The 134,090-nt window shown below is 49.3% G+C and overlaps 3 protein-coding genes across 6 annotated transcripts; 1 reads left to right on the top strand and 2 right to left on the bottom strand.

Annotated features, from left to right (window-relative positions):
* Positions 1 to 12,495: 12,495 nt before the first annotated feature.
* Positions 12,496 to 55,740, top strand: LOC100498074 (piezo-type mechanosensitive ion channel component 2). Its single transcript, XM_031894502.1, has 53 exons — positions 12,496 to 12,586; positions 14,958 to 15,059; positions 15,164 to 15,206; positions 19,049 to 19,205; positions 19,678 to 19,885; positions 20,616 to 20,829; positions 20,914 to 21,076; positions 22,265 to 22,369; positions 24,073 to 24,199; positions 24,780 to 24,892; positions 24,995 to 25,258; positions 26,513 to 26,618; positions 27,326 to 27,507; positions 27,695 to 27,843; positions 27,978 to 28,151; positions 28,281 to 28,322; positions 28,431 to 28,463; positions 28,585 to 28,688; positions 28,763 to 28,926; positions 29,379 to 29,555; positions 30,010 to 30,153; positions 30,907 to 31,107; positions 31,467 to 31,671; positions 32,713 to 32,814; positions 33,313 to 33,478; positions 33,577 to 33,820; positions 34,171 to 34,267; positions 34,367 to 34,529; positions 35,143 to 35,232; positions 35,368 to 35,471; positions 36,316 to 36,384; positions 36,461 to 36,573; positions 36,655 to 36,769; positions 37,640 to 37,708; positions 37,791 to 37,957; positions 38,225 to 38,412; positions 38,741 to 38,866; positions 38,945 to 39,169; positions 39,615 to 39,873; positions 41,184 to 41,372; positions 42,805 to 43,006; positions 43,143 to 43,272; positions 45,560 to 45,707; positions 47,491 to 47,705; positions 48,258 to 48,416; positions 48,586 to 48,733; positions 48,828 to 49,016; positions 50,092 to 50,184; positions 50,273 to 50,442; positions 51,162 to 51,278; positions 51,461 to 51,540; positions 52,671 to 52,899; positions 55,362 to 55,740. The coding sequence occupies exons 1-53, from the start codon at positions 12,541 to 12,543 to the stop codon at positions 55,615 to 55,617; spliced, it is 7,845 nt and encodes a 2,614-aa protein (XP_031750362.1). The 5' UTR covers positions 12,496 to 12,540; the 3' UTR covers positions 55,618 to 55,740.
* On the bottom strand, positions 55,681 to 68,535 carry npepl1 (aminopeptidase like 1). Its single transcript, NM_001032324.1, has 12 exons — positions 68,383 to 68,535; positions 63,248 to 63,433; positions 62,881 to 63,051; positions 62,713 to 62,802; positions 62,540 to 62,621; positions 61,591 to 61,733; positions 61,436 to 61,513; positions 61,143 to 61,243; positions 60,236 to 60,359; positions 58,303 to 58,479; positions 56,778 to 56,888; positions 55,681 to 56,185 (listed from the first exon to the last, which is right to left on the bottom strand). The coding sequence occupies exons 1-12, from the start codon at positions 68,530 to 68,532 to the stop codon at positions 56,030 to 56,032; spliced, it is 1,569 nt and encodes a 522-aa protein (NP_001027495.1). The 5' UTR covers positions 68,533 to 68,535; the 3' UTR covers positions 55,681 to 56,029.
* A 3,979-nt stretch (positions 68,536 to 72,514) lies between these two features.
* On the bottom strand, positions 72,515 to 85,669 carry stx16 (syntaxin 16). 4 transcript variants are annotated; one of them, XM_031894532.1, is made up of 9 exons: positions 85,373 to 85,669; positions 78,448 to 78,459; positions 77,046 to 77,153; positions 76,705 to 76,845; positions 75,985 to 76,147; positions 75,738 to 75,829; positions 74,770 to 74,913; positions 74,613 to 74,693; positions 72,515 to 73,331 (listed from the first exon to the last, which is right to left on the bottom strand). In XM_031894532.1, the coding sequence occupies exons 1-9, from the start codon at positions 85,496 to 85,498 to the stop codon at positions 73,227 to 73,229; spliced, it is 972 nt and encodes a 323-aa protein (XP_031750392.1). In that variant the 5' UTR covers positions 85,499 to 85,669; the 3' UTR covers positions 72,515 to 73,226. The 4 variants fall into 4 exon arrangements, with proteins under 4 accessions (XP_031750392.1, XP_031750394.1, XP_031750393.1 ...); XM_031894534.1 differs by having other exon boundaries at positions 85,418 to 85,668; XM_031894533.1 differs by lacking the exon at positions 78,448 to 78,459.
* Positions 85,670 to 134,090: the final 48,421 nt, after the last annotated feature.

The following is a 134,090-nucleotide window of genomic DNA, read 5'->3' as shown; positions in this document are numbered from 1 at the left end:
ATTTATGTGACGGGCTGAAATGGGATTCATTGTGACTCAATTCTGATGCAGACTGCAATAATGTCTATGCTGCCATATAATGTGACTCTAATCAGTATTGTGCCCGTTATAGTGTGTATATACTGTATAGTGGGCCCGTTATAGTGTATATATACTGTATAGTGGGCCCGTTATAGTGTATATATACTGTATAGTGGGCCCGTTATAGTGTATATACTGTATAGTGGGCCCGTTATAGTGTATATATACTGTATAGTGGGCCTGTTATAGTGTGTATATACTGTATAGTGGGCCCGTTATAGTGTATATATACTGTATAGTGGGCCCGTTATAGTGTATATATACTGTATAGTGGGCCCGTTATAGTGTGTATATACTGTATAGTGGGCCCGTTATAGTGTATATATACTGTATAGTGGGCCTGTTATAGTGTATATATACTGTATAGTGGGCCCGTTATAGTGTATATATACTGTATAGTGGGCCCGTTATAGTGTATATATACTGTATAGTGGGCCCGTTATAGTGTATATATACTGTATAGTGGGCCCGTTACAGTGTGTATATACTGTATAGTGGGCCTGTTATAGTGTGTATATACTGTATAGTGGGCCCGTTATAGTGTATATATACTGTATAGTGGGCCCGTTACAGTGTGTATATACTGTATAGTGGGCCTGTTATAGTGTGTATATACTGTATAGTGGGCCCGTTATAGTGTATATATACTGTATAGTGGGCCCGTTATAGTGTGTATATACTGTATAGTGGGCCCGTTATAGTGTGTATATACTGTATAGTGGGCCCGTTATAGTGTGTATATACTGTATAGTGGGCCCGTTATAGTGTATATATACTGTATAGTGGGCCCGTTATAGTGTATATATACTGTATAGTGGGCCCGTTACAGTGTGTATATACTGTATAGTGGGCCTGTTATAGTGTGTATATACTGTATAGTGGGCCCGTTATAGTGTATATATACTGTATAGTGGGCCCGTTATAGTGTGTATATACTGTATAGTGGGCCCGTTATAGTGTATATACTGTATAGTGGGCCCGTTATAGTATATATATACTGTATAGTGGGCCCGTTATAGTGTATATACTGTATAGTGGGCCCGTTATAGTGTATATATACTGTATAGTGGGCCCGTTATAGTCTATATATACTGTATAGTGTGCCCGTTATAGTGTATATACTGTATAGTGGGCCCGTTATAGTGTGCATATACTGTATAGTGGGCCCCAGGGCCGCCATCAGAAATCACGGGGCCCCTCACAAAAAAAAATTTCTGGGCCCCCCTCCCACAAATACAAAGGACTCACAGATATGAGACATTGGTAGCCAGCAGTGCCCCCCCTAGTACATTGGTAGCCAGCAGGGCCCCCCCAGTACATTGGTAGCCAGCAGGGCCCCCCCAGTACATTGGTAGCCAGCAGGGCCCCCCTAGTACATTGGTAGCCAGCAGTACCCCCCCTAGTACATTGGTAGCCAGCAGGGCCCCCCCTAGTACATTGGTAGCCAGCAGTGCCCCCCCCTAGTACATTGGTAGCCAGCAGTGCCCCCCCTAGTACATTGGTAGCCAGCAGTGCCCCCCTAGTACATTGGTAGCCAGCAGGGCCCCCTCTAGTATATTGGTAGCCAGCAGTGCCCCCCCTAGTACATTGGTAGCCAGCAGTGCCCCCCCTAGTACATTGGTAGCCAGCAGTTCCCCCCCTAGTACATTGGTAGCCAGCAGGGCCCCCCTAGTACATTGGTAGCCAGCAGTTCCCCCCCTAGTACATTGGTAGCCAGCAGGGCCTCCCTAGTACATTGGTAGCCAGCAGGGCCCCCCCTAATACATTGGTAGCCAGCAGTGCCCCCCCTAGTACATTGGTAGCCAGCAGGGCCCCCCCAGTACATTGGTAGCCAGCAGGGCCCCCCCAGTACATTGGTAGCCAGCAGGGCCCCCCCTAGTACATTGGTAGCCAGCAGTACCCCCCCTAGTACATTGGTAGCCAGCAGGGCCCCCCCTAGTACATTGGTAGCCAGCAGTGCCCCCCCTAGTACATTGGTAGCCAGCAGTGCCCCCCCTAGTACATTGGTAGCCAGCAGTGCCCCCCCTAGTACATTGGTAGCCAGCAGGGCCCCCTCTAGTATATTGGTAGCCAGCAGTGCCCCCCCTAGTACATTGGTAGCCAGCAGTGCCCCCCCTAGTACATTGGTAGCCAGCAGTTCCCCCCCTAGTACATTGGTAGCCAGCAGGGCCCCCCTAGTACATTGGTAGCCAGCAGTTCCCCCCCTAGTACATTGGTAGCCAGCAGGGCCTCCCTAGTACATTGGTAGCCAGCAGGGCCCCCCCTAATACATTGGTAGCCAGCAGGGCCCCCCCTAATACATTGGTAGCCAGCAAACCCCCCTAGTACATTGGTAGCCAGCACAGCACAATCCTCCGGCGACGGCTCCTCCGGCGAGGTCCTTCGTTCCCAACAGCACTGCACTTCTGAGTGCCGAACGACGCCAGGCCCTTTTATAAGGTTGCGCCCCGTGCGTACTGACGTGCATGTACGCACGGGGCGCGACCAATAGGATTACCGCTGACCACCAATGACAGGGCCCGGAATAGATTAAAGGGGGCCCGAGCTAAGAAAACTGTAGCAGCGCCGGGCCCCCTTTTAAAGTTAAAATCGTCCGGGCCCGGGATGGCTGTACCCCCTGTACCCCCTGATGGCGGCCCTGGTGGGCCTGTTATAGTGTATATATAGTTACATAGTTACATAGTTACATAGGGTTGAAAAAAGACCAGTGTCCATCAAGTTCAACCCATCCAAGTAAACCCAGCACACCTAACCCACACCTACCAATCTATACACTCACATACATAAACTATATATACACCCACTAGTACTAACTGTAGATATTAGTATCACAAAAGCCTTGGGTATTCTGATTGATCAAGAACTCATCCAGGCCCCTCTTATAGGCATTAACAGAATCTGCCATTACCCCATCACTAGGAAGGGCATTCCCCAACCCCCTCACTGCCCTCACCGTGAGGAACCCCCTACCCAACATCCCCCGGCAGGGCATTCCCCAACCCCCTCACTGCCCTCACCGTGAGGAACCCCCTACCCAACATCCCCCGGCAGGGCATTCCCCAACCCCCTCACTGCCCTCACCGTGAGGAACCCCCTACCCAACATCCCCCGGCAGGGCATTCCCCAACCCCCTCACTGCCCTCACCGTGAGGAACCCCCTACCCAACATCCCCCGGCAGGGCATTCCCCAACCCCCTCACTGCCCTCACCGTGAGGAACCCCCTACCCAACACCCCCCGGCAGGGCATTCCCCAACCCCCTCACTGCCCTCACCGTGAGGAACCCCTACCCAACATCCCCCGGCAGGACATTCCCCAACCCCCTCACTGCCCTCACCGTGAGGAACCCCTACCCAACATCCCCCGGCAGGGCATTCCCCAACCCCCTCACTGCCCTCACCGTGAGGAACCCCCTACCCAACATCCCCCGGCAGGGCATTCCCCAACCCCCTCACTGCCCTCACCGTGAGGAACCCCCTACCCAACATCCCCCGGCAGGGCATTCCCCAACCCCCTCACTGCCCTCACCGTGAGGAACCCCCTACCCAACACCCCCCGGCAGGGCATTCCCCAACCCCCTCACTGCCCTCACCGTGAGGAACCCCCTACCCAACATCCCCCGGCAGGGCATTCCCCAACCCCCTCACTGCCCTCACCGTGAGGAACCCCCTACCCAACATCCCCCGACAGGGCATTCCCCAACCCCCTCACTGCCCTCACCGTGAGGAACCCCCTACCCAACATCCCCCGGCAGGGCATTCCCCAACCCCCTCACTGCCCTCACCGTGAGGAACCCCCTACCCAACATCCCCCGGCAGGGCATTACCCAACCCCCTCACTGCCCTCACCGTGAGGAACCCCCTACCCAACATCCCCCGACAGGGCATTCCCCAACCCCCTCACTGCCCTCACCGTGAGGAACCCCCTACCCAACACCCCCGGCAGGGCATTCCCCAACCCCCTCACTGCCCTCACCGTGAGGAACCCCCTACCCAACATCCCCCGGCAGGACATTCCCCAACCCCCTCACTGCCCTCACCGTGAGGAACCCCCTACCCAACATCCCCCGGCAGGGCATTCCCCAACCCCCTCACTGCCCTCACCGTGAGGAACCCCCTACCCAACATCCCCCGGCAGGGCATTCCCCAACCCCCTCACTGCCCTCACCGTGAGGAACCCCCTACCCAACATCCCCCGGCAGGGCATTCCCCAACCCCCTCACTGCCCTCACCGTGAGGAACCCCCTACCCAACATCCCCCGGCAGGGCATTCCCCAACCCCCTCACTGCCCTCACCGTGAGGAACCCCCTACCCAACATCCCCCGGCAGGGCATTCCCCAACCCCCTCACTGCCCTCACCGTGAGGAACCCCCTACCCAACATCCCCCGGCAGGGCATTCCCCAACCCCCTCACTGCCCTCACCGTGAGGAACCCCCTACCCAACATCCCCCGGCAGGGCATTCCCCAACCCCCTCACTGCCCTCACCGTGAGGAACCCCCTACCCAACATCCCCCGGCAGGGCATTCCCCAACCCCCTCACTGCCCTCACCGTGAGGAACCCCCTACCCAACATCCCCCGGCAGGACATTCCCCAACCCCCTCACTGCCCTCACCATGAGGAACCCCCTACCCAACATCCCCCGGCAGGGCATTCCCCAACCCCCTCACTGCCTTCACCGTGAGGAACCCCCTACCCAACATCCCCCGGCAGGACATTCCCCAACCCCCTCACTGCCCTCACCATGAGGAACCCCCTACCCAACATCCCCCGGCAGGGCATTCCCCAACCCCCTCACTGCCCTCACCGTGAGGAACCCCCTACCCAACACCCCCGGCAGGGCATTCCCCAACCCCCTCACTGCCCTCACCGTGAGGAACCCCCTACCCAACACCCCCCGGCAGGGCATTCCCCAACCCCCTCACTGCCCTCACCGTGAGGAACCCCCTACGCTGCTTCAAATGGAAGCTCCGTTCCTCTAATCTATAGGGGGGGCCTCTGGTGCGTTGATTGTTTTTATGGGATAAAAGAACCCCCCCAACTGCCTATAATCCCCTCTAATGTACTTGTACTGTACTTATACTGTATAGCGGGCCCGTTATAGTGTATATATACTGTATAGTGGGCCCGTTATAGTGTATATATACTGTATAGTGGGCCCGTTATAGTGTATATATACTGTATAGTGGGCCCGTTATAGTGTGTATATACTGTATAGTGGGCCCGTTATAGTGTGTATATACTGTATAGTGTGCCCGTTATAGTGTATATATACTGTATAGTGGGCCCGTTATAGTGTGTATATACTGTATAGTGGGCCTGTTATAGTGTGTATATACTGTATAGTGGGCCCGTTATAGTGTATATATACTGTATAGTGGGCCCGTTATAGTGTATATATACTGTATAGTGGGCCCGTTATAGTGTGTATATACTGTATAGTGGGCCTGTTATAGTGTGTATATACTGTATAGTGGGCCCGTTATAGTGTATATATACTGTATAGTGGGCCCGTTATAGTGTATATATACTGTATAGTGGGCCTGTTATAGTGTATATATACTGTATAGTGGGCCCGTTATAGTGTATATACTGTATAGTGGGCCCGTTATAGTGTATATATACTGTATAGTGGGCCCGTTATAGTGTATATATACTGTATAGTGGGCCCGTTATAGTGTGTATATACTGTATAGTGGGCCCGTTATAGTGTATATATACTGTATAGTGGGCCCGTTATAGTGTATATATACTGTATAGTGGGCCCGTTATAGTGTATATATACTGTATAGTGGGCCCGTTATAGTGTGTATATACTGTATAGTGGGCCCGTTATAGTGTATATATACTGTATAGTGTGCCCGTTATAGTGTATATATACTGTATAGTGGGCCCGTTATAGTGTATATACTGTATAGTGGGCCCGTTATAGTGTATATATACTGTATAGTGGGCCCGTTATAGTGTATATATACTGTATAGTGGGCCCGTTATAGTGTATATACTGTATAGTGGGCCCGTTATAGTGTATATATACTGTATAGTGTGCCCGTTATAGTGTATATATACTGTATAGTGGGCCCGTTATAGTGTATATATACTGTATAGTGGGCCCGTTATAGTGTGTATATACTGTATAGTGGGCCCGTTATAGTGTGTATATACTGTATATTGGGGGTTATAGTGTATATATACTGTATAGTGGGCCCGTTATAGTGTATATACTGTATAGTGGGCCCGTTATAGTGTGTATATACTGTATATTGGGGGTTATAGTGTGTATATTCTCTATAGTGGGCCCGTTATAGTGTATATACTGTATAGTGGGCCCGTTATAGTGTGTATATACTGTATATTGGGGGTTATAGTGTGTATATACTGTATAGTGGGCCTGTTATAGTGTGTATATACTGTATATTGGGGGTTATAGTGTGTATATTCTGTATAGTGGGCCTGTTATAGTGTGTATATACTGTATATTGGGGGTTATAGTGTGTATATTCTGTATAGTGGGCCTGTTATAGTGTGTATATACTGTATAGTGGGCCCGTTATAGTGTGTATATACTGTATATTGGGGGTTATAGTGTGTATATTCTGTATAGTGGGCCTGTTATAGTGTATATATACTGTATAGTGCGCCCGTTATAGTGTATATATACTGTATAGTGGGGGTTATAGTGTATATATACTGTATAGTGGGCCCGTTATAGTGTATATACTGTATAGTGGGCCCGTTATAGTGTGTATATACTGTATATTGGGGGTTATAGTGTGTATATTCTGTATAGTGGGCCCGTTATAGTGTATATACTGTATAGTGGGCCCGTTATAGTGTGTATATACTGTATATTGGGGGTTATAGTGTGTATATTCTGTATAGTGGGCCTGTTATAGTGTGTATATACTGTATATTGGGGGTTATAGTGTGTATATTCTGTATAGTGGGCCTGTTATAGTGTGTATATACTGTATAGTGGGCCCGTTATAGTGTATATACTGTATAGTGGGCCCGTTATAGTGTGTATATACTGTATATTGGGGGTTATAGTGTGTATATTCTGTATAGTGGGCCCGTTATAGTGTGTATATACTGTATATTGGGCCCGTTATAGTGTGTATATTCTGTATAGTGGGCCTGTTATAGTGTATATATACTGTATAGCGGGCCCGTTATAGTGTGTATATACTGTATATTGGGCCCGTTATAGTGTGTATATTCTGTAAAGTGGGCCTGTTATAGTGTATATATACTGTATAGTGGGCCTGTTATAGTGTGTATATACTGTATAGTGGGCCCGTTATAGTGTATATATACTGTATAGTGGGCCTGTTATAGTGTGTATATACTGTATAGTGGGCCCGTTATAGTGTATATATACTGTATATTGGGGGTTATAGTGTATATATACTGTATAGTGGGCCTGTTATAGTGTGTATATACTGTATAGTGGGCCCGTTATAGTGTATATATACTGTATATTGGGGGTTATAGTGTGTATATTCTGTATAGTGGGCCTGTTATAGTGTGTATATACTGTACAGTGGGCCCGTTATAGTGTGTATATACTGTATATTGGGGGTTATAGTGTGTATATTCTGTATAGTGGGCCCGTTATAGTGTGTATATACTGTATATTGGGGGTTATAGTGTGTATATTCTGTATAGTGGGCCCGTTATAGTGTGTATATACTGTATATTGGGGGTTATAGTGTGTATATTCTGTATAGTGGGCCCGTTATAGTGTGTATATACTGTATATTGGGGGTTATAGTGTGTATATTCTGTATAGTGGGCCCGTTATAGTGTGTATATACTGTATATTGGGGGTTATAGTGTGTATATTCTGTATAGTGGGCCTGTTATAGTGTGTATATACTGTATAGTGGGCCCGTTATAGTGTATATACTGTATAGTGGGCCCGTTATAGTGTGTATATACTGTATATTGGGGGTTATAGTGTGTATATTCTGTATAGTGGGCCTGTTATAGTGTGTATATACTGTATATTGGGCCTGTTATAGTGTGTATTTTCTGTATAGTGGGCCTGTTATAGTGTGTATATACTGTATAGTGGGCCCGTTATAGTGTGTATATACTGTATATTGGGGGTTATAGTGTGTATATTCTGTATAGTGGGCCTGTTATAGTGTGTATATACTGTATATTGGGCCTGTTATAGTGTGTATTTTCTGTATAGTGGGCCCGTTATAGTGTGTATATACTGTATAGTGGGCCCGTTATAGTGTGTATATACTGTATATTGGGGGTTATAGTGTGTATATTCTGTATAGTGGGCCCGTTATAGTGTATATATACTGTATAGTGGGCCCGTTATAGTGTGTATATACTGTATAGTGGGCCCGTTATAGTGTATATATACTGTATAGTGGGCCTGTTATAGTGTGTATATACTGTATAGTGGGCCCGTTATAGTGTATATACTGTATAGTGGGCCTGTTATAGTGTGTATATACTGTATAGTGGGCCCGTTATAGTGTGTATATACTGTATAGTGGGCCCGTTATAGTGTATATATACTGTATAGTGGGCCCGTTATAGTGTATATACTGTATAGTGGGCCTGTTATAGTGTATATATACTGTATAGTGGGCCCGTTATAGTGTATATATACTGTATAGTGGGCCTGTTATAGTGTATATATACTGTATAGTGGGCCTGTTATAGTGTATATATACTGTATAGTGGGCCCGTTATAGTGTATATATACTGTATAGTGGGCCTGTTATAGTGTATATATACTGTATAGTGGGCCCGTTATAGTGTATATACTGTATAGTGGGCCCGTTATAGTGTATATACTGTATAGTGGGACCGTTATAGTGTATATATACTGTATAGTGGGCCCGTTATAGTGTATATATACTGTATAGTGGGCCCGTTATAGTGTATATACTGTATAGTGTGCCCGTTATAGTGTATATACTGTATATTGGGGGTTATAGTGTATATACTGTATAGTGGGCCCGTTATAGTGTATATATACTGTATAGTGGGCCCGTTATAGTGTGTATATACTGTATAGTGTGCCCGTTATAGTGTGTATATACTGTATAGTGGGCCCGTTATAGTGTGTATATACTGTATAGTGGGCCCGTTATAGTGTGTATATACTGTATAGTGGGCCCGTTATAGTGTGTATATACTTTATACACCTTCATATATTCCCTTTCAACTCCCCCCCAACATCTAAAGGCCAAGTAAAGAATATATAAAGAAAACGAACACAAAATAGTCATTAAACTCAATTGTCTTTATTGGCAAATCCCCAAGAAGTGGGCGGGCTTACCAGAGTTGGGCGTGGCCCAAAGTGTTCCTGGGGGTACAGTAAGGAACCAATAGGACGAGGGATTTTATTATGATGATTATAATGAGTGAGAGCAGCTGCTTTACTGTCGACCCAGAGGCGGATCAATGGCGGAACCGCTCGCACTACTCCCAACGCCTGTGTCTTTCATTATTTAATGTATAGTTAAAAGCATTTGCAGATCGGGTTACAGATCTATATACCTAGTGAGTGGGGCCGGGGGATCTCAGGGGTTAATAAATATTCCTCCCAAAGCCGCCGTACAATCCCTCTCTAGTGATGTTGCAGAACTGCAGTCCAACTCTCTCCATTGGCCCATTTAGTTCTTCATAAGGGGTGGGGGCACAATAGGGGGCCAGGAGCAGCATTCAGTCTTAGGCTAAACCAACGCAAGGGGCAGTAGGGGGGATCAAACCCCAGTTGGTTGTGTTAAACTACAGCAATATGTGCCTCCTGTAGCAGCCAGTATAAAGGTGCAGCTTCTGGCTGAGCATGCTGGGAGTTGTAGTTAAGTAACACCGGTGGAAACGTGCATAAATCACAGCAAGCCGTGGCTCAGCCCCGTGGCACCTTTTGGACAGTTAACCTGAGTTGGCAGCCAGGCGCCTCCTTCTGCCCAGCCTTGTGGGAAGGCTTAGCACCACTTAGTGCACTTAGGCCTCGCTCAGTAAGTGATGCACAGGGAGCTCAGCGCCGGGAAGGTGTGAGGAGCAGCAGCGAGGGCTCAGCCTTACGACTGACAGCAGGGGGTGACGGGGATCCCCCACATCTCTCACTGGTCCCTTCCCAGGCACCTCCCCTCGCCACTTGGATTCTCCCTCACTCACAGCCCAACTCTGGCCATGAAGGGAGGGCAGGTAAGTGCCCCAATGGGGTATTTCATGTGCAGCCGATGGGGGGGGGCTCCCGGGGTCACTTGATTGCACTGTGGGGTGTCTCTGTTATTTTCCCAGAATTTGGGGAGCAGCCCCATGTGACCCATCCGCTGGAACCCAGATTTGATCTTGGGGTGTGATGGCGAGCGAATTGTTCTCTGCACTCGTCCTCCGCTGCCTTCTGCCTGTCTGTCTGCTCGCCGGTAAGGGCCCCGGGGTCACTGTCTCTCTGACTGTCTCTCTGTCTGTCTCTCTGTCTGTATGGGTAGTGCTAGGGAGAGACAGACACATAGACAGGTGGGTAAAAAGATTGAGAAAGAGAGAGAGAGAGATGATGATGATATATGGATAGATGATAGATAGATAGATAGATAGATAGATGATAGATAGATAGATAGATAGATAGATAGATAAAAAGAGAGAGAGAGAAATAGATAGATACAAAAAGTGAGAGAATGGGGAAGAGAGAGAGATATATGATAAAGAGAGAGGGGGGAGATAGTGTATCTGTCTGTCTATTTCCACTTTTTCCTATCTCTCTCTCACACTATGTACAGATAGATAGATGATAGATAGATAGATAGATAGATAGATAGACTATGTACAGATAGATAGATAGATAGATAGATTATGTACAGATAGATAGATAGATTATGTACAGATACATAGATACATAGATAGACAGATAAGATACACTATGTACAGATAGATGATAGATAGATAGATAGATAGATAGATAGATAGATAGACTATGTACAGATAGAAAAATAGATACATAGATAGACAGATAAGATACACTATGTACAGATAGATAGATAGATAGATAGATAGATACATAGATAGACAGATAAGATACACTATGTACAGATAGATAGATAGATAGATAGATAGATAGATAGATAGATAGACAGATAAGATACACTATGTACAGATAGATAGATAGATAGATAGATAGATAGATAGATAGATACATAGATAGACAGATAAGATACACTATGTACAGATATATAGATGATAGATAGATAGATAGATAGATAGATGATAGATAGATAGATGATAGATAGATAGATAGATAGATAGATAGATGATATATAGATAGATAGATGATAGATACATAGATAGATAGATAGATAGATAGATAGATAGATAGATAGATAGATGATAGATAGATAGATAGATGATAGATAGATAGATAGATAGATAGATAGATGGATAGATAGATAGATGATAGATGGATAGATAGATAGATAGATAGATAGATAGATGATAGATAGATAGATAGATAGATAGATCGATAGATAGATAGATGATAGATAGATAGATAGATAGATGGATAGATAGATGATAGATAGATAGATAGATGGATAGATAGATGATAGATGATAGATAGATAGATACACTATATACAGACAGACAATACATTGCCCCAGTGCTGCTGTTATACATGTAATTACTTTAGATTTAGTGTCAGATTTGATACAATCGATAGTAACTGCTGTAAATCTGAGGATAAGTGTCTGCGCTATACATACACTCACACTCACTCACACACACACTCACACACTTACTCACTTACTCACACTCACTCACACTCACTCACTCATATACTCACACACTCACACACTCTCTCACACACACACTCACACACTTACTCACACTCACTTACTCACACACACTCACTCACTCATATACTCACACACTCACTCACACTCACACACTCTCTCACACACACATAAGGGGAAGCCGTATGAATAAAGGGGGGGGGGGGGTGTAAGTGTATTTCTGCCCCCCCCCCCCCCCCAGTTACAGGAATAGGTTTGTGATTTACGCCCAGTGGAATGAATGTAGCGAGGCAGCTGGGGGTCATCTGCACAGTGTGAGAGTGTGTGTGTAATGGGGCACTCACTCACACACTCACTCACTCACACACTCACTCACACACTCACTCACTCACACACACACTCACACACTCACTCACACACACACACCATATAAAGGGATGAGGCCGAAGGCTTTTATACAGGTCATGGAACTCCCAGGTGACTTCTAATATCCTTATATTTTACAACAGGGGGGACTTTATCTATTACAAATTTCATTGAGTCATGTGACAGAAATGACCTCACTAAGCTCCGTTTATAAGGATATATATATATAATATGAGTAACGGACCCAGCCGGTCACGTAACGTTGTCGCTATTTTGCAGCCGTTTGTATCAGGTTCAATGGATTCTCCCTCGTCTACTTTGCCTTCCTGATGCTCATCCCGCTGGTGCCCAACCCCACCTACATCACCATGAAAGGTACTTTCTACGCATTGATTGTAAGCTCTGCTGGCAAGGTTGGGACGGGGATGCTGGGAGTCTATAGTTGGGGAATGGGGTTATTGGCTGAGAATGCTGGGAATTGGAGGCGGAGTCTGTTTGTTGGTGGGAGGTGCTATAGTTGGGACATCACCTTCTGAGGGGGGGACAATACAAATTCAACATAATTATAATGAGTGTTCCCCACAGTCTCATATCTAGGGAGAATCCTGACTCCCCTAAACCCAACCCCACAATTCCATCACCCACAGCCCACCCAGTAATAACAATGTGAGACCTCCCTGTGGGAACCCTCGCTTGGTATAACCCAACCCCACAATTCCATCACCCACAACCCACCCACCCAGTAATAACAATGTGAGACCTCCCTGTGGGAACCCCAGCTTGGTATAACCCAACCCCACAATTCCATCACCCACAACCCTCCCACCCAGTAATAACAATGTGAGACCTCCCTGTGGGAACCCCAGCTTGGTATAACCCAACCCCACAATTCCATCACCCACAACCCTCCCACCCAGTAATAACAATGTGAGACCTCCCTGTGGGAACCCCAGCTTGGTATAACCCAACCCCACAATTCCATCACCCACAACCCACCCACCCAGTAATAACAATGTGAGACCTCCCTGTGGGAACCCCAGCTTGGTATAACCCAACCCCACAATTCCATCACCCACAACCCTCCCACCCAGTAATAACAATGTGAGACCTCCCTGTGGGAACCCCAGCTTGGTATAACCCAACCCCACAATTCCATCACCCACAACCCTCCCACCCAGTAATAACAATGTGAGACCTCCCTGTGGGAACCCCAGCTTGGTATAACCCAACCCCACAATTCCATCACCCACAACCCTCCCACCCAGTAATAACAATGTGAGACCTCCCTGTGGGAACCTTCACTTGGTATAACCCAACCCCACAATTCCATCACCCACAACCCACCCTGTAATAACAGTGTGAGACCTCCCTGCGGAAACCCTTGCTTGGTATAACCCAACCCCACAATTCCATCACCCACAACCCACCCTGTAATAACAATGTGAGACCTCCCTGTGGGAACCCTCGCTTGGTATAACCCAACCCCACAATTCCATCACCCACAACCCACCCAGTAATAACAATGTGAGACCTCCCTGTGGGAACCCTTGCTTGGTATAACCCAACCCCACAATTCCATCACCCACAACCCACCCAGTAATAACAATGTGAGACCTCCCTGTGGGAACCCTTGCTTGGTATAACCCAACCCCAAAATTCCATCACCCACAACCCACCCTGTAATAACAGTATGAGACCTCCCTGTGGGAACCCTTACTTGGTATAACCCAACCCCAAAATTCCATCATCCACAACCCACCCAGTAATAACAATGTGAGACCTCCCTGTGGGAACCCTCGCTTGGTATAACCCAACCCCAAAATTCCATCACCCACAACCCACCCAGTAATAACAGTGTGAGACCTCCCTGTGGGAACCCTCGCTTGGTATAACCCAACCCCAAAATTCCATCACCCACAACCCACCCTGTAATAACAGTGTAAGACCTCCCTGCGGAAACCCTCGCTTGGTATAACCCAAACCCACAATTCCATCACCCACAACCCACCCTGTAATAACAGTGTGAGACTTCCCTGTGGGAACCCTCGCTTGGTATAACCCAACCCCACAATTCCATCACCCACAACCCACCCTGTAATAACAGTGTAAGACCTCCCTGCGGAAAACCTTGCTTGGTATAACCCAAACCCACAATTCCATCACCCACAACCCACCCTGTAATAACAGTGTGAGACCTCCCTGTGGGAACCCTCACTTGGTATAACCCAACCCACAATTCCATCACCCACAACCCACCCAGTAATAACAATGTGAGACCTCCCTGTGGGAACCCTCGCTTGGTATAACCCAACCCACAATTCCATCACCCACAACCCACCCAGTAATAACAATGTGAGACCTCCCTGTGGGAACCCTCGCTTGGTATAACCCAACCCACAATTCCATCACCCACAACCCACCCAGTAATAACAATGTGAGACCTCCCTGTGGGAACCCTCGCTTGGTATAACCCAACCCCACAATTCCATCACCCACAACCCACCCAGTAATACCAGTGTGAGACCTCCCTGTGGGAATCCTCGCTTGGTATAATCCAACCCCATGAGGGGAACCTTGCTTGGTATAACCCAACCCCACAATTCCATCACCCACAACCCGCCCTGTAATAACACTGTAAGACCTCCCTGCGGAAACCCTCGCTTGGTATAACCCAACCCCATAACGGGAACCTCGCTTGGTATAACCCAACCCCATAACAGGAACCTCTCTCTCTCCCAACCCTCAGGGCGCACGGGGAGCTTCCTCCGATCCATTTACTACTGCAGTTTCCTGATGCTGCTCCTGCAGTCCTGCTGCCAGATTGCCTTCCGCTACATTCCACCCAGAGGTAACAGCTCTATGGGCTGAATTCTCATATCCAGCTCAGTCATTGGGATCTGCTTGTGGGCTGAGCACTGTTCCACTCTAACAGTCTCTCTCTGGTGTCTCTAGGGAACCTCTGGGAAACCGTTCTGGGTCACTTTGGCATCCTCAGGTAAATCTATTGCATGCCATTCATAGAGCACTAACTGCCGCCCCTCTTTCCCAAACCCTCTGTATGTTGATGGCTGATTCTCATTTGTATAGGAAAAAATGGCAATTCCCTTCTCTGAGGGGCAAGTAATATAGAAGTACAATCTCCCATTGGTGAGAGTAGGGCAAAACGGAGACAGTAGGGCAAGATGGAGACAGTAGGGCAAGATGGAGACAGTAGGGCAAGATGGAGACAGTAGGGCAAGATGGAGACAGTAGGACAAGGTGGAGACAGTAGGACAAGGTGGAGACAGTAGGACAAGATGGAGACAGTAGGACAAGATGGAGAAAGTAGGACAAGATGGAGATAGTAGGGCAAGATGGAGACAGTAGGGCAAGATGGAGACAGTAGGGCAAGATGGAGACAGTAGGGCAAGATGGAGACAGTAGGACAAGATGGAGACAGTAGCACAGGATGGAGACAGTAGGGCAAGATGGAGACAGCAGGGCAAGATGGAGACAGCAGGGCAAGATGGAGACAGTAGAGCAAGACGGAGAAAGTAGGACAAGGTGGAGACAGTAGGACAAGATGGAGACAGTAGCACAAGATGGAGACAGTAGCACAAGATGGAGACAGTAGGGCAAGATGGAGACAGTAGCACAGGATGGAGACAGTAGGGCAAGATGGAGACAGCAGGGCAAGATGGAGACAGTAGGACAAGATAGAGACAGTAGAGCAAGATGGAGAAAGTAGGACAAGGTGGAGATAGTAGGGCAAGATGGAGACAGTAGGGCAAGATGGAGACAGTAGGGCAAGATGGAGACTGTAGGACAAGATGGAGACAGTAGCACAGGATGGAGACAGTAGGGCAAGATGGAGACAGCAGGGCAAGATGGAGACAGTAGGGCAAGATGGAGACAGTAGAGCAAGACGGAGAAAGTAGGACAAGGTGGAGACAGTAGGACAAGATGGAGACAGTAGCACAAGATGGAGACAGTAGCACAAGATGGAGACAGTAGGGCAAGATGGAGACAGTAGCACAGGATGGAGACAGTAGGGCAAGATGGAGACAGCAGGGCAAGATGGAGACAGTAGGGCAAGATAGAGACAGTAGAGCAAGATGGAGAAAGTAGGACAAGGTGGAGACAGTAGGACAAGATGGAGACAGTAGGGCAAGATGGAGACAGCAGGGAAAGATGGAGACAGTAGGACAAGATAGAGACAGTAGAGCAAGATGGAGAAAGTAGGACAAGGTGGAGACAGTAGCACAAGATGGAGACAGTAGGGCAAGATGGAGACAGTAGCACAGGATGGAGACAGTAGGGCAAGATGGAGACAGCAGGGAAAGATGGAGACAGTAGGACAAGATAGAGACAGTAGAGCAAGATGGAGAAAGTAGGACAAGGTGGAGACAGTAGGACAAGATGGAGACAGTAGGACAAGGAGGAGACAGTAGCACAAGATGGAGACAGTAGGACAAGATGGAGACAGTAGGGAAGATGGAGACAGTAGGGCAAGATGGAGACAGTAGCGCAAGATGGAGACAGTAGGGCAAGGTGGAGACAGTAGGGCAAGATGGAGACAGTAGCACAAGATGGAGACAGTAGGGCAAGGTGGAGACAGTAGGGCAAGATGGAGACAGTAGCACAAGATGGAGACAGTAGGGCAAGGTGGAGACAGTAGGGCAAGATGGAGACAGTAGGAGGATGAAGATATAATGTGACTGAAACCTTTCCCACAACACTGATAAAACTGTCAGCCTTTCAGCACTGAATGCGCCACAGATGAGAGGAAGCAGAGGGTACAGACCCTACCTGGGCAGGTTACGTTCCCGGTAATGGAAACGCCATTCTCAGCTCAGTTTGCCAGTGACAGACACATTCGCTGGACTCTGAACAAGAGACCAATATATTTGCCACTTTCCTCTTTTAATATTTTTCATTGCAGCAGATTTGGCTTGGCTTTCCCTTTCTGCAGGATTTATTCCAATCAATAGGGCCATTATATAAATACTCATCATAATAATGTTATTTAAATGTTGGCAGATTAACAGAGAATTTATTACAGATTATTCATTGCTGCTACAGAAGACAGGAAAATATACTTTATTTATATTGGCTGCGTATCTTACTTTTATCTGCTCTTAAGAATGCCTTCTCTGTATATTTGTATATATGGGTGGTGGGATGTGGACCTCGAGGCTATGGAGCCCTAGGGACCTTCAGTCTATGGAGCCCTAGAGACCTCCAGGCTATGGAGCCCTAGAGACCTCCAGGCTATGGAGCCCTAGGGACCTTCAGTCTATGGAGCCCTATGGACCTCCAGGCTGTGGAGCCCTATGGACCTCCAGGCTATGGAGCCCTAGAGACCTCCAGGCTATGGAGCCCTAGAGACCTCCAGGCTATGGAGCCCTATAGATTTCCAGGCTATGGAGCCCTAGAGACCTCCAGGCTATGGAGCCCTATAGATTTCCAGGCTATGGAGCCCTAGAGACCTCCAGGCTATGGAGCCCTAGGGACCTACAGGCTATGGAGCCCTAGAGACCTCCAGTCTATGGAGCCCTAGGGACCTCCTGGCTATGGAGCCCTATGGACCTCCAGGCTATGGAGCCCTATGGACCTCCAGGCTGTGGAGCCCTATGGACCTCCAGTCTATGGAGCCCTATGGACCTCCAGTCTATGGAGCCCTAGAGATCTCCAGGCTATGGAGCCCTAGAGACCTCCAGGCTATGGAGCCCTAGAGACCTCCAGGCTATGGAGCCCTATAGATTTCCAGGCTATGGAGCCCTAGAGACCTCCAGGCTATGGAGCCCTAGGGACCTACAGGCTATGTAGCCCTAGGGACCTACAGGCTATGGAGCCCTATAGACTTCCAGGCTATGGAGCCCTAGGGACCTCCAGGCTATGGAGGACAGTACAGTATGGGGGTACAGCTTATTGTGTGCCCAGAACATTCCTTCTCTGTATATTTGTATTTATACATATGGGTAGGGGGTGCCATAGTGTTTCCCTTAGACAGTACAGTATGGGGGTACAGCTTATTGTGTGCCCAGAACATTCCTTCTCTGTATATTTGTATTTATACATATGGGTAGGGGGTGCCATAGTGTTTCCCTTAGACAGTACAGTATGGGGGTACAGCTTATTGTGTGCCCAGAACATTCCTTCTCTGTATATTTGTATTTATACATATGGGTAGGCGGTGCCATAGTGTTTCCCTTAGACAGTACAGTATGGGGGTACAGCTTATTGTGTGCCCAGAACATTCCTTCTCTGTATATTTGTATTTATACATCTGGGTAGGAGGTGCCATAGTGTTTCCCTTAGACAGTACCTTCTTAAATTGAAGGCTGGAAGGGCTTCCCGGGAGGGTTGGGTAGCTTTGTGGCAGTAGGTAATTACTTAGGCACAGACAGTGATACTTTGCTACCCGCATGAGAACAGAATTGACTTCCCCACCGGGAATGTGGCAGCAGTTGGTCTTCAAGTCCAACTTGTAAAAGCTGAGATGCCAATCAGTGGTTCTCCAGCCGGGCTCTTTGGCCGTTGGCCAGACCAGGCACCACAAGCCAATAATTAATATACAGGCGAGGCCTTCGGCTCACTTACACACGCATGTATAATCCCACATGAACATCTTCTACTCGGGCCTTGTGTCCATTCTGTGCTCCACAACCTACACATTCCCATTGTGGTGGAGACTCAGTCTATTCAGTTACGCCGGTGACTTTTATAGAGTGGATGCACGTCTAGTTCTCCAAGGTTGAAGACCAAATGAAGGTTAGAGAGGCGTTAGGAGACCTTTCCGTGGCTCCACCACGAATCCCCCATCATGGTGTGACCTTCTTTGCTTGTATTCAATAGGCTGAGCCAAGTTGATGCATGGAACATTGTCCGACTCCTGGCCTCCGACATAGGGATGTTCTTCTCCGGGTACTTCATCAGAAGAGCCTGCAAGAAGCTGGTCAAAGTGGGGGCCCCTAAACTCAGCTCTCAAACCAACAGTCAGGAGGAAGAGGAGGTAAGTGCTTCTTCCCTAAGGTTGAGACAACAACCATCGAGAGTAAAGATACTGCCCCCCCCAACCCCCAAACACACCCCAGTGTTTATATAGAGGACTCAACAGATATCAGACCCAGCTTCATCCTAAATAAAACTCACTAAATAATTGATTCGGCATCGCTTGCAAAGATTTAATTGAAGGGCTGTTCCGGGCGAGGGATGGCAACGAAGCAAGAACGAAAACAAATGTTATATTTAATTATTAAATTCACTTTCCCTGTAAGTAAATAACTGTAGATGGAATTACGGAACGTATTTATTCAGTGCAACCGACTGACTACAGTCTGAATGGGACGAGGTACTGGTGACCCCTCCTCTCAGAATGTGCCTAAACATCTCCATATGGTGAAGGCCAACATGGAACTCTCGCCATTGTACTTAACACTCAGAGATGGGAGAAGTTCCATGAGATCCTTGTCGTTTCCCACTAGGAATCCCCGTCGGAGAGCGAGACAGAGGAAAGCGAAGGAGAGACCGATTTCTCCACGGAAGAGAACTTGGCCGACAAGGCTTCCAATGACTTCCGGGCCAAGTTGATCGAGAAGATCACGCCCATTATATCAGCAGTCAAAGCCCTGGTCGAGGCTCTCTTCAACACAGCTGGGAAGGTGGTGGTGACGCTCCTGCTGGGTTTCTCAGGTGCGTGAAACATCTCAGTACCAAACCCAATCCAAAGCCCAATTTACATGGATCTGGGAATTGCCTCAAGTTTGAACCAAATATTGTCAATATCAATTGTCCTCAGCTGTAATGTCCCGTGAGTTTTAGAGCTTTGGCTTCGATTAGGACTGGGCCGAGTCCAAGAAGTGCTGGAATTTAGCCCAGTCTCAAACTGTATCCTGAATTTGGTGCAACCCTAAATATATCTTTCCTGAATTCCCTCCAGTTTTGCTTGGCTTTCCAAGCCTTCTCTAGATTGTCATGACGATATTGTCTCTCTTTTTACCTTAGGGGTCAGTCTTCCCTCCAGTTTTGCTTGGCTTTCCAGGTCTGCTCTAGATTGTCATGACGATATTGTCTCTCTTTTTACCTTAGGGGTCACTCTTCCCTCCAGTTTTGCTTGGCTTTCCAGGTCTTCTCTAGATTGTCATGACGATATTGTCTCTCTTTTTACCTTAGGGGTCACTCTTCCCTCCAGTTTTGCTTGGCTTCCAAGTCTTCTCTAGATTGTCATGACGATATTGTCTCTCTTTTTACCTTAGGGGTCACTCTTCCCTCCAGTTTTGCTTGACTTCCAAGTCTTCTCTCGATTGTCATGACAATATTGTCTCTCTTTTTACCTTAGGGGTCACTCTTCCCTCCAGTTTTGCTTGGCTTTCCAAGTCTTCTCTAGATTGTCATGATGATATTGTCTCTCTTTTTACCTTAGGGGTCACTCTTCCCTCCATAACTTCTGCTGTCTACTTTTTCACCTTCCTCTGGTTGTGTTCATGGTGGGCGTCTAACCACAGTGTTAGCCTTGTGGTGTTCAGCAGCCTCTGTGTCATGGCTGCCATCTTCAGTGCTGGCCATCTCACCGCCCTATACCTGTACCAGCTTCCAGTCTTTCAGGAGTTAATTCCTCCTCAAGACCTCTATGCCAGGTGAGATACATGGATTTTATCCTACACACTAGCAGACCAACATACATATGCGCCATTAACTCAATCCTTCCATTTTCTTTGTAGACTTTTTGGCATGACTGCCATCATCAGGACCAATAGTACCCAATCGTGGATCATCCATCTTCATCATGACTTACAGTGGCCGGTCTTCCTCAACCCGCTCATTCTGCTGCTCATGTACTATACTCTAGTCATGCTTCTGGATCAGTGGAACCAGATCCCTGTGGTAGGGAATTCATAAACAGGGACCTGCTCTTATACAAACAATGGGGATTTGCTGAGGTTACTAATTGGTTTCATGGTTCAGTTACCAAAACCCTTTAGCGAGTGTGAGTGGAAAAGGTACAAACCCCGCCTGTAAGGATCTGCTGGGATTCGAGACTTTGGGTTTCTGGCTGCATGCTTTAACCACTGGGCCAGGTGAGCAGCTACAGGCCTAATTATTACCTATCAACTGGCCTTTCCATCCTATTCCCAGCAGAAGCTTATGGGTGGGTTGGGGCCAGCCAATCAGGGCTGAACCTGCCTTATATAAAACCAGCCCTCCTCAATGCTGGGGCCTGAGCATTGGCCTACATTAAGCACTGAGGCACCACCCCAGCTCTGGTTTCCTGCTCTGTCCTCTGTGCAGATTCTGCTCTAACCCTGTCCTTGCCTTGTTCTTGTTTCTCCCCTGTTCAGCTCTTGTCTGCTTTTGTCTGCCCTGCTTCAGTCCTGCCCTAGTCTTCTCCAGCTTCATCCCATCCTGCCCTAGTCTTCTCTTGCTCCATCCCATCGTGTCCTGTCCTAGTCTTCTCTCACTCCATCCCATCCTGCCCTAGTCTTCTCTCACTCCATCCCATTGTGTCCTGTCCTAGTCTTCTCTCGCTCCATCCCATCCTGCCCTGCCCTAGTCTTTTCACGCTCCATCCCATCGTGTCCTGTCCTAGTCTTCTCTTGCTCCATCCCATCCTGATCTAGTCTTCTCTTGCTCCATCCCATCGTGCCCTGTCCTAGTCTTCTCTTGCTCCATCCCATCGTGCCCTGTCCTAGTCTTCTCTTGCTCCATCCCATCGTGTCCTGCCCCCTGTCCTGCCTTAGTGTTCTCCCGCTCTGTCCTGTCCTGCCCTAGTCTTCTTTCGCTCTGTCCCATAATGTCCTGCCCTAGTCTTCTCTCGTTCTATCCCGTCCTGCCCTGCCCTAGTCTTCTCTCATTTTATCCCGTCCTGCCCTGCCCTAGTCTTAGATACAATTCCATAGTGTCCCATATAAGTCCATATCCTATGTGGTATAAAAGAATCCCAAGGTTCAGCAGTGATTGCCCATATCCAGTACTTGGAAACCATCAAGAAGGTCATTGGCTGGACCCCCCTGCCCTACATACAGGCTGGAACTTTACCTTCCCTGACGGCCACATTACATTCTTCCTATTTAGGTCTATTGTGAGCAGGAAACCGAGAAGGACATGGCGGCCTCACACTCAAAGGAACATCAACAACTGGATGGAATGTTATGGCCTTCCCACGCGGAAATGTTACAAGTAAGTGTTGTTTTGTAACAATTATAATTTCATTTCCATATAATAAATAGCATGTTTAGAAATTATGGGGGCGTGTGGAACACACTATAGAAATATCTTCCCTTTTTGTCCCTTTATCCCCATGTCTGATTCCTGTGCCATATAATGACGGGAAAATTGCATCATTATCTCTATATGTAAGGTACCAGCAAGGGGCCTGACACAGTGCTGGGAATCAGCATTCTCATTGGTCAATTCTTTTGCATTTATAATGCAGTAGAATTCTCATTGGTGAATTTTCTTGCATCTATAATGATGATTTTTTGCAACTTCTACAGCAAAACTAGGGGGCGCAGTGGGACAGTGTTAGGGTTGGGTTTATATCCCCTTTAAACTCCATGACCAAGCATCTATTACCAAGTAAAGCATCCATGTGAGCATTATATGGGCAATTTTAGATCATGGGTCTGATATCAAAATTTTCCAGTTTACTGTAGAAGTCGAAGACAATGTAGTTCCACCAAGGGGCTTATGGATCCATTTTCCAGTTTGTGAGTTCGAATTGAAAAAATGCCCGACTTTGCCTGGGGCAAGTCCCGTTGGCTTCTGTAGAATCTCACAAGCTTTCAGATGGCAACATTTTACGTTGGGTTTTTTGCACTTCGTAAATATCAGACATTCGAGTTTTTGAACCATAATTCGAATTCAAGTTTTTCGAAATTGTGTAAAATATTCAGATTCCAACACTGATAAATCCCCCCCAATAGAAACAACAAGAATATGTAGGACAGAAAATAAATATTCTTCACCGATCTCCATCTGGTCCTAGACCTCCAGGAATATATAAACAAATAAGCCACCGCTCCGAGGGGCACATTCATTATCAAGTACGACAGGTCCGATTACAAAAAAAATCATATTTTTTCTAAAGTTTACAACTTTTGCGTATTTTCTGGGATATTTTTGTTAATTTGTGCGACTTTTTCGTACTTTGAGACAATTTGCACGTCAAAATCGTATTTGTCGCAATGAGTAGAAAAAGTTTTGGATTCATTCAAGCTTCGGTATCGTGACTTTTCTTGGGCCGGGTTGGGGTCCTATGGGAGGCTTCCAAAACATGCACTGAAGATTCAAAGTCAGAAAGGTTTTCCCGCCATTTACGATCATTCGGATACGATAATTTTGTGACTCTAGGAACGCCATTTGCAAACGATTGTTACAATATGAAAATTTCTGAACTTTCGGATCGTAAGTACAAAATCTTCATATTCAAACAGACGGATCATCAGAAAGTATCGGATTTCGTTATTCGTATGCGTTTACGATCGTTCGGATAGAAAAATTTCGTAACTATCGTATCGCCATTCGCAAACGATTGTTTCAATACGAAAATTTAGTGACTATCGGAGCGTAAGTACGAAATCTTCGAATTCAAACCGACTTTTGCAATCATCAAAAATGATCAGATTTCGTTATTCGGATTTGTACTTTAATGACTGTGCCCCCAAGTCTTGTCCGAACTGATCTCCAGGCTGGGCCTCCCACAATGGCAGCCTTAACATTTTATAACTTATAGACGGGTCAAACCATGGCGACTGTAGGGCATAAAAAGCTTTTATCTGTGTTTATAATTCATTCTTTTTCAAGTCACGTTTATATATATGAGCTTCTTCCTTTCCGGTACCTCCAAGCTGACATCTCACAGGGTTTGCTTCTATTTCCAGACCGAATACCTTTCCCACAACGGCTGGCAGGATCTTCCCTTATTAAAGTGCGAGCACCTACAGGGTCAAACTGATTTCTCCGTGCCCATTTATTCCCAAGAGGTAGACACCACCGATGAGGTGTCAGGTGGGTAATACGTATTGCAAGATCTTTGTTGCTCGTGGTGCCACTGCCTCCATGAGGGTTTGAGAACATTGACTTCACAAACTCTCCCAAATAGGGCAAATATGGCAGACGGAGCAGTTGGGAAAATGGCAAATTTGACATCGTCAAAGGGTGTGGAAAGCTCTAAGGGTGTGGAAAGCATTTTTTACAGTAAGAATGGGAACACTGGGCGATTATTATGGATAATTCTGGTGGGTTCCAGTGGCGTAACTAGATGTTGGTGATCATTCTTGGAAAACAATAATTTCTTTAGGTTTCACTTGAAACAGGGTGAACTAGACAACAATGATGGGATTAATTCCCCTTGAAAGTGTGAGAAATAGAAAACAATGATGGGATTAACTTCCCCTTGAAAGTGGGTGAAATAGAAAACAATGATGGGATTAATTTCCCCTTGAAAGTGGGTGAAATAGAAAACAATGACGGGATTAACTTCCCCTTGAAACTGGGTGAAGCAGAAAACAACACAATGATTGACTTCCCCTTGAAAATGTGTCACGGATGTGTAACATTTCCATTTAACGTTTTTATCACCTTTTAGAAACTGAGGAGACCAAGGAGGTCCCAGAGAAGGAGGCAAAGCCCGGGGGCCTGGTGGTACTGGGAGAGTTTCTAATGAGACAAAGCTACGTCAGTGCATTAATAGTCATGATGGTGAGAACAACACATTAGAACCCAAAACCCGTATTTACTTCTGATTGGCCCAAAGGTTCCACCATTTACTGCTCACGTCTGGCTGCCCATGTCTTTGCCCAGATCTGGAGCATCACGTACAACAGTTGGCTGACGTTCGTTCTGCTCCTCTGGTCCTGCGTCATCTGGATGATGAGAGACCGGCGCCGCTACGCCATGCTCAGCGCTCCATTTCTGGCCCTGTATGCCAACATCCTGGTCATCCAGAACTTCTTTGTGGGGCTCAGTCTGTCTCAGGAGGAGCTGTTCCCGGGGATCCCCAACGCTATACTCATTGATTTCGACCTGAAACCCTACACGTTGCCATGTACACATCTTATGGTCAAGGTCAGTGGTCTTTCTCAGCATCTCATTGGTCAGTTGTAACTTTCTTTCTCATCATCTCATTGGTCAATAGTAATTGTCATTCTTTCTTAATACCAGTAGTTCTTTCTCTGAACATTTGTGCTGTTAGGCTGTAGCAGGATTTGAACTTGGAACTTCTTGTGACTCCTCCACCTGCATTTCCTGCAACATCCCTGCAGTGTAATTGGTTATTTGAGACCAGCCAATTAAACTGTGCCCTATTTAACCACTTCCTGTTCCTTATTTCCTGGCCTGGGCATTAGCATTTGGTAGGCTGAACACTACGGCCAATCTCTTGCTCTTGCCCTTCTTACCTGCCTGAAGATGGGGGTTTGTCAGGCTATTGTCTTTCCCAATACTGGAGACCCCTCCACAAATTGGGCACCCAAGAGAGTGGCTGTGCCCACCCTGCAGCCTAATACCCAGAAACCCATGAAGGTGGCTGTGCCCCCACTGCAGCCTAATACCCAGGTACCCATGAAGGTGGCTGTGCCCCCACTGCAGCCTAATACCCAGAAACCCATGAAGGTGGCTGTGCCCCCACTGCAGCCTAATACCCAGGTACCCAAGAGAGTGGCTGTGCCCCCACTGCAGCCTAATACCCAGGTACCCACAAGGGTAGTACTGTCAATAGTCTGGTTTACTTCCAATCCAGTTTCCTCTACTGCTCGTCCCAGGGGGCAATCTATTCCTTCACATCTAAAACCAATGGGGTATTTGCACCCATGGAATGCCCCTTGTGAGGAGGGGGACAATATTAGGATTTGGCAGGTTTCAAACCTCTTTTATACCGTCTGCTTAGTCTTGACCATTGAGAAAGAAGAGCAGCCAACAGTTTTGTGTCCTACAACATCTCTGTAGTGTACTTGATCATTTGAGGCTACTTAGAGCCCTGTTGAAGCACTTCCTATACCTTTCCATGGCTTGAGGATTGGCTTCTGGTAGCTCAATCTCTGTGGCCAGTCCATTGCTCTTTTTGCCCTCACCCCTTGCTCCAGTCCTGTCCCTCTACAGATTGTCCAGTTTGCTCCCAAACCATTCCTTTCCTGGAAGACTCACCACTCTCCTAGCCATGCATTGAGGATGAACCCTTAATGACAACATTTATCAACACGGATATGGAACCAGTTAGCTATCCACTGGAGGAGTTTAGAGTTCTGGATCATGGGGGTGAATGGGTTTTTACAGAATAGAATTTAAGCCACAAACATGACTCTCAGATATTTTGCTTTCCAGATAATGTACGCTTTCACGTTCTGGATACTGTTGCGCCAGAACCTCAAGGAGCGTCACCAAAAGCTGAAAGAAGAAGAACTGAAAGAGGTGCTGGTGGATGAGACAGGTAGGAGGGCAATATGGACTTCAAGACACTCCAGTAGAGAATAAGGACATTTTTGTTGAATGTTCTTGGAGCTCAAATGTATTGTCCTTCAACTGCCAAGGAAAGGTCTTTCTCGGCATTCTTTTAGTGTTATCCTTGGGATTGACAATATTAATATTAACTCTGCCCCAGCAGAGTCTTGCCCTTCTAGTATTGAGCTAGTGTTGCCCATACGCCATCTACCTACCTAATGGGTTTCAATAGTCATCTGTATGTTTGATGGCCTCGGTATGGTCTCAGTATGGTGGCATGCCCTTCTAGTATTGAGTTACTGTTGCCCATAGTCATCTGTATGTTTGATGGCCTCGGTATGGTCTCAGTATGGTGGCAGAGTCTTGCCCTTCTAGTATTGAGTTACTGTTGCCCATAGTCATCTGTATGTTTGATGGCCTCGGTATGGTCTCAGTATGGTGGCAGAGTCTTGCCCTTCTAGTATTGAGCTACTGTTGCCCATAGTCATCGGTATGTTTGATGGCCTCGGTATGGTCTCAGTATGGTGGCAGAGTCTTCTCCAGGAAATCTGGAACCATTGAAGTAACAAGTAGTTAAGAATATTCTCCAGTTAAGATTTTGTTCACCATTAAGTACTCTACAGGCAAAAATGAAGGTATAGTAAGGTAGATTTAGGGCCATATTTATTTACAATCAGCTTCTATTTTTATTAATAGAGACCGAGCAGTCGTCGTCTACCTTTATGGACATGCTGGGCTCCCTTATCAGGGCCATGCTGGTCAAGTACTGGATTTACTTTTGCGGGGCTATGTTCTTCGTCATCAGCTTTCGGGGCAAGGTCGTGGTCTACAAGATCCTGTACATCGTCCTTTTCCTGTTCTGTGTGACCTTATACAAGGTAGGCAATGGGTTTTGTTTTTGAGAAGCCTCCAACACACGGAGGCCCATATATCACAATTCAGATGTTAGCAGTGCAGGAAAAAGAAAGACTCGGTGAAGACATATTTGAGACTTAGATGCCTTCTTCTGGGGTCCAATCATCTTTAACCAGTTACTGTATCATCTCTAATTGGCTTCATCTTCAGATTCACTATGAATGGTGGAGAAGAATACTCAAGTATTACTGGATCGCCGTTGTCTCATATTCCATGCTGGTCCTCATTACTATCTACGTTTACCAGTTTAAGACCATCTCTGGATTTTTCCTTCAGATCCTTGGGATGTCAGAAGAAGGGTGAGGAACATAGATATATCTACATACCTTTACGAGCAAACACTTGCAGAATCCCTTGGCTTCTCAGTGGAAGGGAAGGTCACATTTTTAATAATATATTTTAATAATAATATTTTCTTTTCTTTGACCTAAAGCCTAAAAGACTTGGGTTTGGAGCAGTACAGCACCGTGGAGCTTTTTACTGGAATTTTAATGCCTTCCTTGTTCCTTCTGGCCTGCATCCTGCAACTCTACTACTTCCACGATGACTTCCTCAAGCTCACAGATCTGAACAACATCCCCATTAACCAAGGAGGTGTAGCCGACAGGTCAGGTCCTCTTGTATATTAGCTTAGCACTCGTATTTCTTCTTAAGGGCTCTAGTGTTTCCTTCAACCAGTGGTAGTCTCTCACCTTTATCTGTCTCCTCACGTCTTGATTCTTCTCTATTCAACCAGCAAGAAGAAAATGGAAGGTCGTGTTCTTCTTCTGGCTAATGTGTAAGTAAGGACTGGTATTCTTACCTTTGATCTCATATTATTTTTGTTACTCATTACCTTCCAAAGTCTTGGTAGAGTTAAGACCAAAAAGTATATTATCTTTTTCAGGATAAAGGAAATCTTCGGGAATCTCCACAACAAGTAAGGAAGACATCACACCAAGTCCTTATCTGATCTGTTACCCTCAAGATCCAACATGGTCTGAAGAGGAACTTGGAAATGATAAGATCCGTTCCATTAATGCTCAATATCTCTCCAACAGGTTAGGAAAAAACAATGAGAACAGTGTGAGCCAAAACACCCTGGACAAAATAGACAATATAACCATGGATGAGCATGTGGTGAGGGACAGCCAGGAGTTTGCAGGTAAAGGAGCACTATATATTTTATACACACTGTATATGGATACATAGCTGAAGGTAATGGGATGTTCTTTCCAGATGGAAAAGCCAACCGATGGCTTCTAGTGATTGACAAGGTGATGTCGGTGCTTCTGTTCTTGCTGGGCTTCATCCATGACACGGAGGTCCTTGTATGGAGACTGTTGGAACTGCATATTATCAAGATTGTGTCCTCTATCATTATCTGGATCACACTTCAAGAGGTACCAAAACAACCCAAGCACAAATGTTTCCTTCTCATCTTTAATTGATTCTATTGTCAATGCCAACGTGAAGATCTAGGTGGAACAAAGCTTTAGGTTCTCTGCTAGTCTTGACGAGGCATTATTTATCTGGCTTTCAAAGTTCTAAAGCTTTATCGGCACTGTGAGAATAAGGTGGTCTCCTATGGAATCCTTGGGGCATTACGCCTGAGCTGACCAGTCAGAAATATCTGCATCCCCAAGTTCATTGTATCTGAGTTCTAGGTATTTAACTGCACAGGATTTCCAATTAACAAAGTACAAGGCTATTGGTTGTACCATAATGGAACAAAGATACAGGTCATCCAGCAGATGGATTACATGATACGGATGATATTAGTGTTGTGTTTGTCTTAGGGGGGTTTCTGCTACCAGCATTCCCCTTATTTACTTCACCTTTATACCAATTCTAGGTGTCCCTGATGAACTGTCTGTTCTACATGCCATGGGTGTTTGCCGTTCCTTTCTCTTTCCTCCGACCCTACGCTTCCAATATCTCCACCGTTTGGTCGTGCATCATGGTCATCTTCAAGATGATGTACCAGCTGAAATTTGTTAAACCTCTGGAATACTCTTCCAACTGCACAGAGGTAGGTTGTTATGGTATCCATATCTTCTAAAGGAACCTGTAGACCAGTGGTTCTCAACCTTCCTAATGCTGTGACCCTTTAAAATTGTGGTGACCCCCAACCATAGAGGAGTGGCGTCTCGGTTCCTAAGACCATCGGAAATATGTGTTTTTCGATGGCCTTAGGCGACCCCTGGGGAAGTGTCGTTCGAACCCCAAAGGGGTCCCTACCCACAGGTTGAGAACCACTGCCGTAGACTATGTTGTGCCTAGAACAAGCAACTTCATGGCTCTGTTGGTTTGATTCATTGTCAGACATCACTGCCATTTCACAATTCTATTTCCTATAAAAAGAATAGCAGCTTTGAGGGGCCTAAAGTTCTTCTCATTGGGTTACTACAAAGGGTTCTGCAACCATTGCTCCAAGCCTTGTTGTCTGTTTAGAGGTCACGGTACATTTTATTCTCTGTTTCCAGAGCCTATACCGCAATGGGACTCTCTACAGCCCAATCAGTGAGGAGCTGCAGCAGAAATCTGATCTATATGTCGCCCCAGTGGACCCTGCCTTGTGGTGTGGGGGGCTACGGAAATGTACAGACAGTGTTTTACCCTGTATACAGGTAATGGGAAGAATAAATATACAGAGAAGGAATGTTCTGGGCACACAATAAGCTGTACCCCCATACTGTACTGTCTAAGGGAAACACAATGGCACCTCCTACCCATATGTATAAATACAAATATACAGAGAAGGAATGTTCTGGGCACACAATAAGCTGTACCCCCATACTGTACTGTCTAAGGGAAACACTATGGCACCTCCTACCCATATGTATAAATACAAATATACAGAGAAGGGATGTTCTGGGCACACAATAAGCTGTACCCCCATACTGTACTGTCTAAGGGAAACACTATGGCACCTCCTACCCATATGTATAAATACAAATATACAGAGAGGGAATGTTCTGGGCACACAATAAGATGTACCCCCATACTGTACTGTCTAAGGGAAACACTATGGCACCCCCTACCCATATGTATAAATACAAATATACAGAGAAGGGATGTTCTGGGCACACAATAAGCTGTACCCCCATACTGTACTGTCTAAGGGAAACGCTATGGCACCCCCTACCCATATGTATAAATACAAATATACAGAGAAGGAATGTTCTGGGCACACAATAAGCTGTACCCCCATACTGTACTGTCTAAGGGTAACAATATGGCACCTCCTACCCATATGTATAAATAGAAATGCACAGAGAAGGAATAATCAATATCCCCGTGTAGTTCATTCTAATGAAAACCATATGCCACCTACATTGATGATGGAATAAATCCAACAGATGTTCTGCTCTACACCATAGAATCACCTGACCATCCTGGTATTATTGGCCATTGAATCCACAGTGTACCGACACCAGCTGTATTACCGCGTCCACAACCAGCTCCGCACCCCCATCACAGGGAGCATCTTTGACAACATCACGCGGAGGCATCTCGACGAAGGACTTCTAAACTGCATCAAATACTTTGTGAATTATTTCTTCTACAAGTTTGGGCTGGAGGTGAGTTTTATAGTTTAGGGCAAGAGCAATGGGACTATGGGGTACATCCAGTCTTCATCCTTAGAGATGATGCAGAGGTTTTGGAGAAACCATGTCCTGAGGTCAATGAGGTTCTTCTCGGATAAAAGCGACATTTTGGTTTGGTTGACCATAAACTAAAACATTGATCCCCAACCAGTGGCTCGTGAGGTACATGTTGCTCACCTCCATCTTGGATGTTGCTCCCAGTGGTCTCAATGTAGGTGCCCATTTTGCAGAATTCTTTGCCCAGGGATTCAACTCAACAGTATTTGGATCTCAGATACTTCATAGAAGAAGACAGAAGGGTTGTTCATGCATGTTCTCCTCTACCCCCTCAGATCTGTTTTGTGATCTCGGTGAATGTCATTGGGCAGAGAATGGACTTCTATGCAGTTCTTCATGCCTGCTGGATGTTGTACCTGCTCTATCTGCGCCGGAGGAAAACCATTGCCGAAGTCTGGCCAAATTACTGCTGTTTCCTGGCCACTATCATGACTCTTCAGTACCTGCTGTGCATCGGCGTCCCACCTGCGTTTTGTTCAGGTACTTGCTGGTATTGCCAAGGTTCCGACCGATACAGAAGGAAGGTTTAACTGTTTTTTCATTACAAAGAAGTCTTGTAATAATGGGTCAGATTCAAGTTACCTTATGGGCGAGATTCAGTCCAAGGAGAAACAACTTTTCTCCTAACAGTTCCAGGTTCTTCCCATAGACTTCAATAGAGTTTTTATGTTGGCATCTCTAGGGTGGAACTTGGCACAAGTGAGAAATATTAGTGTGGGTCGGCCAAATACCCGCGGGACTCATGGGTTGGGTGGGTTTCAGGCCAACCTCAGTATAACATTTGCAGATTGTCGGCAGGTTTGGGTTAAGCTCTTCTGCCTACTCTCCCCACCCACGACCTTACACTGCTGGGTTCTGGCCCTCTGATGTCCCTTTTGTGACATTGTTGGTAAGCGGGTCGGGTGGACTAGCCGGGTTGGGTAGTATGTCTTCTACAAGTTTGGGTTGGAGGTGAGTTTATAGTTTAGGGCAAGAGTGTGGGACTATGGGGTACATCCAGTCTTCTTCCTTAGAGATGATGAAGAGGTTTTGGAGAAACCATGTCCTGAGGTCAATGAGGTTCTTCTCGGTCAGATTCAAGTCAGCGAGAAAAAGTTACCTTATGAGCAAGATTCAGTTCAAGGAGGTTCTTCTAATAGACTTCAATAGAGTATTCATGTTGTCATCTTTAGGGTGGAACTTGGCACAAGTGAGAAATACTAGTGATGTGTGGGCCGGCCCAGTACCTGTGGGACTCATGGGTTGGGTGGGTTTCAGGCCAACCTCAGCATAACATTTGCAGGTTGTCGGCAGGTTTGGGTTATGCTCTTCTGCCTGCTCTCCCCACCCGCGACCTTACACTGCCGGCTTCTGGGTTCTGGCTCTCTGATGTCCCTTTTGTGACAACGTTGTGGGCAGGTTGGGTGGACTAGCCGGGTCGGGTAGGGTTTCGGACATAGAGCAGGCAGGTTAGGGTCACTACCAAATACCCAGGCTCTCTTGCTTTGATTGTTGATTGTGTGTTGTCTCCTCTCAACACAGACTACCCATGGAGAACCTCCTCCTGGTCACCCAGTTCCAACCTCATCAAGTGGTTCTACCTCCCTGACTTTGCAAAAAGTCCCGACCCTGGATTCTTGATCTGTACGACCATCGCATATAAGTAGTACCATCTTTCTTCTGCTTAGGGTTCCAGTTCAAGCAATGCTTTTACTTACAAAGGCCATCATGCTCCTCTAAAATACAAATCCCGAATGTTGGGTTGAGACCCGAGAACTCTTGTGAATCCAATTACGTATGGGCCAAAGAGCTCACCTACCATTATCTCTAAGTGTGTGTGTGATAAACAGAACGTTTTTCCTAGATACTGTGCCTGTTATTGCTGCCATTTTAGGAGAAATGATAATTACTACTCATTCCTAATAAGTTAGGGAGCCAATAGAATTCTATAATGTGAAGCAGGGGTGGCCAGACCTTTTTCATCGATGACTGACAGATGACCGGGCATCCCCGCCTTCATCGCGGTCCACCAGAAATCCATGGGGGGGTCGACTGGTGGACCGTGATTGATGTATTGGCCACCCCTGATGTAAAGTATACAGATCACATTGCATTGTGCAACGTGTGCTTCTCCTCTTACAGACGACTTCATGTTGCTTCTCTTGGCATCGCTCCAGTGGCAAGTGTTTGAGGATGAAAACCTGGCCTGTTTCAGGTTGTTGGCTGGGGACAACATAGAAATCAGCAGGGATCTGGATCCGGCAGACCTTTCCCAGTACAGCCCTGTGCCTAACTTCATCCACTGCCGGTAAGGGGCGCCAGTTCTACCCTTATGTCTTGTAGGTTCTTCTTTCTTCTTCTTTTCCTACCTGATAATCTTCTCCCGTATTATTAAACTATTTCTAGATCATACTTGGACATGGCCAAAGTTGTGGTCTTTAGCTTCCACTTCTGGTTCGTCCTCTGCCTCATCTTCATCACGGGGACAACTCGCATTAATATCCTGTGCATGGGATATCTGATCGCTTGCTTCCACTTCATGTTGTTCGGGGGAACTCTTCTACTGAAACCAGTGCGCCACGTACTGAGGCTTTGGGACTATCTCATCGCCTACACGGCGCTGGTCATTGCTACGAAAAATCTGCTCTCGGTAAGTACAGCCAGACAAACAGTCGAGTCAGCAAAAGCTTCACTTCTACTGAAGCCTTGGGGTAAATCCATTGGGAGGGCTCCTTGGCCGCAAAACCTTAATCGGCTTATAATGTTCAGAAATGTCAACTGATCTATAGAAATGTGGTGGAGTCAGACACTAAAGAAGATACAAATGTCAACAACTAAGTGTGAGCAACTAATTCCATATCCTTATGCAATGCGATCTTCCCTTTAGGGACGCCAGTGCTCTTAAATGTATCTCACAATGTTCTCATTATCCTCTAGAAATGAGATGTGTTCAAGCCTCTAAATAATGAACGGAACAAGCTGAATGTGTTTCTTTGGCAGATTGGGGCATGTGTCTACCTCCATAAGCTAATGAAGAACAACTGCTGGCTGATTCAGACCTTCAGTATGTTCTGTACTATTAAGGGATATGAGCTGAGTGAGTTCTCTTTTCAACCATTATTATGTTGTGGATTATTTAATACCTCTGTATTTGTTCTATATACACTTATCCTTGCAATTTCTCCTGTTGAATTAGCAATTGCATCTGATGTAGACTGTGAGTTGCCCGAGAACGAGGCGGGAATAGTGTGGGATGCCATCTGCTTCACCTTCCTTCTCATCCAGCGTCGCGTCTTCACCAGCTATTATTTCCTCTACGTCGTGGCAGATGTCAAAGCTTCCAAGTTACTTGCTTCCAGGTACTATATTTGTCCAAAAAGTTCTAAGCAGTGTGTGTGGGTCACATCAACAATAGGTTCTAAAAAGTTGCCAATGACATGATCTAGATCTGGATCTAGAGTCTACAGTAGGTGGCATGTCTCATATTAGTAGGGTCTAGGTAACATTCCCTGCTCTGTAGAGAAATCAAAGGTTCTAAAAATTTGCCAATGACATGATCTAGATATAGAGTCTAGGTTGCACATCTCATATTAGTAGGGTCTAGGTAACATTACCTGCTCTGTAGAGAAATCAAAGGTTCTAAAAAGTTGCCAATGACATGATCTAGTTGGTATCATGATCTAGTTGGATCTAGGTGGCATCACCAGTAGAGTCTAAGTAGCACGTCTCATATTAATAGGGTCTAGGTAACATTACCTGCTCTGTAGAGAGATCAAAGGCACTTGAAATAACCATGTAGCTATCTAAAGGAGCTTCTACCATTAATGTTCCATCTAACAAACCCAAAGACGATATAAGGGAGATCTAGATCCTTCAAATAGTTTCTGATAGCTCTCTCCATTACTAATAAGTAGATCAGCCTGACCGATCCGCTCAATGACATATTGCGCTAATTGCTGTTACAACTTTCAGAGGTGCTGAACTTTTTGAAGAGAAAGTCAAGAAGATGGTGGCAGCTCGACTGGAGGAAGAGAAGAAGTGTGCGCAGTCCATGAAGAAGCAGTAAGTTGACATACTTCATCAGAGCTTTTAGCATCTCTCATTGCATCACCTGGGCATGAATTTGATCCAAAATCATTATCCAAACTCCTGGCATTAACTATTGGATAATTAACTGAAGTGTGTTGTCTGTAACAGAATGGAGCAGATCAAGTCCAAGCAGAAGGCCCCCAAAATTGATAAAGGCACTGATGAAAATGTTGGGTGTGCAGTAGAGGAAAACTCTGAGCCTTCACCTAGAGGTAAGTGCCTAAAGTTCTGCTTCATGCTTAAAACACTTGTGATTTTACTCTTTTTATAAGAAACAGGTTGATTTCCCAGGATCTGGTGTTGCCGCGTACCTTTTTTGTCCTTAGTCTTAGACCTGGTTCCTCAAAGACGTAGAATTAGTTTCTCTAGTAGGTTCTCCATTTTTTAAAAATGCCTCTCCAGATGGATTCTTCACACCATTAACCTTGGTTTCCTAAGCTCCTTACCTGTGTAGACTTCTCAAAGCATTAGACATGGATTTCAGTAATGTTCCTCAGAGCATTGGACATGGTTTTCAGTAATGTTCTTCAGAACATTAGTTGTGGTTCCTCAGGTAGGATCTTCAGAGCATTAGAAACGGTTCCCCAAGTTTTTCAAAGGTTTCTCAAATCGTCAGATCTGATCAAGTTTCCAGGGGTATTAGATTTTCTTCCCACCTTGGTTTCCAAGGTAGGTTTGTAAAAGCATTTTATATAGTCCTCAGTTGAGTTTCCCTACAAGTTTCTCAGGTAGTTTTAGTCTTGTTTCCTAAGGTAGATTACTCAAAGAATAATACCTCAAACGTTTCATAAGATTTACTTCCATGGGAAGGTTCTTCTAAGCATTAAACATGTTTCTTCAGATTTGGTTCCTCAGGATGGTTCCTAAAATCATTACACCTAGTTCCTAAAGAAGAGTCCTAGAATATTAGATTTGGTTCCTCAAAGCTGCTCCTACTCCTGTGTACAATAAAGTGTTTTATGGCTTGATTGGAACTCAGTGTGTAGCCATTTGTACCTAAGGTCCCATTCACTCCCGAATGAAGCACTTATCACTTTATACTTTCTCTTCTTTTAGATGACAGTGATAAAAAAGATAAAGATGGAAAAAAGAAATGGTGGCAACCTTGGGTCACCCATACCACTAGTAAGTCACACTCCTCCACACAAGCTAATTGACATGCCTTATATTGTTGCCCCTAAGTACTTTCCATTTGCATTAGTGGTGCGTAGTGGGAGTTACAGCCTGTTTGACACAGACAGTGAGGATGAGGAAGAAGAGATGCGCGAAGAGAAGCGAGAGGAGGAACCACCAAAGAGGAAATCAGCATTTCAGGTACCAGAATCCTAACTTGTTCGATTATGAAGAAGGAATGATAGAGGGAAACCATTTCATGGCCTTCTCCATTACTTTCAGCTGGCCTATGAAGCCTGGACCGTAGGTTCCAAATCTGCACTGAAGCTGCGTCAGAACGATGAGAACACCATGCGGGAGCAGATCCGCAAGGAGATGGAGAAGAAGAGTGGGGAAGGTTCATAAAAATAGAGTTTTTTTCAATGTTCTCAAAGGTGATGTAATTAAGGGATGTCCAACTTCTGCAAACCTTTAGTTATTGCTGAAGGGTGTAGATGTTTGTGCATGCTGTGTATTCTCCAGAGGTAGAATTGTTCTAGACCAAACTGGTCTTCTGTATTCTCCAGACAGCAAAACGTATGGGTAGAATTGTTCTAGACCAGACTGGTCTTCTGTATTCTCCAGACAGCAAAACATATGGGTAGAATTGTTCTAGACCAAACTGGTCTTCTGTATTCTCCAGACAGCAAAACGTATGGGTAGAATTGTTCTAGACCAGACTGGTCTTCTGTATTCTCCAGACAGCAAAATGTATGGGTAGAATTGTTCTAGACCAAACTGGTCTTCTGTATTCTCCAGACAGCAAAACGTATGGGTAGAATTGTTCTAGACCAAACTGGTCTTCTGTATTCTCCAGACAGCAAAACGTATGGGTAGAATTGTTCTAGACCAAACTGGTCTTCTGTATTCTCCAGACAGCAAAACGTATGGGTAGAATTGTTCTAGACCAAACTGGTCTTCTGTATTCTCCAGACAGCAAAACGTATGGCTAGAATTATTCTAGACGAAACTGGTCTTCTGTATTCTCCAGAAAGCAAAACATATGGGTAGAATTGTTCTAGACCAAACTGGTCTTCTTTCTTCTCCAGACAGCAAAACATATGGGTAGAATTGTTCTAGACCAAACTGGTCTTCTGTATTCTCCAGACAGCAAAACGTATGGGTAGAATTGTTCTAGACCAAACTGGTCTTCTTTCTTCTCCAAGCTAATGTATCACATGCTCCATAGGCAGAAGGTTGTTGGTATCATATTCTCTTGCAATTAAAGGGAAACTAGAGGAACTTCTAGAGGAGACCGAAGAGACAGAATCAGAAGAAGCGAATAAAGAAAGACCAGGTGACTTATTAGAACAGTCTTTCCTCCTCTTCTCCTTCTCATCTCACTAGACCCTTGTCAACCGCCTTGATCTGTTTCCCAGACAACGCCATTCAGAGAATCGTCAACATTGCCCGGTTTTCATGGATCTTCATTCAAGCTCTGGCCGACGACACCATCGAGACACTAAATGCTTTCTGCAAGAGCAGCGTCGACATTGCGTCTGTCCTGAGAATGGAGAGGTGCATGCTGCAGAGGAACCTCGATAAAGTAAGAGTTGATCACCCTACTTACCAAACCCAGGGATATTCCCAGATAGACACCCATCATACATAAATATTAGGGTGGCCAAATGCTCTCCATACTTGTAACAGACGATCTTGTTGCAATTGCTTCTTCTGAGCAGTCAAAGAGCTGATGAAGTCCTGGAGTTCCTCCATCCCCCTACCATTGTTTTGGAACTTATAATAAAAGCATGTTCTTTTGAGGTTAAGTTGCCCCTTTGTAGCTTGTCAGGCTTTGTGCTTGTGTGGGCAGGGAAAAGAAGCCTCCCAGGGCAGTATAGCCGAGTACTACAAGGCAAAACAGCTCTCTCGGACCCAAACGCTGACCAGTGAGGACAACGAGGAGTCAGCAGGAGAAGAAACCACACAGAACAAGAAGCTGGAGCTATGCAAGTTCCTAAGCATGGAATCCCAGCAGTCCCAGGACAGTTTCCTTTCAAGGTACAGAACTTTCTTCTTAGCAATGGGTGTTGACTATGTAGACTTCTAATTGCACAGAACCTGGTATCTCTCTGTCTAATGGGTCAGTACCTCCCTATGATCAGTATACAGCAAGTGTTTCCTTTGAAAGGGCACCTACTGGGGATTTAGAACCTATGAAGACTGGATTTACTTTTCCCCATTTCTCATAGGACCACACTATGGGCGAGGGTTTTTTTGATCTTGTGTTTAATGGAAAAATTTGGTAGAAATTCCTGTAGAGCTTCTGTAGACCTCAATGGGAGGTGTATCGTCAACATTCAGTCAAACCCATGATTCCCTCCATCAGCTGCCCCACGGAAGATATGGTGCTGTCTTTTGACGAATCATTGGGACCTGAGGAGAACCAGAGGGTTCGGGGGCCTAAGCGCATGTTGGCATTCGACTCCACCTCCCTCGATAGTCTGGATTCAAGGTATTGTCCCCTTGTATTTGTTAGTTAAGGACATTTAAGTTGTTGGCAGATGAGACCTTATTGCCTGCCCCACTGCAGACCAGAAGGACATGGAGAGCAGAAGGAGGACGAGGAATATGATGGAGAAGATGAAACGTCAGAACACACAAAGACCGACATCCCCCCCTCCTACAGCACGGTGATTGCCAAGGGGGACCTGGAGTCTTCTGAGCCAGAGGATGTGCCCCAGGGGGAGGGCAAATACTTTAGACCCCTGGCAGAGGTCCCACAACTGCTGACAGCCAGTGAGCTCCTACTCAACAAGTGAGTGAACCCGAGGGAAACTGATCAGGAAATCGATTCATCTATCAATTTCTTCATTACCTTTCTTTCTCTCTATTACTTTTATTTATAAATATCTATTTACTCATCAGTATCTATCAATCTATTTATCTAAAGAATCTATTATCTACCTATAACCAGGCTTGTACTTTTTATACAGGCAACCGAGGGTCCATGTCTAGGGTGGCAGCTTCAGGTGGTGGCCCTCAGATGCCTACAGTAGATAGATAGATAATATAAGCGATAGAGAGAGACAGATGATAGAAAGATAGATAGATAGATACATAGATAGACAGATAGATAGATGATAGATAGATGATAGATAGATAGATAGATAGATAGATACATAGATAGACAGACCGATGATAGACAGAGAGAGAGAGATAGCCTGGTAGATAGATGATAGATCTGTGCATCTCTCGCCCAGGATGTATTACGATGAGGAGCTGGAGGAATCGGAGAGGTTCTACCAGATGTTGCCCCGCCCACTTCGCGTCTGCCTTGCTCTGTACAACACCATTGTGTCCAAGTCGGAAATGCTCTGCTATTTTGTGATCATTCTGAACCACACGGTGTCGGCCTCTATCCTCTCGCTCATCTTGCCCATTCTCATCTTCCTCTGGGCGATGCTCTCTGTGCCCAGGCCGACCAAGCGCTTCTGGATGCTGGCTATCATTTATACTCAGGTTGGTGAGGGGCAAATTTCATGAAGCGCCATTCGCTATCCCGGCAGCCAAACTGGGAATGAGTCTCGCACAAGACTCCTCTGCACCTTATTGCAAGATTCTAACCCTATGGCCCAGGGTTTGGGGCATAATGGATACCCTAGGCCACCATCAAGGGGGTACAGCTAGCATAGGGTTGCCAGTGGGGGTGGGGACATGACGTCACTGGATAGACTGGTGATGTCATGGGGGTGGGGGCTTTGACTTAGCGATTGGCCGATTGTCTCGTCAATTTTGGAGAGTTTTGACCTGGACAGCAGGTTGTCTGGGTCAAAACCGGACAAACCCAAACTGGGAATTCAGTCAAGGTCGGATTAAGTTATCTACCCTTTATCCCAAACACTGTTTGTAATACCAACCCCGGCCTTGGGTGACAGTTTACTAGCTAGTTGGCGCCCTAATTGGGGCTCCATTCCACCCAGCCAAATAGAAGAATCAATGTCGGCGCTGTTGCCTGAACTGGCAACAAGAGTTCCAAAAGTCATTAGAGTTAGCAGAAGCTAAAAGGGTTGAGGAGACCGCCTCATACGTATGCAAATAAGTCAAAGGGATTCTGGGAACAAATTCCTTAAGGCTCCTAGAAAAATCTCATTTACATGGGTTTATCCTATAGGCTAAAGCTCTCCCACTGGGTTTTTTTAAAAGCCTTAAGGAATTTGTTCCCAGAATCCCTTTGACTTATTTGCATACGTATGAGGCGGTCTCCTCAACCCTTTTAGCTTTAGGGAATCCCCACTCCTGGCTCTCCCTAAGCGAATCAGAATACCCTGCACTACACTGATGAGCCCCAAGAAGGGTAAGGCTAGGGGGATCCCTTTATCCATTCCCCTCCCAGCCGAAGCAGAGAAGGGGTCAGGGTTCAAGTGGACCTCCGAAGAGGTCCCGACACAAACTGCGCCCTCTCAAGGGCCAGGAAATCGTGCAAACCACTGGAGATTATTGCACCGAAATCCAAAAAGTGCTAAAATGTGAATGAATGAGAATAAGGGCTTTAAAAGAATAAATAGACCGGTTTTGCCCTTCTGGGGGCTCAAAGGGTTGAGGAGACCACCTCATATGTATGCAAATAAGTCAAAGGGATTCTGGGAACAAATTCCTTAAGGCTTTTAGAAACCCCAGTGGGAGAGCTTTAGCCTATAGGATAAACCCGTGTAAATGAGATTTTTCTAGGAACCTTAAGGAGTTTGTTCCCAGAATCCCTTTATCTGCATACGTATGAGCAAACAAAATCCCGGAACCCCCATGTTCTGACTGTCCAACTCCTTCCCCAGATTACAGTCGTCATCAAGTATTCCTTCCAGTTCGGCTTCTTCCCATGGACCTCCACCGTGTACCGGAGCATGAACGCCGACAAACCTTTCCACCTGCCCAACATTATCGGCATCGAGAAGAAAGACGGCTACGTGCTCTTCGACCTCATCCAGCTCCTCGCTTTGTTCTTACACAGATCTATACTGAAGGTAAAGCCGCCGCTTCCAATCAGATTTGTCCGGGGAAAGGTTCTGACTCCTAAAACCAGGTCGCAAAATCCAGATCTGTAGGGGAATTTCGAGAGACACATCCCAAACCGCTACCTTGTTGGCAGGGCCGCCATCAGGGGGGCACAGGGGGGACAATCGTCTCGGGTGTTTTTAACTTTAAAGGGGGCACGGCCATGCTAGAGTTTTCTTAGCACAGACCCCCTTTAATCAAGTCCGGGCCCTGTCATTGGTTGTGTCCTCCACTATGTTCCGCGGCTCCCCGCTACATCTGCGCTTATATAAGGTTGCGTCTGTCCGTACTGACGTCACACACACCGGGCGCAACCTTATAATAGCGCAGAAGCAGCGGGGAGCTGCGGGACATAGCAGGAGGACATCACGGAAGCCGGAGGCCGCTGGGGGGAGGGAAGGAGGGAGCTGAAGGATGCTTGGGGGGCCCTGGAGGAAGCAGGAGGATGCTGGGGGGGAACTGGAGGATGCTTGGGGGGCCCTGGAGGAAGCAGGAGGATGCTGGGGGCCCTGAAGGAAGCAGGGGGATGCTGGGGGGAGCTGGAGGAAGCAAGAGGATGCTGGGTGGGAGCTAGAGGATGCTGGGGGGAGCTGGAGGAAGCAAGAGGATGCTGGGGGGGAGCTGGAGGATGCTTGGGGGGCCCTGGAGGAAGCAGGAGGATGCTGGGGGGGAACTGGAGGATGCTTGGGGGGCCCTGGAGGAAGCAGGAGGATGCTGGGGGGCCCTGAAGGAAGCAGGGGGATGCTGGGGGGAGCTGGAGGAAGCAAGAGGATGCTGGGTGGGAGCTAGAGGATGCTGGGGGGAGCTGGAGGAAGCAAGAGGATGCTGGGGGGAGCTGGAGGATGCTTGGGGGGCCCTGAAGGAAGCAGGAGGATGCTGGGGAGAGCTGGATGATGCTGGGGGGAGCTGGAGGATGCTGGGGGGAGCTGGAGGATGCTGGGGGGGCCCTGGAGGAAGCAGGAGGATGCTGGGGGGAGATGGAGGACGCTGGGAGGGAGCTGAAGGATGCAGGAGGAAGCAGTAAGGAAGCAGCGGGGAGCGGGCCACAGTATGAGTAATTTGGGGGAGGATGGCTAGCAATGTTTTAGGGGACCCTGCCCTGGCAGCAATGCAAAACGTACCCCTGGCTACCAGTGTTTTAGGGGGCCTTGGCCACCAATGTTTTAGGGGGGCCCTGGCTACCAATGTCTGTGTGTCCTTTGTATTGATGTGAGAGGCCATTGGGGGTGTGGGAGGTGGGGGGGCCCAGAAAAATTTGTTGGGAGGGGCCCTGTGATTTCTGATGGCGGCCCTGCTTGTTGGTAGAGTAAGTGGGACCCTGGGTACCCCCCCAAGGAACACCAGAGTAAACCCAAAATGAATCAATACCCGTAAATGACCCAGTTGCAACATTCCCTTTAGTGCCATGGGCTTTGGGACCACAAAGAGGTTTCTCTGCCCGAGTCCAAGAGGAAGAGGAAAAGCAAGAAGGGGAAGAAGCGCGGGAGCAAAGGGGACGAGGACCCCAATTCAGGGATGGTACCGTGGCACCTATTCAAGCACCAGAACCCCTCCAAGAACGTGTTCCGGAAACGCAAAGTGTCGCAAATGGCGGCCGAGGAAGGTAAAGAACATTCCCCCCCAGCGACTTCCTGGGGATCTCGTCCAATGAGACGATCTCTATATTTACTGCCGTCTTTACTGAGAAATTCCAAATGCAAAGTAACGAGCTGCGAATTCTCGTGATTTTATTTCACCAGGGAAAACCCAGAAGAAAGAAGCGAAGAGGAAATGGAAATGGTTCCGGTGGAACCACAAAAAGAAACGTCAGCCCATAAGGCAAAAGATAAAGCAGCAGTGGATCAAAGTCAAGAAGATCACCATGAAAATGTAACGTCCTAAAGCTCTGAATATACATATGGGTAGGGGGTGCCATAGTGTTTCCCTTAGACAGTACAGTATGGGGGTACAGCTTATTGTGTGCCCAGAACATTCCTTCTCTGTATATTTGTATTTATACATATGGGTAGGGGGTGCCATAGTGTTTCCCTTAGACAGTACAGTATGGGGGTACAGCTTATTGTGTGCCCAGAACATTCCTTCTCTGTATATTTGTATTTATACATATGGGTAGGGGGTGCCATAGTGTTTCCCTTAGACAGTACAGTATGGGGGTACAGCTTATTGTGTGCCCAGAACATTCCTTCTCTGTATATTTGTATTTATACATATGGGTAGGGGGTGCCATAGTGTTTCCCTTAGACAGTACAGTATGGGGGTACAGCTTATTGTGTGCCCAGAACATTCCTTCTCTGTATATTTGTATTTATACATATGGGTAGGGGGTGCCATAGTGTTTCCCTTAGACAGTACAGTATGGGGGTACAGCTTATTGTGTGCCCAGAACATTCCTTCTCTGTATATTTGTATTTATACATATGGGTAGGGGGTGCCATAGTGTTTCCCTTAGACAGTACAGTATGGGGGTACAGCTTATTGTGTGCCCAGAACATTCCCTCTCTGTATATTTGTATTTATACATATGGGTAGGAGGTGCCATAGTGTTTCCCTTAGACAGTACAGTATGGGGGTACAGCTTATTGTGTGCCCAGAACATTCCCTCTCTGTATATTTGTATTTATACATATGGGTAGGAGGTGCCATAGTGTTTCCCTTAGACAGTACAGTATGGGGGTACAGCTTATTGTGTGCCCAGAACATTCCTTCTCTGTATATTTGTATTTATACATATGGGTAGGGGGTGCCATAGTGTTTCCCTTAGACAGTACAGTATGGGGGTACAGCTTATTGTGTGCCCAGAACATTCCTTCTCTGTATATTTGTATTTATACATATGGGTAGGGGGTGCCATAGTGTTTCCCTTAGACAGTACAGTATGGGGGTACAGCTTATTGTGTGCCCAGAACATTCCCTCTCTGTATATTTGTATTTATACATATGGGTAGGAGGTGCCATAGTGTTTCCCTTAGACAGTACAGTATGGGGGTACAGCTTATTGTGTGCCCAGAACATTCCTTCTCTGTATATTTGTATTTATACATATGGGTAGGGGGTTCCATAGTGTTTCCCTTAGACAGTACAGTATGGGGGTACAGCTTATTGTGTGCCCAGAACATTCCTTCTCTGTATATTTGTATTTATACATATGGGTAGGGGGTTCCATAGTGTTTCCCTTAGACAGTACAGTATGGGGGTACAGCTTATTGTGTGCCCAGAACATTCCTTCTCTGTATATTTGTATTTATACATATGGGTAGGAGGTGCCATAGTGTTTCCCTTAGACTGTACAGTATGGGGGTACAGCTTATTGTGTGCCCAGAACATTCCCTCTCTGTATATTTGTATTTATACATATGGGTAGGAGGTGCCATAGTGTTTCCCTTAGACAGTACAGTATGGGGGTACAGCTTATTGTGTGCCCAGAACATTCCCTCTCTGTATATTTGTATTTATACATATGGGTAGGGGGTGCCATAGTGTTTCCCTTAGACAGTACAGTATGGGGGTACAGCTTATTGTGTGCCCAGAACATTCCCTCTCTGTATATTTGTATTTATACATATGGGTAGGAGGTGCCATAGTGTTTCCCTTAGACAGTACAGTATGGGGGTACAGCTTATTGTGTGCCCAGAACATTCCCTCTCTGTATATTTGTATTTATACATATGGGTAGGAGGTGCCATAGTGTTTCCCTTAGACAGTACAGTATGGGGGTACAGCTTATTGTGTGCCCAGAACATTCCCTCTCTGTATATTTGTATTTATACATATGGGTAGGAGGTGCCATAGTGTTTCCCTTAGACAGTACAGTATGGGGGTACAGCTTATTGTGTGCCCAGAACATTCCTTCTCTGTATATCTGTATTTATACATATGGGTAGGAGGTGCCATAGTGTTTCCATTACTCAGTAACATCAGGATGTAGGTTATAGTTAGATAACACCATACCCCCCCCCAATGGCCCCAGTCATCACACATTATAGACGCCAATAGTGGTGGATCTTCCTTGAAAATGGGTGGAGTTTCATGTGGCCCTGGGGAAAGTCTACAATGGATTGTTCTGGGGGCACAAAGGAATCCCTGCACATTTATATATATAACGGCCCATACTTCGTTTTACTGGCGTCTTGTTTCCGTATCTTTTCTACGCCCCCAGAGCACTTCAGATCTACCTGCCCATTCGCCAGTTTTTCTATGACATCATACATCCCGAGTACAGTCCTGTCTGCGACGTCTACGCCATCATGTTTCTTGTTGATGCCATCAACTTCATCATTGTCATCTTCGGGTACTGGGCATTCGGGGTAAGAACATTATATTCAGTCTCTCTGCACGGTCTGTGGGGTTCTGTAACTTTATCTCAACATAATTCAAAATAGAATGGGTGAATGTGGGTCAGTATATGTTTCAGTGGATCATATGGGCAGAGCAGCGCGATTGGCCAGTTTATTCCTGTAGTTTATATAGATGGAGTATGCTATAGAGAAGGTCAAGCTGGGGGGCTGATTATGTCTGTAGGAACATAGAGATGGACCTTGGCATGACTTGTCAGTGTCTGTAGTTGGATGTATGTTGGCCTTCATGTCACTTGGTGATGTTTGTTGTCAGATGTTGATGGACCTTGGCATCGGTTTGTTGTAGTCAGATATGGGTGGACCTTGGACTTTCTTGGTAATGTCAGTATCCAGATGTTGATGGACCTTGGCATCTCTTGTCAATGTCTGTAGTTGGATGTATGTTGGCCTTCACGTCACTTGGTGATGTTTGTCGTCAGATGTTGATTGACCTTGGCATCGGTTGGTAATGTCTGTAATCAGATATAGGTGGACCTTGGACTTTCTTGTTAATGTCAGTAGCCAGATGTTGATGGACCTTGGCATCAGTTGGTAATGTCTGTAGTCAGATATAGGTGGACCTTGGACTTTCTTGTTAATGTCAGTAGCCAGATGTTGATGGACCTTGGCATCGGTTGGTAATGTCTGTAGTCAGATATAGGTGGACCTTGGACTTTCTTGTTAATGTCAGTAGCCAGATGTTGATGGACCTTGGCATCAGTTGGTAATGTCTGTAGTCAGATATAGGTGGACCTTGGACTTTCTTGTTAATGTCAGTAGCCAGATGTTGATGGACCTTGGCATCAGTTGGTAATGTCTGTAGTCAGATATAGGTGGACCTTGGACTTTCTTGTTAATGTCAGTAGCCAGATGTTGATGGACCTTGGCATTGGTTGGTAATGTCTGTAGTCAGATATAGGTGGACCTTGGACTTTCTTGATAATGTCTGTAGCCAGATATTTATGGACCTTGGCATCGGTTGGTAATGGCTGTAGCCAGATGTTGATGGACCTTGGCATCGGTTAATGGCTGTAGCCAGATGTTAATGGACCTTGGCATCACTTGTTAATGTCAGTAGCCAGATGTTGATGGACCTTGGCATCGGTTGGTAATGTCTGTAGTCAGATATAGGTGGACCTTGGGCTTTCTTGTTAATGTCAGTAGCCAGATGTTGATGGACCTTGGCATCGGTTGGTAATGTCTGTAGTCAGATATAGGTGGACCTTGGACTTTCTTGTTAATGTCAGTAGCCAGATATTGATGGACCTTGGCATCGGTTGGTAATGGCTGTAGCCAGATGTTGATGGACCTTGGCATCGGTTAATGGCTGTAGCCAGATGTTAATGGACCTTGGCATCACTTGTTAATGTCAGTAGCCAGATGTTGATGGACCTTGGCATCGGTTGTTAATGTCTGTAGTTGGATGTATGTTGGCCTTCAAGTCTCTTGGTGATGTTCGTCATCAGATGTTGATGGACCTTGGCATCGGTTGGTAAAGGCTAAAGTCAGATATAGGTGGATTTTGGCATCACTTGGTAATGCTTGAAGCCAGATGTAGGTGGACAGTGAGGGATGGGTGGGATCGTCATTTATAGATAACCATTGGGAGGGACAGGAGATGCCTATAGTCAAGTAGGAGTGGGGGTCTCAGGGTCAGTAGAAGCCTGAGGTTGATTAGTTGATGCCCATTATGAATTTTTGTTCTTGCCCTGATTGATGTTCCTCTGTTCCTCCTGCTCCCCCCCCCCCATAGAAACACTCAGCTGCTGCTGATATCACAGAGTCTTTGTCGGAGGACCAAGTGCCCGAAGCTTTTCTTGTGATGCTCCTCCTGCAGTTCGGCACCATGATAGTGGACAGGGCCATCTACCTGCGCAAGACCATGTTTGGAAAGTGTGTTTTCCAGGTGGTTCTGGTGTTTGGGATCCATTTCTGGATGTTTTTCATCCTCCCGGGGGTGACAGAAAGGTACAGTCCTCAGGCAACATAGAAAATGTAAATAAAGTTGGGTTGCCCCTCCCCTTGCCACTATAACTGCCCCTGCCCTTCTGGGAAGGTTCCCACTAGATGGTGGAACAGTGTTGCTGGGAGTTGCTCCCATTCAGCCACAAGAGCATTAGTGAGGTTGGGCAGTGATGTTGGGGGTCAGGCTCACAGTCGGGGTTCCATCCCACAGGGGTTCAGTTGGGTTGCCCCTCCCCTTGCTGCTATAACTGCCCCTGCCCTTCTGGGAAGGTTCCCACTAGATGGTGGAACAGTGTTGCTGGGAGTTGCTCCCATTCAGCCACAAGAGCATTAGTGAGGTTGGGCAGTGATGTTGGGGGTCAGGCTCACAGTCGGGGTTCAGTTGGGTTGAGAGCAGGGCCCTTGCCCTAATATTTGTATTGTTGTTTATATAAAATCGTAACCAGATAATATGTATTTGCCATTACCCATTTACTGTTCATTCTCTCTCTATTCCCCCCACTTTTCCTTATTGTCTCCCTTCACCCCCACTCCTTTGGGCCCCCCCCCCCGTAGGAGGTTCAACACAAACCAGGTCCCCCAGTTGTGGTACTTTGTGAAATGTTTGTACTTCGGCCTCTCCGCCTACCAAATCAAGTGTGGCTACCCCAACCGCGTCTTGGGCAACTTTCTGACCAAGAGTTACAACTTCATCAACCTCTTCCTGTTCCAGGGGTAACGCATTTAGCACATTGGGTTTTCCTTCCTGTGTTTTTATTCGACTGTGTCACTATGGAATTTGGGTACAGGAGCCAACCGGTTGCTTCGGAAACCAAAGCATTAATTATATTACTAATTACCAGTGTGAATTTGTCCGGAACGTTCTTTTTTTCCGTTTTTGCAGGTTCCGGATGGTTCCCTTTCTGACGGAGATGAGGGCAGTGATGGACTGGATTTGGACGGACACCACCCTGAGCTTGTCCAGTTGGATCTGCGTGGAGGACATATACGCCAATATCTTCATTATGAAATGCTGGCGAGAGTCTGAGAAGGTACAAGGGCTGAAGGGATTGGCTGCCCTGGTCGGCTGGAAGTGGCGCTTAGTCCAGTGGAAACTGACGGATAGTGCTCTTTGTTTTTGACTAGAAATACCCCGAGCCCCCCGGGCAGAAGAAGAAAAAGATCGTTAAGTACGGCATGGGTGGAGTCATTATTTTCGCCCTGATCTGCATCGTCTGGTTCCCGCTCCTCTTCATGTCGCTGGTGAAATCCGTGGCAGGGGTGACCAATCAGCCGTTAGATGTCTCCATTAAGATCAGTATCAGCGGCTACGAGGTAAGGCCAGGGGGCGATGGTGGTTATTTGGAGAGGTTTATTAAGAAAGGAGCATTGGAAGGAACGGTCTAGAGGGGTCTAGGGACGTCTAAAGGGGTCTAGGGAGGTCTAGAGAGGTCTAAAGGGGGAGGTCTAGAGAGGTCTAGAGACCAACGCCATGGCACTGTGCAAAGCTGGAGAACAATGTGACTTTCCAGATGTACCCTACTAACAGGCTGGTCTGTTTATTTAATGTGGGGGTACCTGTGCCAATATCTGGGATAGCAGACTACATTTTGGTCCAGCCGGTTTCTACAGGTCCATAGAATTCTGGGTTTGCTAATGAACCCATTTAAGGGTCAACGGAACAAATTGGACGCTCGTTCAGCCCAGTTTTCACTTGTGCCAGGTTGTGGTCATACCAGTTTGAGCAGATTGCCCAGTAGGAGGGGCCTCGCGTCCACCAACAATTGTGCAGTTCTATACAACCAAGCTGCCTAGAAATCTTCAAACATGACCGGTGTATTATTATAATGTTCTAGATTCGACTGTTGGTCTAGGTCAGTGGTTCTCAACCACCCTAATGCCGTGACCCTTTAATACAGTTCCTCATATTGTGGTGACCCCCAACCATAAAATGATTCCTAAGACCATGGGAAATATGTGTTTTCTGATGGTCTTAGGCGACCCCTGTGAAAGGTTCTCAGGTTGAGAACCGCTGGTCTAGATTGTTCTGGTAGAGATTTCTCTAGTCTGCTGGATTGTTCAGGCGTGGTCTGGTTTGACACAGGTTGGCCTGATCTTCTCTATTGTTCTGTTGAGCAACAGTGTCCTGGTGTGGTTTCATTTTCTAGATCGTTTTGTTGCCCCAAGGTTATAGATTGGTCTATTGCTCTAGAATGGTGCACAGCAGTAGACTGAGATGTTTGATTCTGTTGATCTAGTCTGGTATTTTCCAAAGTACCATTAATCTAGTATTCTAGAATGCTGGTCTAGCATTCTGGGTAGGTTCAGAACCTGTGTTTTTGGGGGGAAAGAGACAGATCCAGACGAACGGTTGGCCCTGTAAGTACCTAGAACATCTCTTATTTTCTAGCCCTTGTTCACCATGAGTGCCCAGCAACAAAACCTTGTGCCCTTTTCTTCGGTGGCCTACAATGAACTGACCTACAGATACGCCCTTCACCCGGTGAGTACCGTCAGTCTCTGGTTCTGCAGTTCCCCCCCCCCCAAGTTGTTCTGCCCCCGCGCTAAGCTAGGTCTTTCCATCACTTCAGTCTGCGATGCAATTCATAGTCAACTACATGCCCGAGGACATCGTTACTGCCAAAATAAAGAGCAACGCCAGCCTCCTGTGGAGCATCAGCCCGGCCAGCCGGGAGGCCATGATTGAGGAATTGTCCAACTCAACGCGCATCTACTTTGACATCCACTGGAGTTTGCTCAGGTACAGCTGGGGGGGGGGGATTCTAGAGCAGCGATGCCCAACCAGTGAGTTGGGAGCACCATGTTGCCCTTGGATGTTGCTCCCAGTGGCCCTAAAGGAGGGGCTTATTTTTAAGTTCCTGGCTTGGAGGCAAGTTTTGGTTGAATAAAAACCAGTCTAAACAGAGCCTCTTGTAGGCCAGTTCACATAGAGGCTACCAAATAGCCAATCACAGAGCCCCCTGTAGGCCAGTTCACTTAGAGGCTACCAAATAGCCAATCACAGAGCCTCCTGTAGGCCGACAGTTCACATAGAGGCTACAAAATAGCCGATCACAGAACCTCTTGTAGGCCGACAGTCCACATAGGGGCTACCAAATAGCCAATCACAGAGCTTCCTGTAGGCCGACAGTTCACATAGAGGCTACAAAATAGCCGATCACAGAACCTCTTGTAGGCCGACAGTTCACATAGAGGCTACAAAATAGCCCATCACAGAGCCTCCTATAGGCCAGTCCACATAGAGGCTACCAAATAACCAATCACAGAACCTCTTGTAGGCCGACAGTCCACATAGGGGCTACCAAATAGCCAATCACAGAGCCTCCTGTAGGCCGACAGTTCACATAGAGGCTACCAAATAGCCCATCACAGAGCCTCCTGTAGGCCAGTACACATAGAGGCTACCAAATAGCCAATCACAGAGCCTCTTGTGACTTGTGTCCCTGCTTCACTTGGCAGAAACGCATCCATTGTGAAGAGCGCCGAGACCTCTGGGAAGCACACGGTTTGCTACGAAGATGCAGAGACCAGGGATCAGATTGTGCAGATGCTGCGGGGGGAGCGCAGCGAGCCGGTGTATGTATCATTCCGCCGCTGTACGTTACTGGGCCCGTTGGACCCACAGCTGAGCCAATGGAACCCATCGAACCAATGAGGGAAAACATTCACAGAAATAAAATGATGATGGTGTAATTGCCCTTTAAAGGGGGCGTGGCTAATGTCCAGATTTACAGACTGTCCGTCTCTCTGGCCCACAGGATGCTGCGGAACATCTTGCCCAAACATTTCCGAGCCAACGCTGGTTCCGAAGCCAAAATCGCACACCGGCTGATAACAGGTGAGAGCGTTACCGAGGGGCGCCAGGCGGATTATTCCTGCCAAACTCTCCCTTTTGTCCTTTAGCCAAGGAGAGCAGCATACTAGCGCCATCTATGGGTCAGCACAAAGCACTGCGTATTAAATGAACTCAATATGGCAGCTTCCCTCCCCAACTGGCTGCCCTTTAGGGCTCTGGCACACGGGGAGATTAGTCGCCCGCGACAAAACTCCCTGTTCGCGGGCGACTAATCTCCCCGAGTTGCCCTTCACCTGCCATCCCGCCGGCGAACATGTAAGTCGGCGGTGGGATGGCACACGCAGCGGCGCGATTTCGCGCAAATCGCCGAAAAAGCCTCGCGAGGCAACTTCGCCGATTTGCGCGAAATCGCGCCGCCGCCGCGTGTGCCATCCCACCGGCGACTTACATTTTCGGCGGTGGGATGGCAGGTGAAGGGCAACTCGGGGAGATTAGTCGCCTGTGAACAGGGAGTTTTGTCGCGGGCGACTAATCTCCCCGTGTGCCAGAGCCCTTAGGGTGAAGCCACACGGAGCTAATTAGTAGCAGCTACAGAAACAGACAATGCTGATCATTTACTGATAATTGTCCCTACGTGTGTTTAGCAGAATTAACTCTCAGTATTGTCTATGGCAGGGGGTTTTCTGGTGTTTAGTAGTCGTGACAAGTAGCTGCTACTAAGTAGCTCCGTGTGTCTTCTGCCTTAGGGTGAAGACACACAGAGCTACTTAGTAGCAGTTACTTGTCGCGGCTACTAAAACAGACAATGCTGATCCATTTACTGATAATTGTCTCTACGTGTGTTTAGCTGAGGGAATATTCAGTATTGTCTATGGCAGGGGATTTTCTGGCATTTAGTAGTCGTGAAAAAGTAGCTGCTACTAGTAACATAGTGTCTCTTCACCCTAAAGACACACAGAGCTACTAGTAGCAGCTACTTTTCGCGGCTACTAAAACAGACAGTGCTGATCATTTACTGATAATTGTCCCTACGTGTGTTTAGCAGAGGCAATTCTCAGTATTGTCTATGTTTCTGGCGTTTAGTAGCCGTGACAAGTAGCTGCTACTAAGTAGCTCAGTGTGTCTTTGTCCTAAAGGGTAAAGCTTTATTTTCTCTGGGTCTCATTCTTCAGCCCATTCGGAGAAGCCCGAGGATGTACAGAAATACGCCTTCTTCCGCAACCTGACGCTGAAGTTAGAGACGGCTTCGCTTAACTCCTCGTCCAATCAAATGACGGAATGGTGGCTGATCCAGGAATGGGCCCCGGCCTGCGCTCCGGCCGGCTGCAGCCGCACTATAGAACTAATCACGTACAATGATAAGGCGAGTCCCCAAAGCCTGGGCTTCCTGGCGGGATACGGGTACGTGCCCCTCTCTGCTTCTCATTATATAAAGTCAGGGGTCAGTCTCCCCCAGCGAGTCAGGTCTGTCAGGCTGCTGCCTTGTGTTACAGTGTTTCAGGGGTCAGTCTCCCCCAGCGAGTCAGGTCTGTCAGGCTGCTGCCTTGTGTTACACTGTTTCAGGGGTCAGTCTCCCCCAGCGAGTCAGGTCTGTCAGGCTGCTGCCTTGTGTTACACTGTTTCAGGGGTCAGTCTCCCCCAGCGAGTCAGGTCTGTCAGGCTGCTGCCTTGTGTTACAGTGTTTCAGGGGTCAGTCTCCCCCAGCGAGTCAGGTCTGTCAGGCTGCTGCCTTGTGTTACACTGTTTCAGGAGTCAGTCTCCCCCAGCGAGTCAGGTCTGTCAGGCTGCTGCCTTGTGTTACAGTGTTTCAGGGGTCAGTCTCCCCCAGCGAGCCAGGTCTGTCAGGCTGCTGCCTTGTGTTACACTGTTTCAGGGGTCAGTCTCCCCCAGCGAGTCAGGTCTGTCAGGCTGCTGCCTTGTGTTACACTGTTTCAGGGGTCAGTCTCCCCCAGCGAGTCAGGTCTGTCAGGCTGCTGCCTTGTGTTACAGTGTTTCAGGGGTCAGTCTCCCCCAGCGAGTCAGGTCTGTCAGGCTGCTGCCTTGTGTTACAGTGTTTCAGGGGTCAGTCTCCCCCAGCGAGTCAGGTCTGTCAGGCTGCTGCCTTGTGTTACAGTGTTTCAGGGGTCAGTCTCCCCCAGCGAGTCAGGTCTGTCAGGCTGCTGCCTTGTGTTACACTGTTTCAGGGGTCAGTCTCCCCCAGCGAGTCAGGTCTGTCAGGCTGCTGCCTTGTGTTACACTGTTTCAGGGGTCAGTCTCCCCCAGCGAGTCAGGTCTGTCAGGCTGCTGCCTTGTGTTACACTGTTTCAGGGTCAGTCTCCCCCAGCGAGTCAGGTCTGTCAGGCTGCTGCCTTGTGTTACACTGTTTCAGGGGTCAGTCTCCCCCAGCGAGTCAGGTCTGTCAGGCTGCTGCCTTGTGTTACACTGTTTCAGGGGTCAGTCTCCCCCAGCGAGTCAGGTCTGTCAGGCTGCTGCCTTGTGTTACAGTGTTTCAGGGGTCAGTCTCCCCCAGCGAGTCAGGTCTGTCAGGCTGCTGCCTTGTGTTACAGTGTTTCAGGGGTCAGTCTCCCCCAGCGAGTCAGGTCTGTCAGGCTGCTGCCTTGTGTTACAGTGTTTCAGGGGTCAGTCTCCCCCAGCGAGTCAGGTCTGTCAGGCTGCTGCCTTGTGTTACACTGTTTCAGGGGTCAGTCTCCCCCAGCGAGTCAGGTCTGTCAGGCTGCTGCCTTGTGTTACACTGTTTCAGGGGTCAGTCTCCCCCAGCGAGTCAGGTCTGTCAGGCTGCTGCCTTGTGTTACAGTGTTTCAGGGGTCAGTCTCCCCCAGCGAGTCAGGTCTGTCAGGCTGCTGCCCTGTGTTACACTGTTTCAGGGGTCAGTCTCCCCCAGCGAGTCAGGTCTGTCAGGCTGCTGCCTTGTGTTACAGTGTTTCAGGGGTCAGTCTCCCCCAGCGAGTCAGGTCTGTCAGGCTGCTGCCTTGTGTTACAGTGTTTCAGGGGTCAGTCTCCCCCAGCGAGTCAGGTCTGTCGGGCTGCTGCCTTGTGTTACACTGTTTCAGGGGTCAGTCTCCCCCAGCGAGTCAGGTCTGTCAGGCTGCTGCCTTGTGTTACAGTGTTTCAGGGGTCAGTCTCCCCCAGTGAGTCAGGTCTGTCAGGCTGCTGCCTTGTGTTACACTGTTTCAGGGGTCAGTCTCCCCCAGCGAGTCAGGTCTGTCAGGCTGCTGCCTTGTGTTACACTGTTTCAGGGGTCAGTCTCCCCCAGCGAGTCAGGTCTGTCAGGCTGCTGCCTTGTGTTACACTGTTTCAGGGGTCAGTCTCCCCCAGCGAGTCAGGTCTGTCAGGCTGCTGCCTTGTGTTACAGTGTTTCAGGGGTCAGTCTCCCCCAGCGAGTCAGGTCTGTCAGGCTGCTGCCTTGTGTTACACTGTTTCAGGGGTCAGCCTCCCCCAGCGACATTTTTAGCTGCTGAGTCGGGCCCTTTAGACGCATATGGGACCCCCGACCAATATCTGGCCTCGATCAGGCAGGTTTGATTTTTCCTTCGGATCAGGGACCACATGGGATCGGTGATGCAGTCCTCGGCCCGAATGCACCTACGCCCGCCGGTTTCATTTGATTGTTTAGAAAATTTAGTTGTGAGGGGCCCTGTGATTTCTGATGGCGGCCCTGGTTGCACCTCCTAGATCAGGGGTGGCCAATACGTTGATCGCGGTCCAACATTCGATCCCTGTGGATTTCTGGTGGACCACGATCAAGCCGGGGATTCCACGTCGGCCCGATTTCCTAGTCCGGCCACCCCTGTTCTAGATTTAGGAACCAAGATCCGGCCAAGTTCTGTCTATTAACCCATTGCTTGCTGTATCCAACCTCGCAGCATCGTCGGCCTCTACATGTCCGTCGTCCTGGTCATCGGCAAATTCATCCGGGAATTCTTCAACGGGATCTCGCGTTCCATCATGTTCGAGGAGCTGCCCAACGTGGATCGGATCCTGAAACTCTGCACCGACATCTTCCTGGTGAGGGAGACCGGCGACCTGGACCTGGAGGAGCAGCTCTTCGCTAAACTCATCTTCCTCTACAGGTCTCCCGAAACCATGATCAAGTGGACCAGGGAGAAACACGAGGATTAATGCCCCGGGGGGGGGTATTAGAGACTGGGGCGAATGGAACAAATACGCTCGGCAGGCGTTGCATTCGAACAAATGATTTGTATTCTGCTGAAAAGCATTAATAAAAAGGTTACAAAGAGAAAACTGTGGAGATGGGGGGGGCGGGGGGGGGGTGGATCACTTTCTTTACATCTCTGGGGCAACACCACAGCGGAGGGGGTTCAATTGGAGTGATAATTAGTGGTTGGCGATGAACTGGAGGAGCATTTTTACACCAAAAAGCAGTATATGTCAGTAGAAATTATATCACCCCCATGTGTCAATGCAAAGGAGAATAAACAATGACAGTGCGCGTATTACATAACAGCCGGGGGGGTACAGTATCAGAACTGCCCTGTAAGGGGTCCGGCAATAACCTCGGGGGGGAGCAGGTTTACACCAGCCGACGTCTTTTGGAATCTCTCTCGTCGCTGTTGTCTGTGATATTGTCTTCTCCCAGCGGGGAGACCATGTTCAGTAGGGGGTCCTCAGAGGCGCGGCCGAACAAGGAGAGGAGCAGGGCCACCCCGAAACCCGTGGCTCTTTCACCCTGTGGGAACAAGAATGGGGGGGGGGTTACATCATGGCACCAATGGGTAGGGATGCACTAGGTTTCACCTACTCCCATGTAACTGGAGGAGTCCCAAGCCGGACTTGGATTTCTTACTATTGAGTGCTATTCTGATACCTACTGGGAGCTGCTATCTTGCTCCCTTCCCATTGTTCTGCTGATCGGCTGCTGGGGGTGAGGGGGGGGGGTATCACTCCAACTTGCAGCGCAGCAGTAAAGTGTGCCTGAGTCTGAGCTTTCAGCCAGCGCTACACATTAAAACTGCTTTCAGCTAACCTATTGTTTCTCCTACTCCCATGTAACTGGAGGAGTCCCAAGCTGGACTTGGATTTCTTACTATTGAGTGCTATTCTGATACCTACTGGGAGCTGCTATCTTGCTCCCTTCCCATTGTTCTGCTGATCGGCTGCTGGGGGTGAGGGGGGGGGGGGGTATCACTCCAACTTGCAGCGCAGCAGTAAAGTGTGAGTGAAGTTTATCAGAGCACAGGTCACATGGCTGTGGCACGCTGGGAAATGAAGAATATGGCTAGCCCCATGGATGTTCCCTTGGGCCACGAGGCAATACTCACAGCATGGACAGGAGACGCGATGTCCACGTGCACCCACACCCCAGGCCAGTCGAACCCGATGTGGGAGGCAATAAAGAGGCCGGCGCAGGAGCTCTGTGCATTCTCCCGGTCCTGAGGGATAAAGAACAGATTTACTTGGGCATCACAAGCGCAGGGGGCGGGGCATAATCCCGCAGAACTGGAGATAAAGGGAATTATGGCCTAAACTTTATAAACAAAATTAATTCAGAAATTGTAACAAGACAGGGGGGTAATAGACGGACTGGGCAAAACAAAACATTTCAATATAGTTAGTTAGGGAAAATGTAATTTATAAAGTGGGCAGTCTAACATAATAGCCAGAACACTACTTCCTGCTTCAGCTCTGTTACATGTCAGTAACCAATCAGTGACTTGAGGGGGGCATAACTGTCAGTTAGTTTGAGTTTGAATCTGACCTGCTGCTCAAGAACCAACTGAACAGTTATGCTCCATATGTCCCCCCCTCAAGTCACTGATTGGTTACTGACTCGTAACAGAGCTGAAGCAGGAAGTAGTGTTCTGGCTATTATGTTAGACATCTGCCCACTCCAGCCTTTATAGATGACATTTTTCCCTAACTAACTATATGGAAATGTTTTATTTTGCCCAGTCCGTCTGTTGTACCCAGTTTCATTTCTACACTGAACTTTCCCTTTAACCTGCACTACCCGGCGGCATTTCCCTGGGACCAATCAAACAGTCTCATGGTGTGGGTACCAGTAGTCGGACCTGCGCCGGCACATAGGGGGGACCAATCAAACAGTCTCATGGTGTGGGTACCAGTAGTCGGACCTGCGCCGGCACATAGGGGGGACCAATCAAACAGTCTCATGGTGTGGGTACCAGTAGTCGGACCTGCGCCGGCACATAGGGGGGACCAATCAAACAGTCTCATGGTGTGGGTACCAGTAGTCGGACCTGCGCCGGCACATAGGGGGGACCAAACAGTCTCATGGTGTGGGTACCAGTAGTCGGACCTGCGCCGGCACATAGGGGGGACCAATCAAACAGTCTCATGGTGTGGGTACCAGTAGTCGGACCTGCGCCGGCACATAGGGGGGACCAATCAAACAGTCTCATGGTGTGGGTACCAGTAGTCGGACCTGCGCCGGCACATAGGGGGGACCAATCAAACAGTCTCATGGTGTGGGTACCAGTAGTCGGACCTGCGCCGGCACATAGGGGGGACCAATCAAACAGTCTCATGGTGTGGGTACCAGTAGTCGGACCTACGCCGGCACATAGGGGGGACCAAACAGTCTCATGGTGTGGGTACCAGTAGTCGGACCTGCGCCGGCACATAGGGGGGACCAAACAGTCTCATGGTGTGGGTACCAGTAGTCGGACCTGCGCCGGCACATAGGGGGGACCAAACAGTCTCATGGTGTGGGTACCAGTAGTCGGACCTGCGCCGGCACATAGGGGGGACCAAACAGTCTCATGGTGTGGGTACCAGTAGTCAGAGATGCGCCGGCACATAGGGGGGCAAATCCTTAATACTCACGGCCACAGAGTTCTTCATATCAGCCACGGCTGAGGAAAACTCGTTGAAGTGCAGCTCGGGGCAATAAACCAGGGGGTGGACGAGGTCCCCGCATTTCCTCCCGGCTTTGACGCACGCGGCTTCCCACTCCTCGCTGTTGGTCAGGACGGCGGCGTGGTATTTACCGGTTGCAATGCCCTGGGGGGGGGGAGGGCAATTGGTAACAAAGCAAAAGTCCTGCTACTCCCCCCCCCCCAAATACTGCTCGTGCCCCAATAGTTACCCCTTTATGGACCCAGTGTAACCTGCCCTACCTGAGGCAATAGCAATAAGCTTTAAATGTATTTTATCTGGATAAACTAGAAGCCAACGAAAGGTTAAAGCCCAAGGTTCTTTTTCCAAGCTCAGCTACTATGTTACATATTCCCATTGGGTGTATGAGAGACACAGAGCCAAACACGAGGCGCTTTACTGAAGGTGCAGCGACGGATTAGATTTCATGGTGTAACAGAGATACGGGGTGTCAGGGTCGGGTGGGGTGGGGGGGGGGGACTGACCTTCCCATAGAGCTGAAACCTGTCAGTAAAGCCATTTAAGGACATTTGGGACACACAAAAGGAACAGAGAGGGGGACACTGAGGGCTGGATACAGAGAAGCAGATGTAGGGGGGGGGGAATACATTAGCAGGGGGGTTGGAAGCAGCTGTACTGCAGGTAAATGCTTCCCCCCTTCCCTTTATATCAGGGGTGGGCAAACTTTTTGGCTCAGGGGCCACATTGATTTACAGACGGGCCGGGCAAGCGTTACGCCCACGGCTGCCATCAGAAATCACAGGGCCTCTCAGCCCCCACCCAGCATCCTCCCCAACATCCTGCAGCTCCACTCCCCAGCATCCTCCAGCTCCCCCCCAGCATCCTCCCCAACATCCTCCAGCTCCACTCCCCAGCATCCTCCAGCTCCCCCCAGCATCCTCCCCAACATCCTCCAGCTCCCCACCCCCAGCATCCTCCAGCTCCCCACCCCCAGCATCCTCCAGCTCCCCACCCCCAGCATCCTCCAGCTCCCCCCAGCATCCTCCAGCTCCCCACCCCAGCATCCTCCTCAACATCCTCCAGCTCCACTCCCCAGCATCCTCCAGCTCCCCAACCCCTAGCATCCTCCAGCTCCCCACCCCCAGCATCCTCCAGCTCCCCCCAGCATCCTCCAGCTCCCCACCCCAGCATCCTCCTCAACATCCTCCAGCTCCACTCCCCAGCATCCTCCAGCTCCCCAACCCCTAGCATCCTCCAGCTCCCCACCCCCAGCATCCTCCAGCTCCCCACCCCCTAGCATCCTCCAGCTCCCCACCCCCAGCATCCTCCAGCTCCCCACCCCCAGCATCCTCCTCAACATCCTCCAGGTTCACTCCCCAGAATCTTCCTCAACATCCTCCAGCTACCCCCCCGGCATCTTCCAGCTCCCGCCCCAGCATCCTTCTTCTCCACCCGCAGCACCCTGCAGCTCCATTCCCCAGCTCCCCCCCCAGCATCCTTCTGCTCAACCCCCAGCACCCTGCAGCTCCATTCCCCAGCTCCCCCACAACATCCTTCCCAGCACCCTCCAGCTCCCGCCCCAGCATCCTTCTTCTCCACCCCCAGCACCCTGCAGCTCCATTCCCCAGCCCCCCCCCAGCATCCTTCTGCTCCACCCCCAGCATCCTGCAGCTCCATTCCCCAGCATCCTTCCCAGCACCCTCCATCTCCCCCCCCCAGTGACCTGCAGCTCCCTATGGCTCCCCGCTGCATCCTTTTATATGGTTGTGCCCCGTGTGTGCTGACATCACATGCACGCACTGGATGCAACCAATCAGGGCCCATAATTCTTTTAAGGGGGCCGGAGTCGGCGGGCAGGATGTGGCCCGCGGGCCGTAGTTTGCCCACCCCTGCTTTATATATCCCTATACCCCGTACATACCTGGGCCCCCGTTAGAGTTGCCATGTCCAAAATGATATCAGCCCCCAGATCTTTGCAGGCGTAGGAGACCCCGTCGGCCAGTACCAACCTGCCTTCTGCGTCCGTGTTGTTTATCTCGACCGTTCTGTCAGACACAGGAAGGAAACAGGAGGGGTTTAGACCTGAACTCATTGGTCCTCAGCAGCCAATAACGTCCCTCCATTTAAAGGGGCGGTTCACCTTTACGTTTGATCTGATATAATGCCCTATTCCTAGCAACTTTTTTTTTTTTTATATAGTTTTTGAATTATTTTCCTTTCTCGTCTACATCTTTGCAGCTTTCAAATGGGGGTCACTGACCCCGGCAGCCAAACCCTATTGCTCTGTGAGGCTCCAGTTTTATTGTTACTTTTTATTCCTTATCTTTCTATTCAGCCCCTCCCCTATTCATATACCAGCCTCTCATTCAAACCACTCCGTGGTTGCTAAGGTAATTTGAGCCCTAGCAACAGGATAACTGACCCCGGCAGCCAAAACCTATTGCTCTGTGAGGCTCCAGTTTTATTATTATTGTTACTGTTTATTCCTTATCTTTCTATTCAGCCCCTCCCCTATTCACGTTCCTATCTCTCGTGTAAACCACTGCCTGGTTACTAGGGTAAAAATGACCCAAGCAACCAGATAGCAGCTAAAATACCAAATGGAGAGCTAAGTGTTATTTTAGGGTGAACTATCCCTTTAACAAACTTATTACTTAATCATGAAAGCACCCATTCTGTGGCTCTTAATACCCTCCAGCATTACCCAGAAGCCCCCGGGAGTCAGAGGCTGCTGGGAGTAGGTGCTCGGTATACAGATATTCTATACTTGCAGGTTACAGGGAAGCAATGTTTCCGGAGCCCTATGACTATAAAGAGAGGCTCCTTACTTCCCAGAATACAGCACGTGGATATCATCCGGCCTCGTGGCTTTGGGACCCACGGAATTCTCCGCCAAACAGAAGACGGCATGAAGATTGTCCTTGAAACCCTATAAGTCAGAGCAGAAAAAAAACCTTAAACAAAATGGCTGCCAGTTGACTGAGTTGCCCTTTCCCCAGGGGGCAGAACCTGCCAACCACAGTAGGACAGCTAAGCTGGCACGGACACAGGGCATCGCTATGGGCAAACAGGCTCACTGGATCCCTATTATGTTATATATTAAGTTATATTATATATTTACCTGCTTCACAGCTGCTTTAAAGGCTCCCAGAACTGCCGCTGCTCCCCCACAGTCTCTCTTCATTCCCGGCATGGTGGTCTGCCCCAAACAGAAACACACGGGGTGAGTCTGGCTCACAGATATGGGAGATTCAGGATATAAAGGCAGAGGTTTACCTTCCCCTTAATGCTGAGTCCGCCGGTGTCATACACAATGCCTTTTCCCACCCAGGCAATGGTTTGAGTGGCTCCCTCGGGGGCGTGGCTTAGGATCACCAGGGCAGGGGGGTGTTCTGCTGCTTTTCCCACGCCGTAGATGCCTAAAAAGTAAATATATGAACCCTGTTACCTACCTGTCTATGTAAGGAGCCGGCACTACACATTAGAACTGCTTTCAGCTAACCTATTGTTTCTCCTACTCCCATGTAACTGGAGGAGTCCCAAGCCGGACTTGGATTTCTTACTATTGAGTGCTATTCTGATACCTACTGGGAGCTGCTATCTTGCTCCCTTCCCATTGTTCTGCTGATCGGCTGCTGGGGGTGAGGGGGGGGGGATATCACTCCAACTTGCAGCGCAGCAGTAAAGTGTGCCTGAGTCTGAGCTTTCAGCCAGCGCTACACATTAGAACTGCTTTCAGCTAACCTATTTCTCCTACTCCCATGTAACTGGAGGAGTCCCAAGCCGGACTTGGATTTCTTACTATTGAGTGCTATTCTGATACCTACTGGGAGCTGCTATCTTGCTCCCTTCCCATTGTTCTGCTGATCGGCTGCTGGGGGGGAGGGGGGGATATCACTCCAACTTGCAGCGCTGCAGTAAAGTGTGCCTGAGTCTGAGCTTTCAGCCAGCGCTACACATTAGAACTGCTTTCAGCTAACCTATTGTTTCTCCTACTCCCATGTAACTGGAGGAGTCCCAAGCCGGACTTGGATTTCTTACTATTGAGTGCTATTCTGATACCTACTGGGAGCTGCTATCTTGCTCCCTTCCCATTGTTCTGCTGATCGGCTGCTGGGGGTGAGGGGGGGGGATATCACTCCAACTTGCAGCGCAGCAGTAAAGTGTAAATGAAGTTTATCAGAGCACAGGTCACATGACTGTGGCACCCTGGGAAATGAAGTACCTCCGAATCCTCTCTGATTCAGCTCCTCGTCCCTTATAATGAGCGGAGTGATCCCCAGGTCCCGCGCCACAGCCTTAATCTCCTGGGAAGAGACGGGACAGTTACTTACGGTTGAGCCAATCACATTACAGCAGGAAATGGCAGATCCATTACGCAGGAGGGGGGGTACTGACCTCCACAAAGTGATCGGTGTTCATTTCACTACACGGAGTATCCACAATGCGAGCGGCCAGCCGCACCCCTTCCGTGGCACTCTCCAAGCACTGGCAGAGACAGAGTAAGAACGTTGGCACAGGCGGGCAGAACGGGACGGGGAGACGGGCAGGAGGGGGTTAATGTACCTTCAGAGTGGACTCTTCCATAGGGCCGTTGTTCTGCCCGGTAACAAGGAACTCCACCACCACGCTCTTCTTGTCTGCCCGGCGGGAGGCGCTGGAGCGGCGGCTGAAAAGCGGGAAGGCCCGGGCGATGGCGCAGGCGCTGGCGAATACCTCCGAGCGCTCGCAAACCATCTAGAACCCACAAGTTACATTACTGGACCAGAAACAACCAGAACAACAGAGGGAAACGATCTGCCATTTTGTTACTGAGGCAGCCATGTTGTTAGACTGGAAAGGTTAAGCCCCACCCCCTAGTACAAATAGGAATAACAGATATGGAAGAGTCCATTATACAAACCAGTCAAGAACACTCGGTCTGGGGACTTACCAAGATACAGCGGTTTGCCCCCCCGGGGAGGCTGTTACGGATCAGCCGGGTAATAAAATGCGCTGCTGAGGGGCTGTTGTGCCGGCTGACTCGGGAGGGCAACGCGGCCACGGTAGCAAAGTTCAGGTACAGGGGGCAGTTGTCTGTAGGGTTGGGGCTCAGCGAGCTCAGGGCACTCTGCCATATCTAGTAAGGAATGGAAATCAGGAGTCAGAACCAGCAGTGCAGGGAAGGGAAAGGGACAGACACAGTGACAGTTACACATAACTATAAACCCAGTGAGAATGAGGAATGAATGGGTATTGGGGAGTTGTATCAGGAGTCAGAACCAGCAGTGCAGGGAAGGGAAAGGGACAGACACAGTGACAGTTACACATAACTATAAACCCAGTGAGAATGAGGAATGAATGGATATTGGGGAGTTGTATCAGGAGTCAGAACCAGCAGTGCAGGGAAGGGAAAGGGACAGACACAGTGACAGTTACACATAACTATAAACCCAGTGAGAATGAGGAATGAATGGGTATTGGGGAGTTGTATCAGGAGTCAGAACCAGCAGTGCAGGGAAGGGAAAGGGACAGGCACAGTGACAGTTACACATAACTATAAACCCAGTGAGAATGAGGAATGAATGGGTATTGGGGAGTTGTATCAGGAGTCAGAACCAGCAGTGCAGGGAAGGGAAAGGGACAGACACAGTGACAGTTACACATAACTATAAACCCAGTGAGAATGAGGAATGAATGGATATTGGGGAGTTGTATCAGGAGTCAGAACCAGCAGTGCAGGGAAGGGAAAGGGACAGACACAGTGACAGTTACACATAACTATAAACCCAGTGAGAATGAGGAATGAATGGGTATTGGGGAGTTGTATCAGGAGTCAGAACCAGCAGTGCAGGGAAGGGAAAGGGACAGACACAGTGACAGTTACACATAACTATAAACCCAGTGAGAATGAGGAATGAATGGATATTGGGGAGTTGTATCAGGAGTCAGAACCAGCAGTGCAGGGAAGGGAAAGGGACAGACACAGTGACAGTTACACATAACTATAAACCCAGTGAGAATGAGGAATGAATGGATATTGGGGAGTTGTATCAGGAGTCAGAACCAGCAGTGCAGGGAAGGGAAAGGGACAGACACAGTGACAGTTACACATAACTATAAACCCAGTGAGAATGAGGGATGAATGGATATTGGGGAGTTGTATCAGGAGTCAGAACCAGCAGTGCAGGGAAGGGAAAGGGACAGACACAGTGACAGTTACACATAACTATAAACCCAGTGAGAATGAGGGATGAATGGGTATTGGGGAGTTGTATCAGGAGTCAGAACCAGCAGTGCAGGGAAGGGAAAGGGACAGACACAGTGACAGTTACACATAACTATAAACCCAGTGAGAATGAGGGATGAATGGGTATTGGGGAGTTGTATCAGGAGTCAGAACCAGCAGTGCAGGGAAGGGAAAGGGACAGACACAGTGACAGTTACACATAACTATAAACCCAGTGAGAATGAGGGATGAATGGGTATTGGGGAGTTGTATCAGGAGTCAGAACCAGCAGTGCAGGGAAGGGAAAGGGACAGACACAGTGACAGTTACACATAACTATAAACCCAGTGAGAATGAGGGATGAATGGATATTGGGGAGTTGTATCAGGAGTCAGAACCAGCAGTGCAGGGAAGGGAAAGGGACAGACACAGTGACAGTTACACATAACTATAAACCCAGTGAGAATGAGGGATGAATGGATATTGGGGAGTTGTATCAGGAGTCAGAACCAGCAGTGCAGAGAAGGGAAAGGGACAGACACAGTGACAGTTACACATAACTATAAACCCAGTGAGAATGAGGGATGAATGGGTATTGGGGAGTTGTATCAGGAGTCAGAACCAGCAGTGCAGGGAAGGGACAGACACAGTGACAGTTACACATAACTATAAACCCAGTGAGAATGAGGGATGAATGGATATTGGGGAGTTGTATCAGGAGTCAGAACCAGCAGTGCAGGGAAGGGAAAGGGACAGACACAGTGACAGTTACACATAACTATAAACCCAGTGAGAATGAGGGATGAATGGATATTGGGGAGTTGTATCAGGAGTCAGAACCAACAGTGCAGGGAAGGGAAAGGGACAGACACAGTGACAGTTACACATAACTATAAACCCAGTGAGAATGAGGAATGAATGGGTATTGGGGAGTTGTATCAGGAGTCAGAACCAGCAGTGCAGAGAGTGACAGTTATGCAACACCCCAATAAAAAGTAACCATAAAGTTGTATCAGTACAATAGGGACAGAGTCCATTGAGGAAAAGCTGATAAAATAGAGAAATGCTGACGCGGCGCCCGGCACTGTGGGGGTGAAATGACTAACAAACTGCTGTTACGGCCCCTCAGCCGGGGGCTCATCTACTGTCATTCTCCTCTCTCTCTGGGGGTACAAGGGGGGGGGTCATTCTCCTCTCTCTCTGGGGGTACAGGGGGGGTCATTCTCCTCTCTCTCTCTGGGGGTACAAGGGGGGGTCATTCTCCTCTCTCTCTGGGGGTACAATGGGGGTCATTCTCTTCTCTCTCTGGGGGTACAAGGGGGGGTCATTCTCCTCTCTCTCTGGGGGTACAAGGGGGGTAATTCTCCTCTCTCTCTCTGGGGGTACAAGGGGTGGTCATTCTCCTCTCTCTCTGGGGGTACAAGGGGGGGGTCATTCTCCTCTCTCTCTGGGGGTACAGGGGGGGTCATTCTCCTCTCTCTCTCTGGGGGTACAAGGGGGGGTCATTCTCCTCTCTCTCTGGGGGTACAAGGGGGGGTCATTCTCCTCTCTCTCTGGGGGTACAAGGGGGGTCATTCTCCTCTCTGTCTCTGGGGGTACAAGGGGGGGTCATTCTCCTCTCTCTTTGGGGGTACAAGGGGGGGTCATTCTCCTCTCTCTCTGGGGTACAAGGGGGGGTCATTCTCCTCTCTCTCTGGGGGTACAAGGGGGGGGTCATTCTCCTCTCTCTCTCTGGGGGTACAAGGGGGGTCATTCTCCTCTCTGTCTCTGGGGGTACAAGGGGGGGTCATTCTCCTCTCTCTCTGGGGGTACAAGGGGGGGGTAATTCTCCTCTCTCTCTGGGGGTACAAGGGGGGGTCATTCTCCTCTCTCTCTGGGGGTACAAGGGGGGGTCATTCTCCTCTCTCTCTGGGGGTACAAGGGGGGGTCATTCTCCTCTCTCTCTGGGGGTACAAGGGGGGTCATTCTCCTCTCTCTCTGGGGGTACAAGGGGGGGGGGGTCATTCTCCTCTCTCTCTGGGGGTACAAGGGGGGTCATTCTCCCCTCTCTCTGGGGGTACAAGGGGGGTCATTCTCCTCTCTCTCTGGGGGTACAAGGGGGGGGGTCATTCTCCTCTCTCTCTGGGGGTACAAGGGGGGGTCATTCTCCTCTCTCTCTGGGGGTACAAGGGGGGGGGTCATTCTCCTCTCTCTCTGGGGGTACATGGGGGGGTCATTCTCCTCTCTCTCTGGGGGTACAAGGGGGGTCATTCTCCTCTCTCTCTCTGGGGGTACAAGGGGCGTCATTCTCCTCTCTCTCTGGGGGTACAAGGGGGGTCATTCTCCTCTCTCTCTGGGGGTACAAGGGGGGGGGTCATTCTCCTCTCTCTCTGGGGGTACAAGGGGGGTCATTCTCCTCTCTCTCTCTGGGGGTACAAGGGGCGTCATTCTCCTCTCTCTCTGGGGGTACAAGGGGGGGTCATTCTCCTCTCTCTCTCTGGGGGTACATGGGGGGGTCATTCTCCTCTCTCTCTCTGGGGGTACATGGGGGGTCATTCTCCTCTCTCTCTCTGGGGGTACATGGGGGGGTCATTCTCCTCTCTCTCTGGGGGTACAAGGGGGGGGGTCATTCTCCTCTCTCTCTGGGGGTACAAGGGGGGTCATTCTCCTCTCTCTCTGGGGGTACAAGGGGGGGGGTCATTCTCCTCTCTCTCTGGGGGTACAAGGGGGGTCATTCTCCTCTCTCTCTGGGGGTACAAGGGGGGGGGTCATTCTCCTCTCTCTCTGGGGGTACAAGGGGCGTCATTCTCCTCTCTCTCTGGGGGTACAAGGGGGGGTCATTCTCCTCTCTCTCTCTGGGGGTACAAGGGGCGTCATTCTCCTCTCTCTCTGGGGGTACAAGGGGGGGTCATTCTCCTCTCTCTCTCTGGGGGTACATGGGGGGGTCATTCTCCTCTCTCTCTGGGGGTACAAGGGGGGTCATTCTCCTCTCTCTCTCTGGGGGTACAAGGGGCGTCATTCTCCTCTCTCTCTGGGGGTACAAGGGGGGGTCATTCTCCTCTCTCTCTGGGGGTACAAGGGGGGCCATTCTCCTCTCTCTCTCTGGGGGTACAAGGGGGGGGTCATTCTCCTCTCTCTCTGGGGGTACAAGGGGGGGTCATTCTCCTCTCTCTCTGGGGGTACAAGGGGGGTCATTCTCTTCTCTGTCTCTGGGGGTACAAGGGGGGTCATTCTCCTCTCTCTCTGGGGGTACAAGGGGGGTCATTCTCCTCTCTCTCTGGGGGTACAAGGGGGGGGTAATTCTCCTCTCTCTCTGGGGGTACAAGGGGGGGTCATTCTCCTCTCTCTCTGGGGGTACAAGGGGGGTCATTCTCCTCTCTCTCTGGGGGTACAAGGGGGGGTAATTCTCCTCTCTCTCTGGGGGTACAAGGGGGGGTCATTCTCCTCTCTCTCTGGGGGTACAAGGGGGGGGTCATTCTCCTCTCTCTCTGGGGGTACAAGGGGGGGTCATTCTCCTCTCTCTCTCTGGGGGTACAAGGGGGGGGTAATTCTCCTCTCTCTCTGGGGGTACAAGGGGGGGGGTAATTCTCCTCTCTCTCTGGGGTACAAGGGGGGGTCATTCTCCTCTCTCTCTGGGGTACAAGGGGGGGTAATTCTCCTCTCTCTCTGGGGGTACAAGGGGGGGTAATTCTCCTCTCTCTCTGGGGGTACAAGGGGGGGGGGTAATTCTCCTCTCTCTCTGGGGGTACAATGGGGGTAATTTCTCTCTCCCTTTAGGGGAAGCCTATGTTGCTACGCACCCTCTCTCATAGTAACAGTGGAATGAGTGCAGGCACCGGGCATAGGGACATATAACAAGAACTAATTCCCTCTCCTCTCACCTCTTCGGTGACTTTCGGGAAGAGCTTCCCCTTCAGTTCCGCCCAGGGGGCCCGTTGCAGGTTGGGCAGCTGCCCGAGCACCAGTAGAGGCCTGGCCTGAGGATCAGCATCCCCGGCGCTGCTTCTGAACTCCAGCCGCACATTGGCCATGACAGCGCGGACTGTACTTCCGGCTAGAGCTCTGCCCTGCGTGCCAAGCCTCGCTTTCACTCGCCGTACAGCCTCTGTTTATGTAATGTACGCGGCCGCGCTAAATGAGGCGTGAACCGCATCCGTCCCCCAGCGCCGCCTCCCCCAGTTCCTCCAGTCAGTTATATATAAAGACTAATTCCAGCTCTGTCACTAGGTGGCGTCCGACTCTGAGAGAACATTTATATCATTTGGTGGAATATACCACTTACTGTACCCCCCTCTGGGCAGAACCAAAAGAGCAACAGAGTTTGAAAGGAGTGACAGACAGTTTCAGCAAATCCTTTGTGCCCCTGTGCCTGGGGGGGGGGGGGGCAGGTTAAATCAGGGCAACTCCTGAAAAATCAGCGTCTCTCTTATGACATTCTGTGGATTACACAATAGATTATGGAAACGCTGGACATTCATGGAACTATGGAGCACAGCGGGATGCACTGGCTGGAGCCGGGCGCTCCTTCTTCTTCTGCGGCGTTGACAGGCCCTTTTATACGGTTGCGCCTGTGGGCAAGTGTGACGTCAGTACACACGGGGCACAACCTTATAAAAGGGCCTGTCACCGCTGCACAAGGAGCGTCTATGAGGGGCACTGTCTATGGGGGCATTGTGTATGGGGGCACTGTCTATGGGGGCATTGTGTATGGGGGGCACTGTCTATGGGGGCATTGTGTATGGGGGGCACTGTCTATGGGGGCATTGTGTATGGGGGCACTGTCTATGGGGGCACTTACTAGGGGGGCATTGTGTATGGGGGTACTGTCTATGGGGGCATTGTGTATGGGGGTACTGTCTATGGGGGCATTGTGTATGGGGGGTACTGTCTATGGGGGCAATATGTATGGGGGTACTGTCTATGGGGGCATTGTGTATGGGGGGTACTGTCTATGGGGGCACTTACTAGGGGGGCATTGTGTATGGGGGGTACTGTCTATGGGGGCACTTACTAGGGGGGCATTGTGTATGAGGGGCACTCTCTATGGGGGCATTGTGTATGGGGGTACTGTCTATAGGGGCACTTACTAGGGGGGCATTGTGTATGAGGGGCACTCTCTATGGGGGCATTGTGTATGAGGGGCACTCTCTATGGGGGCATTATGTATGGGGGGTACTGTCTATGGGGGCACTTACTAGAGGGGCATTGTGTATGGGGGGGTACTGTCTATGGGGGCACTTACTAGGGGGGCATTGTGTATGAGGGGCACTCTCTATGGGGGCATTGTGTATGGGGGCACTTACTAGGGGGGCATTGTGTATGGGGGGTACTGTCTATGGGGGCACTTACTAGGGGGGCATTGTGTATGGGGGGTATGGTCTATGGGGGCACTTACTAGGGGGCATTGTGTATGGGGGGTACTGTCTATGGGGGCTATTGGTGTGGTAATTGGGGCGTGGCTACAAAAGTGGGCATGTTCAAAAAAAATTTGCCCACACCAAATCTTTTTGTCCCTCTTTTCATTTTTCAAATGTTGGGGGGTATGTACCTGACTGTAGCTGGGAAGGGTAAGTGCTACAACATGGAGCGGCCACTGCTCATGTATAAACTATAGCAACAAGGGGAAGCTGTGCCCAGCGCTAGTTTATTCCATTAGACAGGGGAGCAATAAGGCTGGTAATGTGGGGGCTCTGGGAATGTCGGGGGGCTATAGGGTGCAAAAGTCTCTGCTGCTGGGGGGGCTGTTCCAGGGCCCTATTTTGAATCCCAGTCCAGGCCTGGGATATAGCATTGCTAAAACCTATATACAGCCTTTATGTGCGTGGCTGCATAATGATCATTACGGCCTGCGGCACAGGTTTCACTGAAGTATAGCCATGCTGCATACAGTACTGATATAGGTCTATTCTGGCTAGTGAAAGCTGCAAATGGCTTGGCCCTCATACCAACCCACCCTCTGCAGGTGGTTAGACATACAGTAAAGGGTAAGTTGTTATATAAAAGTGTATCCTGTTGTCACCAACCCAGTTATATATATAGTTATATATATATATATATATATATACATAAACACACACACACACACACACCCCTTCCTCCCCAGAGAATGCACAAAGCGGCCGAGTGTTGGACTCAATAAAATAATATATTTCGCAGTACTTACAATCTTCTTAAATTACAAATATACACACAATCTGGAAACACTTCATGGATCGTATCACACACACACGGTCACAAGGTCCGACGGGCGGCGAGGGGTTAATAGCGTTGGGGGGGCCGACGTTCCTTATGTTCAGTGGGAAAATACTGTACATGAATTTCAATGAACCGTCATGATTTCAATAAAGCAAAAATCATCAGCAAGAAATTGTTATCTGTGAGCAGAGACGTTCCGCCTGTGAGTCCCTAGGGGATCAGTAGGGCCTTCTCCAACAGGCACAGTCATTAGTAGGGGTTAATAGGGCATTCGGGTTACTGAGGCCAGAAGCATCTCCTGCTGTTCCCCTGCTCAGCCTTACATACATACATGGGGAGATTCCAGCTGCCCATTCTCGTCCTTCAGACCAATTCAGCAGCTTATCTGCCTGTGTCTGGGCCTCCCCGACCCATATCTGGCAGAACTTGATTGGACAGGTTTGTTTATGCGGCCCCCAATCCGATGGCACCTACGCCCACCCTTGTAAATCAATCATTTGGCCCTATATAATATAGGTGGGCATACCAGGAAGTTCCGCCCACTTGGCGACCTCACCAAACGAGCGAATCTTCCCATATACGCCCGCCTATAGAACTGAGCAGAGACGTGGCAGGAGACGCTTCCTGTGTCAGTAAATTAAAGGGGTTGATCACTTTTCAATTAGTATGACGTGGAGTGTGATATTCCGAAACAAATTGCAATTGGTCTTCATTTCCTTCTGGACACAAAAGACTCAGAACTGAATTTGGGGGGGGGGGGGGTAGTCGCAATTAACCTAAGTCCATATTAAGTCCGACAGACACGTCGGCGATTCTTTCTAGAAAGAGTTAATTACATGTATAAGCCTACAAGAGAGGTTGCAGCGTGGCCCAAAAGGACAAATGTAGTGATAAAAAGGCTCAGAGCACGGGGGGGGGCTTTGCTGCAACCGGACACAAAAAGCACATTTACAGTAGAGAATTGCCCCCCCCCCCCCAATGTGCCTTTCCAACTGCCCTAGGGGCGCCGGGGCTGCCGTACACAGTGGAGTTCACAGTAGTTGGAGACAAAGGGATCTCTTAAAGGGGCGGTTCACCTTATGTTAAAGAATGACCTATTCTAAGCAACTTTCTAATTGGTCTTCATTATTTATTTCTTATAGTTTCTGAGTGGCTTGCCATAGCTGCAGTTTTTAAAGGGGAACTGTCATCCACACATAAATGTATTTAAAAAATCTGAGCGGTCAATCATATATTGCCTGCCCCGCCTCTATGCCGTAGGCATAGAGGCGGGGCAGGCAATATATGATTGACCGCTCAGATTTTTAAATACATTTATAACAGATATTGATGATTTAATAGTGTGTGAGATATATATATATATGATACAAAAGGATTTGGAATTGTTTCTTAGGGTGACAGGTCCCTTTTAAATGGGGGGTCACTGACCCCGGCAGCCAAACCCTATTGCTCTGTGAGGCTCCAGTTTTATTGTTATTGTTACTTTTTATCCCTTATCTTTCTATTCAGCCCCTCCCCTATTCACATTCCTGTCTCTCATCCAACCCACTCCCTGGTTGCTAAGGTAACTTGGACCCTAGCAACCAGACAGCTGCTGAAACTCCAAACTGGAGCTGCTGAACAAAAATAGAAATAAAAAAAAAACACAAATAAATAATGAAGACCAACTGCAAACTGTCTCAGAATATCATTTTCTGCTTCATACTAACTCAAAAAGGTGACCAACCCCTTTATAGAAACCCAGAAAACAACATACTAAGGATGCACCGAACCCAGTTTTTTGGGGTTCAGCTGAACCCCAGAATCCTTCCCAAGGGATTCGGCCGAATACTGAACACTTCCATGTTCATGCGGACGTTTAACCCTTCCAAATCCTAATTAGCATCCGGTTCGCCCAGGACTGTGGATTTGGCCAAATCCAAACCCTGCTGAAAAAGGCCAAATCCTGGATCTTGGATTCGGTGCATCTGTACCACGGACACACAAGGCCAGTACTAAATGACAGCCCCTACTCCACGAGACAGCGGGAAGGAATTTAAAAGTGACAGCAGCTGTCACACAATGCAGTAGAAACACACTGGACATACAACATCTCATCTTAAACCAACCTGAACAGTCCTTCCTACTTCTCCAGTCACAATGAAATGGGATAAACAGATGGGATAAAAGGGGCGGTTACTGAATCCTATAGGAAGAAAGCAGGTGTGTCAGGCACGAGCAGCAAACAGAACCAGAATTCTGGCCCAGGAACAGCAGCTCCAGATTACAGACTGCAGGAGTCACTCCTTTTCTAGAAGAGATTCGTACAACTTTTGGTCCTTTATGCAATAAAGTCTCAGAGAAAGGCAGCCAATCAGAGCCGAGAGCTGGCAGCGCCGCCATGGATCCCTGCAAGTAATCGGTTTCCAGGCGCCGGTTCTTCTCATGAATCAGGATCTGTTATTTTAGGTTTCTTTAGACACAAGAAAAAGAAAATCTGTACTGTAATTCAAAAGGTTAAAAAAAAAAAAAAAAAAAAAGGAAGGATGACCTATTTGGACTTGACGCCAATCAACACGACAATGAGGACTATCACGACTACAAACAAAATTAAAATGACGAGCATCTTGCGGTTCTTCTTCTGGTACTGCTCCGCCTGCAAGGCACAAAGTGGGGGGGGGCGGATATTAGATAATAATCGGCACAGAAGGGTTGTTAATGACATAACCGCGATTCTTTTTATCTCTAAATGACACTGTTACACAGCTAATAATTCCCTCTGCCATTTAACCTTTTATTCTTCAACCAACAAATGTATTTGTAGCTGTAATATTGGTGTGTAGGCGCCATCTCAGTGCCTTGTGCCTGAGTCTGAGCTTTCAGCCAGCGCTACACATTAGAACTGCTTTCAGCTAACCTATTGTTTCTCCTACTCCCATGTAACTGGAGGAGTCCCAAACCGGACTTGGATTTCTTACTATTGAGTGCTATTCTGATACCTACTGGGAGCTGCTATCTTGCTCCCTTTCCCATTGTTCTGCTGATCGGCTGCTGGGGGTGGGGGGGATATCACTCCAACTTGCAGCGCAGCAGTAAAGTGTGCCTGAGTCTGAGCTTTCAGCCAGCTCTACACATTAGAACTGCTTTCAGCTAACCTATTGTTTCTCCTACTCCCATGTAACTGGAGGAGTCCCAAGCCGGACTTGGATTTCTTACTATTGAGTGCTATTCTGATACCTACTGGGAGCTGCTATCTTGCTCCCTTCCCATTGTTCTGCTGATCGGCTGCTGGGGGTGAGGGGGGGGGGGGGGATATCACTCCAACTTGCAGCGCAGCAGTAAAGTGTGCCTGAGTCTGGGCTTTCAGCCAGCGCTACACATTAGAACTGCTTTCAGCTAACCTATTGTTTCTCCTACTCCCATGTAACTGGAGGAGTCCCAAGCCGGACTTGGATTTCTTACTATTGAGTGCTATTCTGATACCTACTGGGAGCTGCTATCTTGCTCCCTTCCCATTGTTCTGCTGATCGGCTGCTGGGGGTGAGGGGGGGGGGGGGATATCACTCCAACTTGCAGCGCAGCAGTAAAGTGTGCCTGAGTCTGGGCTTTCAGCCAGCGCTACACATTAGAACTGCTTTCAGCTAACCTATTGTTTCTCCTACTCCCATGTAACTGGAGGAGTCCCAAGCCGGACTTGGATTTCTTACTATTGAGTGCTATTCTGATACCTACTGGGAGCTGCTATCTTGCTCCCTTCCCATTACTTCATTACCTGCCTTAAGTTCAGAAAGCACCAGGTGTATATTGAACAGCTCCCCCCAAGCAAAATGATCCATATATGAAAATAAATTAGTGTCTGCTGACACTAAACAGGAAGTTTATGGAAACTGCAGAGTATGCAGAAGCCTCAGAGGGGCGCTAGTGAGAAGTTACCCACCTTCTGTAAGTGTTTCAAACCATCCTCTGTTTTCACACAAGCCTGTTCCACATTATAGTCAATTCTGTCCAGAACCGTGCCCTGGTTGAATAAAAAAGGAATCAATAAGAGAAGTTACAGGGGTTTGCAAGATCAGAACAACTGGAGCGGCACTCACCTGTTCTACCACCATTCCCGCCAGCTCTCTAAACACCTCGTTCAGATCAGAGATGGACTGTACAATCTGGCGCAGCTCTCGCTCTCTCTCTTCCACCATTAATGTGTTCTGCTGCACCAGGACCAGCTGGTCCTCTGTAAAGCCCTATTGGGTAAAGCAGAAATGATATGTATCATAAACCAAACAAACTAAAAGATATCGGCTACATCCCATACTGCACTGCTATTGCCCCTCTAGGGCTAAATATTAACCCTATCTGTAACAATGGCCCCTTTATTGGAGCTCCCTATAGATCCTCTCAGGTCCCTGTCTGTGTTTCAAATGAGGGGTGGGCGTGTCCTAACAGTCCCTGCCAGAAGCACAGTAGGAGGGGGAGAGCCAATCACAGCCCTGCACTCACACAAACACAGGGTTCAGTTCCCTATCAGGTCAGCCTGGCTGCTGATTGGCTCCTATCCTACAGTGCCGCCGCCCCCCTGCACAGCCTGGGAAAGGAGGCAGCAGGAAGTGGCACAGATGGGCGGGGCTAGTGGGGTTTTTGGAGAAATTTTCAATAAATCATCCCAAAACAATACTTTTTAAAGCCCATTCCTTCTATATTTAGAGGAGTACAATTCATTGGCAACCACAGCACTTGATGCACCCAGTAGCTCCCAACTTTCTTTGCTCTGGGCTGTCAGTTGTCCGACCCACAATATACAGGTTTTTAAGCTATATTTCCACACACAATAAAAACCGTGTATACTGTGAGTCGGTCCCTAAGCTCAGACAACAGTGCATTTATAGATAGAGATAGCAATAACTATACATAGATATCTATATCTAATATATTAGTCATTTCCAACAACCCCCTAAGCTTAGGGGTTAGCTCGGTGCATTCAATTAATTCATTTTCAGGCTTTAGTTCTCCTTTAAACTTGTATAGATATTCAGCTTTAGCCCCTGCAATAAATGATGGCCGTCCTCACCCGATCGTACAGAGTATTGTCTTCCCCGTCATCCATAAGAGGAACCGACGTATCGAAAAAATGCTTGGACCTCTCTTCTCGGTTTTTCATCCCTGCGAACAAGAAGAAAAGAATCTTTTGTTATTAAAGGGGAAGTTCACCTTTACATTAACCTTTCATATGTTGTAGACATTGATATTGCAATTGGTCTTCATTTTTAAGGTTTTTCAGTTACTGCATAGTGATACAAACGCAGGGTTACACTTACGTTTCAGATACCCGGACTGCGTATGTCGGAAGTTGGTGGAAAGGTCCTGAAGCGACTGCGCCAGTGAAGAGACCACATTCCGCAGCAGTCGCTCCTCCTGCTCCGTGCAGTGTCGGCACCGGCTCTGTAAGGACTGCACGGAGCGCTGGCAGCGGTGAAACATCTGCGAGAAATAAAATAATGACAGTTTGTCTCTTAATTGAAAAATCAGTGAGGCTGCTGGATCCTAATGGGGTCTGTGCTTAATCGGGCAGTAATCAACTGTAGGGGCCTGTAGTAAGGATGCTACATGAGCAAACCCAATCAGTACAGGGGAATTGTCCTGCTTGCATACTAACTCCCCTGTAATAAGATGATGGAGTTTAAAAAGCTATAATGACCTCTCTATAAACAACCCCCTACATCAGGGGTGGCCAATACGATGAAGCAGGGGATGCGGAAGTGCTGCGTGAATGTGTATGTTCTGCTTGCATACTAACTCCTCTGTAATAAGATGATTGAGTTTAAAAAGCGATAATGACCTCTCTATAAACAACCCCCTACATCAGGAGTGGCCAATACGATGAAGCCGGGGATGCGGAAGTGCTGCGTGAATGCGCTTGTTTCTCCTAGCAGGAGCACTGGACAGGAGTATCAGGTAAGTGTCAGGGGCGCCTAACATTTGGCACCTCCCACAGATTTAGCCTTGCCTTCCCCTTTAAACGCAAGGCGCTACATTACCTGCGTGACCTCCTGAGTAGTTATTTCTATGGCGTGCTCTTCCTCTGTGCTGTCGTCTAACGTCGGGCGGTTGAGGTGCTTGTCGTGCAGACTCGCCAGGTCTTTCATCTTCTGCTTTATCCGTGTGACTTCGTACTGGATCTGGAGATCAAAACAGCAACGGCCAATGAGACAAGAGAATATATTTATTTAGGTTGATATCGGACGCCCAAGTTCCGAGACTAGTGAGCTCCATGGTGCGACCAATAGCTGCCTGCCATCCCCAGCACCACCACATGGGGGCAGAACTAGTGCCACTGTAAGAGCAAGTTTCAAGTACCAGCTCACAGGCAAATCCTTACCTCCTCCACCCCATCCACCCATTTGGGAGGAAGACGCTTGGTCACACCAATGGCCGCCTCGGGATCCAAGCTCAGCCCGGACACCAATGCCATGCGATCATCGGCCAGCTGGAAAACAAAGGGAAAGTGTCACTGATATTTATGTTCTGTAGGCCGAATGGTAAAACTCTCAGTCAGTCAGTCTCCCCCAGCGAGTCAGGTCTGTCAGGCTGCTGCCTTGTGTTACACTGTTTCAGGAGTCAGTCTCCCCCAGCGAGTCAGGTCTGTCAGGCTGCTGCCTTGTGTTACAGTGTTTCAGGGGTCAGTCTCCCCCAGCGAGTCAGGTCTGTCAGGCTGCTGCCTTGTGTTACACTGTTTCAGGGGTCAGTCTCCCCCAGCGAGTCAGGTCTGTCAGGCTGCTGCCTTGTGTTACACTGTTTCAGGGGTCGGTCTCCCCCAGCGAGTCAGGTCTGTCAGGCTGCTGCCTTGTGTTACACTGTTTCAGGGGTCAGTCTCCCCCAGCGAGTCAGGTCTGTCAGGCTGCTGCCTTGTGTTACACTGTTTCAGGGGTCAGTCTCCCCCAGCGAGTCAGGTCTGTCAGGCTGCTGCCTTGTGTTACAGTGTTTCAGGGGTCAGTCTCCCCCAGCGAGTCAGGTCTGTCAGGCTGCTGCCTTGTGTTACAGTGTTTCAGGGGTCAGTCTCCCCCAGCAAGTCAGGTCTGTCAGGCTGCTGCCTTGTGTTACACTGTTTCAGGAGTCAGTCTCCCCCAGCGAGTCAGGTCTGTCAGGCTGCTGCCTTGTGTTACAGTGTTTCAGGGGTCAGTCTCCCCCAGCGAGTCAGGTCTGTCAGGCTGCTGCCTTGTGTTACAGTGTTTCAGGGGTCAGTCTCCCCCAGCGAGTCAGGTCTGTCAGGCTGCTGCCTTGTGTTACAGTGTTTCAGGGGTCAGTCTCCCCAGCGAGTCAGGTCTGTCAGGCTGCTGCCTTGTGTTACACTGTTTCAGGGGTCAGCCTCCCCCAGCGAGTCAGGTCTGTCAGGCTGCTGCCTTGTGTTACACTGTTTCAGGGGTCAGTCTCCCCCAGCGAGTCAGGTCTGTCAGGCTGCTGCCTTGTGTTACACTGTTTCAGGGGTCAGTCTCCCCCCAGCGAGTCAGGTCTGTCAGGCTGCTGCCTTGTGTTACAGTGTTTCAGGGGTCAGTCTCCCCCAGCGAGTCAGGTCTGTCAGGCTGCTGCCTTGTGTATTAGGCAAAAAATTATATTTAGAGTTGACTTGTCCTTTAATCTGCTCTTATACATTGCACCCAGGAGCCATTATGAAGGCTTGGCTGGCAGGGTAACTGCTCCTATTATACACTATGAGCAGAATACACGGGGCGGCTGCCAGGCATTCCCTATACCCTATAGCAGACTGGATTTAGTGCCCGTACCTCATCCAGTTCCTGGAGTGCAGATCCGTCAGAGCCCCGGCAGGAGGGACAGCAGAGTGGGACAGGAAAGAGAAAAAGGCAGGTCAGCACCAATCACTGGAAGGCCCAATTTGCCCCAAGGAGGGAGTGTGATTTCATAATTAGCAAATCTTCCAGATACAAGAAAAACACCTGATTAATTAGTGGGTTGATTGGGGAGCACCAATTGCCATTAAGAACAATGCAGAGAGAAATCATGGCTGAAACGTAGTCGGCAGGAGGGCTGCCAGTACCAGAACTGCAGGGGGAAATGGGAACCGCTACAGATTAAAGGGGAAGTTAGAGCTAGATCCTATGCAGTCTGTGTTATTATTTGCTATTCTTCCTATTCATGTAGCTGGGGTGTAATCTAATGAGGGCTAACGGCTGATTAATGAGGGCTAACGGCTGATTAATCTAACGAGGGCTAATTAATCGGAGCGGCCAGAGATGCAGAACACAGAGAAACCCGAGTCCTTGTTATTTACCTTGCGGGCAGGCTCAGCTGAATAAACAAAGGGTAAGTGCTGAAAGCCAACGCAAGTCTTATAAGGGGGGTTCACCTTGTGATATTCTGAGACAATTTGCAATTGGTCTTCATTTATAATTATTTAAATTTTTTTCAGCAGCTCTCCAGTTTGGAACTTCAGCAGCTAAGTGGTTGCTAGGGTCAAAAGTACCTTATCAACCAGGGAGTGGTTTAAATGATTCAACTGGTAGATGAATAGAAAAAGATATGAATGAAATAATAAGTAACAATAATGCAATTGTAGCCTCACAGAGCAATAGGGTTTGGCTGCCGGGGTCAGTGACCCCCATTTGAAAGCTGCAAAAGCGTTAGAAGACGATAATAATTAAAAAACTATAACAGATAAATAATGAAGACCAATGGAAAAGTTGCTTAGAATCACCCATTGCATGAAAATTTCAATTAAAGGTGAACCGCCCCTTTAAGCTGCCCATACACACACGGATATAATCCTACAAAATGAAGTTTTGTGTATTTCCTGGGCCCCGTGGGGGCTCTGAACTATCATCTCGACAATGTCCCCCCGTGGTGATTGCTCGTTTAGTCGATGTATTGCCTATTTGATGATACCCATGCGTTTCCAGGATATAACATGAGTGCGATTGGCCGTTATTAATTGGCAAAACATCGTCAGAACATTCACTATATATGATCCATATTCCCTGCAAGACTAGAATCCGAAGGTGTATGGGCAGCCCCCCCACCCGGACACTACACACGTCCCCCCCCCCCCCCTCCGAGATTATCCCCCCTGCACAACACACACTGGCAAGTAAAGGGTGCCCTAAGCTCCGCCCCCAAATAACCCCCACTCAGGGTCACAGCACAGATGAATGTCAGAGAAAATACACAAACAGGGAATAATAATGACAACAGCCGAGAAGTCCGGATTCCGGCGAGAACCGAGGATCCTGGAACGTTCCCCCCGGTGGAACCCAACCTGTTTGCTAAAGGCACAATCCGACCGCTGCATTCTGGGCTCATATTTCAGCTTCTGGGCAACAAAAACTAAAAAGGTTGGGGATCCCTGATGTACAGAGGGATATTCTGAGGCAATTTGCAATTGGTCTTCATTGTTTATTATCTTTAGTTTTTTAGTTATTTCATTTTCAGTTCAGCAGCTCTCCAGTCTGGAGTTTCAGCTGCTATTTGGTTGCTAGGGTCAAAATTACCTTAGCAACCAGGGAGAGGTTTGGATGGGAGACTGATATATGAATAGGGGAGGGGCTGAATAGAAAGATAAGGGATAAAAAGTAACAATAACAATAAAACTGGAGCCTCACAGAGCAATAGGGTTTGGCTGCCGGGGTCAGTGACCCCCATTTGAAAGCTGCAAAGAGTCAAATAGGTCAAAAACTATAACAAATAAATCATCAAGACCAATTAAAAAGTAATGGAGGGGGGAAGCCCTAACCTGGCATACGGTTCCTGCCCATGCCCCGGGCACAGTAATGGAGGGGGGAAGCCCTAACCTGGCATACGGTTCCTGCCCATGCCCCGGGCACAGTAATGGAGGGGGGGAAGCCCTAACCTGGCATACGGTTCCTGCCCATGCCCTGGGCACAGTAATGGAGGGGGGAAGCCCTAACCTGGCATACGGTTCCTGCCCATGCCCCGGGCACAGTAATGGAGGGGGGGAAGCCTAACCTGGCATACGGTTCCTGCCCATGCCCCGGGGCACAGTAATGGAGGGGGGAAGCCCTAACCTGGCATACGGTTCCTGCCCATGTCCCGGGCACAGTAATGGAGGGGGGAAGCCCTAACCTGGCATACGGTTCCTGCCCATGCCCCGGGCACAGTAATGGAGGGGGGGAAGCCCTAACCTGGCATACGGTTCCTGCCCATGCCCCGGGCACAGTAATGGAGGGAGGAAGCCCTAACCTGGCATACGGTTCCTGCCCATGCCCCGGGCACAGTAATGGAGGGGGGGAAGCCCTAACCTGGCATACGGTTCCTGCCCATGCCCCGGGCACAGTAATGGAGGGGGGAAGCCCTAACCTGGCATACGGTTCCTGCCCATGCCCCGGGCACAGTAATGGAGGGGGGAAGCCCTAACCTGGCATACGGTTCCTGCCCATGCCCCGGGCACAGTAATGGAGGGGGGGAAGCCCTAACCTGGCATACGGTTCCTGCCCATGCCCCGGCACAGTAATGGAGGGGGGGAAGCCCTAACCTGGCATATGGTTCCTGCCCATGCCCCGGGCACAGTAATGGAGGGGGGGGGGGAAGCCCTAACCTGGCATACGGTTCCTGCCCATGCCCCGGGCACAGTAATGGAGGGGGGGGAAGCCCCTAACCTGGCATACGGTTCCTGCCCATGCCCCGGGCACAGTAATGGAGGGGGGGAAGCCCTAACCTGGCATACGGTTCCTGCCCATGCCCCGGGCACAGTAATGGAGGGGGGGAAGCCCTAACCTGGCATACGGTTCCTGCCCATGCCCCGGGCACAGTAATGGAGGGGGGAAGCCCTAACCTGGCATACGGTTCCTGCCCATGCCCCGGGCACAGTAATGGAGGGGGGGAAGCCCTAACCTGGCATACGGTTCCTGCCCATGCCCCGGGCACAGTAATGGAGGGGGGGAAGCCCTAACCTGGCATACGGTTCCTGCCCATGCCCCGGGCACAGTAATGGAGGGGGGAAGCCCTAACCTGGCATACGGTTCCTGCCCATGCCCCGGGCACAGTAATGGAGGGGGGGAAGCCCTAACCTGGCATACGGTTCCTGCCCATGCCCCGGGCACAGTAATGGAGGGGGGGAAGCCCTAACCTGGCATACGGTTCCTGCCCATGCCCCGGGCACAGTAATGGAGGGGGAAGCCCTAACCTGGCATACGGTTCCTGCCCATGCCCGGGCACAGTAATGGAGGGGGAAGCCCTAACCTGGCATACGGTTCCTGCCCATGCCCCGGGCACAGTAATGGAGGGGGGAAGCCCTAACCTGGCATACGGTTCCTGCCCATGCCCCGGGCACAGTAATGGAGGGGGGGGGGAAACCCTAACCTGGCATACGGTTCCTGCCCATGCCCCGGGCACAGTAATGGAGGGGGGAAGCCCTAACCTGACATACGGTTCCTGCCCATGCCCCGGGCACAGTAATGGAGGGGGGAAGCCCTAACCTGACATACGGTTCCTGCCCATGCCCCGGGCACAGTAATGGAGGGGGGGGAAGCCCTAACCTGGCATACGGTTCCTGCCCATGCCCCGGGCACAGTAATGGAGGGGGGAAGCCCTAACCTGACATACGGTTCCTGCCCATGCCCCGGGCACAGTAATGGAGGGGGGAAGCCCTAACCTGGCATACGGTTCCTGCCCATGCCCCGGGCACAGTAATGGAGGGGGGAAGCCCTAACCTGGCATACGGTTCCTGCCCATGCCCCGGGCACAGTAATGGAGGGGGGAAGCCCTAACCTGGCATACGGTTCCTGCCCATGCCCCGGGCACAGTAATGGAGGGGGGGAGCCCTAACCTGGCATAACGGTTCCTGCCCATGCCCCGGGCACAGTAATGGAGGGGGGGGAAGCCCTAACCTGGCATACGGTTCCTGCCCATGCCCCGGGCACAGTAATGGAGGGGGGGAGCCCTAACCTGGCATACGGTTCCTGCCCATGCCCCGGGCACAGTAATGGAGGGGGGGGGGGGAGCCCTAACCTGACATACGGTTCCTGCCCATGCCCCGGGCACAGTAATGGAGGGGGGGAAGCCCTAAGCTGGCATACGGTTCCTGCCCATGCCCCGGGCACAGTAATGGAGGGGGGAAGCCCTAACCTGGCATACGGTTCCTGCCCATGCCCCGGGCACAGTAATGGGGGGGGAAGCCCTAACCTGGCATACGGTTCCTGCCCATGCCCCGGGCACAGTAATGGAGGGGGGGGGGAAGCCCTAACCTGGCATACGGTTCCTGCCCATGCCCCGGGCACAGTAATGGGGGGGGGAAGCCCTAACCTGGCATACGGTTCCTGCCCATGCCCCGGGCACAGTAATGGAGGGGGGGAAGCCCTAAGCTGGCATACGGTTCCTGCCCATGCCCCGGGCACAGTAATGGAGGGGGGAAGCCCTAACCTGGCATACGGTTCCTGCCCATGGCCCCGGGCACAGTAATGGAGGGGGGAAGCCCTAAGCTGGCATACGGTTCCTGCCCATGCCCTGGGCACAGTAATGGGGGGGGGAAGCCCTAACCTGGCATACGGTTCCTGCCCATGCCCCGGGCACAGTAATGGAGGGGGGGAGCCCTAACCTGGCATACGGTTCCTGCCCATGCCCCGGGCACAGTAATGGAGGGGGGGGGAAGCCCTAACCTGGCATAACGGTTCCTGCCCATGCCCCGGGCACAAGTAATGGAGGGGGGGAGCCCTAACCTGGCATACGGTTCCTGCCCATGCCCCGGGCACAGTAATGGAGGGGGGGGGGGAGCCCTAACCTGACATACGGTTCCTGCCCATGCCCCGGGCACAGTAATGGAGGGGGGGAAGCCCTAAGCTGGCATACGGTTCCTGCCCATGCCCCGGGCACAGTAATGGAGGGGGAAGCCCTAACCTGGCATACGGTTCCTGCCCATGCCCCGGGCACAGTAATGGGGGGGGGAAGCCCTAACCTGGCATACGGTTCCTGCCCCATGCCCCGGGCACAGTAATGGAGGGGGGGGGAAGCCCTAACCTGGCATACGGTTCCTGCCCATGCCCCGGGCACAGTAATGGGGGGGGGAAGCCCTAACCTGGCATACGGTTCCTGCCCATGCCCCGGGCACAGTAATGGAGGGGGGGAAGCCCTAAGCTGGCATACGGTTCCTGCCCATGCCCCGGGCACAGTAATGGAGGGGGGAAGCCCTAACCTGGCATACGGTTCCTGCCCATGCCCCGGGCACAGTAATGGAGGGGGGAAGCCCTAAGCTGGCATACGGTTCCTGCCCATGCCCTGGGCACAGTAATGGGGGGGGGAAGCCCTAACCTGGCATACGGTTCCTGCCCATGCCCCGGGCACAGTAATGGAGGGGGGGAAGCCCTAACCTGGCATACGGTTCCTGCCCATGCCCCGGGCACAGTAATGGAGGGGGGAAGCCCTAACCTGGCATACGGTTCCTGCCCATGCCCTGGGCACAGTAATGGAGGGGGGGAAGCCCTAACCTGGCATACGGTTCCTGCCCATGCCCCGGGCACAGTAATGGAGGGGGGAAGCCCTAACCTGGCATACGGTTCCTGCCCATGCCCCGGGCACAGTAATGGAGGGGGGGAAGCCCTAACCTGGCATACGGTTCCTGCCCATGCCCCGGGCACAGTAATGGAGGGGGGGAAGCCCTAACCTGGCATACGGTTCCTGCCCATGCCCCGGGCACAGTAATGGAGGGGGGAAGCCCTAACCTGGCATACGGTTCCTGCCCATGCCCCGGGGCACAGTAATGGGGGGGGAAGCCCTAACCTGGCATACGGTTCCTGCCCATGCCCCGGGCACAGTAATGGAGGGGGGGGAAGCCCTAACCTGGCATACGGTTCCTGCCCATGCCCCGGGCACAGTAATGGGGGGGGGGAAGCCCTAACCTGGCATACGGTTCCTGCCCATGCCCTGGGCACAGTAATGGGGGGGGGAAGCCCTAACCTGGCATACGGTTCCTGCCCATGCCCCGGGCACAGTAATGGGGGGGGGAAGCCCTAACCTGGCATACGGTTCCTGCCCATGCCCCGGGCACAGTAATGGAGGGGGGGAAGCCCTAAGCTGGCATACGGTTCCTGCCCATGCCCCGGGCACAGTAATGGAGGGGGGGGGAAGCCCTAACCTGGCATACGGTTCCTGCCCATGCCCCGGGCACAGTAATGGAGGGGGGAAGCCCTAAGCTGGCATACGGTTCCTGCCCATGCCCCGGGGCCACAGTAATGGAGGGGGGGGGAAGCCCTAACCTGGCATACGGTTCCTGCCCATGCCCCGGGCACAGTAATGGAGGGGGGGGGAAGCCCTAACCTGGCATACGGTTCCTGCCCATGCCCCGGGCACAGTAATGGAGGGGGGAAGCCCTAACCTGGCATACGGTTCCTGCCCATGCCCCGGGCACAGTAATGGAGGGGGGGGAATACTTTATCTTACACTTTAAGCCCAGGGGTAAGTTCCCCTTTAATATAACCATTAGGCAGGGCAGCCCCATACACACAGGACTACATTTCCCAGCATCCCCCCAGAGCCTCCCTGAGTTCCATGCAAGCCAATGGCGGCCCAGCTGCACCCCGACACAAGCCCAGGGCCCCTCACAGTCCATGCAGCCCCATTCCCAGCACACACAGAGGAAGCTATAGGCCTGGGGGTGCCCATCCCGGCCCCCCATTCCCGGCACAGGAGGGCCACCCCGGGCCATAGAGACACACCGAGCCCCGCCCCCCGGTGTCACAGACTCACCGCTCCCGGGCTCCGCGCACTCCCCGGGCGCCTCTCATTACTCACTTGCTCGGCCAGAATGTGCCGGTTATGGGCCGCATTGTTCCGCAATAGTAAGAAGGCGTCGGTCAGCCGGCGGGTCGCCATGGTCCGGCCTCAGCCCACTCCTACCCTCCCCAGTACCGGACACTCAAACCTGAGGGACCCGCCGCCACCGCCCCTCCGACCTGCGCCCGGCTCGCCGCATCCCACAGAGACGAGCACACAATTCCACTTCCGCCCCTGTCACAGATACTTCCGCCTCCAGCGCCAGAAGTCTCTCCCCTTTCCGCCTCCACCGACTGAACTGCATTTCCGCCCTCAGTGTGATCAGGTGACCGTGACGTCACATACTACTCGAATGGCGCGCCTCTGGAATCTGCCCTTCTGGAAACTGAAGCCTTAGGTAAAGGTTCCGGGCGTCAGGGTTGGCGGTTTTCCCGCCAAATTGGGCTACTAATTTACAGCCCAGGCGAGTTTCCAAAGTACAAACCCGCCAAGGTACAGATTTGGGCTATTTTTTTGGAGCCTTGGCGGGTTTGTAGTTTGGAAACTAGCCAGTTTTTTTCCCTAGGAAACCTGACGTACCTGACCCACTGCATGCTGGGTAATGTAGTTTGTAGCTAACAATTAGCCTACAGCTAGGATTAATATAAAACTACAATACCCAGCATGCAATTGGACAGTATAGACAGAGGCTCCCATTTCTATTCTATTCAGGCTGAACCTGTCTGTTCTATAACCTGCTCCCTGCTCTATAGGGTATGAGATTGTACCATTACTCTCTATTATGATGTGGGGGGGCTGCCATTTGTCACTTTCTGCAGTTGATCCTTAACTCAGGATATCTTGGGGCTTCTGGGAGTTGTAGTTCAACACACCCATATGTATATCAGGTCTGGGGTTAATGCAACATTCTGAATCCATTTCTGTAGGGACTTCCCAGCTGGACTGGGCACAGAGGGAATTATCAGCCATCCCAGTAACTGGGCACAGAGGGAATTACCGGCCATCCCAGTAACTGGGCACAGAGGGAATTATCAGCCATCCCAGTAACTGGGCACAGAGGGAATTATCAGCCATCCCAGTAACTGGGCACAGAGGGAATTACCAGCCATCCCAGTAACTGGGCACAGAGGGAATTATCAGCCATCCTAGTAACTGGGCACAGAGGGAATTATCAGCCATCCCAGTAACTGGGCCCAGAGGGAATTACCAGCCATCCCAGTAACTGGGCACAGAGGGAATTATCAGCCATCCCAGTAACTGGGCACAGAGGGAATTACCAGCCATCCCAGTAACTGGGCCCAGAGGGAATTACCAGCCATCCAGTAACGGGCACAGAGGGAATTATCAGCCATCCCAGTAACTGGGCACAGAGGGAATTACCAGCCATCCCAGTAACTGGGCACAGAGGGAATTACCAGCCATCCCAGTAACTGGGCACAGAGGGAATTACCGGCCATCCCAGTAACTGGGCACAGAGGGAATTATCAGCCATCCCAGTAACTGGCACAGAGGGAATTACCAGCCATCCAGTAACTGGGCACAGAGGGAATTATCAGCCATCCCAGTAACTGGGCACAGAGGGAATTACCAGCCATCCCAGTAACTGGGCACAGAGGGAATTTACCAGCCAATTCCCAGTTAACTGGGGCACAGAAGGGAATTATCAGCCGTCCCAGTAACTGGGCCCAGAGGGAATACCAGCCATCCCAGTAACTGGGCACAGAGGGAATATCAGCCATCCAGTAACTGGGCACAGAGGGAATTACCAGCCATCCCAGTAACTGGGCACAGAGGGAATATCAGCCATCCCAGTAACTGGGCACAGAGGGAATTACCAGCCATCCCAGTAACTGGGCACAGAGGGAATTATCAGCCATCCCAGTAACTGGGCACAGAGGGAATTACCAGCCATCCCAGTAACTGGCACAGAGGGAATTATCAGCCATCCCAGTAACTGGCACAGAGGGAATTACCGGCCATCCCAGTAACTGGGCACAGAGGGAATTATCAGCCATCCCAGTAACTGGGCACAGAGGGAATTACCAGCCATCCCAGTAACTGGGCACAGAGGGAATTACCAGCCATCCCAGTAACTGGCACAGAGGAATTATCAGCCGTCCCAGTAACTGGGCACAGAGGGAATTACCAGCCATCCCAGTAACTGGGCACAGAGGGAATTATCAGCCATCCCAGTAACTGGGCACAGAGGGAATTACCAGCCATCCCAGTAACTGGGCACAGAGGGAATTATCAGCCATCCCAGTAACTGGGCACAGAGGGAATTATCAGCCATCCCAGTAACTGGGCAGTGATTATACACTATAATAAGGCAGGTTTTCCTTTTTTCTTTTAGAATTTTGTTTTCATCGCACATATTGGGCTACTTTCAAAGTGGCTTTTGGCTAGTTTTGGGCTGGCTTTAGAACTGCCTTTGGCTGGTTTGGAAAAATAAATCTGGCAACACTGGTTTTGAGCATTGAGCCTAAAGAATGAAGGGAGTGAAGACTATAGGGTGGTGAAGGCTCTGCCCTTTTTTAATTGAAAAAAATATACTTGATTATATTTGAAATTAACAAATAATAGACATATTTGTGGTGCAACACATTTCAAAAACAAAATGATAAAGGTAATAATAAATAAAAAAAAATGGGGGGTAGGAAAAGTGGATAGGGGCGACCTAAGTGGGAAGAACAAGCCAAAGTTTTATTTACAAAGATGCATAGAGGTAACACAGTCTCTGGGATTAAGGCATCAAGCAGTGCATCCTGATTGGTGGATCTGTATGAATAACAATCAGCTGATGTTAGTATCACCTGACACATACAAACACATTCATTGGTTACAGATAAATAAGTAGATAAAATCAAATGTAATAGCTGAAAAATGTCATACGTCTGATGAAGAACCCATTGGCTGAAACACGTAAGGAGGGCGGAGCATGGGGACCACGTGCACAGTTTTCATCTATTACATTTTATTTTATTTATTAATTTGATTTTGTAACCAATAAATGTTTTTGCTTGTGACACCACTAATTTGGTTTGTGCAATATTGTCTGTAATCCCCTCTAATGTACTTGTACAGAGTAATCATGTCCCCTCGCAAGCGCCTCTTTTCCAGAGAAAACAACCCCAACCCTGACAGTCTCACCCCATAGTTTAACCCTTCCATCCCCTTAACCAGTTTAGTTGCAGTCTCTGCACTCTCTCCAGCTCATTAATATCCTTCTTAAGGACTGGAGCCCAAAACTGCCCCCCCATACTCACTGTTACTGCCCCCCCATACTCACTGTTACTGCCCCCATACTCACTGTTACTGCCCCCCATACTCACTGTTACTGCCCCCCATACTCACTGTTACTGCCCCCATACTCACTGTTACTGCCCCCATACTCACTGTTACTGCCCCCCCCATACTCACTGTTACTGCCCCCCCATACTCACTGTTACTGCCCCCCATACTCACTGTTACTGCCCCCATACTCACTGTTACTGCCCCCCATACTCACTGTTACTGCCCCCATACTCACTGTTACTGCCCCCATACTCACTGTTACTGCCCCCCATACTCACTGTTACTGCCCCCCATACTCACTGTTACTGCCCCCCATACTCACTGTTACTGCCCCCCATACTCACTGTTACTGCCCCCCATACTCACTGTTACTGCCCCCATACTCACTGTTACTGCCCCATACTCACTGTTACTGCCCCCATACTCACTGTTACTGCCCCCCCATACTCACTGTCACTGCCCCCCATACTCACTGTCACTGCCCCCCATACTCACTGTCACTGCCCCCCATACTCACTGTCACTGCCCCCCATACTCACTGTGACTGCCCCCCATACTCACTGTTACTGCCCCCATACTCACTGTTACTGCCCCCCATACTCACTGTCACTGCCCCCCCCATACTCACTGTTACTGCCCCCCATACTCACTGTTACTGCCCCCCCCATACTCACTGTTACTGCCCCCATACCCTGTCACTGCCCCCCATACTCACTGTCACTGCCCCATACTCACTGTCACTGCCCCCCATACTCACTGTCACTGCCCCCCATACTCACTGTCACTGCCCCCCATACTCACTGTTCACTGCCCCCATACTCACTGTACTGCCCCATACTCACTGTTACTGCCCCCATACTCACTGTTACTGCCCCCCATACTCACTGTTACTGCCCCCATACTCACTGTTACTGCCCCCATACTCACTGTCACTGCCCCCCCAGATCCTTCTCCAATAAGGATCCCCCCAACTCACTCCCATTTGGTGTATAACTCACATTTATAATATTTCTACCAAAGTGCATAACTTTGCACTTATCAACATTGAACCCCATTTCCCAGTTTGCTGCCCAGTTTCCCAGTCAAATCGCTCTGCAAAGCGGCACATCCTGCATGGAACTTATAGTTTTGCACAATTTAGTGTCATCAGCAAAAATAGAAACAGTACTGTCTATGCCCCCCTCCAGGGCATTAATAAACAAGTTAAAAAGCAAAGGGCCCAGGACTGACCCCTGCGGTACCCACTAACCACCAAGTGATTGGAGGATAAAGAGAGGGGCCTGGATGAGTTCTTGATCAATCAGAATATCCAAGGCTATTGTGATACTAATATCTACAGTTAGTATTACTGGTTGTATACTGTATATACAGTAGTTTATGTATGTGAGTGTATAGATTGGTAGGTGTGGGTTAGGTGTGCTGGGTTTACTTGGATGGGTTGAACTTGATGGACTCTGGTCTTTTTTCAACCCTATGCAACTATGTAACTATATAGGAAGACATGGGAATCAGGGCCCTATTTAGGCACAGAAGGCCCCATAAAAAAACAATTTGTATGTATGTATGTATAACTTTATTTATAAAGCGCCACAAGGGTACGCAGCGCTGTACAATCTTACAGAATACAAAATTACACACAGGGAGGACAAGTGATATAATAAATAAATACAATAAATATATATATAAGTGCCATGTGGTATAAGACATAGTAGGAAGGAGGTCCCTGCCCCGTAGAGCTTACAATCTAAGTTTTTTTTTTCTAAAAAATTTCTAAAGGCCTTAGTCCACCAATGGATACAGGCTGCAGAATGGAGCTCAGGGTAGGGGTAGTTATTTCCATCTGACTGGGGCAGTCTAATTGGTAAGGGGACTGGCAAAGGAAGGAGTGCCCAGGGCTGTGCCACATATAAAGCCCGTGCCAATGGCAAAATCCCTATTAGCATCATGTACATTTCTTGATTTTTACTGTTTTTACCCAACAGGCACCAGGTCTACCCCTATAAGTGATGGCACAGAGGGTCTCAGCCCGGTATCAGTGACTATTGCCATCACTTAGGCTTCCCCGGGCAACAAGGGGTAAGATAACACACCTACCACTCGAGGTAAACTTTGCTTTTCTGCACCCTCAGCCATTGGGCAATGAGTTGCTATTATTGTATGACCTGCTTCATCCATATTAAACATTATAAACCCCACCAAGAGAAGGTTGAGTGAATACAAACACACGTAAATGGTGTGGCCCTTTGCTTTCATTCGATAATGAATAATAAATAAAGTCTGGTAACAATGGACAAACACTGGAGTAACCTGCAGGACTTTGATTAAAGCCTTTAGCCACTAGGGGGCAGCAAAAGATTCTTTTATAAAAATTCAGTCAATTTCATATTTGCCCGCTGCAGTTTTTGTTTTTTTTTTCTTTCAAACCAGTTGGCTTTCTGTAGCCGAACTGCACTAGTCGCTCTGTAGCAGCAACCAGAAGAAAATACATTTCTCCCAGCATCCTAGACTGTTAGGGTGAGCTGGGAGTATTAGTTCAACAGCAGCCGGTGAGCAGTATATTGTTTATAATCCACCACCCAAGGCTGCTTTTCACTAGGGCCCGAGTTGGTGGAGCCTCAGGAGGGGAAAGGGTTAATGTAACACAATGTGCATTTTCCAGTTTCTCCCTCATTTTCATGACCCAGGAATGTGCAGGAACCCCCCCCCAGCCCCCTAATTGGGCCTTTGTATCTGCCCCAAGCACTAACGAGCCTGTTCCTGATTGTAGGGAATTTATGACACAGGGGGGCTTATGACTTCATAACCTTTTTTTGGGGGGGGGGGGAAGGATGTCATCTGAATAAACACAGAGAAGATTAAAATGATTGGTTGGTGATTAACTAAAGAACATCCCCAGCCCCTCGGCAGGAATCCAGGACTTGCACAATGCAGGTTAGGAATCAGCTAAACAAGGACTGAATCGTTAGCTCCCAGGGTTTGAAGTTAATTGCCCTTTCCCTTAAATCTATCATGGGTAGGAGGTGCCATAGTGTTTCCCTTAGACAGTACAGTATGGGGGTACAGCTTATTGTGTGCCCAGAACATTCCCTCTCTGTATATTTGTATTTATACATATGGGTAGGGGGTGCCATAGTGATTCCCTTAGACAGTACAGTATGGGGTACAGCTTATTGTGTGCCCAGAACATTCCTTCTCTGTATATTTGTATTTATACATATGGGTAGGGGGTGCCATAGTGTTCCCTTAGACAGTACAGTATGGGGGTACAGCTTATTGTGTGCCCAGAACATTCCCTCTCTGTATATTTGTATTTATACATATGGGTAGGGGGTGCCATAGTGTTTCCCTTAGACAGTACAGTATGGGGGTACAGCTTATTGTGTGCCCAGAACATTCCTTCTCTGTATATTGTATTTATACATATGGGTAGGGGGTGCCATAGTGTTTCCCCTTAGACAGTACAGTATGAGGGTACAGCTTATTGTGTGCCCAGAACATTCCTTCTCTGTATATTTGTATTTATACATATGGGTAGGGGGTGCCATAGTGTTCCCTTAGACAGTACAGTATGGGGGTACAGCTTATTGTGTGCCCAGAACATTCCCTCTCTGTATATTTGTATTTATACATATGGGTAGGGGGTGCCATAGTGTTTCCCTTAGACAGTACAGTATGGGGGTACAGCTTATTGTGTGCCCAGAACATTCCTTCTCTGTATATTTGTATTTATACATATGGGTAGGGGGTGCCATAGTGTTTCCCTTAGACAGTACAGTATGGGGGTACAGCTTATTGTGTGCCCAGAACATTCCTTCTCTGTATATTTGTATTTATACATATGGGTAGGGGGTGGCCATAGTGTTTCCCTTAGACAGTACAGTATGGGGGTACAGCTTATTGTGTGCCCAGAACATTCCTTCTCTGTATATTTGTATTTATACATATGGGTAGGGGTGCCATAGTGTTTCCCTTAGACAGTACAGTATGGGGGTACAGCTTACTGTGTGCCCAGAACATTCCTTCTCTGTATATTTGTATTTATACATATGGGTAGGGGGTGCCATAGTGTTTCCCTTAGACAGTACAGTATGGGGGTACAGCTTATTGTGTGCCCAGAACATTCCTTCTCTGTATATTTGTATTTATACATATGGGTAGGGGGTGCCATAGTGTTTCCCTTAGACAGTACCAGTATGGGGGTACAGCTTACTGTGTGCCCAGAACATTCCTTCTCTGTATATTTGTATTTATACATATGGGTAGGGGTGCCATAGTGTTTCCCTTAGACAGTACAGTATGGGGGTACAGCTTATTGTGTGCCCAGAACATTCCTTCTCTGTATATTTGTATTTATACATATGGGTAGGGGGTGCCATAGTGTTTCCCTTAGACAGTACAGTATGGGGGTACAGCTTATTGTGTGCCCAGAACATTCCCTCTCTGTATATTTGTATTTATAACATATGGGTAGGAGGTGCCATAGTGTTTCCCTTAGACAGTACAGTATGGGGGTACAGCGTATTGTGTGCCCAGAACATTCCTTCTCTGTATATTTGTATTTATACATATGGGTAGGGGGTGCCATAGTGTTTCCCTTAGACAATACAGTATGGGGGTACAGCTTATTGTGTGCCCAGAACATTCCTTCTCTGTATATTTGTATTTATACATATGGGTAGGGGGTGCCATAGTGTTCCCTTAGACAATACAGTATGGGGGTACAGCTTATTGTTGTGCCCAGAACATTCCCTCTCTGTATATTTGTATTATACATATGGGTAGGGGTGCCATAGTGTTTCCCTTAGACAGTACAGTATGGGGGTACAGCTTATTGTGTGCCCAGAACATTCCTTCTCTGTATATTTGTATTTATACATATGGGTAGGGGGTGCCATAGTGTTTCCCTTAGACAATACAGTATGGGGGTACAGCTTATTGTGTGCCCAGAACATTCCTTCTCTGTATATTTGTATTTATACATATGGGTAGGAGGTGCCATAGTGTTTCCCTTAGACAGTACAGTATGGGGGTACAGCTTATTGTGTGCCCAGAACATTCCTTCTCTGTATATTTGTATTTATACATATGGGTAGGGGTGCCATAGTGTTTCCCTTAGACAGTACAGTATGGGGGTACAGCTTATTGTGTGCCCAGAACATTCCTTCTCTGTATATTTGTATTTATACATATGGGTAGGGGTGCCATAGTGTTTCCCTTAGACAGTACAGTATGGGGGTACAGCTTATTGGGTGCCATACTGGGAGCCGCTCCAAGAAGAGGTGACTGTAAGGTTAAAGCGCAAGGCTCTTGCCCGCGCCGAGCAGAGGAATTTCCCCCGTAGCGGCAGAGGGGAATAAACACCTATGAAAGAGCAACCTGTGACTTTCCAATCCTATAAAAACGCGCCGATGTCGGAGCGCCGCAGCCATAACGACTCCTAGAATAACAAGCCTTAGGCCGTGGGAAGGATTTGCAGGAAACAAAAGTAAATATTTGATCTGTTTTAAAGAAGCCCGAAGGCACGAGAGGCGGTCTCTTGGCACCTCTGCGCCGCGCGCTGTCACCGGAGGGGCCGCTAATCTCGGGCGTCTGGCCACCGCCGCCCCCAAATCCAGGAAATCAGCCCAGGGAAAAGCCTGTGTTTTCTTTGTAATTTTCGGATATGTTTTATGATCCGCCGGCTGTTGCGGCGCTGACGTCATGTGATCTGTGTGGTGGCGCAAAGCTGGGTGACATCATGGCTGGAAGATGAAAGGCCACGGCGGCACCGACCCTTCAACATCGGGCGAGGGATTTTCCTCTCACCGTCGGTGGGTCATTGAGGCGGTCAGGCCCCTGCGGTTAAACTTAATCCCACTAACGAGAAGAGCAAGAGGTCAGACCCTGAGCCGACCAATGGGGATGGAGCTGTTCATTAGACCAATGAGGAGCCGGCAGCTTGGGACCTTCGGGGCTTCAATAAACATTTAGGGCAAGGCCGTTTTATCGCACAAATACGCACAAAATGCGCCCAATCCGCTTTTTCCGGATTCGGACCAACCCCAAATTCTTTGGAAAAGATTCGGCCGAATACCAAACCCAAATGCCGAACCCGTGACACATGATTTTTCGGATTGGCCAGGAGCGTGGGAACCGAATTCCCACGGGGCGCTAGCAAGCTGGCATAAGTCACATGATGCCAGTCTTTCGGCAGAAAACGCCAATACGTCAAGGAAACGCCGCACCATTGAACTCTATGGGATCCACAGGTTTGAAAATACACTGGGGGTCATTTATCAACACTGGACAAATTAGCCCATGGGCAGTAACCCTTGGCAACCAATTGGTTGCTATCGGTTACTGCTCATGGGCTAATTTGTCCAGTGTTGATAAATGAGCCCCACTGAGCTGAAATGCGTTGCGTATTTTTCATTTGAAAAATATAAATAATAAAAACCATTTGCAAAGTTGCCAGAAATAGGGTATTCTATAACATTCTAATAGTAAAAGGTTTTGTTCACCTTTGAGTTAATGTTTAGTATGATGTAGTGAGTGATATCCTGAGACAGTTTGCAATTGGTCTTCATTTTTGATTATTTGTAGTTTTTTTAATTATTTCTATGTTTGTTCAGCAGCTCTGCAGTTTGGAGTTTTAGCATCTGTCTGGTTGCTAGGGTCCAAGTTACCTTAGTAACCAGGAAGGGATTTGTATGAGTGAATGGAATATGAATAGGGGAGGGGCTGAATAGAAAGATAAGATAAAAAAAAGTAACCATAAAACTGGAGCCTCACAGAGCAATAGGGTTTGGCTGCCGGGGTCAGTGACCCCCATTTAAAAGCTGCAAAGAGACGAAGAAGAAAGCAAATAATTTAAAAACAATAAAATATTAATAATGAAGACCAATTGCAAAGTTGCTAGGAATAGGGGAGGGGCTGGATAGAAAGATAAGGAATAAAAAGTAACAATAACACTGAGCAGATACAGAGCAATAGGGTTTGGCTGCCGGGGTCAGTGACCCCCATTTAAAATCTGAAAAGAGTCAGAAGAAGAAGGCAAATAATTCAAAAACTATGAAAAACAATAACGAAGACCAATTGAAAATGTGCTCAGATTTGGCCATTCTATAACATAACCGGGGGGGGTTATCTCTGTGGCTCCTCTGGCTGCTCATGTCGAGGACCCCAGGTATCAGCTGGGGGGGGGGACGGACCTTCAAAATGCAGCTGTCAGGGGAACATATATCCCCGACGCGGGTGATTGAAGCCAATGACAGACTCCAGATGAATTCCTGCCTTGTGTCCCGGCGTTTGACATGTTCTGCCCACCCGGAAACCACATCCTGTGGGGCTGACAGTGGGTTCCGTGTCCCTGTTCCGTGTCTTTCACATCATGGCCCCTTCGGCCTGGGCCGGGGCTGTAAGGAACAATTGGCCCCCCCACGGAATGGCAGCAGCGCACCCCAGAGAGGAGACTGACTCTTCCATAAAGGTTTAAAGATTAAGGGGTCACTATCTACAAAGACCCCAAGGTCCTTCTCCATTATGGATTTGCCCCATTAAGGGTATAACCGGGGGCATATTTTTCCATCCCCGGTGCATGACCTGAGCCTCCGCAGAAAGATAAGCAATAAAAATTACCAATACAACTGGAGCCTCACAGAGCAATAGGTTTTTGGCTGCCGGGGTCAGCGACCCCCATTTGAAAGCTGCAAAGAGATAGAAGAAGGCAAATAATTCAAGAACGTTGAAGAATAAATAATAAAGACCAATTGCAAAGTTGCTGGGAATAGGGCATTCTATAACATACTGAAAGTTAATGTAAAGGTGAACCTTCCCCAGCCACCGCCAGAGGGGAGGGTGTAGAGGGCGATGTAAGAAGGAAAGTGATGTCACGCGTAGTGGAAGTGATGTCATGCACAGCCATCTTTTGTTTAGGTGTTTTGGTCCGGTGCCACCCTGGGTGTATATTGATAATCCCTGCCATAAAGCAAGTCATGACTGGCGATGTTGGCCAAAAAGGAAGTGGAGACAGTCACATGAGTAACAGGAAATACATTCCCCCATACACAAATAGTAACAGGAAATACATTCCCCCATACACAAATAAACATAATATTGCCCTCTTTACAGGGTCCATTGAGTTCTAGAGTGACGTTCCCTTTCTGGCACTGCCAAACCTCCCAGCGAGCGATGTAAGAGGGAAAGTGATGTCACTTTCGGCAGAAGTGATGTCACACGTAGTGGAAGTGATGTCATGCACAGCCATCTTTTGTTTAGGTGTTTTGGTCCGGTGCCACCCTGGGTGTATATTGATAATCCCTGCCATAAAGCAAGTCATGACTGGCGATGTTGGCCAAAAAAGAAGTGGAGACAGTCACATGAGTAACAGGAAATACATTCCCCCATACACAAATAGTAACAGGAAATACATTCCCCCATACACAAATAAACATAATATTGCCCTCTTTACAGGGTCCATTGAGTTCTACAGTGACGTTCCCTTTCTGGCACCGCCAAACCTCCCAGCTAACGATGTAAGAGGGAAAGTGATGTCACTTTCGGCAGAAGTGATGTCACACGTAGTGGAAGTGATGTCATGCACAGCCATCTTTTGTTTAGGTGTTTTGTTCCGGTGCCACCCTGGGTGTATATTGATAATCCCTGCCATAAAGCAAGTCATGACTGGCGATGTTGGCCAAAAAGGAAGTGGAGACAGTCACATGAGTAACAGGAAATACATTCCCCATACCCAAATAGTAACAGGAAATACATTCCCCCATACACAAATAAACATAATATTGCCCTCTTTACAGGGTCCATTGAGTTCTAGAGTGACGTTCCCTTTCTGGCACTGCCAAACCTCCCAGCGAGCGATGTAAGAGGGAAAGTGATGTCACTTTCGGCAGAAGTGATGTCACACGTAGTGGAAGTGATGTCATGCACAGCCATCTTTTGTTTAGGTGTTTTGGTCCGGTGCCACCCTACAGCCCTGGGTGTATATTGATAATCCCTGCCATAAAGCAAGTCATGACTGGCGATGTTGGCCAAAAAAGAAGTGGAGACAGTCACATGAGTAACAGGAAATACATTCCCCCATACACAAATAGTAACAGGAAATACATTCCCCCATACACAAATAAACATAATATTGCCCTCTTTACAGGGTCCATTGAGTTCTACAGTGACGTTCCCTTTCTGGCACCGCCAAACCTCCCAGCTAACGATGTAAGAGGGAAAGTGATGTCACTTTCGGCAGAAGTGATGTCACACGTAGTGGAAGTGATGTCATGCACAGCCATCTTTTGTTTAGGTGTTTTGTTCCGGTGCCACCCTGGGTGTATATTGATAATCCCTGCCATAAAGCAAGTCATGACTGGCGATGTTGGCCAAAAAGGAAGTGGAGACAGTCACATGAGTAACAGGAAATACATTCCCCATACCCAAATAGTAACAGGAAATACATTCCCCCATACACAAATAAACATAATATTGCCCTCTTTACAGGGTCCATTGAGTTCTAGAGTGACGTTCCCTTTCTGGCACTGCCAAACCTCCCAGCGAGCGATGTAAGAGGGAAAGTGATGTCACTTTCGGCAGAAGTGATGTCACACGTAGTGGAAGTGATGTCATGCACAGCCATCTTTTGTTTAGGTGTTTTGGTCCGGTGCCACCCTACAGCCCTGGGTGTATATTGATAATCCCTGCCATAAAGCAAGTCATGACTGGCGATGTTGGCCAAAAAAGAAGTGGAGACAGTCACATGAGTAACAGGAAATACATTCCCCCATACACAAATAGTAACAGGAAATACATTCCCCCATACACAAATAAACATAATATTGCCCTCTTTACAGGGTCCATTGAGTTCTACAGTGACGTTCCCTTTCTGGCGCTGCCAAACCTCCCAGCTAACGATGTAAGAGGGAAAGTGATGTCACTTTCGGCAGAAGTGATGTCACACGTAGTGGAAGTGATGTCATGCACAGCCATCTTTTGTTTAGGTGTTTTGTTACGGTGCCACCCTGGGTGTATATTGATAATCCCTGCCATAAAGCAAGTCATGACTGGCGATGTTGGCCAAAAAGGAAGTGGAGACAGTCACATGAGTAACAGGAAATACATTCCCCATACCCAAATAGTAACAGGAAATACATTCCCCCATACACAAATAAACATAATATTGCCCTCTTTACAGGGTCCATTGAGTTCTAGAGTGACGTTCCCTTTCTGGCACTGCCAAACCTCCCAGCGAGCGATGTAAGAGGGAAAGTGATGTCACTTTCGGCAGAAGTGATGTCACACGTAGTGGAAGTGATGTCATGCACAGCCATCTTTTGTTTAGGTGTTTTGGTCCGGTGCCACCCTACAGCCCTGGGTGTATATTGATAATCCCTGCCATAAAGCAAGTCATGACTGGCGATGTTGGCCAAAAAAGAAGTGGAGACAGTCACATGAGTAACAGGAAATACATTCCCCCATACACAAATAGTAACAGGAAATACATTCCCCCATACACAAATAAACATAATATTGCCCTCTTTACAGGGTCCATTGAGTTCTACAGTGACGTTCCCTTTCTGGCGCTGCCAAACCTCCCAGCTAACGATGTAAGAGGGAAAGTGATGTCACTTTCGGCAGAAGTGATGTCACACGTAGTGGAAGTGATGTCATGCACAGCCATCTTTTGTTTAGGTGTTTTGTTACGGTGCCACCCTGGGTGTATATTGATAATCCCTGCCATAAAGCAAGTCATGACTGGCGATGTTGGCCAAAAAGGAAGTGGAGACAGTCACATGAGTAACAGGAAATACATTCCCCCATACACAAATAGTAACAGGAAATACATTCCCCCATACACAAATAAACATAATATTGCCCTCTTTACAGGGTCCATTGAGTTCTAGAGTGACGTTCCCTTTCTGGCACTGCCAAACCTCCCAGCGAGCTGCGTGAGCGAGGGGCGGGGGGGGGTAACTTTATAGGAGAAACGAGCAGCGAACGCACAGCCTATAAAATCGCCACACTCTGCAAACAAAACCTTCAAATGGAGTGTGAAATGGCAGCGGCGAGTGCCAGATCCTTCTGTACGGGAAACAGAAAAGGTTACGGCGTCGGAGCGAGCGGCCACCCAGACTGTGTTTGGGGAAAAAGCGTCCGGCGAGCAGCATTTTGGGCGCAGAGTGTCCCAAAAACAATAGCAAAAAAAATCTGAAATATAAAAAATGTGACCCTGGTTCCTCCGTATTGGGAATAAATAGCGCGGCGACGCGCCCGTAAAAGGGTCTCATTCGGCCAAAAATATACGGAGATGAAACGCAACAAAGGAAATAACATTTTGGATGTTGCCACAGTAACCGTTTTCTCAAAAAGTTCCGGCATGTGTGTCTGGCTTGAATGAGACCCCCGCTCCAATATCCAAACCCCCCCCCCCATGACTGAGAGGGGCCCGATGTTTCCTTATTACCTGCAATAAAATGACGTAAGTGCTGCTCTGTGCCGTTTGATTGGAACCATCGCGCCGATGGCTCCGGCAATGAGATTAACAGATACGAGGGGATGGGATGGAATACGCTCACTTTCCCATGTAGGACTTTAGGGGCCATATTGTAAGGGAGACGGGGTACGGGCAGAAAGGGGGGGGGGGCTCGAGTTGTATTGCGACAGCCAATGGAATATCCTCCCCGGGGGGTAGTTTAGCAGGTGAGGCGTGATGGGCAGAGACGTTACGGGGTAGAAGGACGGGATTTATAGCCTAATTATATCTCTCTGCGTTACTGTGCTCACCTGGCCGCCATCTTACCAAAAGTCTTTGGCCTGGAAAACTCTGCTTAAAGAGGGGACTTAAGGTGGCCCATACACGGGCCGATATCAGTCACTTAAGGGGGCCATACACGGGCCGATATCAGTCCCTTAAGGGGGCCATACACGGGCCGATATCAGTCACTTAAGGGGGCCATACACGGGCCGATATCAGTCCCTTAAGGGGGCCATACACGGGCCGATATCAGTCCCTTAAGGGGGCCATACACGGGCCGATATCAGTCCCTTAAGGTGGCCCATACACGGGCCCATTCTAGCTGCCGATATCAGTCCCTTAAGGTGGCCATATACGGGCCGATATCAGTCACTTAAGGTGGCCATACACGGGCCCATTCTAGCTGCCGATATCAGTCCCTTAAGGTGGCCATACACGGGCCGATATCAGTCCCTTAAGGTGGCCATACACGGGCCGATATCAGTCCCTTAAGGTGGCCATACACGGGCCAATATCAGTCCCTTAAGGTGGCCATACACGGGCCAAAATCAGTCCCTTAAGGTGGCCATACACGGGCCAATTCTAGTGCCGTATCAGTCCCTTAGGGGCCATACAGGGGCCGATATCAGTCCCTTAAGGTGGCCATACACGGGCCGATATCAGTCCCTTAAGGTGGCCATACACGGGCCGATATCAGTCCCTTAAGGTGGCCATACACAGGCCGATTCTAGCTGCCGATATCAGTCCCTTAAGGTGGCCATACACGGGCCGATATCAGTCCCTTAAGGTGGCCATACACGGGCCGATTCTAGCTGCCGATATCAGTCCCTTAAGGTGGCCATACACGGGCCGATATCAGTCCCTTAAGGTGGCCATACACGGGCCGATTCTAGTTGCCAATATCAGTCCCTTAAGGTGGCCATACACGGGCCGATATCAGTCCCTTAAGGTGGCCATACACTGGCCTATATCAGTCCCTTAAGGTGGCCATACACGGGCCGTTTCTAGCTGCCGATATCAGTCCCTTAAGGTGGCCATACACGGGCCGATATCAGTCCCTTAAGGTGGCCATACACAGGCCCATTCTAGCTGGCGATATCAGTCCCTTAAGGGGGCCATACATGGGCCGATATCAGTCCCTTAAGGTGGCCATACACAGGCCCATTCTAGCTGCCGATATCAGTCCCTTAAGGGGGCCATACACGGGCCGATATCAGTCACTTAAGGGGGCCATACACGGGCCGATATCAGTCCCTTAAGGGGGCCATACACGGGCCGATATCAGTCCCTTAAGGGGGCCATACACGGGCCGATATCAGTCCCTTAAGGTGGCCCATACACGGGCCCATTCTAGCTGCCGATATCAGTCCCTTAAGGTGGCCATATACGGGCCGATATCAGTCACTTAAGGTGGCCATACACGGGCCCATTCTAGCTGCCGATATCAGTCCCTTAAGGTGGCCATACACGGGCCGATATCAGTCCCTTAAGGTGGCCATACACGGGCCGATATCAGTCCCTTAAGGTGGCCATACACGGGCCAATATCAGTCCCTTAAGGTGGCCATACACGGGCCAAAATCAGTCCCTTAAGGTGGCCATACACGGGCCAATTCTAGCTGCCGATATCAGTCCCTTAAGGGGGCCATACAGGGGCCGATATCAGTCCCTTAAGGTGGCCATACACGGGCCGATATCAGTCCCTTAAGGTGGCCATACACGGGCCGATATCAGTCCCTTAAGGTGGCCATACACAGGCCGATTCTAGCTGCCGATATCAGTCCCTTAAGGTGGCCATACACGGGCCGATATCAGTCCCTTAAGGTGGCCATACACGGGCCGATTCTAGCTGCCGATATCAGTCCCTTAAGGTGGCCATACACGGGCCGATATCAGTCCCTTAAGGTGGCCATACACGGGCCGATTCTAGTTGCCAATATCAGTCCCTTAAGGTGGCCATACACGGGCCGATATCAGTCCCTTAAGGTGGCCATACACTGGCCTATATCAGTCCCTTAAGGTGGCCATACACGGGCCGTTTCTAGCTGCCGATATCAGTCCCTTAAGGTGGCCATACACGGGCCGATATCAGTCCCTTAAGGTGGCCATACACAGGCCCATTCTAGCTGGCGATATCAGTCCCTTAAGGGGGCCATACATGGGCCGATATCAGTCCCTTAAGGTGGCCATACACAGGCCCATTCTAGCTGCCGATATCAGTCCCTTAAGGTGGCCATACACAGGCCCATTCTAGCTGCCGATATCAGTCCCTTAAGGTGGCCATACACGGGCCTATATCAGTCCCTTAAGGTGGCCATACACGGGCCGATATCAGTCCCTTAAGGTGGCCATACACAGGCCCATTCTAGCTGCCAATATCAGTCCCTTAAGGGGGCCATACACGGGCCGATATCAGTCCCTTAAGGTGGCCATACACGGACCCATATCAGTCCCTTAAGGTGGCCATACACGGGCCGTTTCTAGCTGCCGATATCAGTCCCTTAAGGTGGCCATACACGGGCCGATATCAGTCCCTTAAGGTGGCCATACACAGGCCCATTCTAGCTGGCGATATCAGTCCCTTAAGGGGCCATACACGGGCCGATATCAGTCCCTTAAGGTGGCCATACACGGACCGATATCAGTCCCTTAAGGTGCCCATACACGGGCCGAGATCAGTCCCTTAAGGTGGCCATACACGGGCCTATATCAGTCCCTTAAGGTGGCCATACACGGGCCGATATCAGTCCCTTAAGGTGGCCATACACGGGCCGATATCAGTCACTTAAGGGGGCCATACACGGGCCGATATCAGTCCCTTAAGGGGGCCATACACGGGCCGATATCAGTCACTTAAGGGGGCCATACACGGGCCGATATCAGTCCCTTAAGGGGGCCATACACGGGCCGATATCAGTCCCTTAAGGGGGCCATACACGGGCCGATATCAGTCCCTTAAGGTGGCCCATACACGGGCCCATTCTAGCTGCCGATATCAGTCCCTTAAGGTGGCCATATACGGGCCGATATCAGTCACTTAAGGTGGCCATACACGGGCCCATTCTAGCTGCCGATATCAGTCCCTTAAGGTGGCCATACAACGGGCCGATATCAGTCCCTTAAGGTGGCCATACACGGGCCGATATCAGTCCCTTAAGGTGGCCATACACGGGCCAATATCAGTCCCTTAAGGTGGCCATACACGGGCCAAAATCAGTCCCTTAAGGTGGCCATACACGGGCCAATTCTAGCTGCCGATATCAGTCCCTTAAGGGGGCCATACAGGGGCCGATATCAGTCCCTTAAGGTGGCCATACACGGGCCGATATCAGTCCCTTAAGGTGGCCATACACGGGCCGATATCAGTCCCTTAAGGTGGCCATACACAGGCCGATTCTAGCTGCCGATATCAGTCCCTTAAGGTGGCCATACACGGGCCGATATCAGTCCCTTAAGGTGGCCATACACGGGCCGATTCTAGCTGCCGATATCAGTCCCTTAAGGTGGCCATACACGGGCCGATATCAGTCCCTTAAGGTGGCCATACACGGGCCCATTCTAGTTGCCAATATCAGTCCCTTAAGGTGGCCATACACGGGCCGATATCAGTCCCTTAAGGTGGCCATACACTGGCCTATATCAGTCCCTTAAGGTGGCCATACACGGGCCGTTTCTAGCTGCCGATATCAGTCCCTTAAGGTGGCCATACACGGGCCGATATCAGTCCCTTAAGGTGGCCATACACAGGCCCATTCTAGCTGGCGATATCAGTCCCTTAAGGGGGCCATACATGGGCCGATATCAGTCCCTTAAGGTGGCCATACACGGACCGATATCAGTCCCTTAAGGTGCCCATACACGGGCCAATTCTAGCTGCCGATATCAGTCCCTTAAGGTGGCCATACACAGGCCCATTCTAGCTGGCGATATCAGTCCCTTAAGGGGGCCATACACGGACCGATATCAGTCCCTTAAGGTGCCCATACACGGGCCAATTCTAGCTGCCGATATCAGTCCCTTAAGGTGGCCATACACGGGCCGATATCAGTCCCTTAAGGTGGCCATACACGGGCCTATATCAGCCCCTTAAGGTGGCCATACACGGGCCGATATCAGTCCCTTAAGGTGGCCATACACAGGCCCATTCTAGCTGCCAATATCAGTCCCTTAAGGGGGCCATACACGGGCCGATATCAGTCCCTTAAGGTGGCCATACACGGACCCATATCAGTCCCTTAAGGTGGCCATACACGGGCCGTTTCTAGCTGCCGATATCAGTCCCTTAAGGTGGCCATACACGGGCCGATATCAGTCCCTTAAGGTGGCCATACACAGGCCCATTCTAGCTGGCGATATCAGTCCCTTAAGGGGGCCATACACGGGCCGATATCAGTCCCTTAAGGTGGCCATACACGGACCGATATCAGTCCCTTAAGGTGCCCATACACGGGCCGAGATCAGTCCCTTAAGGTGGCCATACACGGGCCTATATCAGTCCCTTAAGGTGGCCATACACGGGCCGATATCAGTCCCTTAAGGTGGCCATACACAGGCCCATTCTAGCTGCCAATATCAGTCCCTTAAGGGGGCCATACACGGGCCGATATCAGTCCCTTAAGGTGGCCATACACGGACCCATATCAGTCCCTTAAGGTGGCCATACACGGGCCGATTCTAGCTACCAATATTGGTCCCTTAGACCAATTTGGCAGCTTATCGGCCCGTGTAGGGGCACTAATGACGGGCCTGTCCGACCAACATCTGGCCTGTAATCGGGAAAATATCGATCAGGCAGGTTTAAAAATTTAGTTGGGTCGAGGACCCAAGCCGACTGCGCCTATACCCATCGTTCTAAATCGACTGAATTTGCCAGAATTAAGGTGACTATACACGCTAAGATCTGCTCGCTTGACGAGGTCAAGATCTTCTACCGATATCCCTACCTACGGCTGGGCGATATCGCGCTAATTCGGTTGTTTGGCCCTGGGGCCAACGGGAATAGGCACAGTCGGTTCGGGGACCTCATCAACAAGCCAATGCGGTTCCGAGTCCAACGAAATTCTTAAACCTGTCCGATCGATATCTTACCGGCCCGTATAGGGGCACTAACGACGGGCCTGCCCGACCAACATCTGGCCTGAAATGAGGCAGATATCGATCGGGCAGGTTTAAAAATTTAGTTGGATCATGGATCACATCGGCTTGTTGATGCGGTGCCCATGATGCGTTCTTATTCGACCAAATTAGCCTGAATGGCCATACATGCTAAGATCTTCTTCCAATATCCCCACCTACGGGTGGGCAATATAGGGCTAATTTGGTCGTTTGGCCCTGGGGCAGGCCTGTCGTTAGTGCCCATACACAGGCCGATAAGCTGCCAAACCGGTCTAAGGGACCCATATCGGCAGCTAGAATCGGCCTGTGTATGGCCACCTTTAGCCCGATATCGCCCACCCATAGGTGGGGATATCGGGAGAAGATCCACTTGCTTGGCGACCTCACAAAGCGAGCAGATCTTAGTGTGTATGGCCACCTTAAATGTGTGGAGTCATCATGGACCTGGTTGCCCATGTGGCTAGTCAGTTTAGATTCCCTATGTGGCTTCTTTATCCACACGAATATTGGGACAACCTTCTTGGCCACTTGTCCATCACACAATGCATAGAAATGGCCCCAGTGGGTTTATTGATGACTATTTTTGTATGAACCTTCTCCATAAAATCTAATTTTTTTTATTGATTTCAAGACTGAGCACCCCCAATTTACTACTTTGGGGGCCAGACACACATTGTGGGAACTTCATTTGTAGGAGTTACATAGACAAAAGTGCTAAATGCCAAATCATGGGGCAGAAGAGTGAACTGTTGCCCCATATCAGCCCTATGGCACCCCCTTGTCCTTCAGTCGGTCGTGTCCAGAACAATATGGCCGACACATCTTGAGGCTTTGGTTCTCAGACACTCTCTCCCGCCATATTGTATTTCTCCGCCGCGTGTGACGCCGTCGGCTCACAAGATTGTGATTCTGAACAGGAAAATGAACTTGAGGGTGGGATAAAATGGATTCCAACAATCACTTTAATAATACGTTTGATATGGAATGTTCCGTCTTTCATGGAAAGATGGAAATTCCCGAAGAGCGATTTGGAGGTTTGGACCAATCAGAGCTGCTTCAGGTTGCAGTTTGGTCACCGGGGCCATTTAGTGCCACGTTCCGGCAGGTTCCGTGCTGTTTCTCGTGACATTTGCGCCGTGGGCTGGAGGGCGCTGAGCTGCGGTTGGGGACGGGACTCATTTCTGCTGAGAATCAAACCACAAGTGCTCCATTAACATCAGACTCGGTCAGGCGTCACGCTCTGCTCTGCGAAGCGCCATTAACCCCTGGAGCACAGATGTTTCCCATTTCCTAAGAACCAGCAGCCACTTACTCATTCCCACAAACACACACTTTCATTCATACACACTGCACTCATTAACACTTTATGGGCTGCCCTAAGTGACCCCCTCAACAACTCACCCAGGGCTACGTGCAGTTACTGAACCTTCACTGCTCCGAGAACCAACTGCTCGGCTTTATCTCTTCCTACAGTGACTGTAAGCGCTGAACATTCTCTGGGTTCTGTCTAAGCCTTAACCAGTACAGTGTGGGGGTACAGCTTATTGTGTGCCCAGAACATTCCCTCTCTGTATATTTGTATTTATACATATGGGTAGGGGTGCCATAGTGTTTCCCTTAGACAGTACAGTATGGGGGTACAGCTTATTGTGTGCCCAGAACATTCCTTCTCTGTATATTTGTATTTATACATATGGGTAGGGGGTGCCATAGTGTTTCCCTTAGACAGTACAGTATGGGGGTACAGCTTATTGTGTGCCCAGAACATTCCTTCTCTGTATATTTGTATTTATACATATGGGTAGGGGGTGCCATAGTGTTTCCCTTAGACGGTACAGTATGGGGGTACAGCTTATTGTGTGCCCAGAACATTCCTTCTCTGTATATTTGTATTTATACATATGGGTAGGGGGTGCCATAGTGTTTCCCTTAGACAGTACAGTATGGGGGTACAGCTTATTGTGTGCCCAGAACATTCCTTCTCTGTATATTTGTATTTATACATATGGGTAGGAGGTGCCATAGTGTTTCCCTTAGACAGTACAGTATGGGGGTACAGCTTATTGTGTGCCCAGAACATTCCTTCTCTGAATTTTTGTATTTATACATATGGGAGGGAGGGGCCATAGTGTTTCCCTTAGACAGTACAGTATGGGGGTACAGCTTATTGTGTGCCCAGAACATTCCTTCTCTGTATTTTTGTATTTATACAAATGGGAGGGAGGGGCCATAGTGTTTCCCTTAGACAGTACAGTATGGGGGTACAGCTTATTGTGTGCCCAGAACATTCCTTCTCTGTATATTTGTATTTATACATATGGGTAGGGGGTGCCATAGTGTTTCCCTTAGACAGTACAGTATGGGGGTACAGCTTATTGGGTGCCCAGAACATTCCTTCTCTGTATATTTGTATTTATACATATGGGTAGGAGGGGCCATAGTGTTTCCCTTAGACAGTACAGTATGGGGGTACAGCTTATTGGGTGCCCAGAACATTCCTTCTCTGTATATTTGTATTTATACATATGGGTAGGGGGTGCCATAGTGTTTCCCTTAGACAGTACAGTATGGGGGTACAGCTTATTGTGTGCCCAGAACATTCCTTCTCTGTATATTTGTATTTATACATATGGGAGGGAGGTGCCATAGTGTTGAGTGGATTCTAATGTTGGAATCCAAAAACTATTTCCAAAGAGCAGATGGTTATTGTAGCTTTTCCCCCTGTTTATTCCCTGCGCATATTTAGTCCCATTGGTCTCAGCGCCAGGGGTGTGGCAAGGGCCAGTGGGCGGGACTTAGTATTTCATTGTGTTTGTGCCATATTGAGCTGCACAGACTTATAGAAATGGAACAGTTTAGCCCTTAATCCTCCAGATAATATCAGATAATGCCCCCCCCACGCGGTTCCTCTTTGATTTCGCCGTCGCATCTGGTTCTGTGTTGGCCGCCCCGATTTACTGGCTTCCTGTTGGCTCCAGCCGGCTGAGCATGATGGGATTTGTTAGAAACGAGCCCCGTGTCCGGCACCAATGGGTTCTGACTCATGATAAACAAAGCAGGATTTAGCTGCCCCGGGCAATAGTATAAACTGTACCCAAATATAACCAGCGACTGACATTTAGCCAAATACAAAGGCCCTGGCCGGGTTCCATATTTATATTAAAGTGATCCGGGCGGTACCGGCCCTTGTGATCTGGCTGGGGGGGTGGAGAGAGGACTCGGGGGGGGGGGGGAGAGAGCACTCGGGGGGGGGGTAGGAGGACTCGGGGGGTACAGGACATATTTATTCAGGAGTCGCAGCCCCCCAAGGGGTTCCTTATAATATATAGTGAATAAAGTACCCCCTATTGTAACATATAGGGATATTATAAGTCCCCGAGGAGTTCCTTATAATATATAGTGAATAAAGTGCCCCCTATTGTAACATATAGGGATATTATAAGCCCCCGAGGAGTTCCTTATAATATATAGTGAATAAAGTACCCCCTATTGTAACATATAGGGATATTATAAGCCCCCGAGGAGTTCCTTATAATATATAGTGAATAAAGTACCCCCTATTGTAACATATAGGGATATTATAAGCCCCCGAGGAGTTCCTTATAATATATAGTGAATAAAGTGCCCCCTATTGTAACATATAGGGATATTATAAGTCCCCGAGGAGTTCCTTATAATATATAGTGAATAAAGTGCCCCCTATTGTAACATATAGGGATATTATAAGCCCCCGAGGAGTTCCTTATAATATATAGTGAATAAAGTGCCCCCTATTGTAACATATAGGGATATTATAAGCCCCCGAGGAGTTCCTTATAATATATAGTGAATAAAGTACCCCCTATTGTAACATATAGGGATATTATAAGTCCCCGAGGAGTTCCTTATAATATATAGTGAATAAAGTGCCCCCTATTGTAACATATAGGGATATTATAAGCCCCCGAGGAGTTTCTTATAATATATAGTGAATAAAGTACCCCCTATTGTAACATATAGGGATATTATAAGCCCCGGAGGAGTTCCTTATAATATATAGTGAATAAAGTACCCCCTATTGTAACATATAGGGATATTATAAGCCCCCGAGGAGTTCCTTATAATATATAGTGAATAAAGTACCCCCTATTGTAGCATATAAGGATAAGTCACTGAGGAGTTCCATGACAATATAAAGGCACAAGGCTGCAGGCTGAGTTATACAGGGAACTCTGAGTATCACTCATGTATTATAAGGGATAATGTACCCCCTACTGTAAATGATAAGGATATTAGCAGTCACTGAGGGGTTCTGTGCCCATATAAAGGCACAAGGCTGCAGGCTGAGTTATACAGGGAACTCTGAGTATCACTCATGTATTATAAGGGATAATGTACCCCCTACTGTAAATGATAAGGATATTAGCAGTCACTGAGGGAGTCTGTGCCCATATAAAGGCACAAGGCTGCAGGCTGAGTTATACAGGGAACTCTGAGTATCACTCATGTATTATAAGGGATAATGTACCCCCTACTGTAAATGATAAGGATATTAGCAGTCACTGAGGGGTTCTGTGCCCCCCATATAAAGGCACAAGGCTGCAGGCTGAGTTATACAGGGAACTCTGAGTATCACTCATGTATTATAAGGGATAATGTACCCCCTACTGTAAATGATAAGGATATTAGCAGTCACTGAGGGGTTCTGTGCCCCCCATATAAAGGCACAAGGCTGCAGGCTGAGTTATACAGGGAACTCTGAGTATCACTCATGTATTATAAGGGATAATGTACCCCCTACTGTAAATGATAAGGATAATAGCAGTCACGTAGGATTTCCGTGACCATATAAAGAGACGAGACTGAAGGCTGAGTGCTTTTATACAGGTCATGGAACTCCGAGGTGACTTCTAATATTTTACAACAGGGGGTACTTTATTTATTAGTGAGTCATGTGACAGAAATGACATCACTAAGCTCCGATTATAACTGATGACATCACTAAGCACTGTTTATAAGGATATAATTTACAGTTTGGTCCCATAGGGAAATGGGCAACCTGTATATATTATATATATATATATATTAGGGATGCACTGAATCCACTATTTTTGGGTTTTTATCCACTATTTTCAAACTGAATCCTGGATTTTCTGCTTCCCTCATATACTGTATATATAGTTATCCCCCCCCCCCCAGCTCAGGAAACCTTTATCTTGTTAGTAGAGGACACTCATTGCTATGAGAGCAGGTTCTGGGCCCCTGGGGGGGGTGGGGGGCTGAGAATTCTGCCCCCCCCCCCCCCCACTGTCCCATGGGAAAAAAGATTAACGGAAACCCCCGTTCATTGCCAATAACTCCAACCCCGGGGGGGGGGGGGGGAATGGGGTGGAAAATGAAGTAACTGTGATCAAAGGGGCAGATTCCCGTCACATATTCCTCCCCATAAGAAGATATTTATGGAATGATGGGTGTCAGTTTCCGAGTGTGCCCAGAGCGTGCCCAGAGCGTGCCCCAAATTACTATTCATTGTACAAACGCGCGGGACGAGCTCAGACAATGGAGCCTGGAAAGCCTCCCAGCGGCCGCGGCACTGACATTTATTAATTGCCATTTATAATAATACTTTCCATGTCGGGGACACGGGGTGTAGAACGCTCCGGATGGCTTCGTATTCGGGGGGCTGAGCGTGACTCGATGGGGGTTAGGGGCGCAGTTAGTTCTGCCAGTGTGTCCCTCTGTTCCAAGGGGTTCAGGGGGTACCAAGCAGTTTAATGTAATCTTTAAAGGGGAACTAACCTTTGAATTCATTCTTTTTACTTTACTTTCCAAAGCTGAGGCCTATACAGACCTATATACATACAGGGCAGGGTCCCTCTGTGGCTCCCCATTCTGTATGTGCCCCCCCCCCCTCTGTCTGGGCAGGGTCCCTCTGTGTCTCCCCATTCTGTATGTGCCCCCCCTCTGTCTGGGCAGGGTCCCTCTGTGGCTCCCCATTCTGTATGTGCCCCCCCTCTGTCTGGGCAGGGTCCCTCTGTGTCTCCCCATTCTGTATGTGCCCCCCCCTCTGTCTGGGCAGGGTCCCTCTGTGGCTCCCCATTCTGTATTTGCCCCCCCCCCTCTGTCTGGGCAGGGTCCCTCTGTGTCTCCCCATTCTGTATGTGCCCCCCCTCTGTCTGGGCAGGGTCCCTCTGTGGCTCCCCATTCTGTATTTGCCCCCCCCCGTCTGGGCAGGGTCCCTCTGTGTATCCCCATTCTGTATGTGCCCCTCACCTTCCCCTCTGTCTGGGCAGGGTCCCTCTGTGTCTCCCCATTCTGTATGTGCCCCCCACCCCCTCTGTCTGGGCAGGGTCCCTCTGTGTCTCCCCATTCTGTATGTGCCCCTCACCTTCCCCTCTGTCTGGGCAGGGTCCCTCTGTGTCTCCCCATTCTGTATGTGCCCCTCACCTTCCCCTCTGTCTGGGCAGGGTCCCTCTGTGTCTCCCCATTCTGTATGTGCCCCCCACCTTCCCCCCAGTCGGGGTAGATACATAGAAGGAACAGACAGACAGTGTGCCGGACATTTCACAGGTTGTTCTAGTATTTTGCGCGGAGCTGACAGTTAGTGCTGGGGGGGTAGTTTCGTGGATATTGGCCGCCTGTGGGATGGATGGGATTTGCTGGGAAGGGGCCCCCGGCTGCTCTGAGTGATCCACACACTGTGTTTGTCCGATGGAGCAAATGGAATTTCACATGGAATATTCTCTGACATGGGAGGGGGGGTGTATATTTAGACACATAGTTTTCTTTCATTTGCTCCCACCACCTGCTTTGATTTCATTCTCTGGACACATTGTAGTCTCTCCTACAAGATGGAATAGTCCCCCCCCCCCCTCGTTCTGTCTCCTGGGGGGCAGATCTAAAGGGGAAAAACAAACCAAGGAACAGTTGCCATATGGACCTCCATAGCTCAGTGTAAAGCATTTGGGGGGGCACTGTGGGGTGTGTAATGCACTTGGGGGGGCACTGTGGGGTGTGTAATGCACTTGGGGGGGCACTGTGGGGTGTGTAACGCACTTGGGGGGGCAGTGTGGGGTGTGTAACGCACTTGCGGGGGCACTGTGGGGTGTGTAATGCACTTGAGGGGGCACTGTGGGGTGTGTAATGCACTTGGGGGGCACTGTGGGGTGTGTCATGCACTTGGGGGGGCACTGTGGGGTGTGTCATGCACTTGGGGGGCACTGTGGGGTGTGTAACGCACTTGGGGGGCACTGTGGGGTGTGTAATGCACTTGAGGGGGCACTGTGGGGTGTGTAATGCACTTGGGGGGGCACTGTGGGGTGTGTCATGCACTTGGGGGGCACTGTGGGGTGTGTAACGCACTTGGGGGGGCACTGTGGGGTGTGTAATGCACTTGGGGGGGCACCATGGGGTGTGTAATGCACTTGGGGGGGCACTGTGAGGTGTGTAATACACTTGGGGGGCACTGTGGGGTGTGTAATGCACTTGGGGGAGCACCGTGGGGTGTGTAATGCACTTGGGGGGCACTGTGGGGTGTGTAACGCACTTGGGGGGGCACTGTGGGGTGTGTAATGCACTTGGAGGGGCACCATGGGGTGTGTAATGCACTTGGGGGGGCACTGTGAGGTGTGTAATACACTTGGGGGGCACTGTGGGGTGTGTAATGCACTTGGGGGGCACTATGGGGTGTGTAATGCACTTGGGGGGCACCATGGGGTGTGTAATGCACTTGGGGAGGCACTGTGGGGTGTGTATTACACTTGGGGGGGCACCGTGGGGTGTTTAATGCACTTGGGGGGCACTATGGGGTGTGTAATGCACTTGGGGGGCACTGTGGGGTGTGTAATGCACTTGGGGGGCACTGTGGGGTGTGTAATGCACTTGGGGGGGCACCGTGGGGTGTGTAATGCACTTGGGGGGCACCATGGGGTGTGTAATGCACTTGGGGGGCTCTGTGAGGTGTGTAATACACTTGGGGGGCACTGTGGGGTGTGTAATGCACTTGGGGGAGCACCGTGGGGTGTGTAATGCACTTGGGGGGGCACTATGGGGTGTGTAATGCACTTGGGGGGCACCATGGGGTGTGTAATGCACTTGGGGGGGCACTGTGGGGTGTGTATTACACTTGGGGGGGCACCGTGGGGTGTGTAATGCACTTGGGGGGGCACTATGGGGTGTGTAATGCACTTGGGGGGCACTGTGGGGTGTGTAATGCACTTTGGGGGCACTGTGGGGTGTGTAATGCACTTGGGGGGGCACCGTGGGGTGTGTAATGCACTTGGGGGGCACCGTGGGGTGTGTAATGCACTTGGGGGGCACCGTGGGGTGTGTAATGCACTTGGGGGGCACTGTGGGGTTTGTAATGCACTTGGGGGGGCACTGTGGGGTGTGTAATACACTTGGGGGGGCACCGTGGCGTGTGTAATGCACTTATTCTTTCATTCTTTATCTGCTGGGATGTCTGGGGGTGCACTTTGGGGGGGGGCACTACGGTCTATGTGATGTGCCTCAATACTTTTGGGGTCATTTATGTTGACCCGGGGCATGAAAATGCAAGGGGGCATCCATTAGTGGGGAGGGCAATAAGGGTAACTGCCTCTGTGCTTTACTTGCAACTATCTATACAAACCCAAAGGTTGACTTCCCCTTTAAACATTAAATGATTACGTTCCATTTAGAAACCCATGAATTTGTTCCATACAGGGACCCGTCTGAGCCCGGATTAACCATTTAAGTGCTGCTGGGGTCCGTGGGATCTCTGTGGCGCCCCAGGAGATTAGCAGCGCCACGCGTTCCACGGAACAGGCTTATTGGTATTTCATTATCGAGATTCATATCAGAGGCGCTCGGATGTTCTCCAGGCGTGTTCCCATCATGCAGTGTGGCAGGACTTGTGCAGCGGAGAGAGAGCAAGTCCTAAAACCCCATTTTATTGCCCTTACCCGGCAACCGTTACCACTTGGGGCAACTCGCCCTTCATCTTCCCTTTGTATTTCCCTTTTGCAGATATTTAGAGGCCCAGGCAGAGTTATTTCCCTCTCACCTCAATGATAGGTTCTATGACTTATTTTGCAGATTCATCCTTCTATAGAGCTCCATTGTGTCCTCAATGTCCGACCTTCTTTACTCCCCATGAAAAGCCAACAGTGCTGTTGCCCAGGTCTCAGCAAAATTCAACCGGGGGGTTAAATTAGCCCAAGGTATCCGGGCACTCTATTCCCTCAGCTGGAACACTCACTGCTGAGCCCCGAACTGTCTCTGGAAGCAAAGTCAGCACTGTCTATAGGGAACATGAGAAGCGTTAGTTGGAGTTTGGATTGGGCAGCCTGGGTTGGGCAGTCTGGGACGGTAGGAAAAGATGGAGACAGTAGGACAAGATGGAGAGAGTAGGGCAAGATGGGGACAGTAGGGCAAGATGGAGACAGGAGGGCAAGATGGAGACAGGAGGGCAAGATGGAGACAGTAGGGCAAGATGGGGACAGTAGGCCAAGATGGAGACAGTAGGCCAAGATGGAGACAGTAGGGCAAGATGGAGACAGTAGGGCAAGATGGAGACAGTAGGACAAGATGGGGACAGTAGGGCAAGATGGGGACAGTAGGGCAAGATGGAGACAGTAGGACAAGATGGAGACAGCAGGGCAAGATGGAGACAGTAGGGCAATATGGAGACAGTAGGACAAGATGGAGACAGTAGGGCAAGATGGAGACAGTAGGGCAAGATGGAGACAGTAGGGCAAGATGGAGACAGTAGGGCAAGATGGAGACAGTAGGGCAAGATGGAGACAGTAGGACAATATGGAGACAGTAGGACAAGATGGAGACAGTAGGGCAAGATGGAGACAGTAGGGCAAGATGGAGACAGTAGGGCAAGATGGAGACAGTAGGGCAAGATGGAGACAGTAGGACAAGATGGAGACAGTAGGGCAAGATGGAGACAGTAGGGCAAGATGGAGAAAGTAGGGCGAGATGGAGACAGTAGGGCGAGATGGAGACAGTAGGGAGAGATGGAGACAGTAGGGCGAGATGGAGACCGTAGGGCAAGATGGAGACAGTAGGGCAAGATGGAGACAGTAGGACAAGATGGAGACAGTAGGGCAAGATGGAGACAGTAGGGGTTTTTAATTTACATGTTTGGGGCTTTGAGGGGCACCAAAGTGTTTGCTCTGTACCCCCCCCTTTGAAAAAAAACATTTCTTTTTGTACTTGAACCACATAGTAACAATGAAGGTTTTACTAGAAGGGACTGAGTTGTTTCACTTAAAATCCCAAATGGAACCAGGGCCAGATTTTATGGTGGGACATCCCAAGGCCGAGGGCGTCCATTCCCCAGTGCAGATTGGATCCAGGCAACATGGAACCCAGGTTACCCCCTAGAGATATACCAGCATCGGTACCTCATACCCCCAGTTACCCTCAGACCTTGCCCCCTGCTCCGACCCTCCAGTTGACTCTCGGGGTTGACAGTTGTGCCCCTAAACTCTCATTGGCCATTCAAACTGGTCTGGCACAACCTGCTCTCGGTTGCAGCCATTATAAAGCAACATTCACTCATTGGTCCTTTGTAGCAATTGAATGTGTTCAGCAGTCAGAACCAGCAGTGCAGGGAATAAAAGCAGCCGGACGCTGCCCATAGCAGTTCCAGTGACAATGATTGTATATCGGGAAGTTGCTTAGAATAATATTTTCCTTTTCTTCACCCCCACGGGAAAGTTTTACTTAACTCCTATTTCTAAAATAACATATTAAAAACCACCCCATAAAGTTTCAGAATTCTTCCCCCCCCCCCACCCCATCCTTCTTCCCAGGGCTGCGGGGGTTAAGCCGGGTCTCGTCTCTCTCCCTGATCCTTTGAAAGTGATAGGAGAAGGGAAGAGCAGGAATGGCGGCGGCGGCCGGGGTGATGGATGGCAGAGAGGGAATTAGTGGGATATTGTACTGGGAACCCCAGGCCTGGGCCGGGGGGAGATAAACCTGACGTGATTACTTTAGCCTGGAGAAATAGGGGCCACCCCGGCCTCCGCTTTGAAGCCCCCTGAGCTCTGGCCTGTGTTATTTGTCCGTATCTATTCATTAACGAGGGAAATCTCCCCTTTACTGTCACTGGAGACGGAGGAAGTCGGCCCCTAACACTAACACTCGCCGGAGAATAAATGGGAGCAGCCTGGGATCTGCCATTAACCTCCGGGAACCCCAATTATGTCTCCCAATCAGCGTGTAAAATCTGTGCCGGGGGGAGATAGAAGCACCCAGCGTGGCCCTCGTTTGTCATTCGCTGTATAAACAACCCCAGGGATTGGCCGATTCCTCTCCAAACTGTCAGCTCATAGGCGCCGGCGAGGTCTCAGCTCATTCTTCTCTGGTGTCGCCAGAGTTAATCCCTTCGCTACCAGCAGGATGTGCCCGAGAGGGATCCTAAGGGGTTAATAGACTCTTACATATATAATATATATATATACAGTATATACACGTGTAGCCCCCGGGGGCAGCCATTCCTGCACTGGTACAGCTGGGGTGTTTGCTACAGAAACCCTACTATAGTTTATATAAATACCCCGCTGTGTAGCCCCGGGGGCAGCCATTCCTGCACTGGTACAGCTGGGGTGTTTGCTACAGAAACCCTACTATAGTTTATATAAATACCCCGCTGTGTAGCCCCCGGGGCAGCCGTTCCTGCACTGGTACAGCTGGGGTGTTTGCTACAGAAACCCTACTATAGTTTATATAAATACCCCGCTGTGTAGCCCCGGGGGCAGCCATTCCTGCACTGGTACAGCTGGGGTGTTTGCTACAGAAACCCTACTATAGTTTATATAAATACCCCGCTGTGTAGCCCCGGGGGCAGCCATTCCTGCACTGGTACAGCTGGGGTGTTTGCTACAGAAACCCTACTATAGTTTATATAAATACCCCACTGTGTAGCCCCGGGGGCAGCCATTCCTGCACCGGTACAGCTGGGGTGTTTGCTACAGAAACCCTACTATAGTTTATATAAATACCCCGCTGTGTAGCCCCGGGGGCAGCCATTCCTGCACTGGTACAGCTGGGGTGTTTGCTACAGAAACCCTACTATAGTTTATATAAATACCCCGCTGTGTAGCCCCGGGGGCAGCCATTCCTGCACTGGTACAGCTGGGGTGTTTGCTACAGAAACCCTACTATAGTTTATATAAATACCCCACTGTGTAGCCCCGGGGGCAGCCATTCCTGCACCGGTACAGCTGGGGTGTTTGCTACAGAAACCCTACTATAGTTTATATAAATACCCCGCTGTGTAGCCCCGGGGGCAGCCATTCCTGCACTGGTACAGCTGGGGTGTTTGCTACAGAAACCCTACTATAGTTTATATAAATACCCCACTGTGTAGCCCCGGGGGCAGCCACTCAAGGGCAGAAAAGGCACAGGTTCCATAGCAGAAAAGAGATAAACTCTGCAGAATACAATGGTGTTTTATCTGTTATCTAGGGTTTCTGTAGCACACACCCCAGTTGTACCAGTTTGCCTTAAATGCTTCAGATTAATCATTGTACAAAGAAGGGGTTAATGTTTGCCCCCGTATTTATAGGGTTTGCCCCCCCCCCCCCGTATGGGATCGACTGCCCTACCGCACTTAGACGCCGTTATCTGCAGACTTGGGGCAGATAAACAGTCCCCGAGCTGCTTGGATCCGGTTCAACCAGGCCGAGCGCCGTAATCATTGGCGAGTCCGGAAAGAGCTCAGCGTCCAAAGGGCCCCCCAGCACGTCCCACTGCCTCTAATAGTCTGGGGGTGGGGGGACCCACAAGAATGGGCTCTTGTAAAGCCCCATTTTCCAAGGGAAAGTTGCCCCTCGCTAATGTTTTTCTGCCTTTTATCCCCATTAAACCTGCGCAGCATTTTACTTTCTGCTCACAAGATTCTACTTCCTTCCTGCCGTGAACAGCAGCTCAGTATTGCTTTATGGCAAGGATTTGGGATACTCCCCAAGGATCGGAGGTACAAGAGGCCACATAGAAACACACAGGCGCCCTTAAATAGATAGGGTCCGACTAGGGTCTGGGTCCGAGTTCTTTCCTGGTGTCCCGTCGGCCCAGTCCGACCCTGCATTCAGCTATTGGTCAGTATTTGTATGTATGGACCTCTGTATTGTACAGTTGGACCATGTAGAGAGAAGTACTCGGGGGGCAGAGTAGGGCTCCGGGCTGTAAGGGAACCGTAAATGTTCATCGTACAGCGGCTCCATCTGTCTTGTGTTTCAGCCTAATGGAGCCTTTAAAGAAGGAAATTTAGATGATTTTACGCCCATAAAGCATTTTTTTAGCCGTTTTTTTCCCCCCCTCTGTAGAAAAGGATATATTTAGAAATTTATGTTGGCACTTAAATACCGCACAGAGCCTATAGCTGTCACGGCTAAGCAGGGAGAAATGATGCTTCCTGCGTGTATAGAAATCAGGGCCATATGGGGGGATTTATTCGGTGATAAGAGCATTCCAGGGGAATGGGGGGGGGGGGGGTGTTGTTAGTAGGGGCTCAGGGATGTGTCTGGGGATGATGGGCTGCCGGGCCGGACCCCCTCTCCCTCTCTCTATGGATATTACGGTACAGAGTTTAAACTGCGTCCCCTCATTGGCTATGGAAGTGGCCCAGAGAGCAATGCCCATGCCCAGAGTGCAATACCCATGCCTAGAGTGCAATACCCATGCCTAGAGTACAATACCCATGCCTAGAGTGCAATACCCATGCCCAGAGTGCAATACCCATGCCTAGAGTGCAATGCCCATGCCTAGAGTGCAATACCCATGCCTAGAGTGCAATACCCATGCCTAGAGTGCAATACCCATGCCTAGAGTGCAATACCCATGCCTAGAGTGCAATGCCCATGCCTAGAGTGCAATACCCATGCCTAGAGTGCAATACCCATGCCTAGAGTGCAATGCCCATGCCTAGAGTGCAATGCCCATGCCTAGAGTGCAGTGCCCGTGCCCAGAGTGCAATACCCATGCCTAGAGTGCAATACCCATGCCTAGAGTGCAGTGCCCGTGCCCAGAGTGCAATACCCATGCCCAGAGTGCAATGCCCATGCCCAGAGTGCAATACCCATGCCCAGAGTGCAGTGCCCATGCCCAGAGTGCAATACCCATGCCTAGAGTGCAATACCCATGCCTAGAGTGCAATACCCATGCCCAGAGTGCAATGCCCATGCCTAGAGTGCAATGCCCATGCCTAGAGTGCAATACCCATGCCTAGAGTGCAATGCCCATGCCTAGAGTGCAATACCCATGCCTAGAGTGCAATACCCATGCCTAGAGTGCAGTGCCCGTGCCCAGAGTGCAATACCCATGCCTAGAGTGCAATACCCATGCCTAGAGTGCAGTGCCCGTGCCCAGAGTGCAATACCCATGCCCAGAGTGCAATACCCATGCCCAGAGTGCAGTGCCCATGCCCAGAGTGCAATACCCATGCCCAGAGTGCAATGTACGTGGCCAGAGTGCAATACCCATGCCCAGAGTGCAATGCCCATGCCCAGAGTGCAATGCCCATGCCCAGAGTGCAATACCCATGCCCAGAGTGCAATGCCCATGCCCAGAGTGCAATACCCATGCCTAGAGTGCAATACCCATGCCCAGAGTGCAATGCCCGAGCCCAGAGTGCAATGCCCGTGCCCAGAGTGCAGTTCCCATGCCCAGAGTGCAATACCCATGCCCAGAGTGCAATGTACGTGCCCAGAGTGAAATGCCCGTGCCCAGAGTGTAATACCCATGCCCAGAGTGCAATGCCCATGCCCAGAGTGCAATACCCATGCCTAGAGTGCAATACCCATGCCCAGAGTGCAATGCCCGTGCCCAGAGTGCAATGCCCGTGCCCAGAGTGCAGTTCCCATGCCCAGAGTGCAATACCCATGCCCAGAGTGCAATGTACGTGCCCAGAGTGAAATGCCCGTGCCCAGAGTGTAATACCCATGCCCAGAGTGCAATGCCCGAGCCCAGAGTGCAATGCCTGTGCCCAGAGTGCAATGCCCGTGCCCAGAGTACAATGTATGTGCCCAGAGTGCAATGCCCGTGCCCAGAGTGCAGTGCCCATGCCCAGAGTGCAATACCCATGCCCAGAGTGCAATGTACGTGCCCAGAGTGAAATGCCCGTGCCCAGAGTGCAATACCCATGCCCAGAGTGCAATGCCCGAGCCCAGAGTGCAATGCCCGTGCCCAGAGTACAATGTATGTGCCCAGAGTGCAATGCCCATGCCCAGAGTACAATGCCCGTGCCCAGAGTGCAGTGCCCATGCCCAGGGTACAATGTCCATGCCCAGAGTGCAGTGCCAATGCTTAGAGTGCGTTGCCCATACCCAGAGTGCAATTCTCATACTCAGAGTAAATGCCCATGCACCCAGAGTAAAGGCCCATGCCCAGAGTGCAATACCCATGCCTAAAGTGCAATGCCCATGCCCAGAGTGCCATGCCCATGCCCAGAGTGCAATGCCCATGCCCAGAGTGCAATGCCCGTGCCCAGAGTGCAATGCCCTTGCCCAGAGTGCAATACCCATGCCCAGAGTGCCATGCCCAGAGTGCAGTGGGCATGTCCACAGTGCAATGCCTATGACAAGAGTTCAATGCCCATGCCCAGAGTGCAATGCCCGTGCCCAGAGTGCAGTACCAGAGCAGCCAGTCACAAGGGGCTATGGGCTGTTAACTGGCATGTACTGATTTGGGCATAATCCTGATTTGTCTGCGAGGGCTGCCCAATCAGATGGACTGTACTGGAATATAAGCCATAAAAGCAGTGGGGTTTATTGTCAAATACTTGTTGATAAGTTGACTAAGTTTGCCCAGGAGCAGAAACCCATATCAACCAATCAGCAGGCAGAATTTACTAGTCACCTGTTTAAAAGCAAGCATCTCACTGGTTGCTATGGGTTACAGCTCCTGGGCAAACTTAGTGCCTTTTATTACATATGTTGGTCAATGTTCTATTGGTCACTATGTTGCCACTTTATTTCCTGCTGCAAACGACTCCCAGACCGACAGCAGAACCAGTTGGCTGTACCGGATTCACCTACTCTGACATGGCGGGTCCGGTCCAAGTCAGTCAACTGCAAACAGACAAACAGCAGAACCAGCGGGGGGAATGGGTTATTAGGACACTGATGGACCAAGTTATAAAGCAGCAGTTCTGGCAGTTCTGCTTGATATGAAATGGAGCGAAGGCTGCGGTTTCTCCCCTTTATTCTGAGCTCGGAATCTCTGGAATGTGGAACGTGGGTCTGACGAGGACAGTTCTGGAGCAGGTGCAGAGCGGGGAGTGATGTTCCAGACCAGTTCTATCCCCCAGAGTCCGTGTGTCGGTTCTGTCTCACCGAGGGCCAAGCCGGCCGGTTGGGAAGACACAAACCCAATCCCTATTTATTTTGGTCCAGAGACGCAGTCAGACGGGTTCCAGGAATCAGCAGGCGGTGAGGCCGAATCGCACAATAATAACACAAGTGCAAACCTGTTTGTGATTAGGATTTTCCATATTAATTGCTGTTCCAGCGCACAAAGCTCGTCGGCATTTCTGTGCAGCCCGAAGCCAGAAGGGAACGCTGGGTTATTAATGTGTGGGCTCAGAACTCCGCACGGAACCCAAATGGCTCGACAGGAGATTCGGGGAGAGGAGATCGGGCTCTGGGATCTGGGGTTTGGCTGTTATAGTTCAGCCACTGTCAGCCAACTCACCACTAACAATGACAAATGGGGCTGCATTTAGGGATCCAAATGTCTGTAACCACCCAGGGTCCTACAGAACCCACAGAGAAGCAGTTATAGGTAGGAACTGGGTTGGGATAGCAGAGTAGGGCAAGATGGAGACAGTAGGGCAAGATGGAGACAGTAGGGCAAGATGGAGACAGTAGGGCAAGATGGAGACAGTAGGGCAAGATGGAGACAGTAGGACAAGATGGAGACAGTAGGGCAAGATGGAGACAGTAGGGCAAGATGGAGACAGTAGGGCAAGATGGGGACAGTAGGGCAAGATGGGGACAGTAGGGCAAGGTGGAGACAGTAGGACAAGATGGGGACAGTAGGGCAAGATGGGGACAGTAGGGCAAGGTGGAGACAGTAGGACAAGATGGGGACAGTAGGGCAAGATGGGGACAGTAGGGCAAGATGGAGACAGTAGGACAAGATGGAGACAGTCGGGCAAGATGGAAACAGTAGGGCAAGATGGGGACAGTAGGACAAGATGGAGACAGTCGGGCAAGTTGGAGACAGTAGGACAAGATGGAGACAGTAGGGCAAGATGGAGACAGTAGGGCAAGATGGAGACAGTAGGACAAGATGGAGACAGTCGGGCAAGATGGAGACAGTAGGGCAAGATGGGGACAATAGGACAAGATGTAGACAGTAGGGCAAGATGGAGACAGTAGGACAAGATGGAGACAGTAGGACAAGATGGAGACAGTCGGGCAAGTTGGAGACAGTAGGACAAGATGGAGACAGTAGGGCAAGATTGAGACAGTAGGACAAGATGGAGACAGTAGGGCAAGATGGAGACAGTAGGACAAGATGGAGACAGTAGGGCAAGATGGGGACAGTAGGACAAGATGGAGACAGTAGGGCAAGATGGAGAGAGTAGGGCAAGATGGAGACAGTAGGACAAGATGGAGACAGCAGGACAAAATGGAGACAGTAGGGCAAGATGGGGACAGCAGGGCAAGATGGAGACAGCAGGACAAGATGGAGACAGTAGGGCAAGATGGAGACAGTAGGACAAGATGGAGACAGTAGGGCAAGATGGAGACAGTAGGACAAGATGGAGACAGTAGGGCAAGATGGAGACAGTAGGGCAAGAAGGAGACAGTCGGGCAAGATGGAGACAGTAGTAAAAGATGGAGACAGTAGGACAAGATGGAGACAGTAGGGCAAGATGGAGACAGTAGGGCAAGATGGAGACAGTAGGACAAGATGGAGACAGTAGGGCAAGATGGAGACAGTAGGGCAAGATGGAGACAGTAGGACAAGATGGTAACAAAAGGAAATCATGAATACAGCCAGACTCACTGGGGACAATAGAACATGATGGAGACAGAAGTGTAACATTAGGACAATATGCAGCAGGGCATGATGGGAGCAGGAAGGGGAGGTGCCAGTAGTAGCTTATTGCATTTACAGGCCGTTCTGTTTGGAAGTAAACTTGGGGGGTCACTTGTCACTAACGAAGACTGTGATTGCTGTGTCACCGGTGGTTATGAAGAAGCCAAAGGCCAACTAAACTTAAATATTACTTTATGGCCAATACGAGTGTTAGTCTGCAACGTTGTGTAGTAACCGAGTCATTATATTGATTTCTGTGCCAAAACCGTCTGTGATTTGGGCCTGAAAACGTTAGTGAGTGTATTTCCCCTGGAGCAGCCGCCCTTCCTTGCCGGGAAACTGTAATAAAGCAAAATAAACCCCAGATATTCCTGCGTTTGTGTTTAACAGCTCAGGTTTTACAGGCGCACCGGGGACTCAGCGCTCAGTAGTCGCTCCTCGGCCAAGTTACGGGGTTGGTAGCCATTACGGTAACTTCTAGTGTGATGGAGAGAGTGAGATTTGCAATTGGTCTTCATTTTTTATTAGTTGTCATTTTTTTGTGATTTCATTTTCAGTTCAGGAGCTCTCAGGGTTTGGTTGCTAGGGTCCAAGTTACCTTAGCAACCAGGGGGTGGTTATGATGAGAGACTGGGATATGAATAGGGGAGGGGCTGAATAGAAAGATAAGGAATAAAAAGTAACAATAACAATAAAACTGGAGCCTCACAGAGCAATAGGGTTTGGCTGCCGGGGTCAGTGACCCCCATTTAAGACCTGGAAGAAAAAGGCAAATGATTCAGCAACTATTACAAATAAATAATGAAGACCAATTGAAAAGTTGCTTAGAATTGGGCAATTAATGTAAAGGTGAACCCCCCCTTTAACCAACTAGGGCAGAACAGGAAGGGACAGTGGCAACTGGAACTGCTTCCCCCCATTGAGCGCACTGGCATTTGTCAGACAAAAGTACATGCTTTCAGCAGCTGAGCATGCTGGGAGTTGTAGTGCGCTGCCATTGTGACATCACTGCTGTAACGGAGCTTTGGCATTGGCTCCGCACACATTTGAAGGTAATGCTGTTTGGCAGGACGGCCATTAAACAGTAGTGGATATTACCCTCCAAGCCGATTGGGCGGGACCCGGTCCCCCCCGTGCCAAGTCCGACTCACAAGTGTCTCGTGAAGCCCCAACTAATCGTCGGCATCGCACAGCCTGTTGGTTTTACGGGGTGTTTTGTTTAACTCTTACAGGACCACCCAGGTCAGGGGCTGTTTTTCCTTCTTCCCTTTCTTCCAATTTACAGCATCGAGACCCTCCTAATCGTTTCTGTAAATACGAGAGCTGTCTCCAGACCGCAGGAGCGGGGAGCTGCCATGTCGGATCTCTTTTCTGTTTGCTTTGGGAGCCGCCGGGCTTCTCCCTTCTCCGTCTCTCTCGCTGTTTGTGCTGGGAATACGTTGGACGGTGCCCGTGCCCAGGCCGGGGGGCTTGTCAGAAAGGGCGTTTGCCCAGGAGAGACAGAGAGAAAACGGTAGAGAAAAGTCTCTTAAGGGGCCCATACAAGGGCAGATAAGCTGCCGAATCGGTCTCAAGGGCAGATATTGGCCGCTAGAATTGTCCCGTGTATGGGCATGAACGACGTGAAGTTGGGCAGATATTGGCCGCTAGAATTGTCCCGTGTATGGGCATGAACGACGTGAAGTTGGGCAGATATTGGCCGCTAGAATCGGCCCGTGTATGGGCATGAACAATGTAAAGTTGGGCAGATATTGGCCGATAGAATCGGCCCGTGTATGGGTATGAACGACGTGAAGTTGGGCAGATATTGGCCGCTAGAATTGTCCCGTGTATGGGCATGAACGACGTGAAGTTTGGCAGATATTGGCCGCTAGAATTGTCCCGTGTATGGGCATGAACGACGTGAAGTTGGGCAGATATTGGCCGCTAGAATCGGCCCGTGTATGGGCATGAACGACGTGAAGTTGGGCAGATATTGGCCGCTAGAATTGTCCCGTGTATGGGCATGAACGAAGTGAAGTTGGGCAGATATTGGGCACTTGAATTGTTCCGTGTATGGGCATGAACGATGTGAAGTGGGGCAGATATTGACCGCTAGAATTGTCCCGTGTATGAGCATGAACGACGTGGGCAGATCTCAATCGGGCAGGTTAGAATTTTCCGTCGGATCAGGGGCCACATTGGCTCCCAAACCGAAGACACCTACACCCGCCATTTTGATTCAGTCATTTGGCCCTAGGGTCCACCCGTAGGTGGGGATATCGGGAGAAGATCTTACCGTGTTTAGTCTTCCCTACAGGTTGGGGCAGTGTAGGAGCCAGAATATTACCCCACTACCCCCCCCATAACTCTGCCTTTCTGTTTCTATAATGTGGCCCATCAACAACTCCCAGCACCCCTTACCCAGCAGCCTTTGGGGCGTTACTTGCTGCTCAGTACTTGCATGGCCGATGCCTGGACCCTTGGGTTAACTCTTGGGGGTTAATCCAATTAGTGACCCTAAGCTTGTGTTCTCTATCCAGTTTGGAACCACGTGTAGAAACATATGGACCTTCAGGTTGCAGAACATTCAGACCCAACCCATAATAAATAGACGTGTTCTATTGGTTCCGTTGAGTAGTTTAGTGGAAGGTTGGACCTACTACTTCCTGAAGCCCATGCCTTCTTGCAAAGTAGAAATAGGAGCAATCACGAATACATTTGGGGGGCAGTGGGGTAGTTACCCTGACACCTCAGGATCAGGCTTTGTCACCCCCAGATGAGGGGCTGTTAGTATATTAACCCCAGAAATGCCAAGGTGACAGCAGCAACCCACCATCCTAGATAACAAGCCCACCCTTCCTATTTCTCTGCCTTATTTGCGCCTCTATGGCCTCTCCATTCGGCCTATTGACGTCGCACCTGTGGGCTTCTGGGTCACTGGTTGTTGCCACCGCAGGTTGTGCAAGGGTTAAACCTTCTTGCGTTGGATCCTCACAAATCCCACTTACAGTGACCTGCCCACGTCCCAGGCTTCCCCGCCGTGCTTGCTGGGAGTCTTTAAGAGAAACCTGGCATTTGGTAGCACAGATCCACCGCTGGCCGGGTTCCACCGATTCATAGTATTCGGAGAGGGGGGTGTCGGGGGGGGGGGGTGTCGGGGGGGCTGGGAGGTGCACGTTTGAGACTGGAAAGTCTGACCTGAAATATTGACCTAAGTCCAAACATAAGATTCCAAAACAGGCAATCTGGTGAGAGGAGGTTATGGGCCGGTAATTTACTGGATGAACGAAAATAACTGAGCATTAATTTTTAACGACGTTCTGCTTATGGGAAGCTTAGTTCCTTTCTAGCATAGAAAATCCAGATGTGACTTGGGAAAACGTTGGGATTTGTGTCCGATGGCAGGTTTGGGGCTTGGGAAGAGACTTCCAGGTCCTGTCTGAGATGTCTTTGTAGGGTCCAGGTAGGGATGATTGCCCCGAGGCCCTCTAACATGGAGGAGAATTGGAGGCAGTAGGGCAACAGTGAGGGGTGAGATGTCAACTGTTGGACAACAGAGACAGTAGGGCAACGTATAGACCATAGGTGTAAGATGGAGACAGTAGGGCAAGATGGTGACAGCAGGGCAAGATGGAGACAGTAGGACAAGATGGAGACAGCAGGGCAAGATGGAGACAGCAGGACAAGATGGAGACAGTAGGGCAAGATGGAGACAGTAGGACAAGATGGAGACAGTAGGGCAAGATGGAGACAGTAGGACAAGATGGAGACAGCAGGGCAAGATGGAGACAGCAGGACAAGATGGAGACAGTAGGGCAAGATGGAGACAGTAGGGCAAGATGGGGACAGTAGGACAAGATGGAGACAGTAGGGCAAGATGGGGACAGTAGGACAAGATGGAGACAGTAGGGCAAGATGGAGACAGTAGGACAAGATAGAGACAGTAGGGCAAGATGGAGACAGTAGGGCAAGATGGGGACAGTAGGGCAAGATGGAGACAGTAGGGCAAGATGGAGACAGTAGGGCAAGATGGAGACAGTAGGGCAAGATGGAGACAATAGGACAAGATGGAGAAAGTAGGGCAAGATGGGGACTGTAGGGCAAGATGGAGACAGTAGGGCAAGATGGAGACAGTAGGACAAGATGCAGACAGTAGGGCAAGATGGAGACAGTAGGGCAAGATGGAGACAGTAGGACAAGATGGAGGTAGCAGGGCAAGATGGAGACAGTAGGGCAAGATGGAGACAGTAGGGCAAGATGGAGACAGTAGGGTAAGATGGAGACAGTAGGACAAGATGGAGACAGTAGGACAAGATGGAGACAGTAGGACAAGATGGAGACAGCAGGGCAAGATGGGGACAGTAGGACAAGATGGAGACAGCAGGGCAAGATGGAGACAGTAGGGCAAGATGGAGACAGTAGGGCAAGATGGAGACATGTTCAGTTGAAGCCAACCCTGGGGTCCGACAGCTCATTCTTGGGATCAGAGTTTACAGAGATGTGGGAAATGAGAGGTGGTGCGAGATCACAGGCTATGAGCAAACTTAGGGGGCTGTTCCTGCTGAATTGTACTAAGGCAAAATAAAAAAAATATTATTGTCCTGTTAAATATGCTTTTACCCCTCCATGTTACACGGGGCTGTGCCCATACTGTGTAATTTGTGGGTTTCAGGACACAATTCGTTTGAATCATTCCCAAATACACAGGGCAGAATGTGGAATCCTGTGAGTAGATGTAGGGGGGGCCGGGGGGTTCGGAGGGAAGTAGGAAAACATTCCATGGGCCGTTTGCAATGAAAAAACTGTCATTAATCACTCAGCAGGTGCCGGGGAAGCATCTGTCACAGACCCCTGGCTGCAGCGAGACCCCCGAAATCATTATATATATATCTCTGTATGGGGGGGGGAGATAGAGAAATCCAACTGGGGGGTAGAAATACTTTATTTTACTGTGAGATCAAATGAAGTTGTTATATCCCATGTTTATCAGTGGGGTTTGCAAGTGGGAGGGGTAAAGTTGGTGAGTGGGCGGGCAGTTTGCAACTAATGGGAGTGGCAAGCAGAAGTGGGCAGGGCCAAGATGTCAACTCTGAGATTAGAGTTGTACCCCTACTATAACTATAGCGGGGTGACTGTTACCCCAATGTTTCTATATATCTGTAACCTTGTTATGGGCTAAGGGGGCCCAGCCTGAAGGCCAGTTAGGGGGGATTTGGGGTGAGTGCTTATTTGTGCCCTGGGTACCCCTGGAACTATAGCGGGGTGACTGTTACCCCAATGTTTCTATATATCTGTAACCTTGTTATGGGCTAAGGGGGCCCAGCCTGAAGGCCAGTTAGGGGGGGATTTGGGGTGAGTGCTTATTTGTGCCCTGGGTACCCCTGGAACTATAGCGGGGTGACTGTTACCCCAATGTTTCTATATATCTGTAACCTTGTTATGGGCTAAGGGGGCCCAGCCTGAAGGCCAGTTAGGGGGGGATTTGGGGTGAGTGCTTATTTGTGCCCTGGGTACCCCTGGAACTATAGCAGGGTGACTGTTACCCCAATGTTTCTATATATCTGTAACCTTGTTATGGGCTAAGGGGGCCCAGCCTGAAGGCCAGTTAGGGGGGGATTTGGGGTGAGTGCTTATTTGTGCCCTGGGTACCCCTGGAACTATAGCGGGGTGACTGTTACCCCAATGTTTCTATATATCTGTAACCTTGTTATGGGCTAAGGGGGCCCAGCCTGAAGGCCAGTTAGGGGGGGATTTGGGGTGAGTGCTTATTTGTGCCCTGGGTACCCCTGGAACTATAGCAGGGTGACTGTTACCCCAATGTTTCTATATATCTGTAACCTTGTTATGGGCTAAGGGGGCCCAGCCTGAAGGCCAGTTAGGGGGGGATTTGGGGTGAGTGCTTATTTGTGCCCTGGGTACCCCTGGAACTATAGCAGGGTGACTGTTAAAACCAAAGCCCACCCATTTGGGGGCACTACTTTCATAATATTATGCTTATTTACTAATACATTGCCTCTCTCGGGTTAGTTACCGGCAGCCCATTGGTTGTGCAGTAAATTCATTCAGTTCGGGGTGGGGGGGGTCCTGGGACAGGGAGGAAATAGTTAAAAGGAGCGCGTGCCAGGTTAAGCCCCTGGAATCTGATGGCCATCGCCATGTGGATCTGGGAATGCCGGTGCCTATGGGGGATTTAGCAGATATTTCGGCAGCCTTTGATCCATAGATTGGGATTTAGAGCTGGGATTGTCGCCCCCGCGGGTGCTGTGATCAGCAAACAAAAATAAATGAAGACCAATTGCAAATTGTTTCAAAATAGCACTCTCTGTGTCATACTAAAAGCTGAACAACCTTTGCCATAAGAGAAACAGGGAAGGAGGTCCCTGACCCATAGAGCTTGCATTTAACTTAGTGCAGAGGTCCAGCCATTGGGTTTCACTGAGAAACTGCATTTATTGTCTCACCCACTGGTGTTACTGGTTTTACTGTCCGAAGCCCAAGTGTTGTGGGAACCCTGTTAAACCCGGTAAGGTATGGGACCCATTATCCAGAATGCTGTAATTCGGATCTCCTGCCTTAAGTCTACTAAAAAAATCATTTAAACATGAAATAAACCCAATAGGATTGTTCTGCCCCCAATAAGGGGGCAATCGTTCCATTGTGACATGGGAAACTTTTCCAATGAGTGTATCTTTCCTGTTAACATTGCCCTACTGTCTCCATCTTGCCCTACTGTCTCCATCTTGCCCTACTGTCCCCATCTTGCCCTACTGTCTCCATCTTGTCCTACTGTCTCCATCTTGCCCTACTGTCTCCATCTTGCCCTACTGTCTCCATCTTGCCCTACTGTCTCCATCTTGCCCTACTGTCTCCATCTTGCCGCTACTGTCTCCATCTTGTCCTACTGTCTCCATCTTGCCCTACTGTCTCCATCTTGCCCTACTGTCTCCATCTTGCCCTACTGTCCCCATCTGCCCTACTGTCTCCATCTTGCCCTACTGTCTCCATCTTGCCTACTGTTCCCCATGCTTGTCCTACTGTCCATCTTGCCCTACTGGTCCCCATCTTGCCCTACTGTCTCCATCTTGCCCTACTGTCCCATCTTGCCCTACTGTCTCCATCTTGCCCTACTGTCCCCATCTTGCCCTACTGTCTCCATCTTGTCCTACTGTCTCCATTTTGCCCTACTGTCTCCATCTTGTCCTACTGTCCATCTTGCCCTACTGTCTCCATCTTGCCCTACTGTCCATCTTGCCCTACTTTCTGCATCTTGCCCTACAGTCCCCATCTTGTCCTACTGTCCCATCTTGTCCTACTGTCTCCATTTTGCCCTACTGTCTCCATCTTGTCCTACTGTCCATCTTGCCCTACTGTCTCGCATCTTGCCCTACTGTCCCATCTTGCCCTACTGTCCCCATCTTGCCCTACTGTCTCCATCTTGCCCTACTGTCTCCATCTTTGTCCACTGTCTCCATCTTGCCCTACTGTCTCTATCTTGCCCTACTGTCTCCATATTGCCTACTGTCTCCATCTTGCCCTACTGTCCCATCTCTGCCTACTGTCTCTATCTTGTCCTACTGTCTCCATCTTGCCCTACTTCCATCTTGCCCTACTGTCTCCATCTTGCCCTACTGGTCCCCATCTTGCCTACTGTCTCCATCTTGTACTGTCCTACGGCCCACTGTCCCATTGCCCTACTGTCCCATCTTGCCCTACGCCCCCTGCCCCTGTCTCTATCTTGTCCAACTGTCTCCCATCTTGGCCCTAACTGTCCCATCTTGCCCTACTGTCTCCATCTTGGCCCTAGGCTGTCCCCATCTTGGCCCTACTGTCTCCATCTTGTCCTACTGTCTCCATCTTGTCCTACTGTCCATACTTGCCCACTGTCTCCATCTTGCCCTACTGTCCGCCATCTTCCCTACCTGTCTCCATCTTGTCCTACTGTCTCCATCTTGTCCTACTGTCCTCCATCTTAGCCCTACCTGTCTCCCATCTTACCTCACCCTACTGTCTCCATCTTGTTCCTACTGTCCTCCATCTTGCCCTAACTGGTCTCCTCTTACCCTACTGTCTCCATCTTGTCCTACTGTCTCCATTCTTGTCCTACTCCCATCTTGTCCTTCCATCTTGCCCTACTGTCTCCATCTTACCCTACTGTCTCCATCTTGTCCTACTGTCTCCATCTTACCCTACTGTCTCCATCTTGTCCTACTGTCTCCATCTTGCCCTACTGTCTCCATCTTGCCCTACTGTCTCCATCATGCCCTACTACATCTACTGTGTCCTACATCTACTTTGCCTACTTACAGTTGCTTCTCTGAGTGGCCTCACCTTGCCCAGAGCACTGGTCAGTTGCCCCTGTGTGGGCTGCAGGCCATGTCTGATTGGCAGAAGACATGAATGGCTTTGTTCCTAAGGGCAACAGGTGGGAATATACAGGAATAAAATGTTATCTCTCATGTTTTTATGACTTGTTCATAAAAGAATCCTGAATGGGGGTATCTGACAGACGGAGATCTGAATGCCCATGAGATATGAAGTCATGGGGTGATAGCAGGGAGTCTTGCTGTGACTGACAGCTGGGGATGGCGGTTAGGGCAGGCTGGGCGCTAGTAATGTTCTCTTATCAGGGGGTGGTTTTCTTCATACAAAAGCAGAATATTATGTTTAACAAAGTCAAGATTTATTTCTCATCAAAAGCAGCTTCTGGAGCCAAAATTCTGAGCTTTTTTTTTCCTTCTTTAATATTTTTTTCTTTTTTACACCAGAATTTTCTGCCTGTTTTTCCTCGGCCCCCCTCTCCCTGACAGAATCGGCCCCCATTAAAAGTTAGATATTTTACTGTGTAAACACTGCAGCGTGTAAAGAGAACAGGGCCGACGGCGTATATTTAGCCTTATCAGCGATTTCCTCCCCCGCAGAAATCTCCCATTTCCCACAGTGATACCCCTAAAAAAAAAACAAAAAAGTCCTATTTATTTTGGAGAATTTCCTTCAATAAAGAACCGTTAATGGGACGTAAATCAGACCCGGGTGAAGATTCTGTCATCTAAAGTGACTTGGCCCATGGCTAGACGCGCTTTGCGCCGTGTTTGTTCCTCCGCGTCTATCGAAATTTGTATTTTTCCTCCGCAAAGTCTCTTACCGAGCAGATGTTAGTTTAAAGGGCAACTAAATCCCTGACAAATTATGGCTTTAATATATTAGTAGTGAGGCAAGAGGCTGCTATAATGTTTCCCCCACACAAGAGCCTCATTCAGAAGCAGCCGTGGGCCTATGAAGTGCCTCCCTTGTCTATAGCGAGTCCAGGTGCCAGACAGTTGGGTCCCTCCGCCCGGCGAGGACACTTTCATGCCAAGATCGGCTGAGAAACCGGAGTCTGGGTGGCATGCTGTGCTTGCAGTTTGCCCCGGGTGAAGAGCGGGGCATCATCTCTGGAACCTGTAATACGAGTGGAGGACAGTGGAGAGGAGCGGCTGTCTGTCGGAATCAGCACAGAGGCCCGTTACAGTGTCGGAACTCTTTAGCCTGTGTTTTTGAGAAGATGGGCCAATGGGCTTGCAGTCTAGCTATAAATGGCCACCGTAACATCTCAGGTCCAAGTGATACGTCCTAGGAAGGCATGACGTTGTGGGGTGTTGATCAGGCAAGAACCATTTTTAAACATATGAAGATACTCTGTGACATATTATATTATCAATATATGGCTGTAGTTGCCCTTTAATATCTTAAATGGTCTAGGAACCTGTAAACGTACATTTAGAAGAATGGATTTTGCTGTTGACGATAAAGATTTTCATTCATCCAGGTTATGGTATATCTGGTATAAATAAATCTAAAGCAACTGGACTTGTTAAGTAATCATTGGAGATGTTTGACTACTCATCCGAGCAGCTTCTTCAGTTCAACTGACTGGTATGGGGAGTCCTCAGCATATATACTCTTGGCACTTAGTGCCATTGTGATTGGATTAGTGGAAGAGTATATATGCTGAGGACTCCCCATACCAGTCAGTTGAACTGAAGAAGCTGCTGAAGAAGCTACTCGGATGAGGAGTGAAACGTCGGATGAGTAGTCGAACTTCTTCAATAATTACTTAACAAGTCCAGTTGGTTTAGATGTATTTATACTAGATATTTTGCTATTGACTTGAATTTTAGGTTTTGTGATCCTTGAAATCCAAAGCACCGACTTTATGCTCTGCTCACCTGCTCTTCTTCAAACACTTCTGACTGTTGGTTTGGATATTGTCCATTGATCCAATACTTATTCCTTTTCTCAAATCTCTTCATGCTTCCTCTTCCAAACCCTTCATAGAGAAGCTCCTTACCTCCGGAACCCATAACCCATTACCTTTAGATGCTCCCTCAAAACTCCTTTATACAAGTCGACACACACAAGCCCCTTCTTTCCCACCATTTCTCTTCTACACCTCACTATCCATTGTTTAACAACACACTCACACTCACCTCAAGTGCATGGTATGGTCTCCCCTTCCCAGCATAAAAAACCCATAATAACCCAGGTTCTCCCTGATATCAGGACTGCC

The sequence above is a fragment of the Xenopus tropicalis genome, chromosome 10 (assembly GCF_000004195.4).
Source record: "Xenopus tropicalis strain Nigerian chromosome 10, UCB_Xtro_10.0, whole genome shotgun sequence".
Taxonomy (NCBI): Eukaryota; Metazoa; Chordata; class Amphibia; order Anura; family Pipidae; genus Xenopus; species Xenopus tropicalis.
The sequence above is the reverse complement of the archived record's forward strand: the minus strand, read 5'-3'. Positions and strand labels throughout refer to the sequence as shown.

What these genes read in the sequence shown, in the direction of transcription:
- LOC100498074 (XM_031894502.1), top strand. Translation starts at nt 12,541, where the DNA reads ATGCTCATCCCGCTGGTGCCCAACCCCACCTACATCACCATGAAAG. An exon ending in GTTCTTCTTCTGGCTAATGT is followed by an intron (nt 28,323 to 28,430) that starts GTAAGTAAGGAC and finishes TATCTTTTTCAG; the next exon opens with GATAAAGGAAATCTTCGGGA. An exon ending in AGAGGAAATCAGCATTTCAG is followed by an intron (nt 36,574 to 36,654) that starts GTACCAGAATCC and finishes CATTACTTTCAG; the next exon opens with CTGGCCTATGAAGCCTGGAC.
- stx16 (XM_031894532.1), bottom strand. Translation starts at nt 85,498, where the DNA reads ATGGCGACCCGCCGGCTGACCGACGCCTTCTTACTATTGCGGAACAAT. An exon ending in GCAGTCCGGGTATCTGAAAC is followed by an intron (nt 75,830 to 75,984) that starts GTAAGTGTAACC and finishes TCTTGTTCGCAG; the next exon opens with GGATGAAAAACCGAGAAGAG. An exon ending in CGGGAATGGTGGTAGAACAG is followed by an intron (nt 74,694 to 74,769) that starts GTGAGTGCCGCT and finishes TTATTCAACCAG; the next exon opens with GGCACGGTTCTGGACAGAAT.
- npepl1 (NM_001032324.1), bottom strand. Translation starts at nt 68,532, where the DNA reads ATGGCCAATGTGCGGCTGGAGTTCAGAAGCAGCGCCGGGGATGCTGAT. An exon ending in TCCCGAAAGTCACCGAAGAG is followed by an intron (nt 63,434 to 68,382) that starts GTGAGAGGAGAG and finishes ATTCCTTACTAG; the next exon opens with ATATGGCAGAGTGCCCTGAG. An exon ending in TCGCGTCTCCTGTCCATGCT is followed by an intron (nt 56,186 to 56,777) that starts GTGAGTATTGCC and finishes TTGTTCCCACAG; the next exon opens with GGTGAAAGAGCCACGGGTTT.